Source organism: Sus scrofa, chromosome 14 (assembly GCF_054392235.1).
Source record: "Sus scrofa isolate SSC_HxYL_T2T_F1_AM1 chromosome 14, Sscrofa_HxYL_maternal_Yorkshire_Landrace_v2.0, whole genome shotgun sequence".
NCBI lineage: Eukaryota > Metazoa > Chordata > Mammalia > Artiodactyla > Suidae > Sus > Sus scrofa.
This window is the reverse complement of record NC_139396.1, coordinates 58,986,181-59,130,359: the sequence shown is the minus strand read 5'-3', so window position 1 is coordinate 59,130,359 and position 144,179 is coordinate 58,986,181. Positions and strand designations below refer to the sequence as shown.

At 46.5% G+C, this 144,179-nt stretch overlaps 2 protein-coding genes across 14 annotated transcripts; one reads left to right on the top strand and one right to left on the bottom strand.

Moving 5' to 3' along the window:
- Positions 1–36,625: 36,625 nt before the first annotated feature.
- TBX5 (T-box transcription factor 5) lies at positions 36,626–131,722 on the bottom strand. 11 transcript variants are annotated; one of them, XM_084994815.1, is made up of 10 exons: positions 129,994–130,213; positions 129,226–129,368; positions 127,356–127,540; positions 125,586–125,680; positions 123,390–123,509; positions 122,494–122,641; positions 118,458–118,610; positions 109,236–109,327; positions 90,724–90,950; positions 36,626–38,689 (listed from the first exon to the last, which is right to left on the bottom strand). In XM_084994815.1, exons 3-10 carry the CDS (start codon positions 127,500–127,502, stop codon positions 38,568–38,570), a joined length of 1,104 nt encoding a protein of 367 aa, XP_084850941.1. In that variant the 5' UTR covers positions 127,503–127,540; positions 129,226–129,368; positions 129,994–130,213; the 3' UTR covers positions 36,626–38,567. The 11 variants fall into 11 exon arrangements, 10 of the variants coding, with proteins under 10 accessions (XP_084850941.1, XP_084850940.1, XP_084850935.1 ...); XM_084994810.1 differs by lacking the exon at positions 36,626–38,689 and adding an exon at positions 77,744–79,939; XM_084994811.1 differs by lacking the exon at positions 36,626–38,689 and adding an exon at positions 77,744–79,936.
- Positions 128,205–136,504, top strand: LOC106505937 (uncharacterized). 3 transcript variants are annotated; one of them, XM_084994817.1, is made up of 4 exons: positions 128,834–129,649; positions 130,710–130,940; positions 131,497–132,761; positions 135,717–136,504. In XM_084994817.1, exon 1 carries the CDS (start codon positions 128,991–128,993, stop codon positions 129,360–129,362), a length of 372 nt encoding a protein of 123 aa, XP_084850943.1. In that variant the 5' UTR covers positions 128,834–128,990; the 3' UTR covers positions 129,363–129,649; positions 130,710–130,940; positions 131,497–132,761; positions 135,717–136,504. The 3 variants fall into 3 exon arrangements, with proteins under 3 accessions (XP_084850944.1, XP_084850943.1, XP_084850942.1); XM_084994816.1 differs by lacking the exon at positions 135,717–136,504 and having other exon boundaries at positions 131,497–131,557; positions 131,735–133,747; XM_084994818.1 differs by lacking the exon at positions 135,717–136,504 and having other exon boundaries at positions 128,205–129,649; positions 131,735–133,747.
- Positions 136,505–144,179: the final 7,675 nt, after the last annotated feature.

Sequence of the window (144,179 nt, the reverse complement as noted above, 5' to 3'; positions counted from 1 at the left end):
TTTTTTTAAAGCCATGCCCATGGCATGCACAATTTCCCAGACCAGGGTTCGAACCCATGACACTACAGGGACCTGAGCCACAGTAGTGACAATACTGGATCCTTAAACTACTGAGCCTCCAGGGAACTCTCCAGATGCTATTCTTGCAGCAAAGCCCTTCCTCTCATTGCGTGTGCATCTTAGTGGGTGAACGATAAAGGCAAACATGTAAATGAATGAGATTTTCAAAGCGGGATGGATGCTGGCAAAATAACAGAACAAGGTGACGTAGATGCAGGAGTGAGTGTCACAGGGAGGATTTTAGACCAAGTGGTCCTGAAAGGCTTCTCTAAGGAGGTGGCATTGAAGAAGACATCTGCATGATATAAAAGAGCCAGCCACGTGAAGAAACTTTCAGAGCTGCTGACCGGAGGTGGGAGTGAACTCGGTTTGGACAAGAAACAGAAAGAAAGTCACGAAAGAGCCATGAGGGATGAAGCTGAGGAACAGACAAGGATTAGGTCACCTGCGACCATGAAGAGTAAGGAGATTTCTATCACTCTGGCCTCTGAGCAGGAACAAATAAGCAGTTTGTCTTGACTACACTAAGTTTTCAGGCATTTCTATGACCGTGGAGAGGGAAGAACCAGGTGTGTTGGGTTATACAGTCCTGATAAGATGTCCGTGAATACACTGGCTCACTTTGTAGAGTGTGCTATGCCCTTAGCAAACACTGCCTCCCTTCCTCATCATTCCTTTCCCATCAGGGCTCTCAGAAGAAACCAGACTGGTGGTAGGCTCCCCAGCTAACAAATAAGCATAGGGCACTTCAGAGAGGTTAAGTGGCTATTCCAAGATCACACACCGAACAGGTGGTGGTAGAAAGACTGGACACTTTTCTTCAGTTTCAAAACAATCAGTCTCGGATTGACTCCAAAAAGAAATTAGACCTGAGGAGAAAGAAATAAAAAATAATGATGACAGGAGCTCCCATTGCGGCTCAGTGGGTTAAAGACCTGACGTTATCTCAGTGAGGATGCAGGTTTGATTCCTGGCCTCACTAAGTGGGTTAAGGATCTGGCATTGCTGGAAGCTGTGGAATAGGTCACAGATGTGACTTGGATCAGTGGCATTATGTGGCTGTGGCGTAGATGCAGCTGCATCTCCAATCTGACCCCTGGCCTGGGAACTTCTATATACTTCAGGTGTGGCCATAAAAAGAAAAAAAAAGTGATGAGATCACTTAAACAAGAAGCACACATTTTTCTTACATTGCGTGTGTGTGTCTATATGCACAAACAGACGTGCTACAAAAGTTCATGTGATTCCACTTTCCCGACGAATCGTGACAGAGACACTTTTTTTTTTTTTTTTTTTTTTTTTTTTGGTCTTTTTGCCATTTCTTGGGCCGCTCCCGTGGCATATGGAGGTTCCCAGGCTAGGGGTCAAATCGGAGTTGTAGACACCAGCCTACGCCAGAGCCACAGCAACTCGGGATCTGAGCCGCGTCTGCAACCTACACCACAGCTCACGGCAACACTGGATCCTTAACCCACTGAGCAAGGGCAGGGATCGAATCAGCAAGCTCACGGTTCCTAGTGGGATTTGTTAACCACTGAGCCACTACGGGAACTCCAGAGAGAGAGACACTTCTATTGCTAGCCCTGCAATTTACATCCTGCCCACATTATTAAACTCTCCTCTATTACTGGTTTCAGTGCGTCATGTCTTTTACCAGGACCTGACTGATACAAAATATCTAGAAAAAAAATATGGCAAAATATCACCTATAATTATCTGTATGATAGTGAATATACAGGATAAACACGCAGTATTGTGCATGTATGTGTATAAAATACGTGTGAGTGCCAATTATTTGAATACTTGTGACAGACACTGTTGTTTGTCTCCCACAATCCATTCTCTCCTTCCTTTAGTAAGAGATTCCCACCCCCATCCTCCCAATTTTAGCTAAGTTATGTGTCCATCCAGCTACAAACTACATCTCCTAGCCTTCTTGGCGGTTAGTTATGGCCATGTGACTAAGTTCAGGACAATGAGATGTGACTGGAGAGAACAAGTCTGACACGTGACACCACGGGGTGGCCATTCCAGCCCTGGTGGCTTCTACTAGGACTGATACAAGAGGGAGAAATAAAGACTCGATATGAGTCTTTGTAGCAACGACTGCCCCTGCATCAGTAATTCAGGTGTCAGACTAAGTTGGGATGTTTGTGGCCAAGAAAGAGAAAGGTGAGTTCTCAAAGCATCTGGGAAGAAGGGACACGAACTTGCATTTCTGTTTCTTTCGTCTGGGGGGGATCCGCTGGCCCAGACTCCCTTGCCTTTTGCCCCTCACCCTATCCTTCTGTAAAATGCAGTTATCTTCCTGCTGTCAGGGTGGGCTTGGCAGGGCAGTCATCAACATCAGGAACAGGCATTATAGCCCCGTGATGGGCCGTAGTGGGTACCAGGAAGACACAACTTGGGTCAGACAACTTGTGTTCGAATCCTGGCTCAGTCACGCACTGGCTTTTAAAAGAGATTAGTGGGATCTGTTTGATCATAATTGAAAAAATGGTTTGAGAGCCAAAGAAGAAAGTGCTTTCAAATTCTGAAAGCAGGTTAAATGACACAGATCTGTCTCATGGGAGAAGATGATGGGGTGTGTGAAGAGTCCTCTGGGGGGTGGTCAGAACCATCAACACCTTGCTCACCATTCTATTTATTGACTTCCACTAGATTCAAGTGAGTAGGGAGGGATGGAATTACTCCAATATTTGAATCAGCCCCAAAGTCAAATTCTGCCTTTTGTTAAAGGGGAATCTTTGCTTCCTGGAGATGCTTAAGAAGTGATTCAAAGCAGATACGTCTGGGAGATGGCGGGAGAGAGGGAAAAGTGGTCTCAGCTAGAGCTCTAAACACGGAGGGAATTTCTTCCCCATGAATCCAAAAGAGCATTTAGTGAGTCAACATATGTGCTTTCTTGCCAAGATTACAAGGAAGGGTTAAATAGAAGGAGGCAATTGAGTCAGGCTCATTGTGGAGTTCAGGGACCAGGGGAAAAGTATTGATTTCCTCTGAGCTACTTTGGACTGACCCATTAGTTCAGGCTCACTGAAAAGGTGGAAAATATGCAAGTTGCACTTGGCTACATTTTCAATGCTCCCTCACTAGAACCATCCAATATCTTCCAAATGAATGCTTGGAGGAGGGGTCTGGGGGCTAAGTGAGAGGTGGTCCAGGCACAAGTGAGCTTCTGACAGATGCATCTGTGAAATCACTTTCCTCAGTCCTGGTGACAGAGGAGACACTTGCTGAATGTGGATCAACTCTTGAATGGACTGCTGTTTAGGAGGGAAGAGGTTTACATTTCTTAGCCCCATTCTAGCTCAGACTCTAGAACCCAACCTTGAACTTCCTATCTCTTACCCACAGAGTGAATCTGGATTCACCACCTTTTTGTTTTTAATCGAAGCATTCTAATTGATTTAGAAGGTCGTGTTAGTGTTCAGATGTACAGCAAAGTGATCCAGTTATATAACTGAAAATATAACAAAATATATTGTTATATTTATATTTATTCTTTTTCTTTTTCAGATTCTTTCCATTGTGGGTTATTATAAGATATTGACTATAGTCGCCCGCACTCTACAGTAGGTCCTTGTTGTTTGTCTACTTTATATACAGTAGTGTGGATTCATCACCTTCTAATCTGGCCTGACATCATTTTGTTCATTACCAAGATGGTAAGAGTTATGCTGCATGGGTTTGAATTCCATTTCTAGAACTTGCTAGCAATATGTCCCCAAGAAGATGACCCACACACTCTTGGGCTGTATTTTTCCTCTTGCTAAAATAGAAGTCATTATAGTCCTACCTTATGGTTTGGTTTGGTTTTTAAGGTTAAGTGAGATCATCCATGAGAAGGGCTTGGCAGAGAGCCCTGGTTCACAGAAATGCTCAATATACTTTAACAACCTTAGGATTGTTTTATGTGTATTTTGCCTTCAATAAACAAGCAGATTTCAACAAATCAAGTACAAAGGAGGGGGAGAAAATGAAGATATATTGGGTACAGTTTTTGTATTTTACCAGAATGAAAGTAATATGGATCTGAAGGAGATGGGGACAAAGTTAGAGGCATATTGTGGAGTTCCCTGGTGGCTCAGTGTTTTAAGACCTGGCATTGTCACCGCTGTGGCTCATAGTCACTGCTGTGGTGTGGGTTCAATCCCTGGCCTGGGAACTTCTGTATGCCTCAGGCGTAGCCAAAAAAAAAAAAGGGGGGGGGGAAGAAAAGAAAAGAAAAAAAATACATATTGTAACCCTGGGAACCATCACTAAGAAAATTAATATAGTAAAAATATCAACAAAGCGAGTAAGAGGTCCACTAAAAACTAACATGAATGGAGGAACCAGCTCATCTTGTGTGTGGGCTCTCATAGGTCTTTGGTATCATTCCAGAGGCCGAGACTCTGGCACCAGAAAGAACTGAGATCCAATCCCCATGCAGCCTATTCTCCTGGGACTTGGACAAGTTGCATCACCTCACTGAGCCTCAATTTGAATATCTATAAAATGACTATAATAATATCTTGATGGGTTATTTGAGAATTGCATTTTTTTTAATGTATAGATTTGGCATCAAGCGTGGTGTGGAACAAAGAAAGATCTCAGTAAATGACAACTTTGAGGACAATAGCAATGACAGTGAAGATGGAGAGGATGGTGATGATTGTGACATGCCCTGGCTACTGGGAAGCTTTCCCTGATCCCAGAAAAGATGTGTCCTCCGTGCTCCATGGTCTCCTGAGCCTCCTCTTATGATGACACTGACATGGCATTGTCCTTGCTTTTGACTCATGCGTAGGCAATAAATTCTTTGTAGGCAGCAACTCTGTCCTCTTCATCACTAAAGCTGGGGCACCCATCCTAGGGTTTGACACACTAGGCGCTAGGATATCACCTCAAAGACTTGACCTCCTGAAGCACCTTCCTCACCTCTCCCGTGGATTGCTATTAGAATAACACAGAGCTGCGTGTGCATCTAAGATCTCCTGCAGACCAGCTGTGTGACCTGGGTCAAGTCACTTAACCTCTCTGTGCTTCATTCCTCTCACCTATGAAATGGGGGGGGGGGGTAGTTAATAACTGTTCCTACCCTAATTGGGTTGTTGTGAACATGAGGTCATAGAATAAATGCGAAAAGGTTCAGCCCACTCATTCATCAAATATATACTGAGCGCCAACTCCGTGAAAGGCGATATTCTGGAATCTGGGGTACCACGGAGGGAAAGCTGCTCTCCCCACGAGGAAAGGACACCGCAGACAAAGAAGGATCCAGATGAACGCCTAATAGGTTAGTACAAGATATCATGGTAAGGGAAGCCAGTCGAGAATAGCACTCAATAAATATTTATCATCCTTGCTAACATCTCGCCCCGAACATACCCACCGGAGAAAACAGAAAAGCAACCAAAGCTTGGGACCCCGGAGAGTTTCGATCCCAGGCTTTTTCTCCTCCGGTCGGTTGTGGGCAGAGGCTTGTTCTGGCTCTCACCCCCCTGGAGCTGATTCCTCTGCCGCCAGAGTCTGCCCCCTCCTCCTGGGGAAAGCGCAAAAGCCCACTTTTCATGACACCTGTAGTAATCCTTGGTGGAATGTATCTGAAAAGATGCAGGAGAAATTCTTAAAATATATTTCCCCCCAACCACAATATATTCCATATGCTTGGAAACGGTCGGGGAGGGAGCCTGGTCCGCTCAGTTACCTCTGGTAAATGTTTCTCTCCCACACTGGGGAAACCCTTATCAGGGGGCACTCCTACCTGACAGCTGGAAGGAATTTAGGAGAAAATGCAAAGTGCCGTTTGCAAAAGAGGAATCAAAACCGCAAGAGGACTTGAGGGCTTCTCTCAAAGTGAAAGGGTTTAAGGCTTCAGACTGCTCAGCCTGGGCGGGGGTGGGGGGCAACTTCTGGGGAGGGGGGAGGGTGTTGAGAGACCCTTCCCCCCAAAAGGGCTCGCTAGGTGACCTTGGGAAAATCACAGGCCCCTCTGAGCCTCGGTTTCGCCCTTGGTAAAATGACTGTGAACTCTTGAGTTTAGAATTCTATTAATGGCCGAGGATCCACTGAGGAATCTGCAGCTGGTTCTGTGGTTTCTTCCTGTGGATCCCAGAGGAAGCACCGTCCAAGCTGGAGGTGGGTGCAGCATGGAACAGAAATAAAGAGGCGGGAGGTGGAAGCCAGTCTCCCAGCTGGGAAAGACACTCTGTAAACCAGTGGTTTTCATTTAAGGACACACTGGAATCACCTAAGGAACATTAAAAGTGTTGAAGACCCACTGCCCAGAGATGGTGCCGCCTGGGTATTAGGAAGTTTAAAAAAAATCTCCTCAGGTAATGTTGATGCTTAAACAGAGGCGAGTTTCAGCGACTAAGCTTTCCTGACTGTATTAAACCCAATTCTTCCCATTTCCCTTGTGCTTTGGGACTGACAGCAGAATCTCTCCAAGAGAGGCAAGTCAGTGACACGCTTTGGAATAAAGAGGTCTAGGTTCAAGTCCCAGTTCTGCCATTTAATGACTGTGTGACATGAGGCAAGTTAACCTCTCTATGCACAGGGAAAATGAGGGTGAGCATCACAGCACTCATGTCACAGGTGTTGCAGGATGCATTGAGACAGGCGGCTAAAGCCTTCAGCACGTACCTGGCACATGGTCAATGGGCAGCGATATTGGTGGCTAATGATGCTCGGCAATGACCTCTCACTGATTCTCATAACTGAACACTCATCAGAAGCGCCAGGAGGGCTCATTAAACACAGATTGCTGGAACCCAACCCCAGAGTTTCTGATTCCAGGGCTCTGGGGTAGGGCCTGAAGTTTTGTATTTCTAACCAGTTCCCAGGTGATGCCAACCTTGTTGACCCAGGAACTGTATCTTAAGAACCGCTATCACAGAAGGATTTCCAAGAACAAGGCACCTCTCAAGCAGGGTAGAGAATCCCCTTCTTCAGAGGGTACCCATCTCTCTGATGCTCTGAGGACCTGGAGCCATCTGATAAGTCAGGAATTTATGTAATAGAAATTGAATTGCATGCCTGGACAGGCTTCCAAGGTCAATTCATCTCCTTTCATTTTGCACTTGGAGAAATAGAAGCTGGGGAGCAAAAGACATTTGCTCAAGACCTCATAGCAAGTCAGGAACAAGAGCCAGTTCTGGTTCCTACCTTGTTATAGAGACAAATGGAGATCTTGGGGATGGAAGGTTAGTGGAGAGAGGCTGTGAACCCTCCAAGATTGGTCCATCATGGGCTATGGCCTCAGCAGCTGGCGTCTGGGGTCTCTGCTCCAAAAGCTGGCTGCTGGCAAACCTGGTCCTCAGGGACACACCCACCTGAAGAAGTGACCTCTCATAGCTTGCTAAGTGGCACATCCTATTGCAAACATAGTGCTGAAAATTAGAACAAAGAGATCAGCCAAGAAGAAGAGCCGTAATAGCATCCAGCCTGGTACAAATATGGAGACTCAGACCCTTTCTCACTACTGTTGGGAGTGTCAACTTCTAGAACCTTCCTGGAGGGCAAATTGACAATGTGGACTTTTCAAAGGGCTCAGACATTAGCCCAGCTTTTCCATTATTAGGAATTTACCCATCTTTAGGAATTTATTACCCAAAGAAATATTCAGGAAGGTCAGCCAAGATTTCAATATATTTACCTTAGCAATGTTTATAAAAGAGGAAGGAAAGTTGGGGGGATGGAAGTATCCAAATACGGTGGACTAGTTGATAAATATAGCCATTTGATCAGCTATTGTGCAGTGATTAAAGTAATGATGTATATGCATAATTAGCACATAAAAGGATTTAACTATAACTAGGGTGCCTCACAATACCTCATTCTAGATTGGTGTATAAATATAGATACTAATAGACAAACAGATATAGATAGATGGATATAGGTGGATGGATGGGTGGATGGATGGGTGGATGGATGGATGAATAGATGATGGGTAGATAGATCAACTGATAGCATTATGGTGGTTTGGTTTGGCAAGACCTTTAATTTACATACACACCTGAAGTTGTGAGAGTACAGAAAGGGCATCACTATCCATGGTAGGGGAAGTTAAGAAATACCTCCCCCATTGTTTAATTTAAACATCAGCTGAGCACCTGAGAGGTTAAGCAACTTGCCTGAAGCCACATAGCTGTAATAGAACCAGGATTTGAACCCAAGCAAGGCAGTTGCTTAACACCTTTTATTAACCTGTTTCCTCATGAGAGGTGTCTTTGACCAGAAATGGCAAGTTCAAAGTGTCACTTTCTCATGAACCAAATCATCCTTAAAAATCAGTACAATCTTAAGTTAACTCACATACGTGGCTCTAATCGCTAGCACATCTCTCAATAAACCACTCTGCTATCTGCACTCAACAGATGTCCCTCAGGAGAAGCCCCTAGGGACACCGAGAACCTGGGTCCTTTGGGCTAACTTGATACATCAATGCTGGGATGTCTCAGGATTTGCAGCTCTGGCCCTCATGGGTCCTCTCAAAGCTTCTGGACCACCATCACTGGGATGCTGGAGAGACATCCTGGAGAGGCCGCACCCTCCCCCACCCTGCACTGGAGAGGAAGCGAGAGATGTAGGCACAGAGACTCATAGCCCTTCTACAGAGTGTCCATTGTCCCTTCCTCTGGATATGAGTAGGCAGGTTCTGAGACTCCAGGGCCCTGCATCCATCCTGCTTTTCACACTTGCTTGCACAATAGGGACATGGAATGACCACTGCCCTTCTTTTCTCCTTTTCCCTTTCAGAAGTTGAGTCCCACAGACAGAAAACAAACTTGTGGTTACCAAAAGGGAAAAAGGGGGGATGGATAAATTAGAAGCTTGGGCTTCACCGATCCACACTACTGTATATAAACTAGATAAACAACAAGGACCTACCGTGTAGTACAAGGAACTACATTCAATATCTTAACCTACAATGGAAAAGAATCTGAAAAAGAAGAGATATGTGTATATATGTACAACCGAATCACTGTGCTGTCCACTTGAAACTAACACATCATTGTAAATCAACTCTACTTCAATATAGATAGATAGACAGACAGACAGACAGACATACAGATGATAGATGATAGATAGATAAAGTTGAGTCCACACTCTACCAGAGACAGTACAAGAATGAATCTGGTGCACACCCACCACCTCTCCAGCACCTATATAATGGAAACGAAGATGATGCAGCTGTGAGGATAAAGGGGGACTGTGCATGCAAAGCTTCAGTGCATGCGAGGCACGCAATAAATGCTCATTTCCATATCCTCCCTTCCTCTGATGGGAGAAGAGCTGTGGTCAGACTTTCAGGGAAGAAATGCATTAAAATAATTTCTGATTTCAATCCCGAATACCTTGAGGCCAAAGCCTGGGTGTGGGGAGTCAGCTCTTTTAGGATTTAGGGAGGTGGGGATGAGGTGGGGGCAGGGGAGAGAAGGAGGGTTGACCTTTCCCAAGCAAAAATGCCAGTCCATGTGCCTTTTTCTCCCATTCCCAGCGATCCCCTCAGCTCCTGGAGTAACAGAAGAAACACATGGGCTATACATGTAGGGCACACTTCCTCTTGGAAAAATGGGTGGGGAGGGAGAAAAACCTTATGGCTTTGATTTTCTAACGTCTCATTATTTCATTCACAGTGGGAACAGAAATACAAATGAATCAAAATTCATGGAGATGCTCAACTTCCCAGCTTGGATTTTTTTTTAAATCTTTTTTTTTTAATTACTCAATGGACTTTATTACATTTATAGTTGTACAACGATCATCACAACCCAATTTTAGAGCATTTCCATCCCACCCCCCAGTGCATCCCCCCACCCTCTCAACCTGTCTTCTTTGGACACCGTAAGGTTTTCAAAGTCTGTGAGTCAGTATCTGCAAAGAAGTTCATTGTGTCCTTTTTTTAGATTCCACATGTAAGTGATAGCATATGATGTTGGTGTCTCACTGTTTGACAAACTTCACTCAGCATGATAATTTCAAGTCCATCCATGTTGCTGCAAATGCTGTTATTTCATTCCTTTTAATAGCTGAGTAATATTCCATTGTGTATATGTACTACATCTTCTTTATCCCTGTTCAGATTTTAAACAGAATATATTCTAGGCTCTGACTTCTATAGCCATAGGCACCGTTTTCCACTATGTAGGTACTTAAGTGCCTTAGGACCCCTGAAAGATCATTTTTCATCACTACCGTTCACTTACCTAAAAGTCTCCAGTAAAAAACGGATTTCTTGAATAGGCCGTGCTCTCTCACACCCCCAGGCACTCATGTAGGCTGTTCCCTCTGCCCAAGACACCTTTCCACCCCCAACACCATGTTTATCCGCTCAGCCTTCAGGGAACTCAGCCGGATCATCACCATTTCACAGAAGCCTCCCCTGACCCTTCAGTCTACGTTAAAACCATTATATGTGCCCATATCACCCCGTACATCTTCCAAAACACTTTGTACGCTTGACATCATCAACGGTCTGTATTCTGCACTCATAATATCCCTAACAACAGGGACCCTGTCTGCCTGTGCATTTGTGTATCTCTAGCACACGGTGGCGTGTTTATCCAAAATCGTTGCTCAATTAATATACATTTCTAGTCCCACCTGTGTGAATTTATTGCAATCAAAACAAAACCCCAAGGGAAAGAAGCTGGAGGGTTCCAAAGTTTCTAAAAACAAGCAAAGGGGGAAAAACATTTTTAACAAAGAATGTTTTCACAGGTAACCTCTTAAGTTCGAATTTTCCAAAACCTCGTTCCCTGGCCTGGATCCCCTTTCACTATTTCCCCCAATTTTTGCTCTAATACCCAAACCAGGGAAAGGTCATAATTCACAGGAGTGATATCTGCGGATTAAAATAAAAACAGCCACATTCTGCCAGTAACGTGGACATTTGGCCAAATGTCTCGGCCAGGAAAATATGTGAATGTCGGATGCTTCACAGGACACGGCCAGATTCCTTTTATTCTCCCAGAAATATAACAGGGCAGTCCACGTTCTGGTTTGGATGTCTTCCCACTTTCTGGAGTAAAGGGAAACACAATAAAAACCTGGATGATGATCTCATGGACTCCTCGATTTGTCAAGATGTATCTCTTCTAAGTGGTTTTTTTTTTTTTTAAAGGCTTGAGATGCTTCCAACATATTTATAAAAAGAAGCAGGCCTGTTCAAAGTTGGGAAGCAATCACAGACCTCTGAGAAATGGAGGGAGAACAAGATTGCTTTGCAACCTCCAGCGAGGAGGTGGGAGAGGAAGTCCAGTCTGAGCCATGGAGGGAAATTGGGAAGCTCAGATGCGCCGACTCTGGGTACCAGCGGCTTCTCCTTTGGAACCACGTGATACCAGAGTTAACATCTGCTTTTGAATCTTAGCAGCCTGGCTGGTGATTGGGTCTGAAGTGTGAGGCCTGGCAGACAATACCTGACACTTAATACCTAAACCATTTTCTTCTTCTAAATCTTTTTCCCCTCTGTATTACACATGTTTAAGAGAATGTGTTATTAGCTATCAAGAAGAAATTTTTAATATATTGCCTATTCCCTTACAACTACAAAAGAACTTTTAACATTTTCCTATCTGTCTTCCCTGTTATATCTGAGTGCGTACCCACACACACACTCTTACATTAAAAAATACATATTATCAGATGTACTGTTTTGCCAGCTGACTTGTTTGTTTTATTCTTTTTTTTTTTTTTTTAACACCAGTAGACAGGGAGATGTCTTGCCTTTTCCTATGTATGTAAGTTTGGAGACTTTTTTTTTTTTTTTGTCTTTTTATGGGGCCACACCCATGGCATATGGAAGTTCCCGGGCTAAGGGTCAAATGGGAGCAGCACCTGGGATCTGAGCAGCATCTGTGACCTACACTTCAGCTTGCTACAATGCAGGATCCTTAACTCACTGAGTGAGACCAGGGATTGAATCTGTATCCTCATGGATACTAGTGGGTTCTTAATCCGCTGAGCCACAGCAGGAACTCGGAGATGTTACTTAATTTAAACACTCTGAGCTTCCATTTTCTCATCTCTGAAACGGCAATAAAAATAGCGCCCCCCCCCGTACAAAGATGTTTAAGGATGAATTAACATAATACCTGGCAACTGCCCAGCACCTAGTGAATATACTATACATGTGTGTATGTACCATGTTCATCTTTCCACATAATTAAGTTGTCGTTTTCCATGTCCTTTTAAAAATCTTACATAAAATTCTATTGTATAGATAACTGGTTTAATAAACCCATCCCTCTCTGTCAAACATAGGCTCATTTAAAGCATGTTTAAAATTCTTTGACATATTTATCCTCATTTGATTCTTATAATATCCCTGTGGGATTGGTATTAGGAATGTGGATGATAAAAGCTAATCTTCTACAGTAAGGATTAGCAAATGTTTTCTGTAAAAGGCCAGATGGCAATTTTTTTTTTTTTTTTTTTTTTTTTTTTGCTTTTTGGGCCTTACGGTCTCTGTCCCAACTACACAACTCACCCCTTGCCATAGAAAAGTGGCCAGAGGAGTTCTTGCTCTGGTGCAATGGGATGGGCAGCATCTCTGCACTGCCAGGATGCAGGTTTGATCCCCAGCCAGCACAGTGGGTTAAAAAAGGATCCAGCATTGCTGCAGCTGTGGCTTAGGTCACAGCTGTGTCTTGGATATTTGATCCCTGACCTGGGAACTTCCATATGCTGCGGGGTGGCCAAAAAAAAAAAAAAAAGCAGCCGGAGACAAAACATAAACAAATGGGCATGGCTGTACTTCCATAATAGTTATTTACAAGAACAGGTGGCTGGCACATCTGGCCAATGAGGCCAACTCCAGGATACTGAATGGCAGGCACTGTTCTAAGAGTATCTCCTGGATAATCTGACTTTATTCTCCCAATGACTCTAGAGTGGTAGATATGCATATTATACCCATTCTGCAGATGGGAAGACTCAACAGTGTTATAAAGCAAATGCACTGTGGGGTCAGAGCTCACCCTAACCTCTCCCAAACTATCTGTTCAGTCCTGCCTATTCCTTCTTAGTCTGCCTCAGCCTCTTGAACATTTTTCCAAACTGAATCCCACCACCCATTCTTCAACAGCCTGGGACAAATTGCCAAGCCTGGGTTTACAAGGACAGCAGCTGTCCCAGGCAAGCCCTCTGATTCCTCACTTCTAGGGCAACTGCACACCTAGTTAGGAAGTGTCTCTAGGAGGGAGGGGGTGCTGGGGGAGAATTGCAAACCCTGTTTTTAGTCTCTTCCTTATCCATTCCAGCAATAAATTCCAAAAATGATCCTTCCCCAGCCCCAATCATGTCAAGATTTTGTGCTTTTCTGTGAAGCTCTGGTCTCGGAGATCAAAGTCAGAGGCACGGCCCCTGGGGATCCAGTGGAGAACTTCCAGAAGAGATTCATTCATATCCAGTAGGAACTCGCAGCGACCCCAACTCACATGTGCGCCTTTTCCTCTCACCAACAGCCTTGGAGCAGGTCTCTGCACCCGAGCAGGAGACAGTCCCCACACATTCTCTTAATTTATGGCCTGAAGAGGCAGGGTTAGAACATCCGAGAGCATTTCTTGCACAAAACCCATCTGAGAGTTTCAAAGTTCCAGGGAAGGGTCAGGCGGCAACCTTTGCTTATATTTTTTCCAAAATGCAGCACCCTGTTTTTTTATTCTGGAGAAAAAAGAGGTACCATAGGATGGCTGTTTCTCTCTAGTCATTTTGTCCAGTTGATGACAGGAAGGGACCTTGAAATGTAAATGTCATAATTAAACCCTGTCTAGATGGGCAAACTCATTATGGAACAGTAGGATTAACCTTTAGTTTTATAACTACTCAATTACAGGGCTTCCTAAGAGTCAGGCATAAATCTTTGGGCCAAGCATCTATGCAGAACTTCCTGGGGTCTTTTTCCCCCGCTCTGACTCTTAAGTTTATGTATTGGTAAATATTTTTAATTTCATTGTGTGTTGATATCAAAATATTGACATGAGTGCTTATGCACCACCCATAGGGGTTGAGAGGAAAGATAAGACATTGAGAACCAGCTTTCCATCTTGGAAAGAATGTTTCCAACTTGATGGAACATTTTGCCAAAAAAAAAAAAAAAGAAGAAAAATCAGGAGAAAGAATGTGTTATCAAATCAGTTTGAGAAATGCGGCATTGTCTTTACCCTTCTGCAAATTCACAAGGTACATTAGCGTAACAAAGGCTCTGAGAAGACCTGCAGAAAAAAGATACTAGTGGCCCTTTGTTTAACTTAGCACTTTCTATGAAACCTGCAAATAGTAAATATTAGCATCCCACAACCACCTTTCAGTGGGACTCATTTTAGGAAATCTCATTGTAGATCAACGCTCTTTGCATGGCAAATCATCTATCAATGGCAGGGTTACAAATGCAGTTTTATTGTCACCTTTAGACTCTCTCTGTTTACACCAGAATTTACCCATAGAATGTGAATTTCTTTTTAAATCAAGAGATTAAAATAAATATGTGAATAAGTAGGTAGTAGATAGATGGATGGATGACTTGTAGCTAATCACCTCTGTGAAAATTAATAAAGGGTAATCTTGCTAAAATGAAGTCAGGAAGCCAGAAGGAGGAGCTCTCACATACTTACCACTCGAAGTCAGTACAGTTTCCAACAGGAATAGACTGGACCTTGCATCTCTGGCAGGATCCAGCAGGAAGTGAGACTGCTACTCCCAGCAGTAGGGAAAAATCTTTTCTCCTTGCCTAGTAACAGCTTAGCCAATGAAAAGCCACTATACCTCAAACTCCCAGTTTCCTCCAATGGATTCTTAGTTTAGAACAGCCCCTCCCAATTTCCCCTTCTCCTCTATAAAATTTGCCTCTACTTTGAGAATTGAGCTTGTATGTGGTTCATCATGGCCCAAATTGCAATTGTTTGCTGCTCCGAAATAAACCTATTTTGCTGGTAAAAATAACTACCTGTTTTATTGTTCAAGGTTATAACTTCTGAACTCATTCTAAGAAAATTATTTGAAGTATGAAAGCGACTTTATGCATAAAAATGTTCATCTCAGAGCTTCCACCATGGCGCAGTGGGTTAAAGGATCCAGCATTGCTATAGCTGTAGCCAAAGTCACAGCTTTGGCTCAGATTCAGTCCCTGGCCCAGGAACTTCCATATGCCTGTGCTGCAGCCATTAAAAAATTAAAAATGTTCATCTCTGGGCCACTTCTATTACCAAAACATTTAAAATTCCATGTATATTCATGCAATGGAATATTATTCAATTATTAAAAGACATCAGAGTTTTTTATGACATTAAAAATATCCATGATATAATACTAAGTCAAAAATCATGCTACAGAATTATGCTTATTTTTCTCAATTATGCAAAAAAAGTATCCGCAGAGAAAAAAAAAGGCAACATAGATTAATCGAGATTAGTCCTAGATAGTCGAATTATGATTTACTTTACATTTTTCTTCATGCTTTTAGATTTTCTACAGTAAACATACATTTCAGGAAAAACCTTTGATTTTGCAATTTACAGTTTTCTCTAACAGGGAGGGGCAATATATTTGCATGCCAGATTAAATTACTTATGCTATAGCATTATAGTGTCACCAAGCATTAATTGTGATGGGCCTGAGAACGTGGAGATGAAGGAGCTAGGGATTCTATAAAGGTCAGCTCATAATTTTTCCAGATTAATAGAGGGTAGAGTTGCCAGATTTAGCAAATAAAAATGTAAGACCCACAACTCAGTTAAATTTGAATTTTAGATCAATGAATATTTTTTTGCATTTGTAAAAAAAGTATTAATATTGCATTGGAGAAACAAGGAGACAAATAAAACCCATAGAAATTGGCTATGTGATTACAAATATCTTAGTGATAATATAATGGAGTGATCATAACAAAAGAAAAACACTTGTATCCTGCTTTTGTAAAGGTTTGTTTAGTAGCATATATATGGTTTTCAATGAATAATTTTTAGATGAGCATGTCCCATGCAATATTTGGGATATGCTTATACTAAAAAAAATATTGGTTGGAGTTCCCTGTGGCACAGTGGGTTAAGGATCTGGTGTTGTCACTAGAGCCGTTCAGGTCGATGCTGTGGTTTGGCTTTGATCACTGGCCCGGGAACTTCCATGTCTCATGGGCGTGGCCAAAAAAGTGTCGCCTGGTAAGAGACATCTCTTACCAGGTGACACTGTAGGGTGGGCACCTGCCAGCTGGTCTAGGAAGATGACATCCCAGATGGGCATTCAGGTGGACTTTGATTCCTCCCCGTTTTTCACATCACAAAGGTGGGTATTGGCTGAGTTTAATCAGTTGAGTATGTAGCTCCACCTGGAAAGTATGATTCCTTTTGCAGTTAGGGCTCTTAACCTTTGTCCATTCATTCAATCAACAAACCTTGTAGACCAACCACTCTGTGCTGGGCATGGTGATAGATGCCCAGGTGGGAGCATGGATGTGACAAACAGGGCAGTTATTATGTTTAGGTGAATTTGACCACTTTGGGGTCTGGTCAACTCCATGTCTGTACCCCCATAATGTTGGTGGCTTCCGCCATCCCATTCTGCCCTGTACACTCGGAAAGAAAGACAGAGACAGTACCAGGGAATGCATCTCTCCTCCAAACACATACACACACACACACAGAGTTTGTTTTTCCATCATGACTACATTTGAGGGGCTGGAGGAGGAGTAAGGATCAGACCCCAGCGAGAAGGGAGGTGAAAGACGCCATGGCAAATGTCATCCATGTCGTAACCCTGCTTCAAGTGCATCCTGATTTGGGCACTGGGCACTTTCTCCTTTACCAGGTCAGGGAACAGATCCCCTGCGGTCATGTGGCCTGAGGCCAGGAGGACTGCATGCCTAGACAGACAGATAGGGGGGAGAGGAGGAGGCCACTTAGCATGGTTGTCGCAAGGCTCTTGGTCAAGGACAAGCTCCCAGCTACAAAGTGAAATGGATTAGCGGCTCGCTTTCAATCAGGCTGAGTTACGAGCTCAGCGATTTGTGGGACGTTTACATGAACCAGAAGATGTGTTATCTGATGAAAATTGCTTAATTTAATATCCTGGCTTGACAGGCAAAGAACTGTACCTCTCTGGGAGAATCTGCCAGGGTGGACAATTTTTTCTTTTTAAAGCCCCTGGACATGTTTATCCTCTCCTTACCCATCAAATAACAGAAAAAAAGTTTAGGGGGGAGTCTGCCACAGGACTGGGGGCCCAGGGAGGCCTCAGAATACCCACTCTCATTGCATGGCCTAAGGACAGCCACACTCAGCCTATACCCTGAGACGCAAGTGGTCTGGTTTTAGGTTGTTAGAGAGAAAGCCAGTCAAGCACAACTCTGCTGGGCTGGCAGCCTGGCTGCTGATGAATTATGATTCAGCACAGTGTTAAAAAAAATTTTAAGATATAACATAATAGTTCCTGTCTTGGCTCAGTGGTTAACGAATCTGACTAGCACCCATGAGGATGCAGGTTCGATCCCTGGCCTCACTCAGTGGTTTAAGGATCCAGCATTGCCTTGAGCTGTGGTGTAGGTCGAAGACGTGGCTCAGATTCAGGGTTGCTGTGGCTGTGGTATAGGCTCTGATTTGACCCCTAGTCTGGGAAACTCCATATGCCTTGGGTGCAGCCCTAAACAGAAAAAAAAGATATAAAACTAGAGGCTACCCTGAGGGTATTGTTTGCATTAACTTTTCCTTCATTAATTTCACACAAAGCTGCTGAAGGCTTAATATGCCATTCTTAAATTTAGCGCACATCAGAATCATAGCGCACATCAGAATCATGTGGAGGGTTCACAGATTGCAGGTTACTGGGCTCCTGCTAGGGTTTTTGACTTGGTGGGTTTGGGGTGGGGCCCAGGAATAACAAATTTCCAAGGGTGGCTGCAAATCATACTTTGAGAACCACTGTGCCAGGCACATGGAAAACAGTGTCACCTGGAATCTTCTTACATTCTATATAAGACTGGTTCAAAGCCCCATTCCATGCCTTATAGAAATCCAGGAGTTCCCATCTTGGCACAACAGAAATGAATCTGACAAGGAACCATGAGGTTGCAGGTTTGATCCCTGGTCTTGCTCAGTCGGTTAAGGATTCAGTGTTGCTGTGAACTGTGGTGTAAGCCACAGACACGGCTTGGATCTGGCGTCACTGTGGCTGTGGTGTAGGCCGGCAGCTGCAGCTCTAATTCGACCCCTAGCCTGGGAACCTCCAGATGCCACGGGTGCGGCCCTAAAAAGCAAAAAAGCAAAAAAAAAAAAAAAAAGAAAGAAAGAAAGAAAGAAATCCAAAGCCCTACCCAGGATGTCCGCCACTTCTCCTTGTCATCTTTCACTTTGAATGTCAGAGATTGTTTATCTTCTGTTTGTGGATCACTGTATTTTTTTCATACTGTCTACTCGTGTGTCAATTTTATTTTATTTTATTTTATTTTTATTTATTTATTTATTTTTTTGGTCTTTTTTGCTATTTCTTGGGCCGCTCCCGCGGCATATGGAGGTTCCCAGGCTAGGGGTCGAATTGGAGCTGTAGCCTCCGGCCTACACCAGAGCCTCAGCAACGCAGGATCCGAGCCGCGTCTGCAACCTACACCACAGCTCACGGCAACGCTAACCCACTGAGCAAGGGCAGGGACCAAATCCGCAACCTCATGGTTCCTAGTTGGATTCGTTAACCACTGCACCACGACGGGAACTCCTCGTGTGTCAATTTTAGTCTTTTCCTTATTTCAGGTCAGGCAAAATAAAAACAAAAATACTTCCATAAGATTTCTGGTTATGTTAAACCTTTTGTTTAAGACTAAAAACTGAGTTCTCTGGAGGCTCAGTGGGCTAAGGATCTGGCATTGTCACTGCTGTGGCTTGGGTCGCTGCTGTGGCACAGATTTAATCCCTGGGCTGGCAACCTCTGCAAGCTGTGGACATGGCCAAAAAAATAATAAGACTAAAAGTTACCAAGAGGATTTACATTGCAGATGTGCAATGCATTTCAAATTCATACTAGACGTCCCTGCTGTTCAAAGTCTCTGACCACCCCCAGCAGGGGGATTTTTTCCCTGGCCCTCCACCATGGGTGGCAGCTGGTCCTCATGGCCTTTCTCCAGTTCCTTCCTCTGTTTCCCCTTCCATCTCTTCATCTCATCCCTAACCCGCCCCCCCACCTCTAGGCTCTCCCTTCTGGAACTCCAAATTCTGCCCACTCCATTTCACAGAGGATCCCATTCCCTCCAGCTTTACTGCATATCCAGATCTAGCTCCATTTCTAAGCAAGACAAAAGAACTTTCCTTTAGCAGGAAGACGGCTAGAGTGACATAGAGTCCACCCCAGTCTCTTCTTTTAAAGGTAGGGAGGTGAAGAGTACAGATCTATGCCAGGCTGGCACCATGGGTCTAACAGAGAAATGACACGTCACACAATTACACTGTTAGTGTGTATCTTCAAGTACTACAACCTAAGCAACGATTAAGGGCTCTGGGATGAAGGTCAGAGGACAGGAGCAACAACTCTAGTTGCAGAAACAATGGAGAGCTTCCTAGAGAAAGCAACACTTAAGCTGCATATTAAAGGATAACTGGAATTCACCACTTGTGTAAGGAGGGAAGTGTCATCCTAGAAGAGGGACCAGCATGAGGAGAAAGATACAGTTGTTAGCAACTTTCTTTAAGGACATTTGCATCCTCTTGTTTTTCCTTCATGTTCATTACCTTCCATTGTGAGTAATAAGAACCAGTTTTAGGCCTCCTATTGCAAATGCTGTTGATAGGGTCCAACCCCTTTCTTTAAAATGTGTGAACACTCACAGTCATTGATATTTTGAGCTTTAAACTTTGGCTTAAATTCCAAGATTCTAAAGAAGTCCTTATTTATAATCCCAATACACTGGTCAGCAACTATGGAGTGGCTACTGTTTAAGAATCTATGTGTGCTGAGAATGTAAGGTAGAGGTATTTGAAACTTAAAACTTAACCATGGGTCTGAAATACAACTGAGGGAGCAAGGTATCTTCACAGCCAGTGAGGGAAGCTCTGTAGTCCTCACTGACACACAGTACTGAACTATGTTGCCATCTGTATCATAGAGAAAGATTGTTTAGAGTTAGAAAAGGGAGGGAAATGATAAAATGTCTATAAGTTTATCAGGACCCTTTCAGTTGCACATAACAAAAATCCACCAATGCTCCCTCAAAAAAATATTGTCTCATGTAACTATATAAGAGGAAATCAGGCATGGATGAATCAAGGTGATCATCAGGTCATTGAACAGTGATCTTCTAGACTCTAACTCTCTTTATCTCTAGGCTCTGTTTTCCTTCATTTTAGTTTCCTTCTCAATGGGGCTCCTTCATTTGATTACTCCAAAATGTTAGGATTTACCTCTTAGAAACCTGAGCAGAAAAGGGACTTTCTCTTTCTTGGCATCTCCATCAAAAATCCATGGATTAAACTCTAAAGCCAATCTCTATAGCCAGGGGAATGCTGGCCTTCATTAGCTGGGCCCAGGATACACACCTTCTCATTCTGGGAGACAGTGGTTGCACCTGACTCTCTATGAACAACCAGGACTGAAATGGGGGTGAAGGGGCCCAAGGGAAGTGGCCCACAAAAGAAAAGACATCCGACTGCCAGCAGGTATCCATCCATCTGAATGTATAAAATGTGAATTTTTGATATCAAATGTGACATGCTATTATTTGTCCCACAATGAATTATCATCAGGTCACTCACACAAGCATCCCTGTGTGGCAATGTGGGGTAAAAGCTAAGAAACATGGCTGTGGATCTCAGATTCACAGAGGTTCCTGCTGTCCTAGTTGCCCTGCTTAGCACCTGAGCAACTTGGGGTAAATAGGCATAGTAATAGAATTTACCTATGAGGTTTAATAAGGATTGAATGAGTGAACTTAAGACTACAGAAGGATACCCCTGATGTCTTATGTTTTATTCATATTTATTACTAAAATTTATGTGCAATTTTATGCATCTGTGTGTGTTCATTCTTCCTGGTTAAAGGAACCATACCTTTTATCAGATTCTCCAAGGGATTTGCGATAGGAAAAAAAAAAAAATCCCTTTTCTTTTGAGACAATGGTCCTCCAATTTGGACCTACCCTGATCACACACAGGAGGAGTTGTCTGCATACAGCTGGTTCCAGGCAGGTTTTAGTTCTCCTGCATGTTTTTTCTAAATTGATAAAAACTCAGGATTTCTCAGCAAGGCAGGCTTTCAGCCCGGATCCAAGCTTTCACACAAACATTTAGGTGCTTCTCAGGGTTGTCCAGTTAGTTACCTGTTTCACTTCTGCAGTCTTGGGTTCTTTAGCACCAGGCTGGTGTGTTGGATGAATCCTCAGTTCCTCGGCTTAAACAAGAGACGGGCTCCAGACCTCTGAAGAAATTGCTTCGCTGGGCATCAATCACTTTGTCAGATTCCTGAGAATATGGAGCACCAGTGCATACTTTGTGGTAGCCCACATTTGAGCGCAGACTGTGTAGGCACACAGCTAAACAGGTCTTCAATTTCAATTAGACATCCTGTCCAGATAACCCAGGGAGAGGGAGGGAGAGGCGGGGCAGTGTTAGGTGGGCGGCAGGGGTGGGGGTTGATGGAAACACAGGGTCTCGCAATCTCCACCACTCTGCCCTTTGCCCTCCCATCCTTGCCTCCCTCATCTCCTCTGACTCCCTCCCAGTGCCACCAGAGGCGGCCCTCCTCCTACCACATAAGGGAGGGGATGGGGTCAGGGGAGAGCCCGGGAGTGGAGAGAATGCTGGCTTGGAGGGACCAGTGCAGGAAAAATCAGAGAAGGGCAGGTTGTGCTGTCTGCTTCTGACGCAGGGCTTTTCCAAGACTTATCAAAATACCCCCTGGAACTCCCACTGTGGTGCACAGGATTGGCAGTGTCTTGGGAGCACTGGGACGTGGGTTAGAAGCCTGGCCCTGCAGAGTGGGTTAAGGATCCCGAGTTGCTGCAACTTTGGCTTGGGTAGAGACTGCAGCTGGGATCTGATCCAGGACCATTGCATCCAATTCTTCACTCTCTCCCAGAATCAGACTCATACAGCTATGCCCTTTGTCGTATGATTTGACAGGTCTCTGCCATCTGCCAAGTGCCTAGAACTGTGCCTGACACATAGTAGTGCACAGGAAATATTTGCTGGGTTAATGCAAAGCAAAGATCTCCACGGTCCAGAAATGAGGAAACAGTATCCTTGATTTAGAATCACATAGCTGGAGTTTCGGTCTTGACTCAGTGGTTAAGGAACCCAACTAGTATCCATGAGGTCTCAAGTTTGATCCCTGGCCTCACTCAGTCGGTTAAGGATCTGATGTTGCCGTGAGCTGTGGTGTAAGTCACAGACGCGGCTCAGATCCAGGGTTGCTGTGGCTGTGGTGTAGGCCCGTGGCTAGCACTCCAATTGGACCCCTAGCCTGGGAATCTCCATATGCTGAGGGTGTGGCCCTAAAAAGACCAAAAAAAAAAAAAAAAATAGACTCCCATAGCTGATAAACAGACAAATCCTGATCTACCGAATTCAAAGCCTATGTTCATCCCCCTGTGTACCATGACCTCAAATATATATGTATACACACACACACACACAAATATATATATATATAATGAGAATCCTGTCCCTAAAGCCAGGAGCCAACAAAGAGGGGGACGAGGCTTGCGTGATCCACTGGGCTGCAGAAAGAAAAGATTATAACTCCTAGATTAGCCCATCTTTCCAAATATCTATCTATTTCTGTACATATTTTACAATGTACAAAGTTTCCTATGACAGCTGTGCATACACAATTACATACATAATGTATATTCTATATAGGGCATGTTTGAAGATTTCTTAATGATACAGTGCATGATCAAAAAGAGTAGATATCATCAATAAGAGAATGGATCATTAAATTGTGATATATTCATATAATAGAATACTATGAAAATTAATAAATATCATCACACTCAACAACAGGAATGAATCGCAAATGTAATACAAAGTGAAAAAGGCCATGGAGTCCCCTGGTGGCCTGGTGGTTTAGGATTCAGGATTGTCACCCTCTGTGGCTTGGGTTCAATCCCTGGCCTGGGAACTTCCACATGCCCAGGGTAGGGACAAAAAAACCGAAATAATAATAAAGAGAAAAAGGCCAGACACAAAATAGTATATGTGCTATGATTCTATTTATATAAAATACAAACAGACCAAATGAAATTCTAGTGTTAGAAGGTGGGATAATGGCTAACTTTGGGTAGGAAGGTGGGTGGAAACTGGAAGGAGGATACTGGGAGAGCATCTGAAGTAATGGTCAGGTTTTATGTCTTCCTCTGGATGGTAACTACTTGGGTGAGTCCACTTTGTGATCATTCATTGAGATGTACACTTGTGCTGTGTGACCTTTGGTTTATATATGTGTATTTCAGTGCATGGATAAGGAGTTGATATAGTGGATGAGAGCTGCCTGCACACTTTGCTGCTCCTCTGACTGAATGGTTGAGTTTAATCCTCATCCCCTCCATCTGATCCAATAATGCCTTGGGCAAATCAAGGTAGAGTCTGGGATCAAAGATCGCTCATTTGTGGAATCTGGGTTTTGCCTGGAACTGGCTAGGCCCTGGAACCCCCATCATGCTCAGTCACTGGCGGGACACTCCCTTGGCTGGAATGCTTCCAGCTTTGAAGACAGATTCTTTTTTTTTTTTTTTTTTCTTCTTGCCTTTTCTAGGGCTGCCCCTGCGGTATATGGAGGTTCCCAAGCTAGGGGTCTAATCGGAGCTGTAGTCACTGGCCTACACCAGAGCCACAGCAATGCAGGATCCAAGCCGCATCTGCAACCTACACCACAGCTCACGGCCACGCTGGATCCTTAACCCACTGAGCAAGGCCAGGGACCGAACCCACAACTTCATGGTTCCTAGTCGGATTCATTAACCACTACGCCACGACGGGAATTCCATAAAGACAGATTCTTGACAAGAGTTCTAAGTGGCTTAGGACTTCAGCTGACCTTCTGAGATTTCCAAGGCTAGGTCATACGAATTCTTGTAGCTTCTGCCTGGGCCTCTTGGAACAAGGGCTCTTGGAGACCTGAGTGTCCATGTGGGAAGTCTGGTTGCCTGAGGCTGTGGGGAAGCTCAAAGAAGTCTTGAAGAGGAGCACATGGAGCCTGCACCTGAGATGCCTGGGACATGTGCACTGTCCCAGAGTCCCAGCTTAGGCATGCGGCCTGAAGAAACCATCTCAGATGTTCTAGCCCCAATAGATACCAATTAGAGAAGAAAGAAGCAACCAACCTAACAGCCAGAACCAAGGCCCCAAACATATGTCTCCAGGCAAACTATCCCAGCCATTTCAGTATTTGAGTCACCTCGACTAAGACCTCAGTTTTTTGGGAGCATGGGTGAGCCAGCCTTACTCACCATGACTGAATTTCTGACCTACCAAATCATGAGCATAAGAAAAAGTTTAGTCCATACTGGACTAAACTCGAGGGTAGCTTTTTAGGCAGCAGTAGATAACTAGAACCATTTATTTAATAGAAAAAAAAAGTTTGGAGGCCTTGCTGGTCTAAGCCATGTGGGTATGTAATGGGGGGAGGGGTAGCGTTCTCACTGGCTAATCAGAACCTCTGGTGCACGGGATTTACAAAGAATGCTTAGGATTATGAAAAATAGTGTAGCACATTCGTTGTGCTGTTTACCAGCTGTGTGGCCTTAAGCATGTGGCTTTACTTTTCTGGGCCTCAGTAAGCTCATTAGTAAAATGGAAAAAATGCATGGGCTTGAAGAAGACAAAGCATCTGAAGCAGTCGGCATGCTGCCGGGCACATAGGAAATGCTCAACAAACATAAGTTATCATCAATGCTCTCATCATCAGCAACTCTGTTTTTCCCGCCTGACAAAAAGGAAAGAATAAAAGTAGTTCCCCCCACCTGTTGGAGTGGCTAAGATCCTACAGAGTTCAGAGAGGTTCAGGGCACCCACCCAGCCGGCCCACAGAGCCTGTGCTTCCATCTCGAAAGGGCAAATTCATTCCATCCTTTCTTCTGCCCCGAAGGTACTGGCCTTGGTACTGTCCACTTAGCTAGGTTTGTGCTGAGCCCCAGGCTTCAGACAGCAGGGAACAAAGTGGGAAGGGTCAAGCATTTGGGGAAGGCAACTTCAGAATGGGCAAGTTTTCCAAAAGGTCGTGGCTGGTAGAAACCCACACCCCAGCCCAAAGCACCCATCAGGCCCTACAATCAGCACGCCCCGATCCAGAGCCAGGACTCCAAGCTGGAGTGTTGATCAAAACCATACCCCCACATGCCAGAGCCACAGAGCTGGGCTGGAAGGCCTCCAGGCACAAGCTTCTCTGGCCAGATCAGCCTTTCTTTAATCCTGAGCAAACCCTCGAATGTGGCTTGTGGTACTTTGAGATCCTCTGGTCTGCATCTCTCGCTGTGGAGATCTGCCTGGGGGAAGGGAAAGAAAAGCCAGTCAAAGAAGTAATTATAGACACTATACTTCAGGTTTCCAAAACGCTTTCTAATCCTTCGTGCTGGTCTCCCCTCTCAGGGGCATCTCAAGGTTAAATCCTACACTTGGTCATTATTGATGCTGCTGTGTTGTTCTGGCTTTGAGAAGGTAAGTGTCTCCCTTTATCCTCCCAGCAGGAGGAAGTGGGATTTGAAGTAGCTGTCCATGGCTCATTGCATGGATTACAGGTCACAATGCATCACTCTCACTCCTTGCCTCTGGATCTTGCAGAGCAGGGAAGGAAAAAATAATTTCTGTTGTCATGGTGGGGGAATAATAAGAAGAATATCAGTAAATGGACCCAGGTCCAGGCCATGTGCCAGGTGCTTTGCACCTGCTGTCTCCCTTCATCCTCACAACGGCCCTGGGACTCTCTGAGTCCATCTTACAGAGGAGGAAACGAAGGCTCAGAGAGGGAAAGCGGCTTGGCTATGGTCACACAGAAAATACGTTGTGGAATCTGGATTTGAATCGGGGTCTCAGACCCCCACGTTGCAAGTTACCTACTCTACTGACAGCTCTACCTTCTTAGCTGTCATTTGGGCCCCCCGAAATGAAAAAGAGTTTTTGTTTCACTACAGAGTACAAGAGACAGATGGAGACTGGAGGCTTGTCTACGGACTTCAAAACACAATCTAAAACTTTGCTTCTCAATAAATCCTTGATATTGTTTAAAAAGAGAGAGAGGGAGATGGATAAAGGTGAAAGCTAAAGGGTGGGCATTTCTAGAACACCGTAAAACAGTTCAGTGTTCAGTTCACTGAACTGTTTTATGGTGACTGTGGAGCAGAAACTGGGACCAACTTCAAATATAAGTTGTATAGTAACTGGTGGCCTCTTTGCCAGCATGGATGCTTTTATCCCCTCCTTTGCAATGTGACTTTCCAGCTCCTCCCATGAGAAGGTAGAACCTCTTCTCCACCCCTTGAAAAGGAGCTGGTGGTGTGATTTTCCTCAACCAACAGAATGTGTGGAGACAACACGGTGTTTGTTCTGAGCCTTGTGGCCTCTTCTTTGAGAGCTTCTCTGAGACCAAGCCCAGGCTAGCTGGCTGGAGGAGAGACTACAGGGAACATAGAGAAGCCAGCAGGAGTCATCCTAGTCCCACCAGCCCCCAAGCAAACTGCAGCTCACAGTGGATGCATGAGTGAGCTCTGAGAGGCCAGAAAACCACCTAACTGAGCCCTTCCAACTTGCAGAATCACAAGCTCAGTAAATGGCAGCTGTAAACCTATAAGTTAACTCTAAGTCACTATTTATGACATTTGGATAGAGCCTTCTGTCCCAGGCGCGGTAGTCAAAGTATAACATGAGTCTCATCAGCATGGTGGAATTCAAATGGCTGGGAATTTGGGATCCGTTGAATGAAGACATTTGTACAAAATAACAATAAATGCTGTCACTTATGAAATACCTACTGTTTGCCAGTACTGTTTTAAGAACGCCAAATATGCCAACACATTTAATTCCTTTGCCACCACTCCTTGGTATTTATTATAAACCTCATTTTACAAATGAGAAACTGGGGAACAGAGAGGCTAAGTCACTTGTCCAGGGTAACATAGCTAACAGGTATTACAACTAGGAGTCAAATCCAAATGATCTGGCTCCGGAGTTTGTGTCCTTAAAGATCATGCCATGCTGTGCTGGTCTAAATAAGCCCAGTACTTGCTCCAGATGGCTCCAAGATTGACATGAATTTGGCAAGTGAGTTAATTTTTCTGTTCAAAAAAATAATAATAGTGGATAATGATAATGTCTTCCTTATGGGATTATTGAGCAATGAAATGAGATAATGCAGGCAAATCACCCAGAATTATTCAATAAATATCAACTGTAATAATAATAAATTGATATATATATATTCATGTGACTGTTTAATTATAGAAATATTTTATTGCAATAATTATTAACTATTTTCTATATGGATACATGCTATAATTATTGGTCACACTCTTGGTTATCAAATTCCAACTCATAGGATTATTGTCCCCACAGTTTCTGGTTTTGAATCTGCCTCTGTCACTGGTTTCTATTCTGGGTTCCAAGGCTGACTTGTGCTTGAGATGTTCAAGAAATCCATTGAGCCTGTGCAGTATGCTGGAACATCCTAAGGAAACAGAAAGGCAGAACTTAGCAGGACCGCAGCTGACATCCCCACCAGCCAGCAGCCTGAGTTACTGTAGGTGTCTTCTTCTGCAGTCCTTGGGTTCAGCCATTCCTACTCTTCGGCTCCCCAGAAACAGCCTCCCCTTTGGAAGCCTTCTTTGACCATGAGTTGGCTCTTATGAGCTCAGATATTGGGGACTGAAGGGCCAAGAGCCTCCTAAGCTTCCATTTCAAGCCTTTGGGCTGAGAGAGGCTAGTGGAGGACTCCTGGAATTTCCAGTTTGGCTCCGTAGTGATTATTTCACCAGCATCAGGGTTTCCTGAGAGATGAGAACACACTGGCAGCCATGTGGAGAGGTGACATAGGGCATTCTTGATGGCCTGGCAGGACTTAGACAATGATCCAGAGTCATCCAACCTCAGGCAGGGGGAGTCAGAGAGGGTAAAAGTAGTCTAAAATGTGGTTAATCTGCTCATTCCAATGACCTCATCACTCTTCTCCCAACGCGCTTGGCCCCACTAGCCTAGCAGGCTTAGTCGACATGGAGATGTGCCTTCCAGATGCTTCTTCAGGGAAGGACTTTCTCTCCAGATGGAGGGCATGTACTCCCTCATCTCCCTCTACAGATGACCTGCAGCAGCCAGCCCCCTCAGTTCTCTCTCAGCTGCAGAAAGCCACCCCACTCAAGGTCACACCCTTCTAGGGGCAGCCTACAGTGGCTGCTGAGCAAGATGAAAATGATAAATGCCTGGCCAGCTCGGCCTGATACAGGTCACTCAGTGTCTGCTTCCAAGAAATCCAACCTGAGACACGGATGCTGAAGTTCTTCCAATTTACAACCTACCCCACTTCTGCCTGCATCAACTCTTGCCAAACAAGCTACCAGTATTTCCTTTGACATTGTATGCATCACTCACCTGTTTTCCTGAGAACTTAATTCCATTTTGCATGTATCATAAAGATGACATTGTCATAAGTCAGTCATTAATTCCTTGGGTAGTTTAGGCTAAGAATAGAAATGCTAGCAAGTTCTTGTAAACCCAGTTCCTTGTACCCTGTATCACTTTATCTCCACAAAACCACTAGCAAGATGAGATTATCCCCATCCTATGGAAGAAGAAACTGAGGCGCAAAGAAGTACAGGGAGACTTGTACTTGTACAAATAAGTACCCTCAAGATTTCGAAGGTTAGTTTTCTACCTCCCAACTGGGCTGCCCAAGCACATTTCTTCCAAAAGTCCTGCTAGACTGATATTCCTTGGGTAGAATCTTGGGAAAGTGAGGTCAGAAAGGCAGTGTGGTTTAGTGGCTAAGAACTCAGCCCTGGTCCTAGAGACAATCTGAGTTCAAATCCCATGTCCATCACATGTACGCTCTGACACAGGCCTGTGATGTAACCTCTCTGAGCCTCAATCTACTCAACTGTGAAATGGGGTGATAGTAATTCCTACCTTAAATTATTACTCTGGGGATTGAAAAGCCCAATGTCTGGTACATAGGAAACCTGTAATAAACATTGGATGCAATTATTAGAGAGTAAATCTTGGAGATATACTATTCCTACAATTCTCAGCCAGAAGAATGTGTTACAAATTTCAGTTTATGCGTCTGTAAAGGGACTCCTTACAGGATTCCCATAAAAGGTTAAGAAAATAATATGTGTGAAGTTGCTGTATGGCTCAGCATAAGCAGGTTAATTATCCGGCATTGTCGTTGCAGTGGCTCAGGTAGGTTGAATCCCTGGCCTGGGAATCTCTGCATGCTGCGGCCAAAAAAAAGAAAAAAGAAAATATTGCAGCACTATTCACAACAGCCAAGACATGGAAACAACCTAAATGTCCATTGACAGATAAATGGATTAAGAAGACATAGTACATATATACACAATGGAATACTACTCAGTCATAAAAAGAACAAAATAATGCCATTTGCAGCAATATGGATGTAATGAGAGACTCTCATACTAAGTGCAGTAAGTCGGAAAGAGAAAGACAAACACCATATGACATCAACTTACATCTGGAATCTAATATGCAGCACAAATAAACCTTTCCACAGAAAAGCAAATCAGCGACTTGGAGAATAGACTTGTGATTGCCAAGGGGGAGGGGGAGGAAGCGGGGTGGGCTGGGAATCTGGAGTTAATAGATGCAAACTATTGCCTTTGGAATGGATAAGCAATGAGATCCTGCAGTATCTAGTCACTTAAGATGGAGCATGATGGAGGATAATGTGAGAAAAAAAATGTATATATGTATGTGTGACTGGGTCACTTCGCTGTACAGCAGAAAATTGACAGAACACTGTAAACCAGCTATAATGGAAAAAATAAAAATCATTTTAAAAAAGAAAATAGTATGTATAAAGGGTCTTGGGCAAATGAGCTGCTCAATAAATGAGTAAAATAAGGGAATATAATGACTGCTTATTTGGTTCTCCCCAAGTCTTAGAAGATATCAAGATCAAGCCTCGACTTTTGTTTTATATTTCCAGTAGATGAACAGAATTGTTCATTTAGGGAGTTCCCACTGTATACAGTAGCTTAAGGATCCAGTGCTGCTACAGCTGTAGCAGAGGACACAGCTGCGGCTCAGATTCAATTCCTGGCCCAGGTGCAGACGAAAAAGAAAAAAAAAAAAAAAAGAATTGCTCATTTACCAGTGATCTGGCTTCACAGATTAACAACAGAGTGTTTGTTTCACTTGGGACAGAATGTTTAAACTCATCCTGGAAATGATGAGGATCCCATGGTCAGCCTGGTCCTTGGGTCTGATCAAGAGGGGACCCTGACCACCCTCTCCTCTGCTTTGGAGCACCTTCCTTGAACTATTCCAAGTGCCCTCTGATGCCTGGGACCAGTCAGGGCTGGCTCCCCTGACGGAGCAGAACACTCTGAGTCTGGGTGGGACCCACAGAGTTCCTGGTCCCTGACACTCTCCTTTGTGGCTCTCTCTGGCCCTCAGACTCATGCACGAAGTTAAGCAAACACCTTGAGGAGCTCCAGAACTTGTACCGCTGGGGTTGTCACAGGGTCCCATGTCTGGTCCCATTTCCAGGAGGGCAGCCTGGGGTATGGATCACTCCTGGGGGCCTGCATGGTATTTCTTTCATGGAATTGTGCCACCAAAGTCATCCTAACATGTTGATTTCCAGTAACTCCAAGTGTTTATATAGACAGGACCCTGCTAAAAATATTTGCCCACAGTCCCATGTACTCTGGGCACAACCCAAGCTGGGGTGGTCAGAATTTTTGATTGTCAGAGCTCCCACTGTGGCTCAGTGGGTTAAGAACCTGACTTGTATCCATGAGGAAGCAGGTTCGATCCCTGGCCTTGATCAGTGGGTTAAGGATCCGGTGTTGCTGCAGACCATGGTTTAGGTCTCAGATGTTGCTTGGATGCCAAGTTGCTCTGGCTGTGGTGTAGACCAGCAGCTGCAGCTCCCATTCGATCCCTAGCATGGGAACTTCCATATGCTGTGGGTGTGGCCCTAAAAAGAAAAAAAATTTTTTTTTGATTGTCAGTTACGCATTCCTTTTTTTTTTTTTCTTTTTGGCTGCCCCTGCAGCATGTGGATATTCCCAGGCCAGGGATTGAACACTCTCCACAGCAGGGACCAGATCTGCAGTGGTGACCAAGCTGAACCATTAACCCACTGAGCCACAAGGGATCACCTGTGCATGCCTTTTTATATAAAAATAAATTGTCTTTAATAATATTAATGGAAAAGAGAAACAGGTTTTTAAGAAATGCCAATTGCTGGGGAAATGATTTCAAAACATGAAATAAACACAGTAGAAGTAAAACAAAGGGGGTTGACTTTGATAGTGAGAAGTGTGGGCAACTATGGTCTAGTCTGACTCTACAGATGGGGAAACTGAGACCCAAAGAGTAGAGGCGTATTGTCCAGAGTTGCTGTGGTTATCTGGGCCAGATTCTGTGCTTGCAGGATGCTAGAGACTTGCTGACAAGCACAGTAATTGATTGATAATAAAACCAGTCACCCATGGCCTAAGACCCAGTTTACAACCCTGATGTTAATGGACCCCAGAGAGGCGAAGGGTGCTGGTAACCACTTTCCCCTCATCTCCCGGGGCTAATAGCTTTATGGAGGTCGTAAACTACTGAGTATTTCAATGATGAGAGTGACCTCCCTTGGCCAAATGACCCGCCCTGCCTTGATTGACATGCAGGCCTGGCATTCCTTCAAGCTGCAAGAACCAGCTTTTCTCTGGGCTTGTGGTCTGAACCTCAAGACCCCCAACCCCCTGGGAATTTCCTGGATGTCTTTGGGAGTTGTGGGCCTTTGCTTGCCTCTCCTGACTCAAGACAAAAATAGTTCAGATCAGCAGCTTCTACAGCAAATCCACAGCTTGGTCCCAACTCAGTTCTTAGATAATTATCCCATTGCTTATGCAGAGCAGTCTGGAAAGTGAGGAAAATGCCATTAGCCTTTACTAATCAGAAGCCGCTGTTCATTTTCTTCATCATTTCTTCAGCCCATTTGAAGAAATGTGATGGCCAGTCTCCAAGATGGTCCCCAATGCTCCCTGCTGTCTGGAACGAATGTCCTTACATGGACCCTCCCACACTAAATAGGGCTGACCTTGGTGACCAGCAAAATGCAGGCATCCCTTGTTTCATTGTACTTTGCAGATAATTCTTTTTTTTTTTTTTTTTTTTTTTTTGGTTTTTAGGGCCACGCCTGCGGCATATGGAGGTTCCCAGGCTAGGGGTCAATTCAGAGCTACGGCAATGCTGAATCCTTAACCTACTGAACGAGGCCAGGGATTGAACCTACAACCTTATGGTTCCTAGTCGGATTTGTTTCTGCTGCTCCACGACCGGAACTCCTGCTGATAATTCTTTGTTGTTGTTGTTTTTTTAATTTATTTTTTATTGTTATTTCCCCAAACACATTTTTTTTCCCCACTATACAGCATGGGGACCCAGTTACACATACATAAACACATAATTTTTTCTCCCATTGTAACGCTACGTTTTAAGTATCTAGACATAGTTCTCAGTGCTACATAGCAGGATCTCATTGTTAATCCATTCCAAGAGCAATAGTTTGCATTCGTTAACCTCAAGCTCCCAATCCCTTCAACTACCTCCCCATCCCCCTGGGCAGCTACAAGTCTATTCTCCAAGTCCATGATTTTCTTTTCTGTGGAAAGTTTCATTTGTGCTCCATATTAGATACCAGACATGAGTGATATCATACGGTATTTGTCTTTCTCTTTCTGACTTACTTCACTCAGGATGAGAGTCTCTAGTTCCATCCATGTTGCTGCAAATGACATTATTTCATTCTTTTTTATGGCTGAGTGCTATTCCACTGCATATATATACCACATCTTCCTAATCCAGTAGTCTGTTAATGGACATTTGGGTTGTGTCCATGTCTTGGCTATTGTGAATAGAGCTGCAATGAACATGAAGGTGCATGTGTCTTTTTTTTTTTTTTTTTTTTTTTGTCTTTTTAGTGCTACACCCGTGGCATATGGAGGTTCCCAGGCCAGGCATCAAATCAGAGCTTTAGCTGCCAGCCTACACCACAGCCACAGCAGTGCAGGATCTGAACCCCATCTTTGACCTACACCACAGCTCACAACAACGCCAGATCCTTAACCCACTAACCGAGGCCAGTGATCAAACCTGCATCCTCCTGGATACTAGTCAGGGCTCGTTAACCGCTGAGCCACTTTGGGAACTCCTGCATGTGTTTTTTTAAAGGAAAGTTTTGTCCAGATATGAGACCAAGAGTGGAATTGCTGGATCATATGGTAGTTCTACGTATAGATTTCTAAGGTACCTCCATACTGTTCTCCATAGTGGTTGTACCAGCTTAGATTCCCACCCACAGTGCAGGAGGGTTCCCTTTTCTCCAAACCCCCTCCAGCACTTGTTACTTGTGGACTTGTTAATGATGGTCATTCTGACTAGTGTGAGGTGGTATCTCATGGTAGTTTTGATTTGCATTTCTCTAATAATCAGGGATGTTGAGCATTTTTTCATATGCTTGTTGGCTTTTTTTTTTTCCCACAAATTGAAGGCTGTGGCCTGGTCAAGCAAGCCTCTCAGCACCATTTTTCCAATGGCTTTTGCTCACTTCATGTCTCTGTATCACAGTTCAGTAATTCTCACGTGGTTTCAAGCATTTTCATTATTCTCATATTTGTTATAGTTATCTGTGATACCTGATCTTTAGTGTTATGAGTAAAACCCTCTGAAGGCTCAGACGATGGTTTGCATGTTTTTAGCAATGGAATATTCTTTAATTAAGATATGTGTATTTTTTTGGTGTACTACTACATTTAGTAGACTGCAGTGTGGTGTAAACATAACTTTTATATTATGCACTGGGAAACAAAAAATTCATGTGACTTGTTTATTGCAGTATTTGCTTTACTGTGGTCTGGAACCCAGCCTATCATATCTCTGAGATCTGTCTGTATTGCCGAATTAAGAACAGAAGTAAAATTTGCTGAGAAATAACAAGGTGTGACTTCTGAAGCCAAGTCATAAAAGACACTACACCTTTCACCACGCCACCTCTTATGGATCACTTCTCTGAGGGAAGCCAGCCCCCGTGTTGTGAGGACGCACAAGCAGCTCTGTGGAAAATCCATGTGGCAAAGAACAGAGGCCTCCTGCTAACGGCAAGCATGACTTGACAGCCATTGAGTGACACACCTTAGAAGTGAATACTTAAGCCCCAGGCGAGTCTTCAGATGAGTCCACAACCCCAGTCAACACCCTGACTGCATTCTCATGAAAGACCCAGAGCCAGACCCACCAAGCTAAGCACCTCCCAGATTTCTGACCCATAGAAACTATGAGATAATAAATGTTTATTGCTTTTTTTTTTCTTTTTATGGCCACACCTGCAGCATATGGAAGTTCCCAGGCCAGGGGTCGAATCTGAGCTCCAACTGCAACCTACGCTGCAGCTTACAGCACCACTGGATCCTTAACCCACTGAGCGAGGCCAGGGATCAAACCTGTATCCTCACAGAGACAATGTTGGGTCCTTAACCCACTGAGCCACAATGAGAAGTCCTTAATATTTATTGCCTTAAACTCCTAAACTTGGGGATAATTTGTTACACAGCAATTGATAACTAATGCAATAAACATCCATGTGTGCCAGGCCCTGAAACAGGCACTACTATGCAAAAATGAACAAAATAAATGTAGTCTTGACCCTTCCAGATTTATTTTATTTTTATTTAAAAATTTTTTAATTAAAAAATTTTAAATTATTTATAAAAGTTAGTAATTTTACATTTATTTCCAAGTTAAAATTATGTGTTTATGTGTGTACATGTACATATTTTTGGTGAGAATATATATATTTATATATTTTATTTCTGCATATATATATATTTCCATATATAAAATATTAAGAAAAGATCCTTTGTAACAACATCCAGATATGTATCTCTTTAGTTGTGACTTGTCTCAGTCCATCTGTTCAGGATGCTATAGAAAAATACCACAGACTGGGTGGCTTATAAACAACAAAAATGTATTTCTCACAGTTCTGAAGGCTGGAAGTCCAAGGTCAAGGAGCTGATAGATTTGATGTCTGGCAGGGACCCACTTCCTCATAGATGTGTGCCTTCTCACAGTTATCTCACATGGCAGAAGTGAGAGCTAGCTCTCTGGGTTCCCTTTGTTTTTTAACTCAATGAATTTTATTACAATTATAGTTGTACAATGATCATCACAACCAATTTTATGGCATCTCCATCCCAAATCCCCAGCCAATTCCCCCCACCTCCCCCCCAACCTGGCTCCTTTGGACACCTTAAGGTTTTCAAATACTGTGAGTCCGTATCTGTTCTGCAAAGAAGTTCATTGTGTCCTTATTTTAGATTCCACATATAAGTGATAGCATATGACACTGTTGTCTCTCTGTCTCACTAACTTCACTTAGCATGGTTATTTCTAGGTCCATCCATGTTGCTGCAAATGCCAAGATTTCAATCATTTTTATGGCTGAGTAATATTGCATTGTGTCTATGTACCACATCTTCTTTATCCATGCCTCTGTCAATGGACATTGAGGTTGCTTCCATGTCTTGCCTATTGACCCTTCCAGATCCTATAGTCCAGAAGCAACTCTTACGAAGAGGGTGGAGTTAGTCTGGCAGAATCAAGACAATGGAAATTGGGATCTGATATCAGTGCGGTAAAAAAATAAAAAAGAATGAAATAATGCCATTTGCAGCAACATGGATGGAACTAGAGACTCTCATACTGAGTGAAGTCAGTCAGAAAGAGAAAGACAAATACCATATGATATCATTTATATCTGGAATCTAATATAAGGCACAAACAAACCTTTCCACAGAAAAGAGAATCATGGACTTGGAGAACAGACTAGTGATTGCCAAGGGGGAGGGGGAGGGAGTGGGGTGGTTTGGGAGCTTGGGGTTAATAGATACAAACTCTTGCCTTTGGAATGGATTAGCAATGAGATCCTGCTGAGCAGCACTGGGAACTATGTCTAATCACTTATGATGGAGCATGATAATGTGAGAAAATAGAATGTGTACATGTATGTGTAACTGGGTCATGATACTGTGCAATAGAAAAAAAAACTGTATTGGGGAAATAACTATTAAAAATAATAATAAAAAAAGACATTCAAAAAAGTGATCTTTTCTAGGAAGGAAAACCAAAGCAGTAACTTTCCTTTTATATTTCTATATTTTTAAAAATAAGATATATTGCTTTCAAAGTTATTTCTATCAAGGCATCGTCTCATAAATATGTCTCATGAGAATTTAATTAATACACTTTTTTAGAAAGACTTCTTGGCAGCATATGTTAAAAAAATCATAAAAATGTGCATACCCTTAACCCAGCAATTCCACTTAAATTAATTTATTATAAAGAAATATTCAGAAACTTATGAAAAGAGGGACATAAAAGGATGCTCATAGTACTTTTATTCATGAGTGCAAACAATTAGAAATGGTCTTAATGTCAACAGTAGTAATTTGGTTAAATTCCTATTTAATCACAGGCCATCCATACATTGAACTCTAAGGCAACAATCAGAAATAATGAGGCAGCTCCACGTTTATTTGCAAGGAAATACATCCTGACAAAATGTTGAGTGAGAGAGGCAGGTCATACAACAGTCTCTTGTGTAACTCCATTTTAATCAAAAGCATATATATATTTATGCATGAAATTATTAGAAAGCTAAACCACAACATATTAATGATGTTATGTCTAGGTAGAGGGATTATCCATACGTATATAGTTTTTTTTGGCTTGTCTGTGCCCTTCTATTTTTATTTTAAAAACATGGGATTACTTCAGGAATATAGAGAGTTCTAAATACATATTCATTAAGCACCCTCCCCCACCCCCCACCCCCGAGTAATCACCTTTACTGTTCTTAGGCTATTTGTCTTTCCCTAACCGACCAAGGAGGACCCGTCCTCTGGTTCTGACAGGCCTCTCCTCCCACCCTTGGCCAAGACCTGGGGACTGGAGAGACCCCTGGATCCTTAAACCCAGTAAAGAAGCCAGATCTCCCTCAGGGTGCCCTAAACTCCACCCCACTCCCACCCCCCTGGTTTTTGCAAAGAAGATCCCTGTCTCCAGAGAGCCCTTGGCCCATTGACTAACTCTGGCAAGCAGCTCCCATCTCTGGCTCCAAGGGTGGAAGGAAGCAAGAATGATTTACTGCCTACCAAGAGCCCATGCTGAAGGCAGGCCAATGGCTTGCTCCAAGCAGGGATCGCCCTTGAAGAATTTGTGGCTCCAGCAGCGAAGCTTTTTAAAGACCATAAATGGAGTTAAGCAATCAGGAATCTTATCTGATCAAAATGAAAATCGAGGGGGGATGCTTCAAACTTGGCCAAGGTCCACCTTGCTGTAGCAGACATGTGACTGGCAGACTGGCATCCTCCTGCCTTACCTCAAGTGACAGATGTCCATGTGGACCACTTCCATCTCTTCGTTCACTGAACCAGGGCTCATGGCTCTGGCTGAGATGTTCTTCTCCCCATTCCCATGACTGGTAATGACCCCACCCAACATTTCATGGGCTATTCCCACCTTTCCATTTTCCATTCCTCTAAATGGATCCATTCATCCCTTTGCTGATAGGAGCTCTGCAGTAACATGCTGCATCTTGGACTTTATTCTAAAGACAAGGAGGGGTTCATCTATTCCTTCCAGAGCACTGGGTGCCTCATACAGGATGGGGATGGGATGGCTCTGGATGGGGCACTGAGCCTAGAACCCTGAACAAGCCCATCTGGTTCTACACCTTCTAGGCAGGACAGAGATGCTGAACAAGTTGCTAAACAAGGAAGACATTTTCTGATGGTGATAAATGGGAGGAAATAGACTTGTAAGTTGGAGAATAACTTAGCCTTTGACTTAAGGTCAGGGAAGACTTTTCTGAAGAGTGACATTTGAGCCAAGATCTAAGTACATCTAGAAGCACATAGACTGGGAGGATCTTTCACAACTGCTAAAGCTCAGTGACCATCTCTGGCTGGTCCTTTTCAGCCCCACTGAGTCACAGCTTATAGGTGGCTCTCAGGTCCTCTGGATGACCACTCATTTCAGCGATGTTCAGGGCCCCAACTTCCACCTCCATCACCTTCCATCTTATGAATGTCCAAGACAATGGAAGGGGAGATTCTTCCATGAGAAAGTCACACACTGACTCAGTAAAGTCTCACGGCCCTGTAAACCGATGTTCAACATGGGGCATGTTGGCTGTAGTTGAGAGGAGGTCCTAGCCAGACATCACCAGGAAGAGTAGCTCTTGTGGTCTCCAGCACTCACTGGAGCAAAGACTTGATAATTTCATGGGGCTCAGATGCTACCTGGCTTGTGGATGCACCTTCAGGTGGAGGTTGATCCAGCCTCTTCGGTCTGTGCAACCTCTTCAGACAGGACTTTGGGGAAGGAAATCTGAACAGGGCACTCTGACTCTCTCACACTCTCATGGGGGCAATTAAGAGGTCCTAAAGAGAGCAGAAGAGAAACAAGTCATATGACACTTGAAGATGAGAGAGCATCTCTGACCAGGAAAATCTAAGTGGAGATTGGAAGGTATAACAAAAGTCTAAGAATTAAGTAGAGTACTGGTTAAGCATTTGGAGCTGTGCTGGCCTGGTTCAAATCCTGGGTCTGCCACCTGTGTTCTGAGGGGGTGGGTTGGTTACATTAGTTTCCCTGTTAGTGTAACTGAAAATAATCATGATGCCAATCGGATAGGTTTACTGGAAGGATTAAAGAAGTTCATGTTTTAGAAGGATATTAACATTTTAGAAAGTGCTTAGAAAATACTCGGCAAGGAAACAGTATTAGGTAAGTGTTAGTAAATTTCCAGGTTAAAAATAAGGAGAACCAACAGTCTGGACAGAGGGCACAGCCTGGGTCATAGCCTGGAAGACAAAACCCACATCAGTGGGCAGAATCCAGCCAAACAGCCCCAAATCAAATTCAACTCAAGCAGCATTTAATTTTTTTCTAGGCATCCATTGGAAGGAAAATGACATCATTTTCTTGCCAAACAGCCTACCAAGACATCCTGTGTGATTTTCTCTAAAATCCACCCACATCTTAACCCAGATGGATGCAAAGCTGAATAACGATAAATCCCACCCTTTCCACATCCCTCTCTAGTTAAAGCTGCCATTTCTTTCGAAACAACAGATGTTGACACACATCCTTGGGGCCACCCAAAAGAAAAATTGGGATGAATCCTCTGACTTGTCACCTCCTTGTCCAGAACTCCGATCCTCTCCCTCTGTCCCCAAGCTCTCCTGATCCCTCCAAAGAGGAGGACGTTCGGCCTGGCAGGCCAGTGGGTCCTTCATCAGCCCCACATCCACCCCGTGCAGGCCTGCACACCTTGCCCCCACCCCCATCTCCGCTCCTGCCCACCCCTCTCCATGGCCCATATGGAATGAGTTGCTCTGTTTTTACTCCTTATCAGAAATGGAAATATTCCCCCTGAGACTTGGAAGAGGTTTGTGAGCTGGATGGATGGTTAAATCTTTTACTTCCAAAGAACTGCTGGGCTTCTGGCTCCCAGGCCAAAATCTGGGTTCAGAATCCTCAAATCACAAGAGGGGAAGGGAGGGGAACCCTGGAAGAGAGGAGCAGGTCAAGAAGACCCTGGACTTGCAAATAATTCACGCCCAGAAGAATTCAGTTACATCCTTTTGTAACTTTAGAAAGAGGTGCTTGGAGTTCCCGCCGTGGTACAGCGGGTTAAAGATCCAGCCTTGTCTTTGGCAGTGCAGGTTCAATGCCCGACCTGGTGTAGTGTGTTAAGAATGTAGCATTGTCACAGCTGTGGCTTGCATTATGATCCCTGGCCCAGATACCGTGGGTGCGGCCAAGAAAGGGAGGAGTTCTTTTGTGTCTCAGTGGTAATGAATCTTACTGGTATCTATGAAGACGCCAGTTCAAACCCTGGCCCCGCTCAGTGGGTTAAGGATCTGGCATTGCCATGAGCTGTGGTGCAGGTCGCAGACACGGCTCAGATCCTGCGTTGCTGTGGCTGTGGTGTAGGCCAGCAGCTGCAGCTCCAATATGACCCCTAGCCTGGGAACCTCCATATGCCACAGGTGTTCATGCCTTGAAAAAAAAAAAAGAAAGAAAGAAAAAAGAAAGAAAGAAAGAAAAAACAGAAAATATAGAGATCCTTGAAGTGACCCCTCCATTTTATTACCCTTGAACCTGCACCTCTATGACAGCAATGATAACAACAAGCATGCTCTGGGTGCTTGCTAAGGGCACACTGAATCCTCCTAGATACCCACTGAAATAGAGCTATCACCACCGGTACCATTTTACTGATGAAGCTCAGAGAAATAAAGTGACGTGCCAAGGCCACACAGCCAACAAGCAGCAGAATGAACCTGTCCAACCACAAGCAGAGTCTCCATCCACTGTACTCCAGGCCTATAGAGGAACATAAATAATCAGACCCCTGTGATGTGGGACCATGTCTTCACCCCAACTCACCAAATTTTATAGAGGCTCTAACTCAAATGGCAGTCAATGGGTAGCCCATGAAGAAACAGGCCAGGGGTTCTCCCTGCTTTTGTCTTTAAGAAAGATGGAGTTGAGGCTTGGTTATCCATAAAGGAGGAACAAATACAGTTTTGCAGCTATGAGCCTGAAAAAGTCATGCGGAGCTGAGTTTGAATCCTGATTTCATCATTTGCTGACAAGCTGTGTGATCAGGGACACGTGGCCTTACCTCTCTAAGCCTCAATCGTTTCCGCTACAAAAATGCAGGGAAACAATAAAATCTACCTTAAAGGGTTATTTTGGGGGTGACTTGAGATGATAAAGGTAAAGCGCCAAGTGCAGAGCCTGGTCCTCGATCTTAGTTCTTAGTAAGTACTATCATTCATTTTAGTGATTTAACCCTCATGACATGGCAACAAATATTTGTGGTCCACTGCCTCCATGCATTGCAGTGGACCAAAACCTGAGAGGGACTCAAAGAAGAATCAGTTCTTAAGGAACTGACAGGAGAGTCCTTGTGGCCAGAGTAAGGAGTTTAGATTTTCTTCTTGATGCAAAGGGAAGCCATTGCACTGTAAACAGAGGAGTGAAATAATGAGATTTGTACATTTAACATGATTCTGAATTATAGAAAGAGAGGGCTCTGGGAAACCACTTCGGAGCCTACTATAGGCATCCAGGCAAGAGAGGAGACTGGCTTGGCTCAGCGGTAACGAACCTAACTAGTATCCATGAAGACTTGGGTTCCATCCCTGGCCACGCTCAGTGGGTTAAGGATCCTGTGTTGCTGGGGCTATGGTGTAGGCTGGCAGCTGTAAAGATTCGACCCCTGGCCTGGGAACCCACATATGCTGCAGGTGTGGCCCTAAAAAGACAAAAAAAAAAAAAAGAGAGAGAGAGAGGGAGAGAGAGTGGCTCAGGTCAGAGAAATGCAAAGAAGTCGACGTATAAGGGGTATATTACGAAGACATCTAGGACTCATCTGCTGGCCTCAAGCAACTCATAATCCTGTGAGGGAGACTGATACCCAAACAGATAAATGTAAAAGCTTTGTTTTCTGAGCATAACTGAAATTGCCCTTGACCTTGTCACAAACCTAGCTCTCATCTCCCGTATAAAGTTCCTTGAGAACTGATTCTTCTCATTTCAACCTCAGTGCTATCTATATCCCTATTTTTGGCTGTGTCTGTTTTGTTTTACTGCTTTATCTCTGATGCCAAATGATGTCTTTCCCATAGAAATATGCTCTAGACATTGGTTGATTGCTGAAAAAATTGCCTTTGTAATTAAACTGCTTTATGAGTCACTATGGTTTAACGCCTGTCTTCCTCAATCGACTGCAAATTCCATTTAGGGCAGAGCATGAGTCAGATCCACGCTGTATATTGTTTCCCCATTTCTAACACAGTGCTTGGGACACAGGAAGCATTCGCCAAATGCCTGTTGAATGAATGAGTGATCACCCTTGTCACAGAGAATGGAGATGTTGAGAAGAACCTCTTTAAAATACAGTCCAGGGACCAATCTTTTTCTCAATTTGGAAACAAAATAACAAATAAAGAACACCACTGCCAACAATAGAGGAGGCTCCTGACTATGGGGCTCCAAATTCATTCTGGAGCCTGTTGAGAACTGGTGAGAAACCATTGGCTGGTGAGTCTGCAAAGATGGTGAGGTTTCTTGGGTATCAAATGATGCTGTGTGGCTTTTGAAACCATAACAAATCTGTTTTAATGAGTTGGGTGCAAATGAATCTGAACCACATGAATTAAAAGCCCCTGGAACATAAAATGGCTTTGGAATGAAGAAGGATTTTAATATCTGCCGGATCCTGGAAACAAGTGGCTTTTAAAACTTTAAGGTTTGTACCAAAGCTCACCCAGTGCCTGGGCCTGCCAAGCCCTTTTTGGTAAGTAGTTGGGATTGGGTTTGTTTGATTATTTGTCTGTTTGCAACCTGGAATAAGCCCAAAGGCAGCACCTTTGCATCTGAAAAAGTTTCCTACTTAACTGACATTCAGTGGCAATTAAGCAAACAGTTTAGACCACCAAAGCCTTGGGGGAAAATGCTCTCCAAGACAGCAATTGAAACCCTTGAGCCAGGAAGACAAAACTGTGCTTGGCCAAGGTTTTAAAGTGGGTTTTCTTGACTTTGTCAGGCTGGGAAGTGATTACTTTTTTTTTTTTTTTTTGTCTTTTTGCCTTTTCTAGGGCCACTTCCCGCGGCATATGGAGATTCCCAGGCTAGGGGTCTAATCTGAGCTACAGCTGTACAGCTGCCAGCTTACACCACAGCAATGCATGATCCGAGCCGCGTCTGCAAACTACACCACAGCTCATGGCAATGCCAGATCCTTAACCCACTGAGCAAGGCCAGGGATCGAACCCGCAACCTCATGGTTCCTAGTCAGATTCGCTAACACTGAGCCATGACAGGAACTCCAGGAAGTGATTACTTCTTAATGAAAATAGTGGGAATCAATACAGTGATCACTCTTATCAATGATCAGTAACTCATACCCCCAACTTGCATTATTCCAGATACAGGAAATAATGGTTTGCAATAAAATACCCCCCCCCAAACTCCATGTTTTTGCCTTCACATACTTCTTTGCCTTTTCTCTAATAAATGGAAAATAAGGAATAGCTGGAGAATCTCCCTCCAGTCCTACTCTTCTTGGACACCCTGTCCCCAACATACTTGCTTTCTTATATGTCCTTGAATCCAGGAAGATACCTCTTGCCCTGAATTCTTAGCACCTACTGTTCCCTCTACCACCTATGCTGTTCCTTCCAATTTTGTTCAAAAGCTGAGACTCCTTCAAGTTCACCCCAGATGTCCCTTTCCCAGAAGACCTCCCCGTGCCCTTCCTCTGCCCCACTCACACTCTAATCTGTTCCCACATCACATTCACCAAGACTTAAAAAGATACAGTTCTCCTTTTTACCTTTTTTTTTTCTTTTTTAGAGCCACATCTGTGGTGTATGAAAATTCCCAGGCTAGGGGTCGAATTGGAGCTGCAGCTGCAGGCCTACACCACGGCCATAGCAATGCCAGATCCGAGCCACCCCTGTGACCTACACCAAAGCCTGGGGCAATGCTGGATCCTTAAGCCACTGAGTGAGGCCAGGGATTGAACCTGAATCCTCATGGATACTACCTGGGTTCTTAACCCTCAGAGCCACAACGGAAACTCAATTTTTTTTAACTTATTTAGCACTGCATTCCCCTACTTGTCTAAAAACTCCTTGGAGAGGGGCATGTGTGTTTGACTCACCATTGTACACCCCTGTACCTCACCCATTCATTTTCTATTAAGAAGTCCAGACTCTGCCAGCCAGAGAGGCTGGAACTCATAGCCTTCCCAGGAGAACAGAAAGCTAGGCAGTGCTAATAGAGTCAAGAATCATTCATCACTTTCCACCCCTGACAGCTGGATGGATTAATAATCCTGGTTGGCCAGAAAATAACTGGTAGATCCATCTGACCCAAGCTTTTCCTCTGCTTATGAATTCCTGTGATGGCACGGACTGGAATTTGTCCACCTCATCCTTCAAGCCCTGCTCAAACCCCACCTCCCTCTCTCCCCAGGATCATGTGTTTGCTCCCACCTCAGATTTCCCAGAGTAAATCCTGTCTACTCCCTGCATTTGGCAATGACTCATGCACAGACCTGGAGTGACCTTTCCAATCTTGTCTTGAACTCTTACTTAAATCTCGTTTTGTTTAACTTTCAATATCCCTTCCTTCTTTTACCTTCTCACATTCACTCATCCTCTGGCTGATATGTGGATGATAAACTGTAGAGAATAATGCTTTTGTCTTGCTCCCCACCACCGTCTGTTCTCCATACAGCGATCAGCCATCTGATCTGAAACATATCCCACTCAAAACCTTCAATGGCTCTCAGCTCACTCCAAGTAAAATCTGGAGTCCTAACCATGATCCTCAGCCTCTGCAGCACTTGATGCACACTGTTCTTTCTACCTTGGCTCCCCCATTCACTCCATCCCAGCAACACTGTCTTCTGCTCTTCCTCCAGAATGCAAATCAAGCTCCTACCCCAGGGCCTTTGCACTTGCTATTTGCTCTGCACAGTAAGCTCTGCTCCAGAAAGCTGCATGGCTCATTGACTTAAATTATTCAGGTCTTGGCTCAAATTTACCTTCCTAGACAGACTGCCCTTGGCTGCACCTTGTCACTCTCTACTCCCTTGCCCTGTTCTTCTCTTTATTTCCTATAACTACAGATTTCTTATGGACATATTTATTTCCTTGCTATGCAAGAGTGAGAAAACATACTGGAGGGAAACCAGCAGTCTAATCACTGGCACTACTCAAAGGAAAACCAAGGTGCTGCTATCTGAAGATGGTGGGCAACTGAATCAACATAGTCCACTGAAAGAATCTATTACATGCAAGGTACTCTGGGTTTGTAGTTTCAGATAGGACACCCTCACTATTAAATCAAGGAAGGAGACTGCTACAAACTTGAATGTTTGTGTCACCCCTAAGTTCATACAGTTTCCTAGAAAATACAAGTTCCCTCCCAGTTATTTGCAATTTTGGTGAGACTGTTAGTCAAGTTGCCCTGGGCTTTCTGGTCAACCAGTGGCCCTGAAAGCCTCTCTCTTCTAAGAAATGAATCATGAGTGCTATGAAACACCTAAGGAAAGCAGTGATTTATCTCAAAGGTTGTATCCTAAGGAGATTGTCCTATTAATTCCTGCTCCCTAAATATTGGAAACTTCATGCTTTCTATTTGTTGTGGGTCTCTTGTTCCATTTTGCTTTCAAATCACAGGAAAAACCAGTGTCCTTGTAACACATTGTTTAGGTTACCCAGAGTCATCAGATCCTGGAATGGTCTCTGAATACTTACTCATTTGATAGCATTCAATTTGCTGTTGCTCAGCATTTTTTGGTCAGTCTCTGGATTGGAAGACAAGGCCATCCCATCAGGTAGTTCAAGAAAATGGATTTAACATAGGTCACTAGTGACAAATGTGTGGAAGAGCTGAAAGGGCAAATAGGGCGTGGGAGATGTCTCAGATTAGCAAGAAACAGAAAGTCCCTAACATCTGTGACAGGAAGGACCCAAAGAGGAGGGGATATTACCAGAACCAGGGAGCTGGGGCTGCCATGAAGCAAGTTGGGACCATGGAGGGACATAGAGAAAGCTGGAACCACCTAGGAAACACAGCCCAGAGAGGCCGCTCATCAGAGAGGAGGATGGAATGTGGGAGAATGACCTTAGCTGCATCTTCCATTATCTCATCCCCCAACCTTCTAACCTTCCATGGGCGGCTCCCATTGGCTAAACCTAACCAGAAGCAAAGGACACTGGGAATTGTAGTTTGCAGTTGTCAGCCATCTGCTATATGGAAGAGAGCTTAGGAAGGGCAGGAAATAGATTTAAGAGGAACAGGCCAGGGATGGGCACCAAAGGGGCACGAGGTCCCTCTCTACGATCTGTCTCCCTTAACACCCTGCTGACTTCCAACATGGCAGCCATTGGACGCTGAGTTGAGGGGCAAACTCAGATGGGGAAAGAAACAGGCACATTCTGCCATGGTGCTGCCCAACACTGCCCTCCATCAGAAAGCCATCCTGTAGCCCCTTTCACAGTCTTCAGTCTGAGCCACTGGCCTGGCCACCCCTCCCCCTTCCGCTCCCATAAAGTCCAATGGGCTGGCTGGCAACCAAACCTTTGGCTGTGTCCCAAATGACTAAAGGTGACTCAAGTCCACTCTGGGCTGGGGGCAGTGCCAGGGCAGCAGAAACCAAGCCCTTTCCCTGCCTAGAGTTTGATGAATTCTCCAACAGTTGTTTCTACCCTCAGAACGAAAAAATAATGTTTGTGCAGCCCAGCCCATTAGCGTGCTTCCCTGATGACGGCCCCTCCACCTCTCTGCCGCAGGCCTGCCTTTCTGAGCTCCAGCCAGAGCTCTTGCTAACATGCTCTCTGAAAGTCATTTTTGGACCCGAAATGAGGAAGTGGGGCCAAAGCTCACTTTGTGGAAAGATTTTATTTCCATCTGAGTCCACTTCAAGGAACGGCGAGGGATTAGTTTTGTTAGCTTTCTTACCTCCAAAAATATTGCCGGGCCTTTCCGAAGCAGATTTATGGAATCGCTCAGCAATCACGTTTCAAACTGTGGAGACCAGCAGCCCTTTCTTTGCGGATGTCTCCAAATTGGCTGGCATCACTACGTATAGGCTAAATGAGAAACATTCAGCAGGCTAGGCTCGGGACAGCCCATGCCAAAGTAGGTTTACAGAACTTGGTGCCCTGTCACAGGCAGCCAGCAAATTCAAATGCCCATTGATTTGAAGACAATAAGAAAAACTCATTCCACCTCAGGTAATGAGGAGAAGGTCCAAGACTGGCAGGGCAACTGCCATGGAGGAAAGCAGTGCTTCCCACACTTCAATGTGCACTCAGTTCCCTGTTAAAATGCAGATTCTGAGGCAGCAGGCCTGGAGTGAGGTCTGAAATTCTGCATCTCAAACCAGCTCCCAGGTGATGCTGATGCTGCTGGTCCAGGAAACCCACTTTGAATAGCAAGGACCCAGACTGTGGTAGGCAAAGTAGGGTGCATGGAATTATCTTTTGGAATTTGGAGGAAAATAGCAGAACTTCCATTTATGTTAATTTTTTAGGTCATTTCATGTCTAAGTTTTGCATATGTTTATAATATTTATTATGTTACTAATAATACATGAGTACATTATGAATATATGGCATATGGACATGGAAATATATATATATATATATCATCCTCATTTTTTTAGATTAGTAAGAATGCATAATTTTAATAAAGTCTAGAGATTCCTGGCCAAATCCTCAAAGAGTGTACTTGTTTGATCATTTGGAGGAAATCTTTCTAATGTAGAAATACCTTTTCCAAGTCAACCATTAGTTTTTCTTCTAATCCCAAGCCACCTTTATATCAGTGGGAATTAATTATTGAGCATCTATTATGCACTAGACACCGTGCTGGGTATTTCACTCCTTTACTCTGTGAAGTAAATGGTATTAATAAATGGTATTGGGTAAATCAAAACCAAAAGCACAATTAAAGTCTCCACTCAGAAGTTCTCTTGTGGCTCATCAGATTAAGGATCTGGCCTTGTCACTGCGATGGTTCAGGTCGCTGCTGTGGTGTGGGTTGATCCCTGGCCCAGGAACCATTACATGCTGCAGGTGTGGCCAAAAAAGAAAAAAATTAAAAATTAAAAATAAATAAAATCTCCACTCAGAGGGTGTATATGTTACTTTCACAGATATCCATTTGCCAAAGTAAGCCAAATGGCCAAGTCTTAAGTCAATGAGACAGGAAGTATACCCCTGACACAGGAAGTCATGACAAAGGTGAGAAATAAGAAAGAATACTAAACAAATAATATAACCTAAAACTATTGTCTGTAGGCACTAACTCACTTAATTTTCATGACAGCTATATGTGATCAGTATTTATAAAATTTGACAGGCTAAAGAGAAGACAAAACTAATATTCGGCTGACAGGTTTTTTTGTTTTGATTTGTTTTGTTTTGTTTTGTTTTTTAAAGGACAAAAACTGAGACTCAGAGGTTAAGCAACTTCTCGGGAGGTCACACAATCCTAGGTGTCAGAATTAGAACTTGAACCACCTGAATCCTAAACCAGTCTAACTTTGAGGGTAACTACAGATATCTCATTTGACTTTACTGTTTCTTTTACTTTCTTTTTCTTCTTTTTTTGTCTTTTTGCCTTTTTCTAGGGCTGCACCCGCAGCACAGGATGTTCCCAGGCTAGGGGTCTAATTGGAGCTGCAGCCGCCGGCCTATGCCACAGTCACAGCAATGCCAGATCCAAGCTGCATCTGTGATCTACACCACAGCTCATGGCAACACCAGATCCTTAACCCACTTAGTGAGGCCAGGGATCGAACCCGAAACCTTGTGGTTCCTAGTCGGATTTGTTAACCACTGAGCCATGATGGGAACTCCAACTTTACTGTTTCTTAATTTCATATTTTCTTTATTTCTTCTACCACATTTGCACATATTTATTTCCCACGCAAAGAAATGTTTCATGATGCTTCGTCCCAGAAGCTCACCTATAAGCCCACAGCATTTATGTAAATACTTATATAATTAATATTATATGAGCCCTGTTGCTAATTCACTACAAAATCCAAGCTTGTCATCTTCAGAGCTCCATCTCTTATAAGTAGAAAATTGCACTCAGCAATGAAATGAGTAAATGTGAATTTATGGCTATAGTAGATGCCGTGGGGAGTTCACCCATATGCTCTCAGCCCACACCCTTCCTATGCAGGCTGATGGCTTCCTAGTGCAAGTACTGGCAGCCCTCCACCTGAAAGCATCCCCTGGCCTTAGCTCCCAGGGTAGACCAGAAGTCCAGGAGTAGCCCTCAGACAATAACAGGCTGGATCTGGAAGATGTAGATGCCACCTTCCTGTCCTTCCTCTGAGATGATCCATCATTTCTCAGAGTTTCCCACAGCAGTAAACCCACTCATGCATACATTCTGTATTGACTGCTGTCCTGAAAATTTCTCTACACCCTTACTGGTGCTTGCTGGGATCACCTCCAAAAGCAAAGCAAAACAAAACAAAAATTACTGACATACAGATCCTCATCTCAGGGTCATTTGAGATACTTCTGGGGCATTTCCACCTAAGACAATAGACAAATGTTATTTTTTTATTGGAGTATATTTGATTTATAATGTTGCATTCCTTTCAGGTATACAGCAAAGTGATTCAGTTATACATATACACGTATCCATTCTTTTCCAGATTCTTTCCCCATAATATTGAATAGAGTTCTCTGTGCTATACAGTAGGTCCTTGTTAGTTATCTTTTTTATATATAGTAGTGTGTACAAGTTCATACCAAATTCGTAATTTTAGATAAATATTAACAAAAACATATTTGGCATTCTCCACCTACTTGGTAAAGGCTTTCATTTTTTTTTCATTCATTTATTACAGAAAATTGTTACCTTTTTCAGAAAGGGATCTCAAAGACACAGGTACAAGTCATGAATACTCTCAAGAGAAAAATGCACATTCACACACGATACACCTGTGCCCTCCCCCAAAGCTGAGTTGATTTACAAATCAGACGCAGACAGAGAGGAAGCCACAGGCAAGACAGCCACAGGGTTGGGAGAGCCCAGAGCTCTAGCCCGAGGGAAAGCTCCTGGACCACCGCTGAGCTCATCCTCCCTTCTGTTTCTGGCTCAGCTGGGTTTGGGAGCATCATTCTTCATAGCTCTAAAAACTAGACTAAGCAAAACCCAGGCAAGGACCCGCTGTCAGAAATTCCTCATTCTGCGACTGGGAGGGCGCTCGTGGTTGTTTAGGTTGCTTATCTGCTGGCCCCGTGTTCACCTCTTCCACAGCTCCCTGCCGCCCTCGCCTTCCACGGCCTCACCACTGACTTCAAAGGCGCCTCCACCCTTGGAAGTGACTCGCGGGTGTGTGGGTGGCAGGAGGAGAGAGAGGAAGCAAGGCTGCAGCCTCTGGCCTCTTGGCAGGAGAGGAGGGCTATTGCAGAGGCCAGAATTTCTTCATCCAGCAAAGAGGACAACGCATCAGCCTAAGTCAAGCTTGTACAACCTGCACCCCCCCAACCTCCCCACCCCCCACAAGGCTGGGCCTCCATTTCTTTAAGGTAGATCTTTATAATCGGCATTCATCATCTTGGTTTGGCAATTCAATAGTTGAGGTGGGTGGGGAGGCTGGGGGGGAGGGAGTGGGCTTTCAAAGCAGCCAACAAGGCTTGAATTGGAATCCAAGGCTCAACAGAAAATGACTTCTCTATGCTCAAACTCCGAAATGACTGTCTTTCTTGGCTGATGTTTTCAAGGACCAAATGAGACAACAGAAATCATCAAGTGCCAATGAAAGCCCAGCACATAGTAGGTGCTTCCTACCTGCCAAACGTTATTGCTATTCCTGTTATTCCTACCTCCCCAAAAGGCCCTTGGCTGATTTCCCTTACTAACCTTAATTCCATTTTTATGTTTTCCTCTCCTTTCCTTGAAAACCAGAGTAGGTCATTCATCTTGCTCTCCTCCCAAATCCTTCCTCGCTCGAATATTCTTCTGGGATTTTCCCAGAGCTACCACCTGGAATTATCCCAGTGGCCCCTATGTGAGGCAATAAGATCTTTCTTTATGAAAAAGACAGCCCTAGGAAAAAGAAAAAAAAAAAAATAGTGGAAGCATTTTAGATGTTCCCTCTCAGTCCACCCAGAACAATATCCCTTCTATTGTGGCTGCGTCGTAAATATTTTACTTGCTTATCCTAGGCTAGGAAGTCGTCTCCAGGGCCAAGAGATTGCTTTTTTTTTTTTCCCATTTATTTATGGGGAAGACTCTGAAAACCCCATTCGTTGGGTCTGTAAAGCCCATTATTGTCATGAGAGATGGGAAGACTTGAGTAAAGCAAGTTATCTTATGGCTCAGTGCCTCAGTTTCCTCATCAGGAAATATGGCAGGACTTGCTAATTCTGAGTGCTAATAATAAGACAATTATCACCATGAATAATAATAGTGAGAGTAACAACTCTCAGGTACTGAGGTTTTACTATGTTCCAGGCACTTTAATTCTTTCACCTCCAAAACCCTCTGAGATGCAGGTCAATGTTACCACATCCCCATTTCTCAGATGAGGAAACTGAGGTTCAGACAGGTTGCATAAACCTAATCAGGGTGTATGGTGTAGTGTAATATAGCTGAAGCCAGGATTTGTACCTAGGTCAATGGGACTCAAAACTTCATCACCCCCAAAACACCACCACTCAGAGTTGTTGCCATAGTGACCAAGGATCCAATAAGAAAACCCCTATAACGTGAATGGCACCATTGGGCAGGATGGGGTTTGGCCTTTCCTTCTATTATTTTTATTATAAGATCAGATTACCCTAGTAACTACCAGCCCCTGCCGCCCAAACAGGCGGTAACCAGGACTCAGTGTGTTATCATCAGCCTCACCCAAGAACTAATAATACAGCATCTGTGCCTTTCCATGACCTTCCAGTCCCTTGGAGCTGTGAGCAAGCTCATTCCCCTATAAAAACAGAGATGCCAAATTGATTTTAAAGCAGCTGTCTTCATTATCTGGAGGCAAGGAAAACCTTACAGTAGCCCTCCTGGGATCCGGCCTGGTTTGGCTGTTCTTCTGTGAGAGACCCCGAGGTGAGTGACAGCGGAGTGAATTCTCTGAAGCCCAATGGAGGGTGGGCATAGGCTGGCTCCAGCCTTGGCTGCAGGGCTGGCATGTCTCCAAGGTCTTCTGGGCAGCTACAGGCTGGCCTCTGGAAGAACCAGTGGACAGAAGTTCAAATGCCCAGCTGGAAAGAGCTCCCTGGGGTCCCAAATAGGCAGATCCGATTCCCTGTGCTCCTGGGCTAGTCAATAAATTCACCACACTTAGTGTGTTCCACTTGAGACTAGGGGCCCGATTCCTTCCTCTTTCTCTCCTATAGGGAAATGCAAATGGGTAGTCTTGCAGCCAGAAGCCTCCACCAGACCTCGGCACAGCTGCCCCCCTTCTCAACCATCAAATCTCAACCAGTTGCCTTCTCAAAGGCCCCTTTGAGATGCTTTCCATGGGAGTTTCCATCATGGCTCAGTGGGTTAGGAACCCAACTAGTATCCATGAAGATGCAGGTTCGATCCCTGGCCTCGCTCAGTGGGTTAAGGATCCAGCGTTGCTGTGAGCTGTGGTATAGGTCTCAGACGCGGCTCGAGATCCTGAGTTGCTGTGGCTGTGGCATAGACCGGCAGCTACAGCTCCGATTAGACCCCAAGCCTGGGAACCTCCATATGCCGCAGGTGTGGTCCTAAAAAGACCAAAAAAAGAAAAAAAAAAAAAAAAAAAAAAAAAAAAAGGATGATTTCCCTGAACCACTCAACCTAAAGTAGTCTCCCCACCCGGGGGGGGGGTATATTACATCACTCAGTTTATTTCCTTTTCACCATTAGAAACTACCTTCTTTGTTTAGTTGTTTAATGGCTTACTGCCAGTGCCCCCCAACACACACACCCAGAATAAAAGCCATAAGAGGGCAGATTCCTTTCTGTCTCGTTGACTCCTATGTTTCCAGAATCTAGAACAACACTTGGCTTGTTAATAATATTTGTTGAATGAATGAATTCAACAAATGAATAACCTCCTAAACAAGAGATGGAAGACAGGGCTTGTTGCCATTGGGCTGATGAGGGCAAAGCAAAAATCAACAGGCCAGTAGGCTGTGAGCTTCCAGAACCATCCCTGCTTCCTTACACCCCACCCGTGGGCCTTTTCTCTGTCTCTGTGGGGCAGTCAGTCCCGCAGACTCTGAGCTCCTGGAAAGAAAGGCCATTGTTTCATTTGGCTTTTATCCCCAGTAACAGCACAGGGCGGGGCACCTTGTGGGGAGAGGGCGGGGCTATTTAAATCCCACTTCCTCATGCTCTGGGCGCCCTGACTTTCTAGCCTAGGGTAAGCAAGTAAGATATTTGACAATTTACTCCTGCTCTCAAATTTCAGTATCTTCATCAGTAAACAAGGATCATAGTAGAACTTTCCTCATAAAAGTGATGTGAAGGGGAGTAGATGAGACAGTTGTATTTAGTCTAAACCAAGCTCCATAATTATAATAATAATTATGTTTTAATGCCTTAAATGTATTAATGTTTTAATGCCTTAAATGTATTATTACTAAGTGTGTTAGTAAGTATGTGTTAATAGAAATATTTAAAATGTGTTATTATTAGATATTTTAATAACTATAATAACCATGCAGTTCTTCCTAGCATGTAGTCAGCATCGACAATAGTTAGAACATAAATGTTGTATTAGGATTGCTGTGACTCAAGCAAGAGAAACTCCATTCAAACTGACCTGAGCAACATAATAGATGCAAAACTAAAGCATCCGAAAAGCCAGAGCATGTTGATGCCATCAGAACTTGCTCTCTCTCTCTCTCTTGCTCAACTCTGCTCTCTTCCCTGTTAGCTTTCTTCCAGTCCAAACTTCTCCTCATAGTGGCTTCCTGGAACTCCAAGCTGACATCCATGCAACTTCTAGACCATCAGAAAGAGACAGACTCTCTTTCCCAACAGTATCAGTAAAGGCACCAAGGCAGAGTCTTATTGGCCTGTTGGAAAATCACATGACCACCCTCTAGACCAATCGCTTAGAATTCCATGAGGGAATGGAGTTCTCTCACTGGCCAGGCTTGGGACATGTCTACACCCTGGGAACCAGAGAACTGTGATCGACTCCTCCCCAGTCACAATGGAATCAGAGAATAAGTGGTTCTACAAAGGCATAGGGGGATGACGATTCTGTCAGGAAAAAAAGACAAGATGAATGTTGGACAGCAAACACCACAAGATGGCTGCTACAAAGAGATTGTACAAAAAAAGTTTCCAATTTTTAACTTTAGTTATTTAGTTATTGTCTTTCCATCGCCCAGGCGTTCCAGCCCTTGGGTCTTTCTGGGGACACTTTAGTCTTCTCTGAAGGTTAAATGATATGTTATCAGCCAAAAATTTTTATAGGCATTCTATCCACCCACTGGCAGAAAAGTTTCAAGAAGCAGAAACCTAAAAAATGTCCCTGGCAAGCTCCTATGCTCCCTGCAAACCCAGCTCTAATGTTGCAACCTTCTGGAATTCTTTTCTGGACCATTCCAGAACGTGATTCACTGATCACTCTTTTCTGGGTTACCTCCATTTCCCATTGTACTGACTCTATCAGAAATCCTTATCAGACTATATTTTCATCCATTTGTTTATTTAAACATCTCCTCCACTGATCCATAAGAAGAATAATGTCTGGATGATAAAAAATAAATATGGACTTATTCAGGCTCAATTCTCCAACTGGCTGACAGGGGTTTGGCCAAGAGGTATGAAACCTGCTAAAGGAAGCTGTACAAATGTGTGTGGGCATCCTAGAGCTTATCTCTTTGACAGAGCTTGGCATGAACCTTGTGTATATAACCAATGGTAACAATGGCTTATGCTTGTAAACACTTTCTTGTGCATGCCCCTTAGCCATCCTTCTTCTTCTTCTTCTTCTTCTTTGAATAGGTGCACCACAGCATATGGAAGTTCCTGGGCCAGGGATTGAATCTGAGCTGTAGCTGCAGACTACATTGCAGCTATGACAAGGCCAGATCTTTTAACCCATTGCACCAGGCTGGGGATCAAACCCACCCCTGACGGCGACCTGAGCTGGATTCTTAATCCTTTCTGCCATAGAGGAAACTCCATAGCCATCCTTTATTAATATTATCAGTAGTCATTATTTTATGTCTCATTTGTTAAGTTCATGCTGTGTATCAGCTCCTGAGGTGAGCTTCTTACTGAGATCATCATATTAACTCCTGATGACATTGAGAGGTAGCTATCACAAATTAAAAGATTGGGATTAGCATATACACACTACTATACATGAAAGAGATAACCAACAGAGACCTACGGTATAGCACAGGGAAGTATACTCCATATTTTGTAAGAACCTATTTAGTAAACGAATCTGAATAATAATACATACACACACATGCATATATATGTGTGTAACTGAATCCCTGTCCTATACACCAGAAACTAACATGATATTATACACTAAATATATGTTAATTAAAAAGTCAGTCAAAAAAAAAACACCCAAAAATGTAGAAAAATAGTTAGTTAACTTAATAATATCATAAACAACAAACCAAAGAATGTTAAATGAAGGAATTCATAAAAGCAGTTAGTAAACATAGCAATAATTGAAGGTAAATCTTAAAAAGATAAGATTGACTAATCACAGCAAAAACATTATTTGCAAGAAGAAAGATCTACCCCAAATCAACAAGTCTAGTGATAAATTTCAAAAGTTATGTATAAGTAAAAAATAATTAACTTTAAAATTTTAATTAAAATTAAACTTTAAATTAACTTTAAAATTAAATTTTAATTTTATATTAAAATTAATAATAATTTTATATGCCAAAAATTAAGCATTAAAAGAATTTATGAGTTCCCATTGTGGCTCAGTGGGTTAAGAACCCAACGTAGTGTCCATGAGGATGCAGGTTTGATCCCTGGCTTCTATCATTGGGTTTAGGATCTGGCCTTGCCGCAAGCTGTGGCATAGTTCGAAGATGAAACTCCGATCTGACGTTGCTGTGGCTGTGGTGTAGGCCAGGAGCTGCAGGTCCATTTCCACACCTAGCCTGGGAACCTCCATATGCTTCAGGTGTGGCCCTAAAAAGAAAAGAAATGAAAAGAAAAGAAAAGAAAGACAATAATTTAAAAAGTAATTCCTCTTGTGACTCAGTGGTAACAAATCTGACTAGCTCCACGAGGACTTGGGTTCTATCCCTGGTCTCACATCATGGGTTAAGGATCCGGCATTGTCGTGAGCTGTGGTACAGGTCAAAGACATGATGTTGATCCTGCGTTACTGTGGCTGTGGTGTAGGCCAGCAGTTGCAGCTCCAATTCAACCCCTAGCCTGGAAACTTCCATATGCCGCAGGTGCGGCCCTAAAAAGACAAAAAAAAAAAAAAAAGAATTTAAAAAGAAGCATCTATCACTTATTTCATAGGTCAGTAAGCTGAGACTCTCTCAGAGAGGTCAAGTAGCTTTGTCAAGGCTACATAGCTAGCAGGGAGTGGAGCCAGGACTCCAACTCATGCCTAAGCCCTTGGCCTTAGACCTCAAACTAGTATTATGCTGGGATTCTTGCAAGTGAGGCAAGCAAAGAAGACCTACTCATTGCCACTTTCCAGATGGGAGGGTGAGGTCTAGATAAGTACTAGGAAATTCACAAGAAGTCACCAATATGTCCCAAAGGGCACAAGGATCAGCTAAGCTCCTGGAAGAGAACTTTCTTATTACTTCAGAGGGCAGCAAGCCCAAGGAACGTGCACTCTCCCGGAGATGTCTGGCTTCAGACACGTGTGTGAAATTAAGCGCTTGGCACCCAATAGACACTGAATGGACATGAGCTGAAGCTAAAGCGATGGACGCCAGCAAGTGCGGAGGCCTCCTGACAGATGTGATATTTCACACGGGACCATTCATCCACATGATGAATGTGAGGCAGCAAGGCTGAGAGAGCCCCAGGTCCCACGGCAACCAGCATCCATGGGAGAAGCGCCCCACAGCCCACAGCCCCCTCCGCACTTGGCTTTGGAGTCAGCTCTCCCAGCGCCATCTGCCTGGCCCTTCCCCCTCCCTTAGCCATGAACTCCACCGTGGAACGTTATCGAGTGTTTCCTGACCCAGCAGCAAGTACCTAGCATCGCCTGCACTCACCCCATCCACCCCCCTGCCCGCGCACCTTGGCTACAATATCTCCTCCTCATAAATCACACAGCCGTATTAACTGTCTCTCAATCAATCTCTTCCAGGTGTTGCCTCAGACAGTCTCTCAAGGCGAGTGTCTCTCCCCTCGAGGCTTAGGCACTACGCGCCCCTTTGTCTGGGAATAGTTTAAAGCCAGATAGCTTTTCTTCCTTTCCAGGGTCTCTTGGTTCAGACTTGAGGCCCCCAGGATCCACAGATTGCACAGAGCTTCAAGAAACCTGGAGAGGGTCAAACCGACTCAGAAAACATAAGTTATCAGTGCCCGGAGGCTTGGCAAATATGGGCCATTTGGTTTTTCCACCAGCAGATATTCCACTGGGTGGTGGGGGCAGAGGGGGAATCAAAGCTGGAGCTTGAAGCCTTCCAAACACCCTTGTAAGTACTAGTTAGTTTTAGAGAGTTCACATTCGACATGGTCTGCTTCCTTTTTGGACACATCATTGAGTATGGCAGAGATAATGCTATGCGTTCAGAAAATGCCGTTTCAATCTTTGATTTCCCAGGATCCCTTGTTAGGTTGAAGACATGTGACTAGGTCTTGGCCCATGAGAGGTAGATAGATGTATATACACTACTTCTGGGTTCAGCCATGATACTTCCTACACATTCCTAATTGTCTGCTCTTTTTTGAGCACCTAGGAGACCATGTGTCTAAGAGGGAAGGTGCCTGGATCCCTGAATCATCACTTGGAGGAAAGCCACCAAAGATGGCTTGTCAACCCATGTTAGATGGTGATGAAAGTGAGAGGGTTAAGCCACTGAGTTTGGAAGACTTGTTACTACAGTGTTACCTAGCCAACCCTGACTAATACAATCAGAAAAGACTATTAGCATAGTTCCCCTTGTGGCTCAGCAGATCAAGAACCTGACTTAGTGTCCATGAGGATCCAGGTTTGACCCCTGCCCTCACTCAGTGGGTTAAGGATCAGCATTGCTGTGAGATGTGGTGTAGGTTGCAAATGCAGCTCAGATCCCACGTTGTCATGGCTGTGGAGTATCCTGGCAGCTGCAGCTCCAATTTGACCCCTAGCCTGGGAAATTCCATATGCCACACAGGTGCAGCCCTAAAAAGAAAAAAAAGTCTATTAGCTTTCAAAATATGCAACCTTCTTATGTATCCCCCATAACTCATCTTTACTTGTAAATGCCCCAGACCCTATAATTAGCAGCATATCTGGTGGCAAGGAACATCAACCATTGGGATTATACCTAGGTAATTGTAAATCAGGCTATTGCTTTGCTCCACAATTAGACTATAAATTCCATCAGGAAGAAACCATCAAACTGGTTAAGCATCTGGGCTCCCAAGGCAGGCAGACTTGTATTAGAATATGGTTTAGGTCCACATACTAATATGTGGACCTAGTCAAAGCTTAACTTCCACTTCCTCACTTGTAAATAGAGATGATGTTTGTAGTCCATCCTGCTGGCTGTGTGCTATTATGGTTGCCATGGTTTCAACCACAGGCGTCCCCATAGGAAAGACTGCCAGTTGATAGACTTCAGATGTCAGAAACTGCCTCATCAGCAGAAAGCCACTTCATCCAAGGTCACAACCCTTTCCTGGGACAGCCCCCATCCAATGACACATCCATGCAGAGACAGAAAAACCTGACCCCTTGACCCAACTCAGGACAACTCCGAAGGACATCGCAGCTTCAGAATTTGTGGTGGACAGACTCTTAGGTGATTGCCCCTCATTCCTACCTCTGGATTCTCTCGTTTTTGTATAATCCCCTCTCCGTGAGCCTATGTAGAACCTATAACTTGCTTCTAAAAATAGAATGTAGTAAAGGTGAATTATGTCACTTGTGTGATGACATCACATACAATTGCAATATCTGTCTCACCTTGCAGGTTTTGATGAGGCAAGTGGCCATGTGGGGAGGTCCACGTAGCAAAGAACCAAAGGTGTCTTCCTGCCAAGAGCCAACAAGAAACTGAGGTCCTCAGTCCTACAACCTGCAGGAAATTGAATTCTACCAACAGCCACATGACCATAGAAATAGATATTTCTCCACTTGAGCCTTGAGATGAGTCCCCAACCCTGTCCAGCACCTTGATAGCAACCATGCAAGAGACCTAGAGTTGAAGGACAAATGAAGTTGTGCCTGGACCCTTGATGCATTGTAATGGTGAGAGACTAAATGTGTGCTGCTTTAAGCTGCTAGATTTATAATTAATACCAAGTTCTCTGTAGGACCAGCTTCATTAAGACAGCATCTCATGGAGTTCCTGTCGTGGCGCAGTGGTTAATGAATCCGACTAAGAACCATGAGGTTGTGGGTTCGATCCCTGGCCTTGCTTAGTGGCTTAAGGATCCGGCGTTGCTGGGAGCTGTAGTGTAGGTTGCAGACGCGGCTTGGATCCCGTGTTGCTGTGGCTCTGGCGTAGGCTGGTGGCTACAGCTCCGATTTGACCCCTAGCCTGGGAATCTCCATATGCCATAGGAGCGGCCCAAGAAATGGCAAAAAGACAAAAAAAAAAAAAAAAAAAAAAAAAGAAAAGACAGCATCCAGGAAGTTCCCACTGTGGCTCAGTGGTAACAAACCTGACTAGTATCCATGAGGACACAGGTTCATTCCCTGGCCTCACTCAGTGGATTAAGGACCTGGCATTGCTGTGAGCCATGGTGTAGGTTGCAGATGTGGCTCGGATCCTGCATTGCTGCGGTGTGGTGTAGACTGGCAGCTACAGCTCTGATTAAACCCCTAACCTGGAAACTTTCATAAGCCACCTGTGTGGCCTAAAAACAAAACAAAACAAAACAAACCATCCCATCTCACCCCCAACTCCTTCTGCCCATCCTGCTCCCTCTCCTTCTTTTCTACAATTGTGACTCCCAAGGGCACTCCCTAATGAACCCCTTGCACAATAAACTCCAGCTCAGGGTCTTCTGAGACTCCAGCTTGTGACATTGATCTAATATCCACATGTTTCCTTTTCCACTTTGTTGACAAAACCCTGCTTTTGTTGACCTGATCCTCCTCCAAGCAACTCTATGCTTCTGGGGGAACAGGCATCAGCCCCTGGGCTGCATCCTGGTTAGACTAAGCCTATTATGAAAAATCCTATTCTTCCTGCCAGTAATCCTTTTAAGAAGAGCCTCCCACCCACCCTCACCCCCCCCCCACCGCATCCAAATCTGACCAATGAGATTTGAGATAGACATGGTGGGTGGGGGAGGGGGGCAGGTAGGCAGCCCTTTCTCTGCTACCCTGAACGTTGTTAACTCTTATTGCAGTACGTGTAACTGCTGCAGTCAGCTGGCACCCAGGCAAAGAGCTGATCAGAAGGCTCAGGACAGCACAGCAAGACACTGAAAGGAGGCTGGACCCTTGATTGGATGGATGTCACTGAGTTAATCAACCCCCATGCCGCCCAGCCTGGAGACATTACAAGGTTTTTTTTAGGACTCCCTAGTACATTCTAAGTCAGTTTAGGTTGTCACCTCATAGGGTGGATTGGAGAATTGAATGAAATGATGCTGGGGTAGCCAGGAGAATATATTTCCCAGGCCCCCAATTACAGGGAGAGTAATTGACCAAGGGCTCCAGCTGCTGCACTCTGAAACCCATCACCAGGTTTGCACCAAAGCCACATTTCCCTTGGGCTGCTTCTCCAAGGACTGAGCACAGCAGAGATACCAAAACAGGGGTGTACCTTAGAGACATAGGATTCTTCTGATGGATGACTTTCCATTGGCCCTGCTGAGCCTTCTTGGAACTGCACTGCAGTGTGAGAATCTTCCTACCCAAGCTTCCTTCCTACTTCTGTTTCTTCACAGGGGACAGACCTGCATCACAATCTAACAGCTCTCCCAGCCTCCTCGGACTCCCAACCTGTTTGCCCCCCTTGATGTTTTCTTCAATAAACTTTTTGAAAGTCCTCTTTCACCTTAGCGTCTGCTTCTCAAAGGATCCACACTAATATAGATGAGCTTCTTGTAGAATCTCCACACTCAATAAGTGGTGATGATAGCAGTTCTGTTCCACTCATCATGTAGGGTCTAGCACAGTGCCTGGCACAAAGTGACACTTGGTAAATATTTTTTGAATACATTATTAGATGGATAGATGGATAGGTGGGTGGATGGATGGATAGGTGGGTGGATGATGGATGGATGGATAGTTGAGTGGGTAGATGGATGGATGATGGGTGGATGGTGGATGGATGGAGAGGTGAATGGGTAGACGGATGGATGGATGGATGGAAGAATGTGTATCCATTTAGAGATAATTGACAACACTTCCTTCCATACTGTGTGTTGTCTTTACCCTAGATCTGAGGTTTCTCAATCCCTAGCCTACATGCTTAAACTAATACACATGGCTGTTGTAAAGACTTTTTATTTCTCCTATGTCAATGGCAACAAGAAACCTGAGACCTCCCTGGCTTCTCCCCTAATGCACCTGACATATCTGTAAATGAGGAATAGAGTGAGAATTTATGTTTCCTGGATGTTCCTGTCATCCATTGAGACCTTCCCACAGGACCACAAACAAGAGTGCCAGGCTGGGATAGCTTAGGTTTCCATTTATACCAATGAGGCAGAAGTTCTGGCCCTCAGCTCTACTAGTGATTTCCCTTGCACCAGTCCCTCCCATTTTCTGAATCTTAATTTTCTCCTCTGTCCAAGATCAGTGTTGAATGAGGTGGTCTCTGAGCTTCCTATCCTTCCTGTCATGCTATTTCATTCAGGATATGTTCAGCTGTAAGTAACAGTCAAATAAACAATAACATCATTAAAATATATTGTATATTTCAGTGTCACTTCACAAGAAATCTGAAGGCAAGAATTTCCAGAGCTGCTGCAACTGCTCAATAATTTTATCAAAGTTACAGGCTTTGTCAATCCTTTCTATTTACCATATTTAATTTCAATCTCATCCTTCTTGTCTCATGGTCACATGATGGCTGCCAGAGCACCAAGTATCACACTTCACTCTGATGTCCAAATCAGAGAGGAATGGACCCACGGCAAGAAGTTTCCTTTTAAAAAGAAGGAAAATTTTTCTGAGAAGCACCCCCCCCCCAACAGGATTCTTCCATGATTCTTTGGCCAGAACTGATTTCCATGGCCACTTCTTGCTGCAAGAGAAGCTAGGAAGACAGGTATCTGAGGGGTGAAAAAAAAAAAAGAAAGACAAAAAAGAATGGGATTGCCATGGGCATATTGCTGCCTTGATCAGGCTAAGAAAAAAGGCAAGGAACTGACAGTATCTGCCTGAGAGGCCTCAAAGGTGGGTATCCGGCCATCTGCACCCCAGTTTACTCAGAGAGACAAGGCAGCCATGCATGAAACAATCTGAGACCACAAGTGGGCACATATCAGAAAACAGGGCAAAAACAGAACACCTAAATGTCGGCTGGGTATGGCTATTCAGGCTGTATTTGGGGGACATAACAGGGGAGGTAACAGAGGTGGGAAGTTGGAAAGGAAGAAACAGGAAGAGAGAGAAGGCCCTTGGTGGGTGGAGCCTCTCATTCTATAGCCCTCTTCTCACTTACTGTACTGAAATGCCCCACACCCCTCAAACCCAGCCATGTTTCTCCATGTTCCAAAGAATAAAGACAAAATTTCTTATTCCTGTCTCCAAGCACGCCTGTGATCTGGTCCCTGCCTGGTCTCTGAGCTTCTCCACCCACTGTACTCCAGCCACACTGACCTTTTCTTCCTGTACCAAGAATTGATGAAGCTCAGTCCCATCTCAGGACCTTTACACATGCTGTTGTTCTCTCTGCCAAGAGAACCATTGCCCCTACCTTTACTAGTTAACCCCTCCTTAGCTTTCAGATTGCAGCTGAAACAACACTTCCTCACAACAGCCTTCGCTCTGGTCCCTATACCATGAAAAAAAAAAAAAATCAAACTTTTCTAGGAGGTTAATCTGAGTCTAACTTCCCAGCACACATACACTTGTCTTTTAGCTCCAAGAGGGCCAGGAATGGTGTCCACATTCCTTACCAAACACATAAGGAAGTGAGGAGTCAAGCTACCTGGATTTAAATCTCAGCTATTCCATATACCAGCTGTGTGACCTTGAGCAAGTTCCTTAACATCTCTGTGCCTCCATTTCTTCAAGTATGTAAAGATAAGAATAAATACGCCATCATGGATTTGTCTCAAAGATTAAATGAGTTAATGTACATTAAAGCTGAGCACAGTGCCTGGCATACTATGTATTAAGTATCATGTTATATAAATATTGTTATTAGCATTACTGGGCATATGGATCCCCAGTACCTAGCAGAGGCTGGCACCTAGTAGGGGCACCACAAATACTCATTAAAGAGAGAAATAAATGTTTATTCATCTCCCTGAAGGCAGAGATAATTATATGCATTTTCATTTCTTTTTTTTTTTCAGTCATGAAGATTTCATTGTAACCATAACACACTTAGAACTATCTTAAAAGTAAGAATGAAACTCTTTCCTCCTTTTCTTAAAGCTTCAATTATCCAGGGCTATTAATATTATTATTATTTGGCCATGCCCATGGCATGCAAAAGTTCCTGGGCCAGGGATGGAACCCAAGCCACAGCAGTGGATCCTTAGCCTGCTGAGCAGCAGGGAACTCCCAGGGCTGTTATTTTATCAGTCCTTTACACTTTGATCGCATTCACTGTATGTCCCTGCTTTATGAATTAAGTTGCTAAAAGTGGAACTGCAGGTGGGTTTGAGGGATAAACACATTCTTTTTGGTTGGTCGTTGTCCTTTATTAATTTAACAAACAGTAAAGTCTCCCTTTTTTTGGACAGCTGAGGTTCAAGGATTGAATGGTAATTGTTCCAGGCTAATTGTAGAAACACAATTTCTTCTGCAAATGGTTGGTCCCATTTCCTTTTCTTCTTTTTTTTTATTTTTAAAAATTTTACTGAAATATAGTGGATTTACAATGTTGTGATAATTTCTGATGTACAACAAAGCTATTCAGCTATGCACGTACACAATGTACGCACATCTATTCTCTCCAGATGCTTTTTCCAGCCTTCTCATTTCTTTAGCTTCCTCCCTTGTGTGGAACCTGGCACACCATAGGTGTGCAAGAAATCTCTAGAGACAGAGTTCCCCATTGTGACTCAGCAGATTATGAACCCAACTAGGAGCCATGAGGATTCGGGTTCGATCCCTGGCCTCCCTCAAAGGGTTAAGGATCATCCTCACTCAGTGGGTAAAGGATCCAGCGTTGCTGTGAGCTGTGGTGTAGGTCACAGATGAAGCTCGGATCTGGTGTAGCTGTGGCTGCGGTGTAGGCCAGCAACTGTAGCTCAAATTCGACCCCTAGCCTAGGAACTGCCATATGTCACAGATGTGGGCCTAAAAAGCAAAGCAAAGCAGAGAAAAGAAAAGAAAAGAAAAGAAATCCCTAGAGAGAGTCATCCCCCTGCCTGTTGCCGCTGCTTCAAGCCCATCTCCCTTCTCAAGTCCAAGGGGGTAGTGGGGAGTTCAGCTCCTTGCAGTGGGACAGCCTCCCCAGGCCCCTCTGATCTCCCTCACTTTGTCCAGAGATGCAGAACAGCTTTGATCACTAAAAGGAGCCTTCTAGGAAGAAAGAGAGAGAGAGAGAAATCTGACAATGTAAGCTCCCCGGACATGACACTTATTAACATAATGAGTGACTGTCAGCCTCTGCTCCAATCCGCTGTCCACTGCTGGGGGCATTTGCAAAGCTGGGGGTGTACAAAGGGGATACAGGGAGAAGCCCCTGCCTCCAGATACTAAATACATAAATAAGCCCAGGCCTCGGCTGGTGCCCTGGGCAACATCAGACCTCACTGGATTTTGATGCTCTTAAAGGACTACAAATCCAATTTTCTCCTCTGATTTGCTATTATAATGAAGTTTTACCTTCACAATCATGAAGACATTACCTTGTTTAAAAAAAAAAAAATCAGCCTTGCAGATCAGGTCACGTGGACTCCGCCCTAACATCTTGGGGTCTATGCAATATCTCCCAGGAAGTACTCACTGACAGCATTACAGGATGTATGTATCTTTGCAGAAGACGTTTTTTTATTATTACTTTTTAAATGGCCACATCTGTGGCGTATGAAGTTCCCAGACCTCGGAATGAATCTGAGCCACAGCTGAGACCTATGCCACAGCTTGGCAACACCAGATCCTTTAACCACTGCATCAGACTGGGGATCGAACCCCAATCTCTGCAGCGACGGGAGCCACTGCCGTCAGATTCTTAACCCAGCGTACCACAGCAGGACCTCCCAGAACCTACTTTGTACTTAATATACCATGTATGTCATACATAGATAGCCTTATTTTGCATGTGTATATTTTATTGATATGTAGGTTTTTCTGGTGGGGCAGATTGGTTTGTTTTGTTTTTGTTTTTTTCTGAATGGCACCACCTTGAACATATGATTCTCCATCTCTCTCTTTTTTTTTTTTTCCAATTTGGCAATGTATGTGGGAATCTTGGCATATAGGTGCATACACATCAACTCATTCCTTCTCACTGCTGTGTAGCACTCCTGAAGGTAGATAGAACCTAATTTATTCAACACCAGCTGCACGTTGAAACACGAAGGTGCGTCCAAGGGGGAGTCCTTTATAAAATACAGATGCCTGGATCGCTCCCCCAACAAATTGAATGAGATCTGAAGGCAGGATGTAAGTATCAGAAGGTTACAAGTCCAGCAATTTTAACTTGCAGCCAGAGTCAAGATTTATTAGACTCCTCCTCATGCATATTTAAGCTATTTCCAAGTCATTGCTGATTTTTTTTAAAGCCTGCTGGGCACTTCTTTGTCCTTCCTCCCTTACGCATCTGTGCTGGTATTTCCCTAAGGCAGAGTTTCTCACTGTTCACAATTTGGGGCTTGGTGGCGGGGGTAGGCAGTCCTGTACACTATAGGATGCTGAGCGGCATCCTTGGTTCCTCCCACTAGATGCCAGGGATAAACACACACACACACACACACACACACACACACACACATCATGGCAATCAAGATGTCTCCAAACATTCCAAAAATATCCCTTGGGGGCAAATCACCCCTGGCTGAGAACAACTTCTCTCAGGTAGGAGCCCAGAAGAGACATGCCTGGATTACATGGCATGTACACTTTTTCTTAGAGTCGGCATTGCTCCGAAGTTCCCACACCGATTCATAATTTCTACTTTTCCAGGAATATCCTGCTGGCCGGTATCCTGCCGCCCCCCCCCCCCCCGCCCTGTCTCCCACCTGGGTCTCTGTGAGTCTGGACTTAGAATTTGGGCTTGAACCCTAAGCATCTCTCCTTTCATACCACCTCCTGCAGTCCCAAAGCCCAGGAATCCTAGCATGTTTGGAAGACAATTCTAGAATCTAGAATAGGAGCTCAGAGCTCTGGAGTAGAAGAGACCGCCAAAGAATGCAAGGAGGAACTGATTTCTTTATATCTCATCTTTATTTTCTTTATATCTTATTTTCTTTTTCTTTTTCTTTTTTTTTAATGGGCAAGAAAAAGACTTATTAGGATAGGGCACTTGTGAGAGATGCAAGCAGGCAGGCAAGGAAGCTGTGCCTATATCTTATTTATTTTCTTTATATTGCTATATCTAAGTTTCTTTCTTTCTTTCTTTCTTTCTTTCTTTCTTTCTTTCTTTCTTTCTTTCTTTTTTCTTTCTTTCTTTCTTTCTTTCTTTCTTTCTTTCTTTCTTTCTTTCTTTCTTTCTTTCTTTCTTTCTTTCTTCCTTCCTTCTTTCCTTCCTTCCTCCCTCCCTCCCTCCCTTCCTTCCTCCTTTTCTTTTTTTGAGGTCATTCTGCTGAGGGGAGGGGGAGGGATACATCCCCTCCTCCCTGCCCCCACCTCAAATTTGCAGCATCTTCTCTATGTCTCTTTAAGACCACCTTCTGTGTTCCAGTGGCTCTCAGGGTTTTATAGGTGATGCAAACAGTAGACAAGAGGGAGGGAGACAAGGCAAGCGGCCCTGGGAAATAGAAGATTCCCAGAGTCTGTATGCGTGTGCATGTGCGTGTGTGTGTGTGCGCACGCACGCGCGTGTGTGTAAGAAAATTCAGTTCACAGGCTGGGAAGGACTAGGAGGGGGAGAAGCAGCAGGCTCAGCCAGTTGTGTCTCTTCAAGTAAGATAAGCTGCTGGACCCATCCATCTCTGTGACACTATCAGCCTGTTGTCTAAAGTACTTACAGTTCCCTCCTTGAGAGGAGTCCGAACAAGGCGGTGGCGGGGGAGGGGAGGAAGCCAGTGCAGCCTTTAGGACCAAGCACCCAAGTGGGCCCCCTGCCCCGAAGCGCACGACACGGTTTGTAGAAGGGGGATATCACCCCACCCCAGCCCCCAGCCCGGGCCTGGCCTGTTTTTAGCTCAGCCCTGAGTGCTGGTGAGATGGTCCCCACCCGCCAGCCTACCTGGGGCCCCGTTCCCAGGGGAACCACTTGAGACTGAAACTTGTCTTTCTCAAGTGGCCGGGGGAGAGTGTGAAACCCAGGAAAGAGAGAGTGAGCAAAAGAGAAAGGCCTGCTGCAGCTATTCAAAGGGACCTCGGCCATCCTGCTCCGGGGCCCTTTAACATTCAACTCCTACCATACTCTGGGATGGGGGCTATGAGTCTCCCTGTCTCAGAGATAAGTAAACCAGGCTCAGAGAAGTTAGGTAACTCACCAGGGTCACACAGCTAATCAGAAGTGTCCAGGAATCTGAACTGGATTTATTTCAGTTCCAAAGCTGACTTTTTCTTTTTTTTTTTTTTTTTTTTTTTTTTGTCTTTTCTAGGGCTGCACACCCACAGCATATGGAGGTTCCTAGGCTAGGGGTCGAATCAGAGCTGTAGCTACCAGCCTATGTCACAGCCACAGCAACGCCAGATCCGAGCCACGTCTGCAACCTACACCACAGCTCATGGTAATGCCAGATCCTTAATCCACTGAGCGAGATCAGGGATCGAACCTGCAACCTCATGGTTCCTAGTCAGATTCGTTAACCACTGAGCCATGACGGCAGCTCCCAAAGCTGACTTCTTACCTCTTTAACCAGGGTATTTCTTATACCTCCTCAGTGATGAGAAATCATGTGGGAGTTCCCGTTGTGGCTCAGCAGAAATTAAGAAACCTGATTAGTATCCATGAGGATATGGGTTCAATCCCTGGCCTCACTCAGCAGGTTAAAGATCTGGCCTATGCCACAGCCACAACAACACCAGATCTGAGCCACGTCTACAACCTACACAGCAGCTTGCAGCAATGCGGGATCCTTAACCCACTGAACGAGGCCAGGGGTTGAACCCACAATCCCATGGACATTATGTAGGGTTCTTAACCTGCTGAATCACAACAGGAACTTGGAAAGATGTATACTTTATTCATTCAACAGATACTTTCATCCCCTTGGTGCCAGATTCTGCTCTAGACGCTGGTAATAAAGACGTGACCCCAACTGCTTACTGATTTCTACAGTACATCCCCTTTATATAAGCCAGAGAGTGGGGTGGCCTGGGAGTTTGGGATTAGTAGATGCAAACTATAGCCTTTGGAGTGGATAAGCAAGGCGATCCTGCTGTATTGCACAGGGAATTATATCTAATCACTTGTGATGGAACCTGATGGAGGATAATGTGAGAAAAAGAATATGTATGTGTGTAACTGGGTCACTTTGCTGTACAACAGAAATTGACAAAACATTGTAAATCAACTATAATAAAAAAATTTTTTAATAGCAATAAATTAAGCCAGAGCTTCAGAGACCTTAGTAACCAGATTTTATGATTTTGGCCTCTGTACCACTTGAGTTTGTCAAATGGTGTTGGGGTTTTTATCAGCATGTGCAGGGAACCCAAGAGAGACGGTCCTATGGTATTTGTTACTGGGCTTCATTAACATGACGGTAAGCCTCAAGAATATCACCAAAAAAGGTACAGAGCGCTACATCATCTTTACAAAAACCCCAGGAAAAACTGCCTCCTGGTTTTTAGCAAACATCTCGATTTGTTTGTCTTTTCTGAACTCTTGGGGCTCTCCTAACTAACTATAATTCTCTCCTTGTTTTGGCAGTTGGGAAGCTCAGAGCCAAAGAGATTTCTATGAACTACACAAGATGTTCCCTTTCCGAAGGCTGAGAAGCAAACTCTCCTAAACCTTTGTGATGTAAAACAACCCTGTCTCCTGCTCCTGGATCCAGTGGGTTACTAGTGCCGATGGGGTATGGCCTCGGGCCGTGGTCTCCTCCCCATGATGTCGGGAGCTGAGGGCAGGATGACGGAAAGGCTCTTCCCTCGCATGTCTGGCTGGAGGCTGGGGGCTTCAGCTCTTCTCCACCTGGGCTGCTCCTCATGGCCGCTCTGGTGAGCTCGCGAGGGCTTCCCCACAGCATGGCAGCTGCATTTCAAAAGTGAGGGTCCCTCATTTAAAAAAATCATCTTTTTCAAGATTTCAAAGGACATGGAAATTTGTGAAGTATGTTTTTACTTTGCCTTTTATTTTCTTAATTTTATGCATCCTTTGAGGGTATTGACACATTAATATGCAAGTCATTCTGGGGGTCCATATACTAGCCACAGATTTTTCTTTGCAGTAAATATGATTTATTCATAAATTATTTAAATGTAATAATAATTATTTATAAATCATTATAATGTGTTGAAATAGTTCCAATGAAGTAGAACTGCTAATACTAAAGATATCCAAAATTTATATTTTTGAGTCCAATCTACAGATTTCCAAGTGTATAAATGGATCCTCATCAGTCTTGTTCCCCAGTGTTTGTTTGTGAAGGTCTGTTTCCTAAAACTGCGCAAATATTAGATTTTTAATTTTCGACAATGGGAGATTAAAAAGAAATTGCTTTTCTCTCTTATCATTCAACTCAGTCATCTTCATGTACATATACTCTTTACTGGTCACTTGTGTTATTTCATATTCCTCTTTTGTTTTCATTTCCCTTGAAATATCAACAACTGTGTTACTAGTTTCTAAGAATTCATTTGTGACTAAGGATGTCAACCAGTTGTCATGCATTGCAAATGAAATACCACATATTTATGCCATCAGCTTACCATGGTGTTTTGTATTTGGGTTGTGTATTAAAATATACTTGTGTTTAAAAAAAAAAAAAAAAGAGGGAGTGTCCCATGGCAGGGGCAAATTAGGCAAAAACTGTAGCATCTCTTACGACCTGGCCTTGGGAGGTTTTCTGACTATCATCACCTCTCCCCCACCCTGGGGCTGGCCTGTGTTTAGCTCAGCCCTTAGCACTGGGGAACGTTCCTCCACCACCATCACAGCCTATTGGGCGGAAGTAAGCCCCAGCCCATAATTAAGGAGAGACTCAGGCTCCATCTTTGATGAGAGAGGCAGCACAGTTCCGGAAGACAGTGTGAGACAAAATATTGCTGTGGCACTTGTGGAAAAGATAATCGGTCACACAAAACCCAATGGGATTCAATGATATGCTCCAATCATTCTTTTTTTTTTTTTTTTTTTAGCTCCAGTCATTCTTGGCATTATTATTATTAACTGCCACCTGTGGGCTGCATCTTGGCAGTCAGAGTCTCTGTGGCAACAGGCAGGAGAGGACAGTGCTGGTCATCAATGCCATTTTCTGAGTGCTTATTATAGGCTGAGAGCTGTGCAGATTCTGCCTTATGCCTTTGCTGCTTTGATTCTCAATGCTCTGATCAATGTTGTACAATTAGACAAACCAGAGCACCAGATATCGAAGACGTTTACCAGATTTGGCGTCGGGGAGAAGGAGCAGGGGTGGGGATTCCATTCCCGCTGGCCTGCCTCAGCTCTGTCTCAGGCACCCAACGTACCTCCCTTTTCGTCCTTTTGAAACTCATTCCACACCAAGATCCCGCCATGACCTTGTAACAAAAAGGCTATACAAGATTCCCCTCTCTCTTCCTCCAGATCTCTCCTCGGACCACTGCGAACTTTCTCTGTGAAATAAGCGAGTATCCATTGACCTCGGCATATATATCAGGATTAACATTCTCTCCAAATTAGATCAGCCAGCCTGTTGGGAATTTGGGAATCTGGCAGGAAGTCTCAGCACCCCCGTCTTGCCAGGCCCTGAGCTAACGCTCAGGAATCCAGGCACGAGACATTTCATGTCACGTGGACTGAGAGCTATTGGAGGGGGGGACTGGGTCATTTGGGCTTGGTAGTGGGTACACGGCAGGTGGCCAGCAGCAGGGACGGAGGAAGTGGAAGTGTTTGTCAATTCCAGCCATGAAAACTTGGCCCCTCTGAGCCTGTTTGCTCACCTGTAAAACAGGAACAAGAATGGTCCCCTGCACACCTCGCAGGGCTATGCTGGGACTCTTGCAACTAAGTAGATCTTGCATTTGACCTTGACTTCTAAATTTAACAGCAAGTTTGGAGCCTATGCATGATAGTCACATAAAATGCTTAGCATCTAAAGAAACTTCAATAATCAGGGATGTAAAACACTCTGGGGCTTGAACTCCAAACTTAACTGCAATTGCTAACAAGGCAGAAAAAGAGAATGGATGAAAAAGAGACTGGTCTTCCTCCCTTTTCCCACTCTGGAAGTGGCAGTCTTGATGCGACACAGTGAAAGTTGAGGGGGTCTGGAGTTTCAAGAACAAATGGAAATCTCCTAAAAACATTTTTTTTTTTTAATAAACCCTTAATCCTCCAGACCAAGGTTTTTGGCCAAACGTATGCATTAGTCTATATTGATCTAACCCAGGGCTGTCAGTGGCTCAGAGCTGGCAATTTCATTGGGTGTACCTTGTTGAGGGGTGTCTGGAGGTGGAAATGACAGCCTGCTAGAAATTAGCTCAAATGACCAGGTGTTGCTTTATCTCCCTCTGCCCAATTTGCCCCGACCTCTTATTTTTATTTCCCACGTCGGATGTGGCTGGTGAGTCAGGAAGAAAGGAGAGCTTCATTCTTTGCTCCTTGCTAGTTCTTGGAAATATCAAGAATACTTGGCCCTCAGGACAAACGCCAGCTCCGGGCCTAAAAGCTAAGTCCAGCTATGTTATATATTTATTCAAGGCAGCAATTGGCCAGGAAACGACTATAAAACACACATTTTGAATAAAAGAGCGAGATTTATGGTGCATTTTCGAATCTGAGTCATATCTCTCTGCCTCCCCCAGGCCAGGATCCCTTAATCACTAACATACCCCCAGCTTGTACATTCGGTGGGCACAGAATTGCTTCCTTCTGGTCCAGTCCCAGTTAAAGATGTGATGGGGATTGTGCTACTTTATCTGACAGTCGGCAAATGAATTGCCAATTCATTCTGAGAGCTTAGATGGGGGCTGGTTTTTTCCTTGGGAGGAAAAAAAGTGAGGTCCTTTCATATGTATCTTTGATCAGTCTGGGCTTGACAAATTATTTTCCTAGGAATTTTTCTATCCTTAATGCCACGGGGGAAAAAATGGATTTACCCTAAAAGAATAGCTTTTATGTTTCAGAAATTAGAGCAATGTAAAAGCTTTTCTCAGGTTCCTTTATCTCTCTCTGTCTCTTTTTCTCTCCTTCTTTTCCTGCAAATATATATATATATATATATAATTTTTTGTACACCTCCCTCCCCATGGAAAGGAGGCAGAAACCAGACAGAGTTGGGAAAAGTCACTGGCAATTAGCCGAGCTCCTGGCTGGTTATTTCAACTGTGTGAAAGTTAACAGAAATAAGGCTTACTCCCTGTACAACTTTGGTATTGAGAAAGCAAAGTCTGTCCAAGTTTTCCTTGTGAGACCTGTTTTTTTCTGCTTTGGACTCTAGTTTTAGGGACGAAGTTTAACCTGAAGAATACCTGGCTTGTGTTTTGGCAGGATTCAACTACACTGCAATTATCTCATGCTCAGTGTTTAGACATTCACTTACCTGAAGGCAGAAGGCTATTTCCATATCAAGGTCTTTATCTGCTATGGTACAATCTTCAAGGAAAGATTATATTGGAAGTACCAAGGGTACAGGGCCACCATGAACAGCTGGGCAGGCAGTACACTGCACAACTTCAAAAAGCCCCATTCAGCTAGACTATCGATGAGAATGACGTGTTTGGTTGTGCCATGCTCTGCTCAATCTTTACAAGTGCGGGTGGCAGCTTTGAAAGGGAGCTCACAGAAGTGAAGGGAAGATTGGAGAAGCATAATTATAATAAAGGGACACTCTTGGGGATCGAGGTGGAAGGAGCTAAGAAAGAATTTCAGAGCTGTGGTGTAGATTGCAGACGTGACTCAGATCCTGCGTTGCTGTTGCTGTGGTGTAGGCTGTCAGCTACAGCTCTGATTCAACCCCTAGCCTGGGAACCTCCATATACCTTGGAGGTTATAAGCAAAAAAAAAAAAAATTTCGATAGGGACTAGACTGAGTGTGCACTCGTAGTTTCAGTCTGTGTATTGCTCTACTCAAGATTCTCTTTCTGGCAGAGGGAGAGAGAGACACACACAGAGGCAATAAGGCTCTCTTGGGCCAAGTGCTCCCATCCTCTTGTCTAAAAGGGTGGGGGAAGCTCTTGGATTAACAGCGTTACTTAGTATAGGCTTTCCTCCAAGCAAACCCTAAAACAGGGACCTGTGTGCAGTGGTTTATTTGGGTGAGGAAGTGGAAGTGAGATCAGGAAGGGAAGGAAACCAACGAAGGATGTGATAATCAGCAGGTCACCTCTGCGAGTAACTGGGACTCAGTCCCACTAGGGACCCCATAAGAGAAACTGTCCCACCAAGGGGACAGGGAGCTGGGGTATTTACAGGTTGCTTCTCCCATCCCTCGTTACTTAATTCCCTGGCCCAGCACACACCAACGGCCAGAGAAGGACTTCAAGGAGACAGACCGGGATGCAGGAAAGAGGCAGTCACTGGGGTCTGCAGAACCATGCACTCGAGCTGCAGGCGACACTTAGGAAGAGCCCAGGAGATGGGGCTGTGCACTGACAGCATCTGCTGTGCCACCAAGACTGCACACAATGAGAATGATAACCTTCCCCCCAAAGAACTGGGGTACCATTCTCCAAAGAAGGAGGAACAAATGCAGGGAGGGCACAAAATCCCAAACACCCATCACACAGAGAATCCCAGACCAGTACAGTTTCATCCAGGTGTTTGCTCCACCTTTGCCATTAAATAGCCTCACGGCCTTGAGCAAGTCACTGTCTCCTCTTTGCAGACACCCAGGCCTCACTTTCCTCTTCTCAAAAGTCTGTAGAGGAATTCCCATCATGGCTCGGCAGAAATGAATCCAATTGGTATCTGTGAGGATGCAGGTTCGATCCCTGGTCTCGTTCAGAGGGTTAAGGATCGAGCATTGCTGTGAGTTGTGGTGTAGGTCACAGACATGGCTTGGATCCTGAGTTGCTATGGCTGTGGTGTAGGCTGGCAGCTGTAGCTCTGATTTGATCCTAAGCCTAGGAACTTTCATATGCCTTGAGTATGGCTCTAAAAAAAAAAAAAAAAAAAAAAAAAAAAAAGACAAAAAAAAGTTTTAAAAAATGGGAAAAACAGTCTGTAGAGTATTAAAATCTGATATTTCCATGGCCCTGAACCTCAAGATTAAAAATGGGACTCCCAGGAATTCCCATTGTGGCTCAGTAGCTGAAGAACCTGGACTGGCATCCATGAGGACATGGGTTCAATCACTGGCCTCACTCAGTGGGTTAAGGATCCAGCACTGCCATGAGCTACGGTGTAGGTGGCAGATGTGGCTTTGATCTGGTGTTGCTGTGGCTGTGGCGTACGCCAGCAGCTTTAGCTCTGCTCCAACCCCTAGCCTAGGAACTTCCAAATGCTGCAGGTGTGACCCTAAAAAGAGAACAGAATTAAAAACATTAAAATCTGGCTCCCCTGATACCAGGTAGGCCTGAGGCTGTAATACAAAGCACACCTTCATCTCAGAGTTCCCAGCCACCAGAACCGTGAGAAAATAAATTTCTGTCATGTAAGCCACCCAGTCTGTGGTATTTTGTTCTGGCAGCCTGAGCAGACTAAAGCACCACTCTTCCTAATGACCTGCCCTAGGGATTTTAGACTTACCTACCCCACAGTCAGGAAGCCAATTCCTTTCAATAAAGCTCTTTTTTGGGGGGGCGGGGGGAAGGGCTGCCCTGGTGGCATGTGGAACTTCCCAGGCCAGGAATCAAAACGCAGCAACCTGAGCCATGGCAGTGACAACAGCAGATCCTTAACCCACTAGGCCACCAGGAAACTCCCAGTAAAGCTCTTAGTACATATCTGGATATCTCTCACTGGTTCTACCTCTCTGGTTGAACCCTAGCTATAGAACTACTTATATTTATATACAATTTATGTACTCCAACCCCATATTGTATAACAAGACTGTCTCTGGTTTTGGATGATTAAAAAAAATCACTATAAACATTCCAGAAAATAAATATGCACGCTCCAGATTATGACCTAAGGAACAGAATTCTTATGTTAAATGATTAGCACATTTTTAGCACTTTTGACCTATTTTTCTAAACTCTCTTTACACAGTTTCTATCTTCATTCCAGCTGGCAGTTTATGAAATTTCCTATTTTCTCATTAGCAACATGTGTAGTTATTTTTAAAATATGCACTTGCTCTGTTAGTAAGTAAAAAGTTATATTTAACTTGCATTTCATATATCAAAGTCTTTTCAAGCATTTATTGAGCATCTACTGTGTTAGGGACTTGACTGGACATTTCCAGAGGTATTATCTCACTTAAATCTCACAACAGTCCTTTGAAGGAGATAGAACATTTCCTTTTAGAGACTAAGGAAGCTAAGGCTTGGGCAAACTTAGGTTCTGTGCTGAGCTCTGCCACACTACAGCTGTGTGATTTTGGGGGTGTTCTCAACCTCTCTGAGCTCCAGAATACTCATGATCAGAGCTGCTGAGGGCTCTGGTGATCCTCTACCCCACAACTTTGAGTCCCACACTTGAGGGCTCAGGGCTGGACAAGGGAGCCAGAAGGATGCTCTAATGCTTCTCTGCCAAGAACAAAGAAGCCTGCTGGCTCATAGGTCCAGTCTGTCCTCTGCAGCTGTGGGAAGAAACTGGAAAAGAGGGCCTTCAACAAGTAAGAGCGTTTATCATAAAGGCTGTGACTTTAACATGCGCTTGTTGAATAGATGAATGAATGCAGATTCGGTGACTACAACCCATTTGTAAATCTGTATCTCATTCCTCCATCACCATTTCTGCCCCAGGACCTTTGCACAAGCTATTTCCTCTACCTGAAATGCTTTTCCTCCCAACTTTTCACCTGGCTAATTCCTACTCATCCTTCAGGGCTTGCCTCAAAAGTCACCTCCTCCAAACCAAGTTAAGACTCCCTGTCTTATTTCGTAAGGGCATCATGCACGCTGCTTCCATGGTTTCCTCTGCCTTTGCAACTTGCTAATTATGCAGGCAATTTCCTAAAGGCTGTTTCTCCCACAAAACCATAAGCTACAGGAGGACACAACCTCCATGACCCGGTTCACCACTGCTTCCTCAGTATTTATCACACATCTAGTCCAGAGCAAGCATCATCCACTAAATATAATTCAGAAGTATAGCAATTTGTGTTGTGCCTTTTGACATCTAAACAAGGATAAAACCACACAGATATTTATATATGACATCCTTAAACCTACCAATTCAGTGAAAAGATCTTTTATAGCCATTGTTTGAAACCGAAAGAGGTGAACCTGCATCTGTTATGGAAGGAGAATGTTCCTTTTTTGATTTATGAAACTTGCTGTGCTCCTGTTTTTAATGATTTTCCAGTGAGGCAACTGTTTGAGTGCTGAGGAAGGGTGTGTTAATTCGGTATTCTTGCAATGCTCTTGAGAAAGTGGACGACGGCCTATCTTGTATAGCTGGTAAATTAGTTTGGAAAGTTATTTTTTCAAAGACACCCTCTTTTTTTTGACCCCATCAGAATAAATATCCGTTTAGATCACAGACAGAACTTATTCAGTGAAATTTCACTAATCCATTCTCTGTGAGGACAGGAAGGCCATTGACCTAGTTTCTCCACTGTACTTAAAAGAAGCCGAATTTTCACTTCTTTATAATTAATTCACACTTCCTGGGAGCTCTTTGCCTGAGAAAGGTCCAGGGAGACCGGTTTAATGAATAATTTGGGATCAAGATAGGTGTCCCCGTTTTAAGGGGGTGTGACATAGTTGATGGTTCTAGATCCCTTGAAAGGTGTAGGCATTAAAATTATAATAATGGGGGAAAATCTGAAGCCCTCATTTACTTAGCCATTTTGCTGCCCCGTTCTGCCCTGTATGTGTCATAGAGGACAAACCCACGCATCCTAAATTGGCAAGTTTTCAGTAAACATTCACTGAAGGTCCATAAAGCTGCCTCTACAGGGGCCTCCAAAATACTTGGTTCCAGGGAATTGACTCAAAAAAAGATCCGTCAGGACACCACGTCTTAGGTGTTCCATGCAGTATGGCCGATATCATTTTTGGATCAGTTGGGATTCTGGACAGTTTTTCTTTTCCAAGCCAACCTAAATTTAATTCCAACAAATGATCTCCATTCCAGAGAGCTAAACCAGGTAAACCTATTCCACCCCATCACACCTGAGCACTGGATTCCAAACACCCCTGAGACTAGCCAGAGAAAGTAGACGGCGTGAAAACCTTTCCTGCAAGGCAAGTCCTTCTGTTTCCTCCACCTGATTGTCCACTGAAAGAACAGGGGGGAAAAAATGGGTGTTCAAGTCCCTTGTCCTTTTTAAGCACGCAGTATTTATTAGGCATTAATTGGCACACAAATATACTGAACGACTACTTAATTCTTACCCTCCCCCCCTTCGCAACATATAACGACATAATCGCATAGACGCTCACATTACAAACATACACACTCTCACGTGCTTGAACATACGCAGTCTCACATATTACCCTGTTCTCTTTATTAGGGTCAGTTAAAAAAAACAACAACTTTTTTTAATCAAGAAAGCAAAGCACATCTGAAAGGAAAAAACAAAAAAACAAAAAACGCAAACTTGGTTTTGAGTATCAATAAAATTAAAAGCTCTTGGCCAGCTCCCATGCTGGATTTCATTTCACGTTATTACTTAATTAGAACTCCTATTTATAAATAAATAGTACCAGGAAAATATTACATCTGAAGAACCCTGCAATAATGTTTTACTTACACACTTTTTTTTTAAACACCGTTTTCTGCTTTCAATAACCACAGTTTTGTGTCTGCATTTGGTGCTGGTGTGATGCCTTTGGGGAGAGCTGATCAGTGAGTACAGTCTTGCCTCTTCTTTGGGGGTTGTGGATGTGGCTTTGCATCTAGGCATCCAGGTCAGGTCGTCAGCGATGGAGGTTTGGAAGCTGGGGGCTGGCTTTGTTTTTTTCGGTTGTTTTTTTTTTTTTTTTTTTTAAATGGGGACGAGTATTTACTTTGGCTTTTTCACAACGCTTGTCAGCACAGAGCTTTCGCCTTGCTTATCACAGTTCTGCCCGAATGTAAACCGGGGCTTTTTAAGTTTTTCAAAGCACTCTTTCCGGTAGGGAAGCTATAGGCCACATTTTAGCAGGCTGGAAAGACACCGAGCTGGGACGGCTGGAGGGCTGGGTAAGATGGGACGCCTGATGGATTCCAGCCTTATCCTGACTCCACTGGTGGGGAGAAGGCAGAACTAGACTCCTTGAGGAGGGGGCAGGTAGGACCAAAGCGGACAGAAGCTGGGACACCAGGAAGCTTTGCAGAAACATCACGTGGCAGAGGTAGGTAATTTCTTAGTTAAGGGGGAGGCTCGGTGAATTTAGATTTGGGGGGGTGGAGTATGGGTGTTGGGGGGAACCCCGCAAGCAAGTATGTTGAAACATATTTGCCTCAGACCTCCCCCAAAATAAGGGACTGGGTCCCATTAAGAAAATTGAAAGAAAAAAATATATTATTATTTATTATATAACAATGTCAACAGTAACACCAAGACAGGGAATGACTCCATCTATGTTTTGGGATAAAACACTCCATGAGGCAAGACTTTCTGGAGACCAAAAGAAGGAATCCCGGAGGGCATCTGGAGGTCGTGTGAATGTGGCCAGTTGATGACTGTGGTGGTGGTGGATGGTGGGGGCGGGGTAGGGGGGGTTGGGACTCATCGCCTCTTGTCGATTTTTTAAGTTTTGAGACAAAACAAAGTCACATTTTTTGAATTGTGGTTTCAAGCTACTGATTATATCAGTGTCCAGGGTGGGCTTCTCAAGTGCAGACGTGAACATGGAGTGAAATGCGACATCTCGTTCTTGGGGTTCTCTCTGTGACTGTCTCTCTCCCTCTCTCCCCTCCCTCTGGAAACGTCAGTGAAGGAGCAGGCCTCGCTTTAGCTGTTGTCACTCCACTCTGGAACCATGCCGACCCCGTGCACAGCAGAGTGGTACTGATGCGGGGACAGGGTCCTTGGCACACCATGAGAGTACAGGAACTCAGACGCTTGAAGGCTGCCCGGGGACTGGAGGCCAGTCTGAGGCCCACACTGCCTGACCACAGGCTGGTGGGCCACGGAGGTCTGGTGCTGGAACATTCCCTCCCCCAGCTGCGGGGAGCCGTGGTTGGCCATGCCAGCCAGCCGGGGGACCAGGGGCCCCGAGGTGAAGTGAGCAGAGAAGTGCTGGTAGGGTAGCCTGTCCATGGGCTGCACGGTGGTGACTGTGCAGCTGCTGTAGGAAGGCATGCTGGGCCACGTGTTGCAGCTAATGTCCTCCAGGCTGGGCACCGGCTCACTGGGTGGTGCGGAGCTGGCGTACATGCAGGCCTGCCGCTGGGCTGACTCTGTCCGGTAGGAGGCACCCAGACCCTGCTGCTGGGGGTAGCCGGCTCGGTAGAAGGGGTCCTCTTCACTGGGTGACGTCTCCATGTAGGGCTTCTTATAGGGATGCTCTGTGGTGGAACATTCTTCATCTGCTGAGACAGGAGGACAGACACCTATGAGGCCAGGACCAGCCACCCCACAGCTCAAGGCAGAGACAGACATTTGGCCCAAGGGCTGAAGAATTATGCCTGGAAGACAGCGCCAACCTCCATTCTGAGCAAAAGGGGGTGGACTGTCATGGCTAAGACCATGGGCTACAGAGTTCTAAGCAAACAGCCTGACCTGAGCTCAGTTTCCTTCTTTTGTCCTTCCTTTCTTTCTCTCTCTCTTTCCTTCCTTCCTTCTTTCCTTTCTGTTTATGGCCATACCTGTGACATAGAGAAGTTTCCAGGCTAGAGGGCTAATCAGAGCTGCACCTGCCAGCCTACACCACAGCCACAGCAACACTGGATCCGAGCCGCATCTGCAACCTACATTGCCGCTTGCGGCAACACTGGATCCTTAACCACTGAGAGAGGCCAGGATCGAACCCACATCCTCACACAGACAATGCTGGGTCCTTAACCTGCTGAGCCACAATGAGAACTCTTTAAAAAAAAATGAGTATATTCCCACAGTAGGACATTAAGACAGTCGTTAGAAAAAATGCTTTATATAGTTTCTAGTAAACTGGGGAAACTAGCTCTGCTTCTTCATCTGTAAAATGGAAAGGGGCATAATAGAACCTTCTAGAAAGGGAAGTGTTGACAATGAAATGGGAAAATATAGATTAAGCACCTAGTCCAGAGGTCGACACAAGGAAATGCTCAATAAATAGCAATTATTAGTATTATCTTCTCTCCTCCCCAGCATGTAAATTCCATGAAGGAAGGACATTGTCTGGATTACCCAACATGATATTCCCAGAACCTGGGACCTGTCTAATAACAAAAATAGTAACAACAGCATCAACAAAAATGATAAAAACACATAGAGCATTTACACCACCTGGCACTGTTCTGAATACTCTCTGTAAGGTCACCCATTTAATCTTCTCAACCCCGCTACGAGGCAGGTTCCCTTAGATCCTCATTTTACAGATGAGAGAAAGGAGACAGAGAGGTTAAGAAACTTGCCAAACAGCCTTACATGGCTCATAAACAGTGAAGCTAGGATTCGAATCCTAGTCACCTAGGTAAAAAAAATCCTTTTTCTTCAATGCCATGCTGGACAGAAAGGCAAGCAACAAATATTCATGCAATGCATGGACAGATGGATGGACAAATGGATCAGTGAATGGGCACGCGAATAAATCCCCAAATCCTTTCCTGATGCCTTATGTGAACAAGGATGCAGGTAATATCTATTGAGTTGGTACGAATTAATATGTTGCTGTTTCCTTGCTGAGCAAGTCACTTCCCTACTGCAGGCACTAATTTTTTTATTTTTTTATTTTGCTTTGTAGGGCCGCACCCGCAGCATATGGAAGTTCCCAGGCTAGAGGTCCACTCAGAGCTGCCAGTCACAGCCACAGCCATAGCAACACCAGATCCAAGCTGCAGCTGCAACCTGCACCAGAGCTTACAGTGTCATTGGATCCTCAACCCACTGAGGGAGGCCAGGGATCGAACCCGCATCCTCATAAATATTAGTTGGGTTGGTTACCGCTGAGCCACAATAGGAACTCCCTGCAGGCACTAATTAATTATTCCCTAGTTTGGAGCAGTGGAGATAGTTCTGTCTCTGAAAGAGGGTCACCATTGACCTCTCTGGGGCCCCTGACCCCTTTGGGGACTAATGAAAATGCTGGGCTCTCTCCTAGAAAAATACGCTGAAACAGGAAGTTTTAAGAACTGTATGTATAGACCAAAGTGATGCACACAACTGCAGGTGGCTTCCTAAAACCCAGACCCTGGGGTTAAGAAGCCCTGACATGCTTGAGTTTGAATCTGGCTCCTCTACTTAACATCAGTGCTACCCCAGCAGGACATCTGTTGTCTCTGGGGCTCCTGTTTATCATCTTTGAATAAGAATTAATAGGACGTACCACCCTGGGCAGCTAAGAAATAAAATTGAGCATGTAAATCTCCTGGTATCCATCACTACGGGCAGCTCTTGTTGCCAGGGCACCACCACCTGCATCCTGACAGACCTCATCTGTAATAAGACACCTCCAGGTGTTTCCTTCAGGGGAAGCAATACTTGGGGTTTCTACCAAGGTGTAAACCTCAAGGTTCATTCCTTGGTTGGAATTTTACTCCTCAAACTGGAGGTTTTCTTCCCTCCCTTCCACTCTCTTCCTAATGAGTAACATTAAGGAATATGCCTGTCTGTGGGGAGCATGACGACAAATGAAATAGCAGGAACATCCTCACAATTGTGACCACAATGACAGTCTATGGTATGAAGGCAGAACACAGGACTAAATAAGGGAGGGGAAAAGAGCTATTATTTCTTGAGCACCTGCTAAGTGATCTGCCTCTCATCTCATAGTCATTCCTTAAGGAGGCTGTTTTCAGTCTCCCTTTTTGACAGCAGAAGCCGAAGCTCAGAGAAGTCACCTGCTCAAGGCCATGCAGTTGGGAAGGAGCGGAAGCTGGAAGCAAACCAGGTCTGATTCACTTTTGCTGGGCACACCTTGCTTCCAGCTCTCCAAACCTCTCATATCCAACACCACTCACCCCATCATCCAACAGATATTACCTGAGTCCTCTACTCAAGTACCAGGTACCATGCCGGGTAGTTGTGGACCATTCAGCACACCTCCTGGCCCCTCTTCACCCCCTCCCTGTGCAGCGAGAGTGGGAGGCTGAACTCTGCGAACAGCAAGTAAGCCTTGGATTTCAAGCTCCAAGCCAGCCATTCTCCCCATAGTAAGTCCTGTGGCTTCGTGCTGGATTATAAACCAACTGCCCACCGAGAGGAGGGTAGCTTGGGGATGGCTTCCACCAGACACCTCCACTTGCCGCATTCTCCAAGTGATACCCCCAGGTAAGTCAAAAATATCCCCAAATAACACACATCTACACCAAGGTTGTACCCACCTAACAGCAAGCAAACTTATTTTTAGCCAGACTCTTTCTGGGACGCATCTGGGACCTACAGGGCGCCCAAATATTGGTCCCCAAAACAGTGAAAAAAAATGCAGCCGCTTTTCTAGGTATTCTAGCTACATCATGCCAACTATGCAGATGTTCGAAGACATCCCGATGAGCAAGTGGCCACATTTTTCATCTTTCAACTGGGTGTGTTTTTTTCAGGGGGGTTGGGGGAGCAGTGCATCTTAAAGACATTGCTACACTGGACTTTTTTTTGTCCTGGCCACCTCCTCTTGATTCCTTCCCTCCATTCTTCCTTCCATCCCCACCCCCAATCCATAAATCTGAATGTTTCCATTATTGCTGGAATCATAACCTTTGGGTTTTCCATTTAACCAGGGCGTTCCCCTTTTCAATAATAGAAAGTACAGCTGCAGGGTACCCTTGGCAAAAGAAAAAAAAAAAAAAAAACAAGGCAAACTAACCATTCCCAAGTTTCTGATCCCCTTCCAGAGTTGTTACAAGTAAAAAAGGAAGAATAATATGAAAAAGGCCAGAGCACATTTTGGAAAATCATAAAATTACACATTCCAGTCTTTAATGCCCCAAAGTGCTGATGCAGAGTCCTAAGAAAAACTCGATGCTGGCTTATTGATGCAAACAGGACCTGAGCGTTTCCCAGTGCCTCTTGGTCCTCGTGACACTGTAAAGAAATTCCAAAGCCAGGATCCACATCTCACGTTGGTCGTGATAAATGCTTGGGGATGTAATCTCTGTGTTTATTTTGGTGATGGTTTGGTTTCTTTCTTTTTATTGGGAGCCTGAGAACTGATCAACAGCAAAAGACCTCTGTCCTGTTTATCTCCCACGGTTAGGAACAGGCTGGCGTCAAGGGTCAAGTCCTCCATGAGACGAGCTCACAGCTTGGTTTCAGAAAGTTGTGTAAGAGTGGTCAACTGTACTTCAAAAGTCTGGAACACCACTGAGTCTCTTGGATAACTGCAAAGCTCTTCCTGATTCCGACCGCCGATCACCACAGAGCACTGTGAAAATCCCTGGTGCCTTGCATGTTTCTAGATGCTGTAGATCCTGGATAAAGTGGCTTTAATAATGAATCCAGGACACAGATATTAGGGCACCGTGTTATGTCTCTGACTCAGGGGCTACGTGACCTTGGGTGAACCACTGGACACTCCAATCTCAGTTCTTGTTTATACATGGGAATAATACGTAAATTTCATGTAGGAATTGAGATAATAAAAGCACAGTCTACTTTCTGTCTATCTTTCTTGTACATAAAGTCAGTGTTCAAATCTTATCTGCCCAAGTGATATGGGTTGATTCTCGTTTCCCTCTTGGAAGACTGGATAGGTGGTTCTGTGAAGGACAGCCAATACTTGAAGGTATTTGGGTGGATTCCAGAGCTCGAAAACTCACAGAGCTGCTTTCAAAACACTAATCTCATTGAGCAAATATTGTCACCATTCCCAAATGGGTCATTTTTCTTGTTGGTGGAGTTCATTCAGATGAAGGATGCTTAGAGAGCCTCCACAGACAGAGACCCTGGAGGCAGAGGGGTGAGCTGCCACTGCTTAGCTGAATGACCTTCAACAAGTCAGAAGTAAGACTCTAACTCAGGCCTTCTGACTCCCAAAACAGTGCTCTTTTGAATAGATGGCTCAGCCTTTCAGTTTTCCTGAAACCCACTGTGTTCAAAGAATATGAAAAAGTAGTAACCTTGACCTTTATGGATGGATGGATGGATTTTTGTTTCTTTTTTTTTGTATGTGTGTGTCCCCATGCTCTTAGCTTAAAGTGAAAAGACCTGAGGGAGTTTCCTTTTGGGCCCAGGGGAAACGAATCTGACTACTATCCATGAAGATGCGGGTTCGATCCCTGGCCTCGCTCCATGGGTCAGGGATCTGGTGTTGCTGAGAGCTGTAGTGTAGGTCTCAGATTAGGCTCGGATCCCACAAAGCTGTGGCTGTGGCGTAAGCCGGCAGCTGAAGCTCTGATTCAACCCCTAGCCTGGGAACTTCCATATGCCGCAGGTATGGCCCTAGAAAGCACACACAAAAAAAGACCTGGGATGTTATGGTATTATGGGAAGATCCCAGATGGTGAATCAAAACTCCAGCTTAAACCTCAGCTAGCCACTCCCTGAGCCATGAAATTGACTGACTTTGCTTACTGTCTGTCCCCTCTATGAGAATACAAGTGTCCTGGGAACAGAGACCTCTGCCATCTTGCTCCCCCCTTACCTTCAGCATGCGGCAGAGTGCCCACTGTGAAGTAAACGTGCAATCCCTGTTTCTGCGATGAATGCCTTCCACATCTGCCACTCCCCGGCCACATAACCTTGGGACTCTAACCAAGCTCTTAGTCCTCTACTTGCCCCCCTGCAAAATGGGATGTACAGCAACTACTGGGGCTCCAAGACCACAGTGGGGATCCAGTGAAGGATGGAGAGGATGGAGAGTTACTAAAAAGTAGAGACCAAGAAAATACAAAAGCCTCTACTATCTGCAATCCCCCCTCCCACTGACCCCTGCTTCCCTTTCAGCATCCAGTATGGTACGTGGCTCAGCTAAAATCTTTCTTTGGGTTGCATCTGGTTTCCAATGGTGGGGAGGGTGGTCAGGGTGGGAGGGGGAGGACAGAAAGACAGACAAGTGCTCTCCCAGGCCCTGGGGTCCTGGCTTTGATTGAGTGGCATTGATAAAAGACTTTTCCCAGCTTTCTTGGCTCCATCCATCGGGAGAGATAGTTTGGAGACAGCTGGGTCCAAACACAAGGGGCCCTCTGGCCTGCCTGGCCCTTTGACATTTCATTGGGGCTGCCCCCCGGCTCACTGGAAAGGAGACAGACAATGAGGGGAAGTCAGATAGTGGGGCAGAGGCAGGGGCCGGGGCGGGTGGGCGGGGGGGGTGGGGGGTGAGGGGTGGAAGCCACCCATGGAGTTATCACTTAACGGGAATCCCAAACTGGAAGGAAACCTCGGCTGATTCCTTATCACTTTACAATGGAGGCTGATGATGAATTGCTTTTTGTCGTCTCCGAGGCAGGCAAGCAGGACAGACGGAGCTTGGCTGGAATGTTCTCTGTCCCTGGGAGCTCCCTTTTGGGGGGTGGAGGGAGGTGAGAAGGGCAGAGGTTTCTGTAAAGGTGAAAAGAGCCCTGCGCCCCAAGAGCACAGACCTCAGTATGATTTGGGAGCAGAGTTGCTCCCTAAGCTGAGAGGGACTCCAGGCCAGTTTCTCAGTCTCTCTGAGCCTCAGTTTCTGCATTCATGAGAGACGGGCAGTTCTTCGCCTCGTTACCTGCAGCCACCCCCGAAGTCCAGATCCCCCACACCTCCAGCTCTTCCCTCCACAGCTAGGTCTGAGCCACCATCATCTCACACCTCAGAGCCTGCAACAGGCTCTCAACAGGGCCCTGGCATCAATTCTATCACAGCAAAGTGACTGCTCCAAAGAAAAACCCAATGAGCTCCTGCTGTAGTGCAGTGGATTAAGAATCCAGCTGCAGGAGTTCCCATCATGGTGCAGCAGAAAAGAATCCGACTAGGAACCATGAGGTTGCAGGTACGATCCCTGGCCTCGCTCAGTGGATTAAGGATCTGGCATTGCCATGAGCTGTGGTGTAGGTTGCAGATGTTGCTCAGATCTGATGTTGCTGTGGCTGTGGTGTAGGCTGGCAGATGTACAGCTGTAGCTCAGATTAGACCTCTAGCCTGGGAACCTCCATATGACACGGGTGCAGCCCTAAAAAGACAAAAAGACAATAAATAAATAAATAAATAAAATAATCCGATTGCAGCAGCTCAGGTCACTGCAAAGGCATGGGTTCCATCCCCAGCCCGGTGCAGTGGGTTAAGGATATAGAGTTGCTGCGGCTGTGGCATAGGTTGCAGCTGTGGCTTGGTCGATCCCTGGCTTGGGAACCTCCATATGCCAAGGGTGCAACCATTAAAAAAAAAGGAGAGAGAATCACACTGCTCACCACTAAGGGGTTCAAACCCCTTCCATGGCCACATGTCAGTGTTAGGATAAAATCTGAACTTCTCTAATGGCTTACGAGAGCTGGCATTGTGCTGGTCCTTGCCTACCCTAGCAGCCTCATCTCTCATCACTTTCCCCTGCTCTGGGTTCCAGCCACCCCAGGCTTTCGTCCACTCCCCCAGTGGAAGCGGGCTCCCCATCTTCCAAAAGACTGCACTTATACTCTTTCCACACCTGGACACAGACTGGACTCCCCCATCTCCTTTCCAACTTCCACTCTCTGCAGACCTCAGCTGAAATCCTTTCCCACAACCCACCCTAGTCCAATATCCCATTTTGATTTTTTTCTTTTTTTTTTAGGGCCCCACCTGCACCATATGGAAGTTCCCAGGCTAGGGGTCTAATCTAAGCCGAATCTGTGACTACACCGAGACTTGCCTCAATGCCGGATCTTTAACCCGCTGAATGAGGCCAGGGATTGAAACCACATCCTCGTGGATCCTAGTTGTGTTTGTAACCCACTGAGCCACAATGGGAACCCCCAACTTTGATTTCTGTTAGGACTTTGCATATCTCCTTTATAGCATTTGATTGCCATTTTCATCAAACAAGACTACAATGAGTCACACAATGTCTGAGCTGCTTGTGACAGTGTGAGTTTCCCAAGGGCAGGGCAGCGGCTAGCTCACGGGGACTTATAGGTACCAGGCACTTTTGGGTGCTTGACCTGGATCATCTCATTTCATCTCATAACAAACCTGCTGGGTAGGTACTCCTATTAACCCCATGTTGCAGAAAAGGGGATTGAGGCTCAGAAAACAGTTGAAGCAAGTTATCCATGACCACACTGCTGGGACATACAGCAATGGACCAACCACTGAATTCAGCCTCCCCTGGGGCCACCTCAAGTTGATCCCTAGGTCACTCGAGGATTCCTCGAAGCACCATACAAGCCAACTGTTCACATCACTTGAAGAGGTTCATCAGCCTTGCTTTTGAAGTCTTTCCCCTGCATCCTTTGCTGCACTTACAATGATGCTGCTGGAAATCCTGAACCTAAGACAGTGCCCTGATTCTCTGTAACTTCCTCCTTTTTTTTTTTTTTAGTCTGACATTAATTTAATTGAAAGAACTCTTTAATTCAAACCTGGTGAGTTGTGTTTTTTTTGCTTTTTAGGGCCGCATCTGTGGCATATGGAGGTTCCCAGGCTAGGGGTCGAATCAGAGCTACAGCTGCAGCCTACACCACAGCTCACAGCAAAGCCAGATCCTTAACCCACTGAGTGAGGCCAAGGATTGAACCCGCAACCTCACGGTTCCTAGTCGGATTCCTTCCCACTGCACCACTATAGGAACTCCAAACCTGGTGAGTTCTTAATTGGCATGTTTGACCCAATCTCAAGAGTAGATCTCTAGTAGAGGATGAAATCTGGAGACAGTCACTCATACGCAAAGGTAACAGAAGCAGATACGGTTCAGGGCCCAAGCAGAGTCTGCAGACCAGGCTTGGATTCAAATTCTGCCTTCAAGAATGATCAGACACAATTTTCCCTTTGTAAGCCCCAGTTTTGCCATTTGTCGAGTGGGTTCATAATAGCAACTACTTAATAGCGTTCTTGAAAAGGTTGTGATCTGAACCCAGGCAGGACACCCTTAAATATAACACAAAACAGAACATCTGTGCAGGGACCTGAGCTCCACGGGGCATTCTTAACCCCTGCTTGTGCCTGGAGAGGCATGTTTGCAGGCATCTGGTCTCCGGCCCACCTGGCAGAGGTTGTGCTGGGAGTCGGGCGAGGGGGCTTGTTGGGGTGACGGTGCTCAGTCCCTCCAGACCCAAGGAGCCTGCATGGGCTTCAGGTAAGCCTGGAAAGCTCAGTCTCACCAAGTCAGCTCCCCAGCCCCAGGCTTGGACCAAGGACAGCTCTTCCCTCCTTCAAAACATGATTTTTGAAAATGTCCTAGAGTCAAAGTGTATTCCTTTCCTTATGTCCCCACCCAGAGAAAGCCAGCACAGCATCCTTTCCCATTGGTTCTGGTTAGTCAGTTGTTCAGATTTTTTTCAAGATGGTCCAGGCACCAGCCATCAGTTTTGGTTAGTAAGGTTTTTTTTTTTTTTTCCCCCAAGATGGTCCAGGGACCAGGCACTGGACTTTGAAAGGCATCGTGTTGACTGTCAGTGCTGTGAGGTACAACAGGCCACTCAAAAGACTGAGATTTGGGCCTGCTGGAGCAAAACAGGGGTGGCTTATTAAGTTCACCTTATGCTGAACACAGGACAGGCACGGCTTCATGACATCTTCACACCAAGCCTTTGAGGCAGGTCCAATCATGAACCCAAATCTATAGTTTGTTTTTTTCTTTTTCGGCCACCCCCACATCATATGGAAGTTCCCGGGCCAGGGACTGAATCTGAGCCACAGCTGGAACCTACACTACAGCTGTGGCAATGCTGGATCCTTAACCTACTGCACCAGACTGGGGATCGAACTGGCACCTCCACAGAGACAAGCTGGATCATTAACCCACTGCACTGAAGCAGGCAACTCCTCTATACATGTTTTTTGTTTGTTTGTTTTGTCTTTTTAGGTCCGCACTCATGGCCTATGGCGGTTCCCAGGCTAGGGGTTGAATCGGAGCTGCAGCTGCCAGGCTACACCACAGCCACAGCAACTCGAGATCCGAGCCACATCTGCGACCTACACCACAGCTCACGGCAATGCCGGATCCTTAACCCACAGAGAAAGGCCAGGGATTGAACCTGCATCCACATGGATACTAGTCAGATTCATTTTCACTGAGCCACAATGGGAATTCCCTCCTCTAGAGATGTTTTGTAGTGAGGTTTAGAGGAGTTTCCTAACTTGCCCCTCATCATAAACATTTAAAAATGGCAAAGCTAGGACTCATCTCACTTGTCTGACTCTGAAAGCCGTGGGAGTGAGCCCTAGGGTACACAGTCCCCTCCTCTTAGGTCCTGCTTCCCCAGCCTTCACCTGGATGAGCAGTCTTCTCCTCACTTCCTACCGGGACTCACTTTCTGGAAGGATACCTGCCACTTTTCCATCACAACTGCCACCCACGGGGTGTTTACCAAGTACCAATTGCTCTAAGGAACTCAGCACTATTTACGAAGTGAGAAACTGATGCACTGAGGGGCTAGGACACCTGCCTGAGGTCACACAGGAAGCTGGTGGCAGAGCCGAGACTCAAATCTGGGTTTCTCTGGCCCCACTGCCCACATCAACCCTTACAATTCTGACTCGAAAAACATGCCAAGAGAAATTTCCTTCCTTAACCTCTGCTCTGGACTCAGATAATAAGAGGAAAAGTCATCTAATTCGAAGGCAGTTCCCTGCAGCACGGCTTATAACACAACCAAGACACTGGTTTATAACACAACGCAGACTCCCTGGTCATTACTGGCACCATAAACTCCACTGTATCCATTTGAAACAATACTTCCTCTTCAGCAGCTAAAAAGAATGAGGCCACTGGAGGCTCACAAAAAGATATCTGCAATGTACTATAAAGTTTAAAAAAATGCATATTGCAAAATACATACAGTATGATATCAACTGTTAAAAGTATAAGCAAAACCCTTTGTATATGCGTGTGTGCAAGCACAAACAAATAAATGGGTCTCACCAGTTCAATAAGGTCTGTCCCCAAGGAAGGGGCTAGAGCTTGGAGGAGACATATCAAAGGAATCTCTAGTATTACCCGAATGGTTTGAATTTCTTACAATCTCTCTGCAGTTTTGTATTGGTTATATTCTTAAAGTAAATACATGTGGTTATGTGTCCTTTTTTTCTTCAAGTAGAGAAAGCAGCCAGTTGGCAGGGCTGTCACACTCACCTTTCCTCTTGGTGCAATGGTAAATTTGGCTGTGCTCCTGGGGAAGTGGGTACGGGTTAGGTGGGGGCAGGAGGTCCTGGGAGGGGCCGGACACACCATTCTCACACTGATACTGGGACCCCAAGTTGGATGAGGTGGAGAGAGCACGAGGCTCACTGCTGAAGGGACTGTGGTTGGAGGCCACTTTCTGTCTCACTGTGCTCCTGGGAACCACGGGATATTCTTTACTGAAAGAGAGAAGATGCAAAGTAACGTTGATCAGTGGCCTGATAGAGAGCCTCCCACTGGCTGAACCACAGGGTCAAAGAATCCACCAGAAAAAAAAAAAAAATCACAGAATAAGAAATAAGAGGATCGGAGTTCCCCAGTGGTCTAGCCATTAAGGACTCGGCATTGTCACTGCTATGGCTCAGGTTACTGCTGTAGCCCAGGTTCAATCCCTGGCCCAGGAACTTCTGCATACCATGGGTATGGTCAAAAAAGAAAGAAAGAAAGAAAGAAAGAAAGAAAGAAAGAAAGAAAGAAAGAAAGAAAGAAAGAAAGAAAGGGATCAAGTGCATCATATGCTGTGGCAGATGTATTCAGTCATCACTTTTCATGCCTTATATACATCAGGCAAGTAGTTTTAAGAGTAGTTCTACACGTATGTGGAAAAGAAAATGAGCACCCCCAGTTCAGGACACCTTTTTTTGGGGGAGGGGTCTTGTTTTGTCTTTTCAGGGCCGCACCCGTGGCACATGGAGGTTCCCAGGCTAGGGGTCTCATCAGAGCTGTTGCTGCCAGCCTACACTACAGCCACAGCCATGCCAGATCCTTAGCCCACTGAGAGAGGCCAGGAATCAAACCCCCAACCTCATGGTTCCTAGTCGTATTCGTTTCTGCTGCGCCAAGACAGAAACTCCTCAGGACACCTTTTAACAAACAGTAAATACATAGGGCAGTTGAATTATTGCAGCCTACTCTAGATGTTTTTGAATTCCGTAATTCAAAAGCTAAAGTGCTGCAAGGTCCCTGAGACTTCGCCTCTGGTCTCCACCTTTAACATGGAGCTTCGGTCTTTGCCCAGCATTACTAGAGAATGGTGGCTGACCACCTAGGGTAGTCACGCACGACCCTAGGCTATCCTAATCTGGAGAGTTGACTGCTTGTGCCTTGGAATTTTCTTTTGAGCTGCTGTGCTTGTCTTCTCCACTGACATAATACTTAATTTCTCTGTGCCTTGGTTTTCCCATCTGTAAAATAGGGATAATAAAAATCCCCGGTTCAAAGAGTTGTTGAGAGAAGAAATTAGTCAATACATATTAAAGGCTTAGAACTGTACTTGGCACATAGTGAGTGCTCCACAAATGTCTGACAACAGCATGACTGTCATAGTTCTGGGGAGACAGAGTGGAAGAGGAGAGAGAGGGAAGGAAAAGGAGAAGAAAGAAGAGGAGGGCAAAGGAGACAGAGAACCAAGCATGAGATCTAAGACTAGGTAGCTCCAGATTCACATCCCAGCTCCATCACTTACAGACCTCTGGACCACAACATTTCTGAGCCTCAGTTTATGACGCCTATGTAGAGCATTCTCCAAAGTGCTCAAAATCTGGCCCCTCACACTCTCATGCTCCTTCTCTTACTGACAGCTTTCAGACCAGGTAGTCCTATTTTTTCCTCATAAGATATTGGGAAAATCAACAGAACCTCTCTTGGAATGGAGGAAAGTAGTTCTAAGCATCGCCAAGAGCCCCCAAAAGAAACCAGGTGGGTGGAGGAAGGACCAGAGTGAGAGTTTGCAGAGGAGCTGAGAGGAGGGATGGCTCAAAGAGAAAAGGGAGAATTGAGAGAAACCATTGGGGTGTATAAGAAGAGAACAGCCTGACCCATAACTTTCCCACATCTACTAAGAGGAAGGGGCTGCCACCGTTGGGGACGGGGAAGGGGAATCCTGCGCAGGAGAGTAACTATTACAGCATGTAGGCTGATGGAAGGGTGATCGGCTGCACCTTTTCTGGAAGGGAGTTTGATGGCTCCATTCATTTTTTGGCCCCACCCATGACATGTGGAAATCCCAGGCCAGGGATCAAACCGAAGCCAAAGCAGAAACCTAAGCTGCTGCAATGACAACACCAGATCCTTAACCCGTCGTACCACAAGAGAATGTTGGCATCCATTTTTTAAAAAATACACACAATAATGTAGAGTCAAGAATCCCATTATTATGAATTTTTGTAAGAAGCTGTTCAGGTCCATGTCCAAAGACATAAGCGCAAGGATTTTCTCTGCAGCATTGTCTAGAATAAGAGGAAAAAACTAGAAACAACCTAAATGTTCTCATTAATGGTTAAGTCAACTTTGATAGAGCTCAGCCATGGACTATTATGCAGCCTTTAAAAGGAACGAAAAGGCTGTACATGCACAAACTCAGAAATCTGTGCAACATAAATTAAAGACATAGGACATAAAATGATCTAAATTATGGAATGAATACCAGTGGTTCCCTCCAAGAGCTGGGGTTATGGGAAAACTTATTACTTTCTGCACATCTGCATTGCATGACTCTTTTTTTTTCTTTTTTATGGCTCATCCATAAAGTTCCCGAGCCAGGGATTGAATTCAAGCCATAGCTGTGGCCACACTGGATCCTTTAACCCATTATGCTGGGCCAGGGATTGAACCTGCACCTCTGCAGTGACCTGAGCTGTGTTTCTTATAGTGAGCATTTATGAAGTTTAGACAAATATTTCCATGTTGAAAATAATAGCAATTATTATTAACAGAATTAGTATATGAATTATTAATATAATTATGAGTATAGCAGAGCAGGAGGACGAGGCTTGGGGGAATACACTCACAAATAAAAGAAGTGCTTATGGCCTCCTGGTGTGACCTGTGACCCTCCAGGGTGTCCATTCATCCTCCCCATGTCCCCATCTCCAGTGAAAAAAGGCAATGGAAACAGAGCTGAAATTCACAGGAGAACTTGGATGAAAGCAAAATGAAAATGAAGATATTCAAAGTACCCCCCACATTTCTTATTCAAGAGGGTTGCCTGGGAGGCAGAGGAGCAGAACAGGATTCAAATCTGATCTCAAGTCATCTGTGGATCCAGAAAAGCTACTACATCTAGGGAAATGTCCAATCTTCATGCAACCCCCAGAAATGGGTCCTCCACCCCATCAAGCCTGAAGCACCCCCAAAGTGTCCTTGCTAACTCCATGAGCTCAGATGAAGCCAGTTGCCTTGCTAAGTGTCAGTTTCCTCATCTGTGAAACGGGGACAATATAAAGAGTGTGGAGAAGCCACAGCGGTCTTCGCTGAGTTCCCCAGTTACCTTCTCTTCCCTGATAACCCACCAGACTCTGATTTTTACTTAACTATCTAAGAATCAGGGTAGCTTGGGAAGAATAAAGGTATGAGCGAGCTTCAGGAAAATATGCATTCCCTATCAGCCCTCCCATCTAATCGCTGTGGGATCTTGGACAAGGCATTTAATCTCTCTGAGAGTCAGTTATCTCACAAAATTGTTGAAACCATCCAACAATGCACTCTAGAAAGTATCTGGCATGGAGTAGAAACCATCGTGTCTGCCGTTACAAAATGACTCGTGCTTTCAGCCCATAAAATTTCTCCAGAGGCAGCAGTTCCATGAGCCTGTCTCCTCAACTTGGAGGTCTTAACTTTGGGGAAAACAGAGGGGTGTGAACTTGGATTTCCAAAATGACGTCTTTATTTTCACTAATCTTGGATTGGAATTTAGTATTTCTTTCTGTGATGGGTGCAGGCAATGAGCCACAGTTGAGTTAGCAGCCCTAGCGACTGTCATCAACAGAAACAAAATAATTTCATCTCTCGTTGCAGCTGTACGTGTCTCCAGATGCCATTTATGCTCAAAACGACCTCAAAATTACAGTCATTTTCGACCTGCTACTAGATCCTGTTACTTAAGACATTTATTAAGAGCATTTATTGCTATATCGCCATTTAGAAAAGACTTTGATAACTATATTTGAATATAATTGGTTTCCTTTGCAATCTTGGCATCTTATTTTACACATTTAATCATATCATTGAGACGTAACCCATCCATAAGCTTCCCCAGACTGCCAGAGAGGCTCATGGTCCTAAACAGGGGAAAAACCCCTCCCTAGAAGAAATATATATCAGAAAATTCTGAACTAAGCTGTGGTTTTTGCCATGGACCAACTATTCTTTAACTTACTCCACTTTTAACACTAATTCTTTTTTTTTTTTTTTTTTTTTGTCTTTTTTTGCCATTTCTTGGGCCGCTCCCGCGGCATATGGAAGTTCCCAGGCTAGGGGTCGAATCAGAGCTGTAGCCACCAGCCTACACCAGAGCCACAGCAATGCGGGATCCGAGCCGCGTCTGCAACCTACACCACAGCTCACGACAACGCCGGATCGTTAACCCACTGAGCAAGGGCAGGGACCGAACCCGCAACCTCATGGTTCCTAGTCGGATTCGTTAACCACTGCGCCACGACGGGAACTCCTTAACATTAATTCTTTATCTAGGAGTTCCCTGGTGGCCTAGCAGTTAATGACTCTGCAATGTCATTGCTGTGGCTCAGGTTCAATCCCTGGCCCTGGGAAATTCCAGATGCTGCAGGTTCGGCCAAAAAAAAAAAAAAAAAATTTAATTCTTTATCTAAATAAGTTTAGCCTCCCTCTGAGTAATAACATCCATTAAAGTAGGGGTTTGTAGTGCTAGTTATAGATCCTCTCGCACCTGTTAAAATCAAAGAGTACACCTGAAATCATCTCACATACAAAGAGCACTACACCCAGCACATTTTGAAGGACGCCCTCGGCACCAGCCCACTTCATCCTCTCTGTGATCCTAAGAAGTGGATATTGCTTTTGTCCGCATTTTGCAGATTGGAAAACTGAGGCCCAGAGAGATTAAGTAACTTGCCTGGCATCACACAGCTAGAAAGAGACACAACCAGAATTCTGACCCAACAGTCCCCTAATGACTTTGAGAAATCTCCTAATGACGTCTTTCGATTTTGAAAACATAATATACTTTTAGGGGTGCAGGGGTGCAGGGGCCCAAGGCTCTTCTCCCACTTCTCCCACCCCTCAGTGATATGACGATCTCCACGCTGGGCTCCTGCCTTTGTTTGTCATCTGAAAACACATCGCAGTAACCAGGCAGGAGACAACGGAGAGTCAGCCAAGTTTCCATGAGGCTACAGACACCCTCCCGCCACCCTGGGGTCCCCTGGCCCAGCTTCCCGTGGTCTGTGCCATCTCAGAACCAAAGCTGGAGCTGTCATGAGCATCCCCACCACTCAGAATCTCCCCCTGGGGCCAGGAGGCTGGAAGGAATGAAATTAGCTTTAGCGTTCCAGCTTGGCAGCCCAAGCTACGTAATGGAAAAAAAAAAGAAAAATTATTATAATAATAAAACATAAAAGTTGTCAAATCTCACTGGCGATTCTATCTAGGTCTTGTTTAGTTCAAGTACCGGGCTGTCAGAGATCCAATAGGAAGAGGGAAATCTCATTTAGTTTGATATTCTTAATGGGGATGGTTATTTTCTTTTAATTAAAGAAAATAACTCTTAAAAAATGTTGGCTGAGGGAATTTACAAGCGAATGTATCAATGGACTCCGTGGAATTCTCCCTTCCGGCACTGCCAAATTGCAAAAGGGCTCTCTGGAAGGGCCAAATTCTGCTTTTGATTACTCACACTCACAGAAGTGGGAAAGCCAGATTATCCCCATAACCACTTGTCCCTCCCAGTGCGTTTCCCTCCCCGAGGAGCCTGAAACCTCATCCCCACCGTCAATGGAGCGTATCTCCCTTGGAGTAGGAAACACCACATCCCCCAATCTGTCTGACAGGTGTCAAAATCGAGGCACGGGAAGGGTGGAGTGACTTCTCAATCAGGATGGGATTACAGAGGCAAAGAGAAGAAAATGGAGCCATCAAACAACACTGGGATAATTCTCCCGGGGCTCATCTTGGACCAATCAAAGGAACTCAGTGAGTAGCAATACAGCGAAGTCTCTCAAATCCCTGTGATGAGAAGATGAACTCTTTTCCTCCAGAGTTTGAGAGCATCCTTGAAGAATCCAGGGCACCAGAGAATTAAAGTGAAAGCTGAAAAGCCCTTGTGTGTCTGGGAAGAGGGGCAGCAACGGGGGACAGTTTTCTCACCACCAGCCTAGTCGCCACTGTCGCCATCACCATCCTCATCCTCATCTTCTTCCTCACCAGCCACATTGTTTTTTCCCACGTGTCCTAATGTTCCAGCCACTGTGCTGGTTGACTGATAGGCTTTCCCTCATTGGATCCTGGCAAGAATCCCATTTCATCAGCATGATTAGATTTACTTTAGAGCTAGAGAAAATGAAGCTCAGAGGGGTTAAGCAACTTGCCCCAGATCACCCAGCTCAGAAGAGGTAAAGCCGAGCTGCACCCTGGGTCGGTGTTATTCCAATGCTCTTGCTAATGTATATTTGATAACAGGACACTGTTGCCTTCCCATTGCTGCTTGGGCGACACGACCATTCTGTTCCACAGAGCATCCTCTATGGTGACAGTCAGCTATTGGCTACAGCAGGCAACATCAACCTCCACTGGTCAAACTGTCAATCAGTCCTACAAATCCCACTGCTCTCCGCTGTATCAACAGCTCTACTCACATCCTGTAGGCACAGACATGCTCTGCCCAATCTGGACAACCAACCAGGGCCCTGAGTACCTCAGCTCACCCTGAGTGTCAGGGCTGCTGACAGACCAGCTTCTCCCCGGCTCTGCCTCGCTCTCACATTCTGTTCCACGTGAGCGGATGCCATGAATGACGCCATTGTCGCCGGGTCTGGGTTGTAAAACGTTACAAGGGAATATTGAAATCCACAGCCAAACTGCATTGCAGCCCGCTGCCAGCTAACGAATGCCCCTGAGAATGTTTTCCACCGCGGCCGACTGAATTGGCCTTTTCACGGGAGCAGGTGGCAGGGGTACGGGGGTGCTGCGGGGGGGAAGGTTCTGTTGTTGTTTTCCCCTGGCCATGCTTACTCAGTTTCTGGCAGTCTCTCTCAAACAACTAAAGCAGCACACTGGGGCAAGGCTGGGGACTGTAAAATCTCTGTTCTCGGGGAGCAAATTCCTCCTCTCGCTAGCACTTTAATCTGTGATTAAAATGAAAAGCGGGGGGGGCAATCCCAGGAGAGCCTTTCTGATTTACTAACTTTCTAATACACTTGGGGAAGTTATCTAAGAGGTGTGGACACTGGAGGGAAGGGGGGAAAAGGGGAGGTGGGGCAGCTCACCCCAGACGGGGTTTACCTCTGCAAATAATAATCGCTCCCTCTTCTTGTCTACAAAATGCCTCGCGACCCTTTTGTTTCTCAACTCACAGCATGCCAGCAAGCCGGAGGAAAGCACGGGGACCACTGGCTGTCCCTTCTTGCTGGTAAGACCAGGGGAACACAGAGAGGTTATGTGGATTTCCCACCGTTGATTCAACCAGCGATCTGAGTGGCACAAGAAACTCAGGGACGCTGAGCTCTCTGGCCCTGAGCACCTGCCATTTATGACCACTCTGGTTAGAGACCTTGGGGTTCCCTTATTAAATCTCTACTCTTTTTTTGCCTTTTAGGGCCTCATCCATGGCATGTGGAAGTTCCCAGGCTAGGAACTACAACTGCTGCCTACGCCACAGCCACAGCAACATCAGATCTGAGCAACATCTGCAACCTACACCACAGCTCATGGCAATGCCGGATCCCCGACCCACTGAGCAAGGCCAGGGGTTGAACCCTCATCCTCGTGGAAACTAGTCTGATTGTCTCCACTGCGCCACAATGGGACCTACATTAAGTTCATATCCAGGGGGTTGTTTCGAGTTGAGGCACTGGTCAGCATGCATGTGCCTTCCTTTGGTACCAAGCTACCAACTTGGCCACTGGGGGGTTGGCTAATTTCTTCCTTTCTCTGAGCCTCGGTCTCCTGCTTGTAAAATGGGAATGATCAGACTCACTGCCTCTTGGGAGGGTTGAATGATACAGTGCTTGAAAGGTTTAGCATATAGTTGGGGCACACTGCTCAATAAACCCCAGCTTATAAACCACACGTCATTCATTCTATTTTGAAGCACAAGTTCTTACCTTGCAAGGGCTTCAACTGATCTATGACTCCCCCCACCTCCCCGCCCTTAATATCCAGATAACAGAAGCTTGTCCATTTTTCTAGGGAGATGTCCATCCTTGCATTAGCTACTTGAGAGGGGTCTGTGAATCACAAAAAGGTTTTGAGGGACACTACAGAGGCAGCTCTGGCAACATGAGAAAAGTCCTGGACCAGCTGCATGGACAGTTACGACATCGACATCTGCCTCAGTTTCTCCAATCTGCAGATGGGAATAAGAAAGCCCACTTTGCAGTATCATCATGAGCCCCTGGGTAAAAGCTGGATGTGACACCACAGCCATGAAAGATCCATACAGATGAAACCTTTGATGGGCGCTTAGTGTGTCAAAGAGCATTACCAAGTATCTAGGACTAAATGGAAAAGCTCGATACTTTAGATCAGACTCATAAAACTGACAATTTGAATGAGTTTAACCATGTCTTAGTTTTAGTAGTTTTGTTTTTTGTTGGTGGTGGTAAGTTTTATTTTTTTTTCTTTTTTTGGGGGGTGGGGCTGCAGCCATGGCACATGAAAGTTCCTGGGCCAGGGATCAAATCTGAGCCACAGCTGTGACTTCTACCACAGCTGGGGCAACATCAGATCCTTAACCCACTGGGCCACAGTGAGAACAAATTCCAATAGTAGTTTCTGTTTGTTTGCATCTTTTAATAATTTTGGTTTTTTAAAAATTTTATTTATTTATTTTGCTTTTTAGGGCCGCACCCAGGGCATATGGAGGTTCTCAGGCTAGGGGTCCAATCAGAGCTGTAGCTGCTGGCCTACACCACAGCCACAGCAACGCAAGATCCCAGCTGCGTTGGCAACCTACGCCACAGCTCACGGCCACGCCAGATCCTTAACCCACTGAGCAAGGTCAGGGATCAAACCTGCAACCTCATGGTTCCTAGTCGGATTGGTTTCTGCCACACCACGATGGGAAGGAACTTCTGTGTCTTTTAATAATTTTGGAGGGAGGGCGGGAAGGTGAAGAGATGCCTTCTGAGGCTGGTTCTCTGTCCTTCCGGAAGCTGGAGGCCAGAGGGATCTGGACTAACTTGGGACAGGGACCTTTCTGAAACTGCTTCCTGTACTCAAGGGATTGTCTTAAGGCCTCCTCTGTTCCATGGGGAGTCATGGGGGGGGGTCCCCTGGTCATGACGAATTAAGCCAAGGACCTCCTGGTGACCATCAGTGAAATGATGACCTTGGCAAAGGCACCCCAAAGCAACCACTTCTTCAGGAATGCTAAATGTTCTGGGGACTAACATAAAATTGAGAGTTCTGCCTTACCCCTTAAAAAAAAACAAAATTGAGAGTTCCCATTGTGGTGCAGCAGAAATGAATCCGACTAGTATCCATAAAGATTCAGGCCCAGTCCCTGGGCTCACTCAGTGAGTTAAGGATCCTGCATTGCCGTGAGCTGTGGTGTAGGTTGCAGACATGGCTTGGATCTGGCATTGCTGTGGCTGTGGTATAGGCCAGCAGCTGTAGCTCCAATTCAACCCCTAGCCTGGGAACTTCCATATACCAAGGGTGCAGCCCTAAAAAAAGAAAAACAAAGAATAAAACAAAAACAAATCTCCAACGTGATAGCATTAACTACTGTGATGAGATAATTGAGAGACAGGGCTTAAGGTGGGGATGGGCAGACATGGGAGAATCTCTCCAGAGAAGTGAGTCTCAAATTTGGCTGATACTGTAATTACCTGGAGAATTTTTTTTTTAATACTGATGCCACTGTTCTGCAATACAGCCTGAACACTGGAGTTTTAAAAGCTCTCCAGGAGGGAAAAAAAAAGGCCTTATGCAAAAGGATAAACACTATATGATTCCTTTTACATAAAGTTCTATAACAGACAAACCTAACCCATAATTTAAAAAATCAGAATATTGCTTGTTTCTGGTAGAGAGGGGGAGGAGGAATTAACTAGGAAGGGGGCATGAAGGAATGTGCTGGAGTGAAGGGGCCCCAGCTATCCTATGACAGGGCTTAGGTTTCACAGGTTTGTACATTTGTCAAGAACTGAATGGTGCACTTAAGATCCGCACATTTCACTGTATATAAATTTTACCTGCAGTAGAGAATCTTGAACGAAAACTTAGATGCCAGTTAATAGTATGCATGCTGAATTACACATGGGTGAAAGGACTCATGTCTGCAACTGAGTTTGAAATGCATCAGAAAAGAATAAGATGGATGGATGGATTGGTGGGTGGATGGATGGATGGATGAATGGATGGGTGGATGGATGGATGGATGGATGGATGGGTGGATGGATGGACAGACAGGTTGGTGGATGGATGTGTGGTAAAGCAAATACATAGCAACATATTAATTGTAGAGCCTGATCAGTGGGTATAAAGGTGCTAAGTGTACAATTCTATGTTATCTGTATGTCTTACATGTTTCGTAATAAAACACTGAAACACACTCCAGGTACTTCTAATGTTCAGCTCAAGTTTAGCACCAAGTAGAGAAAAATGTTCTTTTCTATACAACAGCCCAACACATGTGCTTTATTTCCTAAAAATAAAATCATGCATTACCTGCATGTCTTTGTTTGTCCTGTAGGGGCAAGGGATAATCCAGGTGTGACCAGGGGACCCCCTCCAGCAGATAACCTGTTAAAGGCCAGCTTCTGACCCCTTCCCTAGAGCTGCTGATTCAGAACCCCTGAGGGTAAGACCCAGAAATTCACTCCTTTAACATTCCCAGCTAATTGTGATGTCTGCCAAAAGTTTGAGAAACTCTGCTTCAATGTGATTTGCCCACAGACACTGTCCCTGAAGAGGAGGTTCGCTGGGCGGGGGGTACAGCGTGACAGATAAATGGGAAAAAGTTAGAAGATGATGAACACGATGGACAACCAGGACCCAAGATGGGACCCCTTGGGACAAAGCACCATCTCACAGCTTAGGCCTCTCGAACATAACCCTCCTCTTGTTTGCCACAAATTCACACTTTCCTGGGGGGGAGCCACGTGCCTATAGCCAAAAGAACAGCAAGAAGTGGGGAGTTAATGCCGTCTCCAGAATATGGTTTTGGAAATCACACCTCCTTAATTGGACCTGCCCGTTACCTTTAACCTCAAGCATAAGAACGCCAGAGCACGAAGCCTCCCACTTGAAAACTGACCAGTGAGGTTAAGGAGCTGAACATGCATTTAAAATCAGGAAGGAAGGGCTGGAAACCAGAGGGATGGCTCCAATAGAATGATTTTAACCTGTTAAGGGTCCCAGACCCCATGAATCCCTTGACATTGTTTGACATTTTCCTTCTACTTATATGTTGTGAGCTTTTCAGAGTTCCTTGCTTTAATTGGATTTTCCAAAGGGATCTTAATTTTTTTTTTTGTCTTTTTTGCCATTTCTTGGGCCGCTCCTGCAGCATATGGAGGTTCCCAGGCTAGGGGTCCAATCAGAGCTATAGCTGCTGACCTACATCAGAGCCACAGCAACTCGGGATCTGAGCCGTGTCTGCGACCTACACCACAGCTCACGGTAACGCCAGATCCTTAACCCACTGAGCAAGGCCAGGGATCAAACCCGCAACCTCATGGTTCCTAATCAGATTCGTTAACCACTGAGCCATGATGGGAACTCCTCCAAAGGGATTCTAGATTCCGATTAAGAAGCCCCACCCTCGAGGAAGAAGAGGAGGAGGTGACAGAGGCACTTCGGAGAGGGGACAATGGCCAGTTTCTCAGGTGGGTGGTAGAGATGTCCTCAACCTATTTACCCTGCCTGGGACATTCAGGGCTCTAAGCTTTCCTATCTGCTCTCTGTGGGGGCTCAAGATCCAGGTCAGCTGAACAGCAACTCTGGGTACCCCAGACCCAGAGACCACTTCGTGCCAAGGCATCGGCAGTCCTGTAAAAGGTTGAGGAGGTGGAGGCCACCTCGATTCCTCCCTGAAGAGCTCTGAGGCCATCACCCTACACTCTGCTAGCCCCTGACAACGCTCCATAAATGCCGTGTCTGCTGGAAAGACCAGGCATTGCTTGAGGCCATGCTACATGAATTAAAGCCAGAACTGCTGGGGTGCGGGGCGTGGGGGGAGCACTCTGCCTACTCTGCCTACTGGGGGGAGCCCTTTGCCTACTCTGCCTACTGGGGGAGCCCTCTGCCTACTCTGCCTACTGGGGGGAGCCCTCTGCCTACTTGTCTGTCATTCCAAAGCCAGTGGCCACCTGGCAGGGCAGACAGGGGATTCTCTCCATCTGGAAGAAGCCCAAGCTCACAGCCCAGCCTCTGCACTTTGACTGGTTGTGTGGCCCTAGGGCAGGTCAACCTGGCCTCTAGCTTCACCAGGGCACAGATCCCATCTCAACACCTGACATGCTCCAGCATCACTCTGGGCCAGGGACCGCACCAGGAGCTCCTGCACATGGTGGGGCAGTATTAACACATGTGGGCCCAGAAGTTCTCACTGTGGTACAGGGGGTTAAGAATCCAATTGCAGTGGCTCATGTCACTGCCGAAGCATGGGTTCGATTCCCCAGCCCAGTACAGTGGGTTAAAGGATCCAGCATTGCTGAAGTTCCAGCACAAGTCACAACTACGGCTCGGGTTCAATCCCTGGCCCAGGAGCTTCTATATGCCATAGCTGCAGCCACTAAATTTTTTAAATAATACATTTAAATTTAAAAAAAAAATGCAGGCCTACTCTTTGGCTCCCCTTCTATCTAGAGGAGGGATGTCTATTCTCCTCCTGGAATCTGGGCCCACTTAGTGAGCCCTGTTCAGCCAACAGAATGCAGCAGAAGAGACACTACAGCCTCCCAAGGTCAAGTGAGCAAAGGCCCTGCGACTCCAACCAAGCAGGGACTCCCTCTCCCTTGAGCCTGCCATGCTGGACAGGCCTCTTGGGCAACCCAGATGGGCTCCCAGCCAGGAGCCAGTGCCAACCACGGGTGGTGGGGTGGACCATCCTGGGCATCCAGCCTTGCCTGGACTTCAACTACCTGCCACTTCCACCAACACCTGACAGCAAGCAACAACCACCCAGAAGCACCCGCTTCAAATTCCAGACCCACACATCACAAGGGAAGCCAAAGTGCTCCCCAAGGCTTCCCTTCACACACAGTGATGGTGAGTGACGCCTGGCCTTTCCAGCACAAGTAGTATTTTGAGAGCATTCCTGAGGGCTGGCAGGCTACAACTGGATGAAATCTAGAGCCCTGTGATGGCCTCTGAGCTCCTCATGGAAGGACAGAGGTCGCCTGTACTCCCTCTGCCTTCAGCGGGCTGCAGAGACATGGGATGCTGGGTACAGGAGTGCTGGCTGTCCTAGATTTCAAGTCTCACCCACATGGAGCTGACGGCAAGCCCAGAGTTTCGCAGCAGGTCCACTTGAAATTTAGGAGTGAATTGTTTCGTAGCAATAGTAATAATTAGGACACACACATTACCTCCTCTCACCCATGCAACAGCCCTGGAGGGAGGTTCTATAATTATCCCCCATTTTACAGAGGAGGAAGGAGAAGCTCAGTGAAGTAGAGGAGCCCCTGGCCTAATCAGTGTGGTGGCCTGGACCCCAGCTCCAGAGCCTGCTGGACCATCCGTGCCCCCTGCCCCTCGCTCGCTGTGTGGATTTACCTTTTGCAGCCCCAGGACTTAACATGGAACAGGCACTGAATACATGCATGTGAGCTTAGGAGGAAAGCAACAGATCCAAGGATCAAAGAGTGAAGAAATAAGACCTCCCTAGGTGGCCCAGCAGATTAAGGATCTGGCCTTGTCACTGCTGTGGCACAGGTTCGATCCCTGGCCTGGGAACTTCCACATGTCATAGGCATGGCCAGAAATAAATAAATAAATGAGTCACCAGGCCACATTTCCCCCTTCTGCACAAGGGTGCAGGTTGGTCCAGATGCTGCCTCCTAGGATCCCTTCTATCTCTAGCATCCTGTGCTTATAGGAAGAGCCTCCTCATAGTGTCCCCTGTCACAGTGCATGCCACCTAGCTTCCAGAGATCTTTAGACTCTGACCCCTCCTCTCAAGTCCAAGACATGTAGATAGATCCCTATCCACTTCTTCCCTGATGCTGACCCAGAAAACCCTTCCTCCCAACAGACTCAAATCCCATTCATCCCACAAGGCCCGGCTCCATCCTCTCCCCACCTCCCCAATGGCCCTGGCCTTGACGCCACTAACATCTTTGACTCCTAAGAAGTTCAGAACTTGTCTGAGCACATCTGAAAGTTCAAGGCAAAGTTCAAAGAAAGCAATGTTCTATGAAAAACCAGGGCCTAGATCATTTCAAACAATAGCAAAGCTGTCACACTTTTCACATTAGGATGAACCCAGGTGTATCTCCCAAATGTCTGTGATTTGCCCATCACCTTGACAATTGCCTCCAGATCTTCATACCAGCTCCACTGCTCTTTGGTTAATATTTTCCCTAAATAATCAGCCTTAACTCTCCTCCCTCCCTCTCTCCTTTTCTTCTTTCCCTACTTTCTTAGGACCTAGTCTCATTCTAAGCAATAAGGTCCATGAAATCAATCTGATGTGCCTGTGTGTCTGCGTGCGCCCTCTGAAATCATCTCATTTGTCACCAGGGGAGGGGGCATGCAATTTGGGAAATATTGGTTTTTAGGATAAGATGTTTCTAAGCCACAGATTAACCTTTCCAAATAACCTTGGCACATATTTCAATCAGTCGGCTCGAGGCAGGATTTGCAAATGATTTCATTTTCTTCTCTGTGCTTTTCCTTCGCTCCCCCATTTTCATAATAAGCTGTTATTGTGGCTGTCACCAGAAACCATGCATACATGTTGGAAAATAATGAAGACACCCTCTGCACCTTCCAATCACAGACTGCTGGGTGAAGAGAAGGGTGGAGGTGAGGGCCCAGACATTTGCCAAGCTAATCCAAAAGTTATTTATGTGGGATCACTTTGAGTTAATGCTCAGCCCTCCACAACCTCACCCCTCTCCCCTTCCCCTCTCCCCTCGTCCGATTGTTGGAATTAGAGGAAATTTCATTCCCCCTGCTTTGCTCCCTGAGCCAGCTGTCACCGGGTGTGTGGGGGACAGGAAACAGGATTACAAGATTAACAGTGAGCCTGCCATTCCAGCCAGGCTGTTATCACAGCCGTCTCCGGAGGGCCATCTTCCCCACTTGTCACTGCCTCCTGCAACTTGGGAGCTGGGACTACAGCCCAGAAGAAAAATTCTGAACAGGGGCAAAACTAGGAGGCATGAAGAGTTTTCTCCCAAATCAGATCACTTTTTGGAGGGTGGACTGGGAGCCAAGCACTGTTTAGATAATTCTTACAAGAACCCCCAGAAAGTGGAAACTATGTTTATTTATGTCCATTTTACAGATGAGGATACTGAAGCTCTGTGAGGTGAAATCCGTTGGCCAAGGTCATGTGCTGATAAGTGCAGGGCAAGGATGGGACCCACCTTTGTCTGACTCCAAAGCTTCTTGGAGGCTCTCTGCTTTGCTCGCTCTCTTCCCCAGGGGCCACCTCTAAAGAACTGGGCAATCGACCCTGTCCACTCGCTCAGCCTGGTGAACAGTTAGTTCAGCCCTTGTGTTCTCCAAGGCAACTCCTAAGGCGGCCACAAAGATCCATGTGACTCTGAGGCTGGGCGTTCTGATCCAACACGTTAATCCCTGAGTTTCTACTGAAGACCAACCAACCTACCTTCCTTCCATCTCCAAGTGCCTATCCAGGAAAGAGACCTCGGCCAATCCGCAACAACTAGGAGATGGTTAGGGCACCAGTTCAGATCAGAGTAGAGTCATCTGCCTCAACATCTAGCCAGCTGTGTTGTTCAGCTGTGTTGAGGGGAGCGGAGCTCTCAAACACCTGTACCTCCCCACCTGTCTATCCTTCCACGGCCATCATCTGTCCAACCAGCTTCCAGAGCACCAGGCCCTGGCCTGAGGGCTCCTGGGAACAGACATACCCTGACTACAAAGTCTGCTGCCAAGGGAAGCTTCATGGAAGAAAGGACAGCTACAGGGAAGCCTTAGTGATGTGCAGGAGATGGCCATGGGAAGTGCGGGAGAGGAGACAGACTGAGGCAGACTAAAGGTGTTATTTTACTCAAAAAATAATGAGGGAGTTCCAATCTGGTGCAATGGGATCAGTGGCCTCTCTAGAGCTCTGGAATGCAGGTTCAATCCCTGGCCCGACACAGTGGGTTAAGGATATAGCATTGCTGCTGCTGTGGTGTAGGTTGCAGCTATGGCTTGGATCTGATCCCTGGTCTGGGAACTCCATATGCCAAAAGAAAAAAAAAAAAATTATACTGAATCACTTGTGATGGAACATGTTGGAGGATAATGTGAGAAAAAGAACACATGTGTGTGTGTGTGTGTGTGTGTGAATAGGACTGGGTTACTCTGCTGTATAGCAGAAATTGACACAATATTGTAAATCAACTATAACAAAAAAATTAAAAAAACAAAAACGAAAACAACAGAGGAAGACAGATTTGGAATAGATCCTTCAGCATGACTGAAGGGAGAGGAGGAAAGCTCGGGGGCTCAGCCAGGCCAGATGGGAAGGGTGTGGTCAGCCACGCAAAGGAGTCTGGACCTGACGCCGAGGGCCACAGGAGGCCTGGGAGAGTTCTAGGCTGTGAAGTAAGCGTGTCTGATCTGTCTTACAAAGATGTCTTTAGCAGCTGCCTGGAGTTTGTCCTGGATGGGAACAGAGCTGAAGTCAGGTCTCAAGAGGTGAGGAGGCAGGGGCAGATGAGGATGGTGACGGCTGGAAAAGACAGCCTGGGTGGAGAATGTAGGCAAATCCTGATATATATGTGAAGAAGGTAGACTCCACAGGACCTGGTGACTGATTAAATTTCAAGGGATGATCCATAACTCCTTAAGCCCATGAAACCATGTGCTCTTGACCTTGTGGGAAGGAGGAGGGAAGAAGTGGGAGATGGAAAAAACCCTTTGGTTGCAGGCTGAAACCAGTCCCTCCCTGCACAGCCTGGACCTTTACCTGCAGAAGAACAGAGAGGGGTCTTTGTCCATCAATGGCTGATGACAGACAGCCATCAGAATGGGGAGGGGGCTCACAGACAACATAGAAATAAAAACTTGGCACTCCAAAAGACTAGGGCCAAAAAGAGTTTGGTCTCTTTCAGCTTTCTGTGATATTTGTCAGTTTTTCCAGTGACCATAAGACTAAACCCAACTCCAATTTCCAAATGTAGACATGTAAGGCCAAAGGTGTTTTTAAATAATAATTTAAGAACTTGGTTATTTTTCACCACACACAAAAAAAGCGTCTTACAAATCCACAAGCATGAAGGAAACTAGTTATGAAGGCAGGGATTCATGTGTGGTGTACGGGTCCCACCTGAAGATAACAGTACATTTATTTTTTTAAAAGCATGCAAAATTAGATCTGGTAAGCCTGCTACCTGAAAACAATTTCCACGGCATGTATTTCTAAACCTCACGTTAAAACCACAAAGCCACAACCTTTTTCTCTTTCTCTTTCTTAAACTTCTTGTTCTCCTTTGAGCATGTCTATCCATCGGCCCAACTTTCCCTTTTCGTGTCTTCCAGAAAGGATAAGGAAAAGCCTCCTGAATGACCTCATTTTATTTTGAAACACTAAACCCACCAAAAGGGGGAGAGGGGGAGAAAAAGACCTTTCTTGGTCAAAGGGATCAGGATGTATTTCTAATTCTCTTGCCATATGGTAAGTTATTTTGGAAGCCTATCAAGAGGTAGAGGGGAATGTTCGACAAAATTGGCAACAATCAAATCAGACCAAATTCCCACTATGTCCATTTGCCACAGCCCCTTCTATTCATCATATCAGCGACCGTGACCACAGGATATGTACAAATACCAAGCAATTTTTACCACCAGCTTCCAAACCTCCAGTGCCCTGGATACCATGTGGTGTCGAGTCTGTCTGCATAATCACCCCCAGGAAATCAAGCCATTAACTTCCCTTCCATTAACCAAGAGCGGTTGCCAAAAAGAAAAATCATTCATCGCCTGTGACTTATGGGAAGAAGGCGAGAAGGACTTCACGAGAGGGAGAGAGACAGCGGAGAAAGAGGGGGAAATTGTAGCTTTCCTTCCTAGGCCGACAGAGACCGATCAAATTCTCTTCTACTCACCCCCTCACCCCTGTCCCCATCTCATGCTCCAAGCTCCATCCGAGTTGCCTGATGGAGGAGATCACGTGGAAAGTTATCAGAAAATGGGATTGAAAAGGCTCTTTCTCCTTGTTCACGATGGCGACCAGGGCTCCATTTCTCTGTGCCCGGTCTTCTGTGGCTGTCGGCTCACCTGCGTTATTGTGGGGACGGGTGGGGGAGGAGCAGGGGGAGGGGGTGGCTGCAGAGAGGAGGGAGCCCAGGAAGCAACTGACTTACCTTTGCATCCTTGACATCCTGTGCAGTTCCATGTCATCGCTGCCCCGGAATCCTTTGGCAAAGGGATTATTCTCGATCTTTAATTGGGTGATCTGAAAGCAGAGGAAAGGGAGTTTTCACATGATTTACAAGACTACCTTGGGTCCCGGCTAATAGTAAGTGTCATGGAAACGCAGCCTCAGGCAACCCAAAGAAGCAAATTAAGCCAGTCACATCAATGGGACCCACCACTTCATTCATGAGAAGGCTTTGAAAAATGTCCTAGATCAAACAGCTTTTAAAAGGGGGAAAAATAACCTGGTTTCGGTTTGCCCATCAATTGGAGTCATACTCTGCCTTGCTCTGGCTGGATTGGCTTTTTTGTTTTGTTTTTAATCTTAGCATTTTGTGTTTCAAACACAATCTAGGCCTCAACACTTGGTCCTCCCCTCCCCCTTGGAAAATGGTACCATGTTGACATTGTGTTGGCTTCCTGCAGCGTGGCAATCTCCATTTGGAAGGACTTGATCATTGCTCTCAAAATCCTACCATGTCTCATTTCATGTTTATTTCATAATTTCCCAGATAGGGTTTGCTACCTCAGGTGGAAAATGGGGTCTAATTTAATAAACACTAACATTTAGAGTTCTAATATATATTAAACAGAGCCTAACCTCTTTAATTGTCTAGGTAAAGAAGAGAGAGCCCTCTTCTTAGAACTTTTTGTTGCAATATAGTGATAGAACTGGCACTTTAGTTTTAAGACCCAGAACCTTCCTGGAAACCATCAACGCATATTCTGTTTGTGTGAGCATACAGTGGCAGACCTGGGTAAAAGAACTTCCTAAAAGCTGCGTGTGAATTGATCTTTTTTTTTTTTTTTTTTTTTTTTTTTTTGGTCTTTTTAGAGCCACACCCTTGGCATATGGAAGTTCCCAGGCTAGGGTCAAATTGGAGCTGTAGCCGCCAACCTACACCACAGTCACAGCAACACCAGATCCTTAACCCACTAAGCAAGGCCAGGGATGGAACCCACATCCTCATAGATACTAGTGGGGTTTATTATCGTTGAGCCACATCAGGAACTCCATGAATTGAATTTTGATAAATCAGATCACTTTTGAGACCCCAGGGCAGCACTCATCAAAGGTCACCTTTACCATCATTATCACATCTCTTCAGGGCCTGTCCACTGGCCTGCATAATTTTTTTTTTCCACACCTGCAGCATGCAGAAGTTCCTGAGCCAGGGATCACACCTACACCACAGCAGTGACAACGCTAGATCCTTAACTGCTAGGCCTCCAGGGAACTCCAATATTTTTATTTAAAGAGAAGGTTTTTTTTTGTTTGTTTGTTTTTGTTTTTTTGCTTTTTAGGGCTGCACCTGTGGCATAAGGAGGTTCCCAGGCTAGGGATCTATTCAGAGCTACAGCTGTCACCCTACACCACAGCCACAGCAATGAGGGATCCGTGCCACATCTGTGACCTACACCACAGCTCACAGCAACACCAGATCCTTAACACTTTGAGGGAGGCCGGGGATCGAACCTGCAACCTCCTGGTTCCTAGTCAGATTCGTTTCCACTGTGCCACGACAAGAACTCCAACGGCATCTCTATTTTATTTTATTTATTTATTTTTTGTCTTTTGTTTTTTTAGGGCTGCACCCACAGCATATGGAGGTTCCCAGGCTAGGGGTCCAATCAGAGCTGCCATAGCAACTCCAGATTCGAACAGTGTCTGCAACCTACACCACAGCTCAAGGCAAAGCCAGATCCTTAACCCACTGAGCAATGCCAGGGATCGAACCTGCATCCTCATGGATGCTAGTCAGATTCATTTCCACTAAGCCACAAGGGGAATGCCAATATATTTATTTAAATCAAGCCATTTTTATTTAAATTTATTTTATAAAAAAAATTATATCACTTCTCTGTAGGTCAAAGTGGAATAGCTTTGCCATTTGATAGAAAGAAAATAGGTACATTGAATTCTCTCTGCTGGTACCCACAGAAAGTTCCAAGCCTACAGCCTGCCTCCTCTTTGTTGTAAGGGGAAATTCAACACTTTCAGAAAAATATTTAACCTAAACTGGTACTGGGGTAAGCCTCTCTCTCTCTCTCTCTCTCTCTCTCTGAGAAATAAATAGAAAAATAACTGGAACAAGAACAATTTTCTCTCCATGATTCCATCATCTTCAAGTACCCACAGAACTGTTTCCTCTGCCCTTAGTACTATCATTATAGACTTTGAGAAACCAAGTAGCTCCTTTAGGAAACTAGACGTAATTAATGAATGTCCCCATAATTGTCTATTTGGGGGCAAGCAGTCTGGTATGTTCTGTTTCCCGGAAGAGATGGTCTTATAAAGCTTCCTTCTAACTCCAAGACTATCACACACATATAATTACTATATGTGTACGTGTGAGTTCACAATAAAAATATATGTAAAATTAACATTTTTTTCCTTTTTTTGTTAGAGCCTCACCCACAGCATATGGAAGTTCCCGGGCCAGTCGTTGAATTGGAGCTGCAGCTACTGCTGCTGCTGCTGGCCTAGGCCAGAGCCACAGCAACTCGTGATCTGAGTGGCATCTTCGACCTACACCACAGCTCTCAGCAATGCTGGATCCTTAACCCACTGAGCAAGGCCGGGGATCAAACCTGAGTCCTCATAGATATTAGTCGGGTTCACTACCACTGAGCCATAGCTGGAACTCCTAAAATTAACATTTTTTTAAATGTTATAGGAGGAGTTCTCACTGTGGCTCAATGGGATCGGTGGCATCTCTGTAGCGCCAGAACACATGTTCAATCCCCAGCCTGGCTCAGTGGGCTAAGGACCTGGTGTTGCCGCAGCTGTGATGTGGTCACAACCCAGCTCAAATCTGACCCCCGGCCCAGGAACTCCATAGGCAACGGGATGGCCAAAAAAGGGGAAAAAAAAAAAAGTTATATGATTCCAACCAAATGACATTTTGGAAAAGGCAAAATTAGGGAAACAGCAAAGAGATCAGTGGTTGCCAGAGTCAGAAGGAAGGGAAGGGTGAAACAAGAGAAGCACAGAGGATTTTTAAGGCAGCGAAACAATTCTGTGAGATACAGCACGGTGACTATGCATCATTATACATGTGTCTAAAGCCACAGAGTGTGTACAACACCAAGCGTGAACCCTAAGGCAAACGACAGACTCTGGGTGATGATGTGTCAGTATAGGGTCACCGAATGCTAACCAATGTCCCACTCTGGCAGGGGATGGTGATAGTGGAGGAAGCTGGGGTGGGGGGGACAGGAGTACACACGAACCCCCTGTACTTTCCACTCAACTTTACTATGAACCTTAAGCTGCTCCGAAAAGTAAAACTGATGTAAATACTTTTCATCCCTCCCTCCCTCCTCCCTCATCTTTTCCACTCTACCCATTCCTGCAACTTTCATATTTTGAACTGACTCTTCAGGATGAGTACAAGTCCATAAAGATCTCTTTGGAAAACAGTCTTGCAATGGACACTTCTCAACCCAGTTCTATCTTGACTCCAAAAGCTCATCACCTAATAGGACATGCTTTCTCACTCGGCTCTTAGGACAATAAAATGCAACCCAAATGACCATAAATCATTTTTTTAAGGTGGGGGAGATTCTCCATAAGTTAAATACAAACTAGATCTTTTTTAAAAGGAGTAGAGGGAGTTCTTTCCCTGCTCCCTGCACCCCCATCCACCCAGTGACAGAAGCCAACCTCTGAATATACTGAAGACAAAAAAGGGGGTGGGTGGCATCAGGGCTGAATTAATGCCTGTTCCATGATGTTACTGCTCCACCGAGATCTTGCAACAAAAAAATTACCCTGAGAAAAAAAGAAAAGGGGAGTTCCCGTTGTGGCTCAGTGGTAATGAACTCGACTAGTATCCATGAGGATGCTGGTTCAATCCCTGGCCTTACTCAGTGGGTCAGGGATCCAGCATTGCTGTGAACTGTGGCTTATGTCGAAGACCAGGCTTGGATCCCACATTGCTATAGCTGTGGTGTAAGCCAAAGGCTATATATAGCTCCAATTCGACTCCTAGCCTGGGAACTTCCATATGCCATGGGTATAGCCCTAAAAAGAAAGAAAAAAAAAGGAAAGAAAAGGGTGGGTTTGGGTATTTCATCAGCAAAAATCTTGTGTTCAAACCCATTCTTTATACCTCAAACAGGTTAACTACTACTACCTGATTCTTGCTCTTATCACCATAGCTTCCAAAAATATGATGGCACAGGATACGCATGATTTGCTAAATGTGCACTTAGGTGTGTGGATCTTACCTATGTCCTGCTTTGTAGATTTGAGTGTAGATGCCTACTGGGCATAAGAACGACCCCTGAGAAATGTTAACCTGCAGGCTTCAGGGCAGGTGAAAGTGTTCCTCTTATTTCATTCCTGTCCCCTCTCTTATTATCACGCTGTCTATGAAATTCCCTTCCTCATACGGCACTAGTCACTCGCAGGCACACAAACCGATACACCTGGAGGTCTGAGTTCTACCAAAAGGCTCCACTGAAACTGACTTCCTTTCGTCATCCAAATGTATTCCCTCCAAAATCAGCATTAAACCGGATATCCGGGGGAGGGGTTTGGGTGGGGGGAAAAGCAAATATAAATGCCAGCTCCAACCAGGGAGACAGAGGTTGTAAAAATTAATGAGAATAATTGTTGTGAATTCTCGCTTTTGGGGGGAAAAAAAAAACACCTCACGGGGGCCAAAAATCTTAATTATGTCTCTCTATTAGGAGTTCATTTCCTGGTCCCAACCAGAAAGCTCGTACCTCATAAATACAGGCTCCATACACAATGATTTAAGCAGGAGGAAAATGCCTTTTAATGGCAAAGTAAGTTAATATTGGGGGAGAGACAAGCTTGCCATACAAAGCCATTGTTGCAAAAGTGGGGAAATGAAATGCCCATGTGACCTTTTTTTAACACCTAAATATTTCTAGGGATTGCTCTCAGAGCTGCTGACAACTGAAGCGAAAACCTTACAAAAACGTGTTTCACAGAGTGAATGTCGCTGGGGAAGATTCGAGCATTTAAATATCTTTTTCAAGCTGTCAACCATCTGGGGAAATAACTCCCAAATCCAGCTTGGGATCACAGCTGCGCTCAGGAAATAGGCTGTGTCATTAGGAACCCCATGGTATACATATGAACCCTGCCACTTACCTGCCGCCACCTGGTACCTGCATCCAGGGATCAGTCTGGAGGCACTGAGCCCCTTGGACCAAAAACTGGTGGCTCGTATTTTTCCAAATTGTCCTGGCAATTTAATCACACAGACTGCTTTTCTTTCCCCGAGCACTTATCCAAAGCATAATACTGGGCAAACAGGCCTTGGATTGACGACACGATCAGGGAATGAACCAACTAAACCACAAAGACTAACATGTATAGTTGTACTTCAACCTCAAAAATAAGAACTTATTCAAAAGTCTCTGGAGTTCCCTGGTGGCTCAGTGGGTTAAGGACCCAGCATTGTCACTGGTGTGGCTCCGGTTGCTGCTGTGACTTGGGTTCGATCCCTGGATGATGAACTTTTGCATGCCATGGGAGTGGCCAAAAAACAAAACAAAACAAAATCTCCATCTTTCAGATTCTAAAAGAGGGTGGTCAAAGAGTTTTTCAGCACCTGCATTTTGAATGGAGTTGCCCTATTAATCAATGGATCAGTTAAGTACTCAATCAATGGAATCATCACTAACAATCTCTCCTGACTCTGCACCAGGCTCTGCATGAGACACTTTGCACGAATTATCTCATTTTAATCCTTGCAATGATAATACCAAAAAAATTCTCTTCTGATATCCATTTTACAGATTGGGAAAACTGAGTTAAATAATTTGTCCAAGTCAAATGGGTCTGAACCCAGGCAGTCTGCCTCCAGACTCTCAACCATAATCCTTCATGAGCTCAGGTGGCTTCTACCCATGAAGTCAGAAATCTCAACGCTCCTTCCAGGTGTGACAATAAAGTAACAAAACAGAGTCCACAAATCACACTTAACCTGACCCGCTTATATAAGTCACACATCATATATCTGTGCAGGGAATGCGTGCAGGGGCCTGGATTCAACTGGGAAAGTGCCCCGCATTAGACTTCTCTCCTGACAAAGGAATCAAATGCCTTGGTATTCAATGACTAAAAAAGTGGGGGAAACCTCATCTGGGGGAGAGTGATTGAAAGCTGTCTCCCAGGAAATCCCTCTTCTGGATGTGGGCTGGCGTTAAAAAGACCTACATGGGCGTTAAGAACCTGTCATAGTCTCCATGAGGATGCAGGTTCAATCCCTGGCCTCGCTCAGTTGGGTTAAGGATACAGCGGTGTAGATCTCAGATGCGGCCGGATCCTGCATTGCTGTGGCTGTGGTGTTGGCTGACAGCTGCAGCTCCAATTTGACCCCTAGCTTGGGAACTTCCATATGCTGCTGGTGCAGCCCTAAAAACAAAACCAAACCAGAAAAAGACCTGTATGTACAGTTCACCTGGGCTCCCTGGCTCAACCAATAAAGAAAATCAGTCATTCCTTTGCGGCCTTCAAATTTATCTCCACCACTCAATGCATTCTATCATCATTTCATGATGTAGATAAGTCAAATTATGACACTGTACATCTTAAATGGATGCAGGGCTGAATATCATTTATACCCCGATAAAACTGGAAGAAAACACAAAAACCACAACATCTGCATATAGCCAAATGCATATTTGGAGACTCACGTTTGGAGACCCATGAGCACACAGACACACAATCTCCTAGATTGTGTTCCACACTCACACGTACACACCCTACTGGGCAGGCACGCCTCCATACCCACAGATCACCAAATATATTCCTTGGAGAAGACTTTTTTCAAAATATAAGTCTAGGGGGTGTTGTGTATGTTTATAAGTGGGAACAGTGATGCTTTCATAGGTGTATACCTACGTCAAACCTATTCAACTGAATACATCAAATACTGCAATTTATTGTGTGACAGGCCTTAAGAAAGTTGTAAATAGAAAGAGAAAGAACAGGTGTTCCTCTAGATAGACCCACTCCTGATGGACCCCTAAGATCTTAGAGCTACATAGAACTTAGGAATTTCCCCTAAAGGACCTGAATCACCCACAGGTTTCTTTAACAGGTCACTTTCAGGTGTCTACCACTTCTGTTCCCTCTGTATGGACCTGAGTTTTCTTAGCAGGAATAAAAAAGATCTGTCTATTTTTAGACCCTCTGTCAGGGCTAAGAGACACTAAGCAGTATGTGTATATGTGTGCGTGTATGCATATGTATATATATATACACACATATGTGTGTGTGTGTGTATGTGTATATATATATATATATGTAACTGAGAGTCCGGGTTGCTATTTTTTCCATTTTTCCTGCTGTGGCCATCACCACAAAGTTAAACATAGGTTTACAGCAGCCATAGAGGAAACAGGCTTCTGGCAGCCGAATTCAAATTAGCCTGAAATGGTGTTGCAACTTTCAGGGCACTTGACCTTACCGTTTTTGTTTTTTTTCTCTTATTGGTTCAATGAGCAGGAAGAACCTTAAAAAGAAAAGTCCTTCTTTCCCTTTAGAAAGTTAATTGCATTTGTAGGGGGAGTGAGTTTTCTGCTGAAAGGAAGCTCTCTTGAGGCCTGGGATCCCAGACTGGCCGTGTGGCCTGGGAGGGACCATCCATCATGACTTGGCCTGGTCACTGACAATCTGAATTCGGCGATTACCCACAGTATTTCGTAACTGCCCTGGCTTCACTGTGGGTGGGGGGGGGCGTATTATCCAACGCCCAGCCTGCATGAAATGACCTTCAAGGGGTGACTGGAGGCTTTAGGATGCTAGGCTCCTCCCTCACCCCACCCTGGCCTCTCCTGCCTGGCCCCACTGCCCCTGTGGCTTCCCCCCAACCCCCATTCTTTCCTCGAAGGTAAGGAGGGATGAGCTCTGTGGAGAGGGAGGGGCACACCATCCCCATGGCCATCTCGGTAAGTGGTCCACGTGATTTGCCTTCACTGATCGCATATGGACCACCCCCCTCAACTTTCCCCTCCCACAGCCTTCTAACCCCAAATCACTTCATAAGACTCCTAACAGTCTACAACCCACAGTGGCAATGGCCCCTGCCCAGCCCCTGTATCTTGCCTTTCCAGATTCCAGATCTTTCCCTAACAAGTCTTAGGAATCATTCAGCGCTGCCCTCCCTCCAATAAAATGAATCCACGTGCACCCGGGTTTCTAAAGAACAGACATGAACTGTGACAAGTCAAGACAAGCCCTTTCTCCTGAGCAATAATAAAAGTTACTCCCCCCAACCTGTGATTACGGGGCACCCTGTTCCAATACCATTGTCAAGTGCTCGCTTCGGCGCCAGCACGTATACCAATACCATTGTCAAGCTCTGAATGCCCAAATGGGGGCCTGGATTTCGAACAGCATGGGGTTCTGACGGTGACACAAGCCATCTGTACCATCCCCCCACTACCCTATAGTGCAGCCACCAAAGGATGCACTGGCCGCAGGCACGCCTCCCTTCATCAAGCTGTGTGTTTGCAGGATCTTGTCTGAGTCCCCAGAGCTGTGATCCAGGTTGCTGGTTTTTTGTTTTTTTTTTTTGGTTTTGGTTTTGTTTCAGCAACACCCACCTTGCTTGAGTATGTGGTCCTGGGTCAGGAATTGCTGAAACAATGAGGGGAGCATCTGGGAAAATCCAAGCTCAAGATGTCTAGCAACTGTGCTATCTGTCCCAACTGGAGTTGAAATGCATCCAAAAGGCAGAGTGGAGAGGAGGAGACTGATCCCAAGAGAAAAGGTGGCCCCAGGAGGGTGGCACCTGGCCCCCACCTAAGAGTACAGAGCCAGCCCATGCAAAGGTGTTTCTATCCACTGATCATTTCAGCGCATTGGGATGCCTTCCTGTTGCATCTCAGTACTGCATTGATGCCATGTGGTCATCTTTAGTTTGACAATTTTGTTTCCACCTGGTGTGTGCGTGTGTGTGTGTTTTGTGCCAACTCCGTGAATGCAGTACAAACAGCTTCGACCCTTAGGCTGCAGCTCAGTCCCTGCCCCAGCCCCCGGAGTAGCAGTTGGTGCCTGCTGTGCTGAGGAATAAAGGTACCCATAAAGCTTAAGGTTTTAGCAAGAGACCCCTGCAGCTTCCGGCAAACAAGCTGGTTCCCCACCCCCACCCTGTTGGCTGATTCCTGGGTACTGGGCTTACCTTGTGGTTCTGGTAGGAAGTCACTGCAATAAACGCTGTCTCAGGAAAGACGTGGGTACAGAATGCAGTATTTTTTGAGCCAAATCCATTATTTTCGTCCGCTTTCACGATGTGTAATCTGGGCTGGTATTTGTGCATGGAATTTAGAATAATCTAAAAATAATAAAGAAAATGAGATTGTAAGGAAAATCAAAACCCCTTTGTTTCCATAAAACCCCACTCTCCACCCCAAAATTAGATTCCTTATATAGGCTCTTGAAAAAAGGTCTGATTTTTTTTCCCCTGTTTTTGAAAAGAAGCCAGTAATTTCATTAAAAAGAAACATTTCAAAAATGACAATTTCCATCTGAAAAAGCCAGGGTAATATTCCAGGAATCTACCCAAAGCACACAGGGCAGTAAATCAGAATTCTTAATAAAGTTTGCTTAATAAATTAACTCCCTGCATAGGGCACTGCCCACCCCCAACCTCCCTACCCCCTCAACCCCCCACCCCCTGCAGTGGGAGTGAAGCAATTTTGGGACAAGGAACTGGTGTCCTCCAAGAAAGCCTGGGCAATAACTTGGGGGGTTTTTTGTTTTGTTTGTTTGCTGTGTATCCTTTTTTGTCTTTTTTTAAAATTTAATTTTATTGGAGTTGAGTTGACTTACAGTATTACTTTCAGGAGCACAGCAAAGAGTGGATATAAATATATCCACTTTTTTCCCCACATAGGTTATTACGAACTATTGAGTAGATTTTCCTGTGCTATACAGTAGGTTCTCTGGGCAACAGTTTTGGAATGAAAGGGGAGAAGAAACAAATACATAAACAAAAATACATACAAAGAATCCCCCCCCCCAAAAAAAGCTCAAAGAGATGCAAAGGAAAAGACCAAGCATTTGCAGAACTGGAATAGAAATCACAGGTTTGGTCTTTGTTTGGAGAATGTGCAAAGTGGAGTCAATGAAAAAGAGAGAAAAATTGTGGGGAGGGGGGCTTCTAAGGATGTGTGATGGGGGAGGAGAAGGAAGCACCCCCACCCCTAATATGGAACAGAAGCCTGGCTGCCCTTGGCATTCCCTTCCTCCAACTTTACAACATTTCAGGATCCACAATCAGAATTATCTCCAGACTTGGCCCCAGACAGAACTGCGGCATCTCCTTTGGGGGGAATGTTTTTCTCCTTCCTTCCTATCTTCTCCATGGTTAGAGAAGAGTCCTGAAGACAAACGGGGTCTCAGTGCTGTAGCAGTACTATTAGTACAACCACCATTGTCAATATCAGCAGGGACCCTGCAGGCACCACATTCTCGCTGGAGCAGAACTATCCAGAGAAGATGAACATCCTTACTAATAAAACCGAGTTTGTGGTTCTGATGACACTTTGCTTTTGATGATCCTGGGAGGCTGGTATCGCTAGTATTTATCAAAACGTTCTGATCTATATCCACTGAATGGAGGAACTGCCGCGTTTCCCTAGATGAAAACCTGGCCTGCTTTTTCCCCCGGACCGCAAACTGAACGGCGGGAGTAGTCTCCGTGTCTTCGATTATTTGCATCGATGACCCGACCCGCGGCAGGGTTCTAGGGCCAACCCTTGAGATCCGCCTGGGAGAGGGGGAGGAGAGCGCGGCGCGGCGCGGCCCGACCCGGCCGGGGGAGGGGGGGAAAGCTCGGGACCCCGGGGCTCCCCGACCCCGGGCTGCTCGGCTCTAATCTCCGGCCGCCGCGGCCCGGTCGCCTCCCTGGCCGATAGCGACGCCGACCCGGGCGGCGTGGCGACAGAGAGACGCAGCGGGGCCCCGCGGGCCGCCGCAGCCCCCGGCCGGCGCGGCCATCGTCCCGGCTTAGCCAAATTGCTTTGACGGCCGGGGACAGTGTGGAGACATCAGCGCGAAGACGATCTAATGGCCCTTAATTTCATTAGGGCAGCTCTGGACTCAAAGTCCGGGTGGGAATGCGCGGCAGCTGGGGAGTCCGGAGGAGCTCAGAACACGGTTCCCTAGTCCGCCGGCGCAGAAGGACCCGAAACTCTCAGATGCGCCACAGACTCGGTTGAGGGGCTGTGCATACGCCTTCCCCAGGCGTCCACCCCAGCGCGACCCCAAAGGCATACCCAGGGCCGCAGAGGGAAGGCTAAGGATCAGGGATGGGATGGAGGACAGTCGTGCTTCCCAGCACCCAGGTTCCAGGAGGCCCCCATAAAGGGACATGCACCTGGGACCTTTATAAAATGGTTCCAGCACTTAACCTAAAGCATCCACTCAGCATCCACAGGTACACGGCACTACCCACCAGCCAACGCCCACACAAGTTGGAGGTCACATCTGTGGGCTGGGGTGCCCCCCAAACTGGCCACTGCAGGCAAAACACCTCAGTTTAAATGCAAAGGAGGCCCTGCATCTTGCCTAGAAAGCCCCCCACACACAATGGCCCGCCCCATCTGTCCCCTTTGCTCCCTTCTTACTGCGGGGAAACAGAAGGGGCCTGCCTTCCTTCCCTCTTCCCCAGTGGCCAGCAGTCCAATCTCACACCAACCACATGTGGAGCCAAACTGAACGCATCAGTGGCAGTTCGTGGTCCTCTTTGCAGCTGGGACCCTGCAGGCTTGGTGCATCAGTCCCAAAGCCCCACCAAAAAAAAGCAGATTTCTCATTTGGACCCTCACTAACTGGCCGACTTCCTGGTTAAATGCATTCTCATCCAGTCTCCTCACATCCCCAAACTGGGGAACAGGGTTTGTCTGTCGATTCTCTATAAAGAGACCAAGTGGCAGGACAGAGACCACTTCTCTGGAATTAGAGAAACCTAGCCTCAAATTCCTGTTCCCAAATGCAAGCCATATGACCTGAGGCAAGTCACCTTCCTTCTGCTGGACTCCTAATTGCAAAGATGTGTGGGCATTTCCATCCTTCTCTTTAGGCTGCTATAAGGATCAAATACCCTAAGACAAACAAGCCCATTTGTACATGGAATCATTAAACTAAGGTTTTGAAAACACTGTTCTGTCCTGGTGATTCTTTCCAATGAAGAGATTTAGGGACATTTGCCCCTAAATCAGTGTTCTATTCTTTTTCCTTGGGGAAGAGAGGGTCATACCCTATGGAGAACCTGCTAGAACCTACACACTCTCTTGGGGGAGGGGGGCATGCTCCAAATCCTGCAGTTTCAGTCAGTTCACCAGGCCCCTCTCTCTTGGGGCCAGTTCAGATTCCAGGTGTAGGACCCTGATCTGGGTTTGTCTGCTCTGAGCATGGTGGGAGGAGCTGGGGAGAGCTGGAAGTTGGAAAAAAACAGATAAACCCAAGAGTATTGAGCTAAAGGGGACATAGGTTCCGGAGTTTGCCCCTAGTGGGTTGGTTTCCCCATTTGTAAAAGAGGAAACAGAGGACCTAGGGTCTTCCTTGCAGCTGTAACATCCCCAAAATACCATCCCAGGATTTGGAAGGAGGCAGGTAAGGTCTATGGCTCCCGCCAGTGGTCCAGACTCTGTGGTCTGTGCTGAGTACCTGCTGAGCTAGAGGGCCCATGTTTTCTGCAGGACCGAAACACATCCCCCTGCCTCTAATCACAGATGGGACTGAACAAACAGGAATTCCAGGCCCGGAAGGAACAGCTTTAGTCACCCCCATGACCCTGTCCCTCAGCAAAGGCGGAAGGGTTGGGGGCTGGTAGCAGGGATGCAGGATGAGCCCCAGGAAAGACACACCCAGAGCATGGACCACAGGGAGGACTGCCAGGAGCAGAGGTCGAAGTAGGAGAGAGGTGGAGACAGAGAGGAAGCGTTAGAAGGTGCAAGAAATAAAAGAAATGGAAAGAGAGATGAGGAAGAGGAAAAGAAAGGGGACAAGAAGACCAGGTCAAGAAAGCTGAGAGAGAAAAAGTCCAACGTAGGTGAAATGGAGCACAAAAAGAAGCATGGGTAGGCACGAGGGAGCCGAAAGAGAAAGAAACTCCTGGAGAAGGGAGTTGGGGGGGGGGGGAAAGAGGGCAGGTGAGAAAGAGAAGGCACGGGCCTGAAGATACAAAAGGAAGGGCTGCACGAGGTACTCACGTGCCCAAACGGGTCCAGGTGGTTGTTGGTGAGCTTGAGTTTCTGGAAGGAGACGAGCTGCCGCATCCAATGCGCTCCAGTGGCCGGCGAGTCCGGGTGCACGTAGAGGCGGCCCGGCATGGCAGGCTCCGCTTTGCCTGTCACAGACCTAGACCAAGGAGAGGTACCACCCGCCTAGTCTTAGCGCACCTTGCGGCTGCCTGGTTCTTGCACCAGGTGAGAGCTGCTGAATATAAGAATGATCTGAAAATGGCCTGACCCCCAAGTCTTGCTCAGACATCTGCAATGCCAGATGCCCAGAAAGCCTGGCCTCAAAGCATCTCTCTGCCCATGAAAAACTGGCAGGTTCTGGAAGCCTGTGTGTGCAAGAAAGTTTTGGGAAAATGCCTTGTGGGCTTTCAAAGGTGGGGGGGTGGGCTTCGTCTTCAAGCCTCTGACTCTTAGCAGCCTCGGGAGCAATGTACCCAAGGAATGAGCCTCTTTTCTCTTGCCTGTTTAACTCAAATACCCCGGGCCGATTTTGCAATTTCATAAAAAAGGCATGTTCAAAGCAGGTAACTCATAAAAAATAACTGTTAATGGTTTATGCCCTGAGAAATAGCTCCAATGCTTAGTAACAATACCCTTTTTAAAAATCCACAACCCACTGGTGCAGGAACAGATGTTTATCAGCTCTTTCCTTCCTCTAAGCCTCGGTTTTCTCATCTATAAAATGGGGGCTAATGACTGCTATTTATTTCTTCTTGGTGAGGTCAGGAGGATGTAGTGGAATGGGCAGCAAAAACTTCTAGCACACAGGACGAGCACCAAAAAAATGTTTATTGGTTCGGGGGGAGAGGGAAGTTTGGTTTGCATATTCCTCCCTGCCTTCCCCACCTGCCAGCACTGGTGCCTACCATTTATTATCGGCGAACTTGTATCTGTGGTCATCGGCAGGAACGATGTCCATAAGGAGAATGTACTTGGTTTTGGGATTAAGGCCAGTCACCTTCACTTTGTAACTGGGAAACATCCGCCTAGGAGACACGGGAGAGGTGGGAGGACAGAGACAGAGATGGGAGGGAATTAATGAAAATATTCTGAAGACTCCACCTTTTCAGAAACGTGGAAGAGAAAAGTAGCCCCTGTCCTGCTCTTGCCAAGATCCAATCCAGGTTTCCCATCAAATTATGGAGAGGAGAAGGGCCAAGCGATGAGAAAAGCAGGCTAGGACTATGCCTGTCTATAGGAGGAAATAGAAAGCAAGAGGTGAGGGCTTCTAAAGACTGGTTTTGAAGAAACCCTGAAAGGGACCCCACATTTAAACCGTTGCTGAATGCTCATTTCAGAACCAGACACCTACTCTGTTTATCTGGGGGCAGGAAAAGGCTTATTCGGTTAAAAAAAAAAAAAAAGTTAGCTTCCTCCGCCCAGCCAGGTACTTTGGCCGCTATGCCCAGCGCTACGTGTCACGTGGGCACAAAGGTGGGTGCGCCCTAGGACTGTAACCGCGCATGGGTACCCACACACCTTGCGCTGGGGTTTCAGTCTTCCACCCGCAAGGTGTGTGACCTCTGATAAGAGTCTCCTCTCCCGCAGGAATTTATCCCTAAATGCCCAATAACGTCTCCAAGGCGCCTGGCGCTCTTCCTGGGAGAAGAGTCTAAACGCTTGGGCCCTCTGCAAAGAAATCTCATTTCAGAAAGATTCTGCCCTGCGCGAGGATCGGGTGGGTGGAAGGCGGTTGCGCGGTCCCGCTGAGCCCACTCCTTCTCCGCGCACCGGCGCCCTCCCCATCTCCATCCCACCTTGGGAGGAGGGCTCCCCCGGCCAGCACGCCTTCCTAAGGCTGGCCGGGGCCAAAGGACCCGTTGCTGGAACCTGGCTCGCTCTGGGATGGCGGGAAGGGGTGAGCGGAGCCCTCTCCCTCTGCCCTTGGAGCCTTGCCTCGCGGTGTTTATCTGCCCTAGCTAGCGCGCCTGGAGGCGGAGGCGCTGGAGGCTTCGCAGGCCTTTTATAGTTAAATCCCTGCCGCTCAGGATGGGGGGAAAACGAGGCCCTGGCCGCGTCTTTCGTTCCCCCGGCGGAATAGGAAGAGGACCTTAGTTCTTTGGTATAAACAGAACGCGCCTCCTAGTTCACGCGGGCCGAACGGGGGAGCAGCCATTGTTTAATTTCAAATAATAATAAATGTCACTGTTGTCAGTTTATTGCGGGAGGCTTGGGCTGGAGAAGGGGTGGGCGTCTGGCGAGGCAGCTCCACCCGCCCCCTTCGCACTGTCGGTGGCTTGGGCCTACCGGCTCTTCCGCCAGCCTGCACCAGACTGGGACTTTCTGCCCTTAGGGACTCGGAGGGCCTGTCCAGCACCAGCAGGGATGTGGCGAAGCTGTCCCGGGCCTGGGCGCATGGCCGGACACACTGACACGCTGAGATACGGAGCTGCACAAACCCTCCCACCCCCTCCGCCAGAAGTCTCGCATTTCTGACTAAAACTCAGCGAGCTTTTAAGAGGGTGAGTGTCTTGACGAAACTGTTTATCGGTGTCTGTATATAGAGCCCCGCCGAGCCCTGGTTCAGTTTCAAAGGCTTTGCCTGCTTTCTATAAACAATGAAAGAGGTAGCGAATACATTCAAGGATCCCGAGTTTGGTGATCCGGTGAGACTCTGGACCCACTCCAAGGTCAGAGAGGGTGGGAAGGAATCAAGCCTGAGATCCCAGGAAATCCAAAGCCCAGTGTCATCTCTGTGTGTCTGTGCCCCTCTCTGTTCTGCCGTTCATTCTCCCACCTCTGGTTACTGACCCATCCAGATAGCACAACCTCTCTAGCTCTTGATTCTTCTTATATACCAGGTGGAAGAAACACCCAGTTTCCAGGGTTTAACCTTTTAGATATTCCCACCACCCCACTGATGGAGATGGCTGGAGGAAATCTCCGTGACTCTTTAACCAGAATCGAGTCTAACAAAATACATTCATTTTCTTTCTCTCCCTCATTCTCTCTCTCTCCCCCCTTCTCTCTCTCCCCTCCTTTCTCTGGTCTCCCACATCAACTTTCTTCCTCATCTCTCCCACAAGTTCCGTATGCCTCCTCCACAGAGGTGACCATCTCACCTGCCAGCCTTGGTTATGATCATTTCTGTGCCCACTTCGTGAAATTTCAGCCACAGTTCTCTTTCATGGAGAAACACCTTGATCCCTTCCATGCCCTATAGGAAGGAGAGAAGAGTCACACAGATAAGCCCTCGAGGCAATGAGCCTTCCTTCTTCAAACTCCCCGAAAACACAGAGAGATCTCTCCTCCTTCCGCCAGGAGCCAGTGGGCTCATAGCCTGAAAACTGCCCCCAGTTCACTGCTGCAGCATCTGGGCTCTGAAGCACCCATAGCTCTTGCCCGGGAATCCCTCTGTATGCTTGGTCGGAGAGAGGTCTTAACCCCCCACACGTACAATGCAGAGCTGTCTCCGAATGCCAACAAAAGGCTAGGGAAAACCTCAACCATCAGGGTGTTCCAGAATCTGCATAGGGAGGATGGGGCTGAGAAAAAATGGGACCAATCTTAATCTGATTTAGCCAAGAGGCAGCTAAAAGAAAAAAGAAACAAACAAACAAAAAGACAACCTCAATCTCAAAAAAAAAAAAAAAAAACCAGTCAGGATATTCTTAGGTAGACATCAATATGTCCCCACACGAAAACCTAGAGATGTGCAAACACTGTACACATGCATGTTTATTCTCACCATGGCATTGCCTATATAGACCTAGGTGCAGTTTTAATTTTTTTTAATGTTTCCATATTAGAATAATTTCCCCCAGTCCCGAACAAAAGTGAATTCACAAATGTCTATATTAACGCAACTCCTAGGCCCTCCTCACATCGAGCTTCGTTCACGTCAAGCTATTCTGATTATGGGCACAGCGATTTAACATTTCCACTTTCAACTATAAGTTATTTTACAAAGCCAAGGCCAAAAAATTATATGCAAAGTTTTCGTTTTGCAATAATTTGGAGACGTCGAATAAGTAGATACGTTTTTCTGTGAAAGAAAACCTCTGAGTTTCTGAAACTGCGGGCCCACTGCTAGCCACTTCTCTATAAATATACTCGCATCTTTCTGAGACGTGAAGGGCAAAGGAGAGAAGCAATGAAAAGCCAGGAAGGACATCGAAATCCCATAGACGGCTTTTAGCTACGCGCAACCCTCTCTTTTGGCCAAGACACCCCGCTTCCAACCACCCGACACCCTATTTTAAAATCATCAAGCTTCTTCAGACGATGCCTTAATCGCCCAGGGCACCCTGGTGAAGGGCGCAGAGCGAGAGGCGAGGGTTCATCGTCGGCCAAGGCCAGCTTCCAGCCAGGCGAGCCCGCGGCTGCCCGCACCCTGGCAGCCAAGCCCTGCGCACTCCTCGCCACCCGCCGGTCCGGCTGCACCAGCCCTCCAGGCTCCGGCCCGCCAGACAAATGGGGCTGCGCACGGGGCTGGGCGGCGGCACGGAGGAGGCGGGCGGAGGCGAAGGCTACGAAAGATCTGAAGAGGGGTCAAGCCATCGCTCATACTGGCCTGAAGCGGCCGCTGACCCAGCCCTTAATGAGGCGTTCAGGCCGAGTTTACACCTAGTGCAGCAGGAAAGGAACGATCTGGGCCATTGTTCACTGGCCCCAAAGAGTCAGATCATTAAGGCTCCCCTAACAACTTCAATGTATTTCAAAGGTCCTCTGGCCAGAAAGATTCATCTTCACAATAAAGTGAATCAGAGTATCCTGGCAGTTAGGGAGGCACGCAGAGAAAGGTGGGATTGAGGAGGAATAAAAAAGAAAAGGGACAATTACAAGCCCTGGGCTCCCCCAAGCACCTAAAAGAGAGGCTCTGGTCTTCTTACCTGCTGGGTGAAGGCGGCCTGCGGGGACGACGGAGACTTGCTGGGGGCCCCTAGCCCACTCTCGGGTTTTGAGTCACAGGGTAGATCCTTTGAGTCTGGTTCCAGGGGTGTGTGAGCCAGGCCAAAGCCCTCGTCTCCGTCGGCCATGGTGAGCCCAGGGCCCTGTGACCGCTCTGGGTCCTGCTCTAAGGACAAGAAGGAAAGAGAAAGACAGATGGGAGGGGGTGCAGAGAGAGAGAAAAAAGAGAAGGTTGGAAACACAGTTCTGGTGACAAGAGGGAGCAGTTACTAGGCTGCCACCAGCAGTTTCCAGCTACCAGCACCTCCTTTCCCTGCTGAAGGAGGCTGCAGAAGGTCCTATTATTATTATCATTACTATTACTTTATGACCACGCACCACCTCTTGCGAAAGACCCGCGTCAGACCGGGAGGAGGGGAGGCCCGCATCTCCCCTGCGCAGGCTCCCCCTGATAAGTGAGCTGCCCGTCAAATTTGTCTGGACTTCTGGAAGAGCCAATAAAGATAAGGCCTGGGTATTTTTGGAAGCCATTGGGTACGAACCAAAAACAAAACAAAACACAAACCTAGTGCCCTTCTGAGAATTTTTTCTCCTTCATCAAATTATAGGAGCCAGCAGAGCCCTGTTTATTAAATCTGGCAACAGGAATAGTTTTCTGCAGGAGGCAAAATGCCTGAAGTAACCCGCCTCTTGCAAAACCAAAAACATAGGAGGTGAAAGATTTGCAGACCCAGAGACCAGGTCTGAGAATTCACGTTCATCTTTTATCAGCTACAGGCCTTAAAATTAAAAGTCCTTTAATATTAAGAGTCCTCTCCCCCCCATCGCACACACCATAAGCAACTTGAGAAATAAAAAGTAGCCAAACAGAAAGGGGCAAGAAAGCAAGCCGAGCAGCAGCTGGAAGGGAGGCGAGGTGCTGGGTGCCTGAGGCCAGCATTCAGCCTCTGGCCTGGGGTGCATTCTCCTTTTTTCTCTGCTCTCTAGCTACAGAGGGGGGTTTTGTTGAGCGGCCTCACCAAGGGGAGATTCTGCGAGCTTCAGCCAGGCCTGGCTCGGTGGAACTACAGGCCCAAACTCTAGGTTAGTGGCCACAGAGTGATTCCCAGGTAAATCCTGGGCTTCTGGTGTGGAACCGGCCACTGAAGTCCACGGGGGTCCAACACAACGCGTGCAATGGCCCGGGTTTATGGACATGTGAGGTTGGAACACTGGAAATAACAGTTGCAGCACGCTTCAACCCCGGAGGAGCTTGCCTTCTGCTCTGATCTCCTCTACGTTCACAAGTAAGGATTTCCTCTCTCCAAACCCGGAAAGACTGGGAAGGAGGCACAAGAAATGCCACCACCCCCCCAGCATCTTAGCAGCTGCTACACCAAAAGGCTGGTTCCCACCCTGGTCTGCAGCGGCTGAAGACCCAGAAATGGGGTCCGAGGCCTCCTTCACCACGCCCTTGGGGTTCGGGGGAGGCGGCAACAGGAGCCCCGAAGCCTGCTCACAACAAAAGAAAGCGGGGCTGGCGTCCCCCACGTGCGCTCCCATTCACCGCCGGCCGAGGGGACAATCCCACCCCAAGCCGGGTCCCGGGAGCTCGGGGCTGGAGGGGGCCGAACGAGATGCGGTTTGACAGAACCAGGCCGCGCGTCCTGCAAACCTCCGCGCCGGCTCCCGCGGGCCCGGGCCGCCTCCTCGGCTCCCCGCGCCGGGCAGCCCCGGGCCGCGCAAAATCTCCGCGAGCCGAGCCTTGGAGAATCCCGGGCAAGGCTGGAGTGCAGCCTTCCGCGCCTCCCCGGGCCGACTCGGCCAGCCGGCTCCCTCCCGAGCCTCCCGGGCCATCTACGGAACAGTTACCTCGCTCGGCGGCGAAGCTGGTGCATTCACCGCACGCCTTCTTGCTCCTAGCAGGGAAGCCGGCGGCGAGGCGGGGGCGCGGGCATGGTGGCTCCGGGGGTTTACTCGGGGGGCTGCTTCCCCAGACCGGCGGCTAGCGCTGCCTACAAAGGAGCACCCACCGGGGGAGCCTTGGTAGCGACTGCCCACAGCCGCCACACACCTCCTCCGCTTTGCGCCCGCTCTCTCTCTAGACTTCAAGTTGTCAGGCGCCAGAAGGGCTCCGAAAAACGCAAAACAGCAGCCTCTGTGAGCACCCCCAGCAGTATGATCTCAGTGCCCAGCTTCTCCCTTGCACCCCAGGGAGGGAGAGAAGAGAGAGCCCTGAGAATGGTGGAAGTCCTTTCTGAGCGCAGCTTTCGGGGTTAGAGTTCCGGAATCCGAGGTAAGTCGGTCTCTCTCTCTCTCTCTCTCTCTCTCTCTCTCTCTCTCTCTCTCTCTCTCAGAAATACAAGCCAACTCAGCTGAGGTCAGTGACGCTGGGCTGCCTTGATGCTTACAAAGTACTGAAAATGCCTATCCAGCTAGCTCCCACTGCACATTCCCTGCCTCCCTCTCCCTCTCCCTCCCTCTCTCTCTCCCCCTCTCTCTCTCCCTCCCTCCTCCCAGTCCCTTCCCACTCCCTCCCCCAACCACCTTTTCCATTAGATTTCCCGAACACTCAAATCACCACAGGACTCTCAAACCCAGACCTCCAGATCACCCCCTCCTCTCCACCCCCTTCCCAACCTCCATCCATCTCTGCTTCTCGGAGCGAGGCTCGGTGGCTGCAAAAAATCCCGCACAAATCATAGCAAACCCCGGTCGGCTTCTGCCCGGGAAGTAATCACGGTGACACGGGCCGTGCAGAGAACGGAGCCTGAACACACTAGGAGTGCACGCACACACGCCACCAGCAGCCTCCTCTGCAGCCTTGCCAGCGTTCTCCCTCCACCGCTGACCTCAAGACGGAGAGCTGCCTGACCCCGCCTGGCCCAGCCTGCTGCTGCTAGCTGCCCTGACATCACCCCCCCCTCCCCACTCATCACCCCGACTCTCGGTGACTCCGGGGTGAAGGCAGGGTGAAGGTGCCTTGGGATGGGAGCCGAGATCAAAGATGCCAAGAAATCGCCCTGCGCTCCCACCCCCACCCTCCCAGGGCCACCAGACCTCCCTGGCTGGAGGTGTACACAAGGCAGTGCCCAGTATTATTAAAATAATCAAACAGTCAATGGGGGCTGGCTCAGGTTTTCATCTCCACTCCCTCCCTCCTCCTCTCTGAAATGTATTATTTTGAGGGTCGAGTTGAAGAGGTCAATAGAAGCGTAAACACAGTCAGTAGGTCTTAGCCTGAGCAGACCCAGTTTGGAAAACCAAGAATTAGTGCTTGGAACAAATGTCAGGGTTCCTGTTCTGTTTCTCACCCACGTCTCCTTCACCCGGTTCTTTTCTGGGGCTCTGCCTAGAGATTCAGGCCTGCAAGCCAAGGTCTGGGGAGAGGAACAGAAGGAAGAGAACTGCCCTGGAGATCTGAGGCCGCCTCGGTGTAATCCTCTCAGGCCCTTGGAACTAAAATCCCAAGGCAGGCCTGACACATCGCTGCAAAATTCTAGAGTGGATCGTCCAACCCTAAAAGTGGGACAACCAGGGAGAAAACCAGCTGGAGCATTTGCTGCAGTTCTCACTCCACCTTCCAGGTTTGCTTTCAAACAGCCTTTTGCCAAGACAGTTTATTTATTTGTGAAAACACCCTCACCCTTCCAAAATGTCAGCTCCGAGGACTTTGGGCTCGCTCAAGGGGCGACCCCCGGCCAAAGACAGAAAACAAACATGGCTTCAGGATGAGGCTGCATCTCGGGCAAGAGGAAGGGGAAATCCAGAAAGCGCTCTCCAATCCCTTTAAATTCTCAGAGATTTGCGGATAAAATAAATTCCCATAAATAATCTGCAGGCCCCTCTGGAGAGGGAGAATCTCTACTCCCCCAAGTAACTGCCTGGCCAGATTCGCTTAGCTCGTGAAGTGCAGATACTGCGGGCCACCAAGCAAACCAGGGATTTTGAAACCTCAAGGGGGAATCTCCTCTTGCCAGGTGACACTGGAAGGCAAAATGCAAGCAAGAGAGTGCATTATTTCACAGAGAAAAGTAGCAAGGGGCGGGGGAGGGGGGGATCCAGCAGGGCTGAGTTGAGACGGAAAGCGAGGAGGCAGTGGGCAGGCAAGTCCTAAGAGAATCCTTTACCCCTCATCCCCAGAATTCTCCAGGGCGACACTCACCTCCAAAAATCCCACCTCTTCTTTCCAGCGTGGAAGCCGGTGAGTGACGCCTGGCTAGTAAGGGGTTGTTCAGGTGAAGAGTTTAGAAAGGACCCCCCAAAAGAGACCCCCTCTTAGGGCAAGCCTTCTTCCAGCGTCTGTCAAGAGTAGTATGTACCTCCCAGCTCACAGTTGGTTTGTGGTCTTCGACAAATTAATATTACTGTTTATTACCAGGCATACCCCAATAAAATAAAGAGGCAACCAGGCGATACGGGCTATCTCACCAGCCGCTGCACCTATAGGACTTGGAGACGTCACGAGTCACGCAACCGAACCGCGAGCTGTCACGCTCAACTGGGGGGCAGCGGCGGGAGGTTGATTTCTCTCCGTCTTCGCCTATCACTCCGGGCTGGGTCTGCACAGCCACAAGTCCCAGACGCCTGGGCCCCGGGAATAAATAAAGAAATAAACAAATCTAACGCTCTCTGGGGAAATGGGGGTGGCGGACCTCAGCCACGAATAGAGCCAAGATCGATTTTCTTAGGGAGGGGGGAGGAGGGCTTTGGGCTAAGGGAGGTGGGAGCTCACCTCAACCCAGGGATTGGAAAGAAGTCAAGTTGGGGTGGTGGGGCAGGGGAGCCGAGGTCTCTTGCAGGAGGTAAGAGTGTTATTATTAAAAAATATATATTTTTTTTCCCCAGGAGGAGCACTCAGCATACGTGAATTGAGGCGCCTCTCTAGCTGGTTAAGTTTGGGACGCGATAACTCAGTGTCCGCCAGCGGACTTGCATAGAAGTAATCACTGGGTTATCGCGGAGCGGGGGAAGAAACAGAGACTTTAGGGAGAAGGGAGAGCCCTGCGCAGTGTTTCTTGCAAAGAAAAAGTCCATTCTGCGAATCCTCCTCTAGCTAGGTCGGGGATGCAACCCGTCCCAGCGTGGCCTGGCGGGGGCGGGGTGCGAGTGGGTGGTGAGGTGGGGATGAAGAAGGGTAATTTCTGCAGAGAAAAATCAGTACCAGGTCCTGCAGAGGGACGAGGCGCTCTATTTTGTTTTGCAATAACGATTATTCTTGTTACTGGTCTCATCTATGGGCATAACGTCTAAGCAGCCCCGCGGCGGATGCGCACAAGGTTTAGCGCGCAGCTGGAAACGCTCTAAGTACTGTTGCGAAACGTACTGCATAGACGCCCCCCGCGACGCCGAGAGGAGAGCTAGGCCTACTCTGCACCGAGCCTGCGAGCTCCCGACCTTCCGGAAGGGTAAGTTCCTCGCCAAGGGGTCCCGAGGGAGCCGGACAACGGAATCTGGACTTGCCCCCTGCTACGGGCTTCGACCCCGGGTTGCGCGCCTGCCCAGCCCCCAGGGCTTCCCGAAGCTTGGCCTAGCTCCTGGCCCTGTCCGTCTGGGGCTGGAGCGGCAACAGAAAGTGCAGGAACGCAATCGACCAAGCAGCCTCCGGAGCTAAGGTCAGGCCCGCGGGGATACCAGACAGTGGTTTCCAGCGCCGGACACGGGCGCCCGGGCCAGCCGGGCCGCGGACTCTGCAGCTTCCAGCAAGCAGAGCCCGCGTCCCTCCTCTCGGCCAGGCCTCAGTGACCTTCCCAAGCTTCCCTTTCGTTTCCCAAATCATTAATAAGTATCTTTTCCCCAGCCCAAGGCCCTTTGGGTACAGCGTTGGTTCCCACATGCCTAGGAGCGCAACCTGAAATCCTTCGCCCAAAACCTGGAGATGGGTTCCTATTTGACCTCTGGGCAGAGGTGGGCCTGAAACGGAGGCCCGGGCCCCGCCGAGACTGGAAGGGGAAAGCGAAACTCCGAGTGGGGCGAGCTCTTTTCCGTTAGGTTCCTTTCTCCTGCATCCCCAGCGCGGGCCCCGCATACACCCCGACCGACTCACAAAGGATTCCGCAGGCTCAGCTTCCGGACCCGCTGTCCCCGAGGGTCCGGAGGCCGCAGCACGGATAGAATAAACTTAAGACCTCAACTAGAGTCGAGAATCTCCGTTCTTTTCCCGACCATTAGACAATAAACTTGAAAGAGAGGCTCTGATTCGCAACCTCCCTTCCTTATTTTGAAGGATTTTCTCGACCTGCCCCCCCCCAGCACGGTTTTCTTCCGAAATGTATTTTCCATATTTTGCAAAATTCCTGCCCTTATTTTAATATTGCAATGGATAGAACAGCAGAGGTTCCTACTTTGAAAAGTCGAAACAGAATAAAAGCAAGGGCGACCGCTGTTGATCTTTTTCCTTTGCTCTTGCCTTCTACTTTTAAGAAAGTCACATCCCAAACCCCCGTATTTCTTTCCTCCCCAAAGAAAGCTCACTTAACAATCCACCGTCTTTCCGTTTCTCTCCCCGATGTGTCCCGCCTGACTGGGATCTCTATTGAAGACAAACAAGTAGGTAGAAGTGCAGATAGGACTGGGAAAATTAATAAGAATTAAAACAACAGTATACATGATGGTGAAAATAAACTTTGACCAACTCCTTTTGCAAAAGAAAAGGTCAGACTGAGGGTGGGAAATTCCCTTGTTTCTCAGGGGGTCACTTTCCCTGCTGCCTAGTTAAGTCTGGCTCTATTATATTTTTTTCAAGGACTGCAGTGTCTTCCACCCCAATGTTGTATTCAGTGCCTGGTTTCCTCCCTTCTGACTGGAAGTATCTGGGAATACTGGCTGTTATTATTATTTCAATATCCAATACGCTTCAGTATGTCCCACCAAGAATTAGTATTTCGCCTTACTTTACCAATTAGGCATGTTTGATGCTGTTTCCTGTGCTTTGGAAATATCCCTCCCCACTCCCCCAAATTGGGGGAGTGATTCCCCCACAACCACCACCACTGCAGTCAAGTTAATGAAATAAGAAATGGCTGTGGGATCATCGTTCTAACGGTTCAGCCGAAATAGCATCGCCAGAGATTTGCAAGCTCCCAAAGAACAGAAGGCAGTACAGTGTTTGGGGTGCCAAGGAGCCCCTGTTCTTGCTCCCTCCACCTTAGAAGTCCCTGGTGAAGGACAAGGGTGAGGGTCTTGAGCTGAGAAAACCAGGAGTCCCCTCCTGTCCCCATAGATGGACACTGAGCCTGAGAACTCCAACCATACCTGCAGCCCAGGACCTGCAGAAAGGCCTCCTCGTTTAGTCACTGTGTCTGCAGGGTCAGAATGTCCCCACAGCCCCCAAAGAAGTGGGGGATGGGGAATACTACATTCCAGGGCTCTGACCCCGTAAAGATAGAGAATTTAGGCTAATATCTCCAGGTCTGGGATGCTGGCGGGGGGCCTGTCTGGAAACCCCTCTCTCAACTGGAAGATACGATGGAAACCTGGGAGCCCACTTGCTCTCTGGGGTTCTGGAAAGACAAATTTTCTTTGGCAAAGGGAACGGTGTCGCGCTGTCGACACGGCAGACTATTTTTCTTGTTTCCTCACAGGGGTGGGGGGAGAGAAAAGAAAGCAAGAAAGAAAGGGAAATTAAATCCACACGTGTTAAGCTTGCTCAAAGGGCCAAATTCAAAACCAGAGACAAAACTCCGACTTCTCCAGTTCTGGCTGCCCTAGGGCCTCTTTCCAGCCAGCCCGGGCCTCACAGAGCACGGAGGTGTCCCCACCGGGGAGAATTCGAGCTGAGGTTGCATAAAGCGTTTTATTTAAGAAGGAAGAGACATGGTCTCTCTCTCGGTATACCTGCAGAGTGGCAGAACGCAGAGCAGCAAAGAAAACAAAGGAGATGGCAACTGTGAGAATAATGACCCCCTTTAAGAAAGCTTAGCTTGATGCCTTCTCATCAAGCCAGTGATTCCAGTAACATTCATCCTATGGCCAAAATGAACCAGGCCAGTCATTTTGGAAATCCCTAAGGTCTGATCAGGCTTCGGGCCTACCCGTTTTTTAAAGAACCTTAAAGGCTGTTTTATTGCCTCTGGAATAGCCAGCTTAATCTGCAGGGCTAAACCTCACCTCCCTTCCTCTTCTCTCTCTCGGGGAGAAACTTGCCAGAAGAGAGCTCTGTACCGGTGCAGGGGTTGAGGGGGTGGAGGATGGAGGAGGCCACCCCGCCTGGAGCTGCGAGTGAAAACTCTAGTAATGACCTTGAGGAGGTGAAGGGAGGCCGGTGGGGGTGCGGATTGACAGGGCGGCCAAACCCCAAACTGGAAGGATCCGTCACCAAAAGGATTGCTTGGTCGAGACCTCTAATTTTTCTTCCCTTTCAGCTTGGGCCACGAGCACGGAGCACCGAAGCAGGGTTTCTGGCCTTTGGGGGCAGCCCTGGCCGAAAGGTCCAGAAGCGAGGACCCCCAAACGCCTCGATACCCCCGCGCAATCACACCCAGAAAGCTCTAGGGGTGAAATTGACAGAGGCCGGCCCTGGGGGTGCAACTGACAGTGGTTCCTGGTGGAAAAGTTCCGGGCAATTGTTTCCGCCAGGGCCCTGTTTTCCTGGTCGCCATGGCAACCCTGGAGTCCCCACGAACGCCCTCCACAATCGGGCGCTTGGAGGACAATCGCCGCGCACTTTTGCCGCGCTCCTTGAGGCCTGCAAGGCGCTTCCGCCCTCCGCTCTGGGTTTTCCGGAGCCTCCCTAGTGAGTTCAGCACCGCAGGGATTGAAAAACTCTCCTCCTTTTTTAAACAGGGGAGAAAATCGCGATTTAGGAGAATCACTGCCAGGTAGGTTTGGGTCTCCAGCAAAAGCTCACGCTTTGAGTTGAAAGCGATGCACTCAGAGACGCGCACGCGGGCAGCCGGTAGAATACTTTTCATCCAAACCCTGATCGCGAACGTCTCAGCCAGGGACCCGGAACTCACGGAGTCTCTTCACTTAAGCCGATCACCCCCACGGGTACCCGAGGTTCCCCGCGTGGGTCTGGGCAACCTCGTCGCCTGCCTGGAAGAACGTCTCCTAAATGGGAGGAGGAAAGTCGGAAACTAAAATTCATGTCTGCAGGGTCTTACGGAAAAAAAAACAATAAATTATACTCCTTTTCCTGCAAGGGAGAAAATTGTTCAAGTGTGGATGTACTTATAAAGAGCATTAAATAATATCGGAGGGAGCACTGCTTTTTCCTTGGACCTGTGGAGGGAAATGCCCCTCTTTTTTTGTGGGGTGGACAGCGGACAGCACAGAACGGCTTTTCTGTGTGCATTTGGGAGGCAGCAGCTCTCAGAAAGAACCAGGGTGCGCATCAGCTTGGATGCTGGGTTTGTAGGGATGCTGGGAGAGAGAGTTGGCCTCTGAACGAGGGAGCGAGTCTTCCTCTGCCTCTGATCCTGATCCTAGTTTCTCTCTCGCCTGTGGACCTCATTCATCTCCCAGCTGGTCAAGACAAAACTCTCCCTCTGCTTCTGATGGGTCACCCAAGGTCCCCAGAGCGCTGGACTGTCTTGTAGCATCTCTAGCCATTTTTTTTTCCCCAACTGAATCTGAAAGCCTACAGCCTATAGGGGTTCCCTTAGCACACCCAAGCCCCTGTCTTCTTTCCTTCCCAGCATTTTGCTTCCATATTTTCAGAAGAGTCCTGCTTGTGTCCACAGGGGCACAGGACAGAGGGTCAGAGAGCCATTCGCACTTGAGGTGCCCCTCGGAGTCAACATTTATAGCAAGCCGGGAGTGGTTGTAACACGATTTTGCTCAGCTCAGCTAGCTCCAAATATCTCCGTAAGAAGGTGGCTCCAGGCCAGTCCTACCCTGGTGGGACTTGAACCCAGACACTCTGATTCCAGAAGCCAGGAGCTATTCCTTTTACAGGACCGGGAAAGGGAATGAATGGGAAAAGGTCTCTTGGAATAGGGGAGGGGGATACAAAGGGTACTTTTTTAAGCACTGAAAGTGTAGGCTGAAGCTGAAGGCCGTTGCTTTGTGAATCCTGAATCGTGGATAAAGGCTTAGATCTCTTTTCAAGTCACTCACTCTCTCCTCTCTCCACCCTCACCCAGGAGGCAGAGGGACCCAGAAAGGGCCTGTGGGCTTTACAGCCACAGATCCAGAGCCCTTCGAGGGACAGGAGGGAGGATGGGGAGAGGCTGACCTCTCCTCTCCAAACCTCAGCGCTTCTCTTCCCAAACCCTGGCCCATATTCATCACAGCTTCAAGCCTGTTCCCTGGAGGGCAGAGAAATAGAGTGGGTGGAGTAGAGGGGGAGAGAAGAAGTGCCTGGTTCCATCTTCTGAAAGAAATAATTAAGCGCAGAGAGAGTGGGGAATTGCCCGAGTCACACAGCCTCTGCTGGAAATTTACCCAGCTCTGGGCCATCCCTAGGCTTTTCATCCTCAAACAGAGCTTGAAAGGGAGCCCCAGCGGCTTCCCCAGTGGACATGGAGGTGACGGGAGTGTGCAGGGGTGGGGGGGCTGTAGACTCAGCCTGCAGAGGGCAGAGGGTGTGGAGCCAGCCAGACACTGCACGCTGGCTCAGGATGGACAGAGGGCACCAAATGGCAGGTCTCAGGAAATACTAGATCTCTTCTTTGGGGGCTCCGGACCCAGGATTCAGAGCAGCCTGAGCCTGGTGCTGGACCTGTAGCCTCCCCAGTCATGCCCTCCTTGCCTTCCTGCTTCTAGACCTTTCTTCCTGCCTCCTGTTTGCTGGGGAGCACCTCTCCTACGCTGGCTCCTGGTGTAGCTCCGGCTGCGGTGAGTCCAATTTAGGAAGTGAGGACTTCTGTAGAAAATGGTGAAGTCTGACGTCCAGACCCCAGGACAGCCCCGCAAAGAAAGGCTCAAGGGGTCCGCAGGCTCCAGCTTCCTCCCTTCTTCAGGCCAGCCCCACAGCCTTTCGGGAATTGATATTTCACATCTCAGTGTAAAATGCACGCTCTGCAAGGCTGCCTCATCTTCAGGATCCTGGGTACCTCCCCCGTGCACCCCCAGAGCCAGGACCCTGGCAGACAGAAGCCAAGCTGGTTTGTTTGGGTTTTCTCCTAGACCTCTCTCTCTGTCAAGGACAGCTGCCCCCGTCTTGGGGAGGGCCCAGGACCCAGGAGTGAGTGCCTGACCTCACAACCCTTGAATCTGAGCAGAGGCAAGGGCCCAGTAACAACGCACTTCCCTGGCTCCATCTTACAACAAAGCTGGAAGTTCCCCGTCTCACCTGGAGAGGTGGCTGGGTGTCTCCTTCTGTGTGGCTGAATCTATTATCTTTCAGTCTCTCTGGAGGATAATGTGTCATTTGTGAAGGGACTTTGTGTCTCTCTGCCGTTGTGTTAGTCTGCATTTGTGTGTGTTCTTGTGTGTCCTTCCTTGCAAGAGGGCATGGAAAGTACATGTATAGTTTTTTCTGGGTACCTGCTTATGTGAAAACACTTATGAGTCTGCAGTGCGCTGGGCCCCAGGTAGGTGTGGTACGAGCTGGTGTGGATCTGTGTGTCTTTGTGGAATGCCGTGTGTGTGTGTGTGTGTGTGTGTGTGTGTGTGCACGCGTGCATGCGCGTGCATGTAGCCTGCAAGGCAGCCACCACCCAAACATCACCACTGGGCAACTGGTGTCCTGGGCTCATAACCACATGTTCAGCTACCCTCCTTTTTTTATGGGTGACTTTTATGATTATTATTTTTACCAACAGCTCCAAGCGGAGGTCCACCTCCTGGAAGGCAGTCACAGCCCTGTCGTTCAGCCGGGAGGCCAAAGGGGCCGTGTCTAGGCAGCCTGGGCCACTAGAGTCTATATTTGGAAACAAATTCCACAGTCACTTCCTGGGAACTGGGCAAAAGGTGCCCGGGGGGTGGAGGGGACAGTGTCATAAATGAAATCCCCTCCCTACCTCCCGAACCCCAGTGCTCAGGGGAAGCACCCCCCCCACACACACACATACACATACACACACACTCTTGGCAAGTCGGAATTGTCAGGTGCAAGAAATGTGCTGGATACACACCTGGATAGAAGGCGGGGCAGTTCCTTGCCCTGCAGGCAGAGTTGAGGAGCTGGTTAGTTGATACACAAGCATGCCCCACTCCCTGGCCCACACAGCCCCCCTCCCCCAAGGTGTGCTCTTGCTCTCAGCACACACCTCCAGGACCCTCCCTAGGCCCAGGAGGAAGAAGAGGTGACTCTAAATCCTAACCAAGTTTGCTTCTTGGAAGTTGGTTGCAAGGGATCAGTTGCTGCAGCCTGGCTGCTCCCACAAGTGCCTCACTCCCTAGGCAGGCTTTGACCTTGTCCCCCAAGGCCATGGGCCTGGTGGGATCACTCCAGGATGAGTCTGCTCCCTGGAGCCCTGTCAATCCAGGACCACAGCTACCTGCAGCCAGTCTCTGCGGAGTCCAGGTAGGGGCCCAGTGCTTACCTGGGCTGCTGAGCCCATGCTTCCACCAGCCAGGCGCAGAAAGTAGTGAGGTTTCTGGTCTGGCTGCTTCGACCCCACAGTGCTGGCTGGGAGGGAGCTTGCTTCCCCGAGCCCTGTGTCCTGGCCCCTGGTCAATGCCACTGTCCTGGCCCTCTGCCCCCAAGGGATCAAACAACATAGTGCCCCAGACCCAGCCACTTGGGAGTCACTTTTAACATGCACAGCCACGCAGAGCCATCCACTGCCTGTACAAAGGCAGCAGTTTGGTCTGTCTATCTCTCTCTCATGCACACACACATACAAAATTACATCAGGCAGGTTCACCCACTACATATCTTGGTGCAGTGATCTTCTTGCACACAGCACTCGCCATGCTCACCATCACACTGATGCTGTCACACACACAAGTACACAGACACAGTCCAATACTCAGCCTCACAGAGGCTCCCCCAGGCAAATGCACACCTACGTATCTTGTTCACTCACACAATCTCTCATATCCATCGTCCCACAAAAACCCACGCCCACATTCGCATAGAGTCAGACACACCCAGACACACAACCATGGTCACGCCATAGGCTCACATCCACACATAGGTGAACATAACTCAGTCACATAGACAATCACAAGCAGCCCCACTGGCCCATAGTCACACACACAAAACCACACACACAGTTACAGTCCATTGCCCCAAATCACACACCAGCCTGTGTGTACACACACACCCACACCCAGGCTCCCACACACAGTCATATTCACATCCATTCATCCAGGATTTCCACTCCGTCACTGTCCACACCCACCTTGAACCCTCCCATCCCTGCTGCCCAGCCTGGCAGAAGTAACTGCCTGGGCATGATTGCGGATCATTACTGAGGCTCAAGAGAACCCCTCGATTCAACACCCCCACCCAGGCAGGGGATCACCAATTCAGGAGGAGGAGGGACACATGGATTTTTGCAGCAGACGAGGGAGAAGCCTCTTTCCAGCTCCACCTCAGCCCTGCAGCCTGCCTCCTCTCAAGTGGCAGCATGTCAATCCCCCCCACCATGGGCCCCAGGGCTCTGACCTAGACTCATCTGGAAGGTGTGCCCCATGTGAACCCTCAGCAGTAACTAGTCTCATTCTCATTTTACATGTGGGGAAACCGAGGTCCAGAGACACAACAATAGGAAGGAGAACTGATAGGCTGCCTGAGGATTTGGGAGCAGAACCAGGACTGGGACCCCATCTTCTGCCCCTCCTGCAGACCACACACTGCAGGATCATTGGACACACCCTCACTGCCACTGCATCACCACCCTTCCACCTACTGGCCCAGTCCCACCCCCACAGATGCCAGAGCTACCTGCCTGTAAGCAAAAACAAGGCATCAGATCATGTCCTGTTCCAGCTTACAACCCTCCAAAGGGCAGCTCAAAGATCTTAAAAAAACACACACACACAAAAAAAACAGTCCTTCCCATATCTCTAAGGCCTTGCATGAGCTGTCCCCTCCCTATCCCTCCCAACTCATCTTCTGCCCCCTTCCTGCCTCTGGATTCCAGCCACCTCCTTCTCCATGCCCCATTTGCACCAGCCTTTGTTCCTACCCCAGGACTTTTGCATGTGCCATTCTCTCTGCTCCCAGCTCTCCTAAAGGCCACTGCCTCCTATCATTTCTGTTATGTGCTTATTTATTATCTTTCTACACCACAAGCTCTCAACTGCTAAGGACAGAGACCATGACTGCCTCATTCAACACAGCATCCGTCCCTTTTTACATAGTCGGCGCTGGATAAATACCAGTTGAATAGAATAACTTCATAAGTGTTTGAACAGATAGACTCAGACCCAAGGATGTGGAAACAGAGACAAAACATATATAAGGAATCAAGACAGTGCACAGGACACACTGCCCCATAGGACTCTCCCTGCTCCATGCAGTAAAATAAGAATAGAAGTCTGAATGGAGATAAGTCTGGAGGGAAGAAACTGTCCATGCAGCATATTTTTGGCTTTTTCTGAGCCACTTCCTCTCTTCCTGCCCCCAGTGCCCCCCACCCCAGTCTCTGCCTCCCTTGTCCTCTGGGCCTTTCTTTTGTGCATCCTTCCATCTGTTCCCAGGAGCCTGGACAAGGAGCCAGCAGATAAGTGAAAGTGGTATTTTTATAGGCTGATAAAAAAAAAAGCTTATCTCGAAAGCGCTGTCCCATCTCCCCAAATGTCCCTAATTGGCCATTCGCCCAATGCCCTCCCCACGGGGGCTGCTGACACGCTCCCTTTCCTTGTTTGCCTCTGTCCTTGCCTCACTCCCTCTGTCTCCCTCAGCCCTGCCCCCTCCGAGGGTCCCTCTTCAAGAAGGATCTGCGGATCAGGAGGGAGGTGAGAGGAGATGGGGAAAAGGGCTAGTGGGGGGGGAGGGGTCTCACTTCTCCAAGTGGGTTTGCCATGCCACTATTTAATGGTGCCAACTATATTAAATTCTATACTCTCGCAGCCTCTTAAATCCGTTTATGGCCCATGCTAGACCCTAAGCTGTAATAATAATAAAAATAAAAGAAAGGATTTATGCACCCTGGGTGTGGACCCGTCACTGGCAGGAAAAAAGAAAAAAAAAGAGAGAAGAGCTTGCTGATCTTGCTGGCTGGGCGCCCACCCCCGATCTCCTTTTTTTTTCCCTGGGTGGAGGCTCCCAGGGGCCAGGGAGGAGGAGAACTGAGCTCCTAGTGAGAGGGGAGATTTAGGGAGCTGAGAGAAAAGTCAGCTTAAAAGGAACATTTGCTGGGAGTTCCTGTTTTGGTGCAGCGGTAACAAACCCAGCTACTATCCATGAGGACTTGGGTTCGATCCCTGGCTTCATTCAGTGGGTTAAGGATCTGGCGTTGCCATGAGCTGTGGTCTAACTTGCAGACATGGCTCAGATCTGGTGTGGCCGTGGCTGTGATGTAGGCCAGCAGCTGCAGCTCTGATTCAGCCCCTAGCCTGGGGACTTCCATATGCCATGAGAGCAGCCCTAACAAAAGCATTAAAAAAAAAAAAATTTTTGCTAGACTTCTCTCAAATCGATTTTTCTGGACTAGTCTCTCTAATTCTCTCTCTTGGGTTCATGGAGAGGACTTTCTTGAATTTTTTTTTTTCCTTTTTCAAAGTTTTATTGATGTATAGTTGATTTACAATGTTATAATAATTTCTGCTGTACAACAAAGTGATTCAGTTATACATAAACACATATCCATTCTTTTATGGATTCTTTTCCCGCATAGATGATCTCAGAATGTAGGGTAGAGTCCTCTATACACTACAGCAGGTCCCCATTGAGCAGTCATTCCATATACCACAGTGTGCATGTGCCAATTCCAAACCCCCAGTCCACTTATATTTATATTTCCTATATTCTATTATATTTAGAGTAGATCTAATCCCAAACCATGGGCAGGAACTGAGGAGAGAGCAAATTTCTCAGGTAGAAAAGGCCTGGAGAGGAAGCAGGATATGTGGGGTGACCCAGCTCCCAGGCATCGCCAAATTCAAATCCTGACCCTGTCACTTCCTGGTGGTGTGAACCAAGAAAGTCTCTTCGCCTCTCTCAGCCTCAGTGTCTCAGTCTGAACAATCAGTCTCCTAAGAATGCTAGCCTCAGGTTCTCATTTGGGGGAAGAAGCGATGCTATGTCAAGCATCTGGCAAGGCTTTCAGTAGGGTTTGATAAATGCACTATTGGAAGGAGGATCTGGGTCTCCTCTGGTTAGGTTTGGGAGAGGAATGGAAGGCAGGGCAAGGACAGAAGAAGGAAGCAAGAAATACTCATGACCTGGTCTGAAGGGCCCAGAGACCCCTGGCCCCAGTTCCAGAGGAGGAAAGTCACTCTCCTTTGCAATCTTATTTTATTTTATTTTATTGCTTTTTTAGGGCTGCACCTGGGGTATATGGAGGTTCCCAGGCCAGGGGTTCAATCAGAGCTACACCACAGCCACAGCAATATTGGATCTGAGCTGAGTCTGCAACCTACACCATAGCTCACGGCAATGCTGGATCCTTAACCCACGGAGTGAGGCCAGGGATTGAACCCGCAACCTCATGGTTCCTAGTCAGATTTGTTTCTGCTGCACCACGATGGGAATTCCTTCTTTGCAATTTTGCTCATCACCTGATACCCATTGTGTAGCCCCTTCCCATACTGATGCTGAACTTGGCCTCTGTGACTTTGGCCAATGTGACAACTGAATACTTTATAGATTTCTGTTATCTCATCTCCCTGTTTTCTCAATCTGAACCTGGAGCTAGCCCACTGGAGCATAAGACTTGGAACTGGGCCAGCCCAGTTGTCCCAGCCAAGTCCCTAGATACATAAGAAAGACCAGCCAAGGTCAGGAAAGCCACTCATTGACTGCAGCTGACCTAAAGGTGACCACA

Excerpts from the sequence above, each read along its gene's own strand:
- LOC106505937 (XM_084994817.1), top strand. The coding sequence starts at position 128,991 with ATGCGGTTTGACAGAACCAGGCCGCGCGTCCTGCAAACCTCCGCGCCG.
- TBX5 (XM_013982910.3), bottom strand. Across the intron at positions 118,611-122,493 it reads ACCTGGACCCGTTTGGGCAC|ATTATTCTAAATTCCATGCA; the intron begins GTGAGTACCTCG and ends TATTATTTTTAG. Across the intron at positions 90,951-109,235 it reads AGGATGTCAAGGATGCAAAG|TAAAGAATATCCCGTGGTTC; the intron begins GTAAGTCAGTTG and ends TCTCTCTTTCAG.